The sequence below is a fragment of the Nothobranchius furzeri genome, chromosome 18, assembly GCF_043380555.1.
Source record: "Nothobranchius furzeri strain GRZ-AD chromosome 18, NfurGRZ-RIMD1, whole genome shotgun sequence".
In the NCBI taxonomy this organism is placed as follows: Eukaryota; Metazoa; Chordata; class Actinopteri; order Cyprinodontiformes; family Nothobranchiidae; genus Nothobranchius; species Nothobranchius furzeri.
Genome location: NC_091758.1, coordinates 13,995,776 through 14,125,200, shown reverse-complemented (window position 1 = coordinate 14,125,200; position 129,425 = coordinate 13,995,776). Strand labels below are relative to the sequence as shown.

At 45.1% G+C, this 129,425-nt stretch overlaps 3 protein-coding genes and 1 long non-coding RNA gene across 5 annotated transcripts; 1 reads left to right on the top strand and 3 right to left on the bottom strand.

Moving 5' to 3' along the window:
* Positions 1-31,318: 31,318 nt before the first annotated feature.
* On the bottom strand, positions 31,319-95,306 carry prr12b (proline rich 12b). 2 transcript variants are annotated; one of them, XM_054741931.2, is made up of 17 exons: positions 95,176-95,306; positions 72,272-72,429; positions 69,018-69,179; positions 64,571-68,904; positions 63,254-63,466; positions 62,235-62,318; positions 60,344-61,121; positions 57,848-58,027; positions 52,033-52,625; positions 51,853-51,969; positions 45,124-45,257; positions 44,202-45,019; positions 33,350-33,469; positions 33,122-33,219; positions 32,905-33,036; positions 32,611-32,706; positions 31,319-32,315 (listed from the first exon to the last, which is right to left on the bottom strand). In XM_054741931.2, exons 1-17 carry the CDS (start codon positions 95,256-95,258, stop codon positions 32,181-32,183), a joined length of 8,235 nt encoding a protein of 2,744 aa, XP_054597906.2. In that variant the 5' UTR covers positions 95,259-95,306; the 3' UTR covers positions 31,319-32,180. The 2 variants fall into 2 exon arrangements, with proteins under 2 accessions (XP_054597906.2, XP_015824742.3); XM_015969256.3 differs by lacking the exon at positions 57,848-58,027.
* Positions 95,307-95,334: 28 nt separating this feature from the next.
* On the top strand, positions 95,335-99,681 carry LOC139063909 (uncharacterized). The gene is made up of 3 exons (XR_011517226.1): positions 95,335-95,802; positions 95,916-96,233; positions 99,667-99,681. It is a non-coding gene; the product is annotated as an uncharacterized lncRNA (long non-coding RNA).
* On the bottom strand, positions 95,816-111,562 carry prrg2 (proline rich Gla (G-carboxyglutamic acid) 2). The gene is made up of 7 exons (XM_015969257.3): positions 111,317-111,562; positions 111,153-111,240; positions 107,950-108,122; positions 107,805-107,838; positions 105,553-105,682; positions 105,220-105,375; positions 95,816-96,162 (listed from the first exon to the last, which is right to left on the bottom strand). The coding sequence occupies exons 2-7, from the start codon at positions 111,226-111,228 to the stop codon at positions 96,123-96,125; spliced, it is 609 nt and encodes a 202-aa protein (XP_015824743.1). The 5' UTR covers positions 111,229-111,240; positions 111,317-111,562; the 3' UTR covers positions 95,816-96,122.
* A 3,477-nt stretch (positions 111,563-115,039) lies between these two features.
* Positions 115,040-126,348, bottom strand: rras (RAS related). The gene is made up of 6 exons (XM_015969255.3): positions 125,675-126,348; positions 125,029-125,116; positions 124,452-124,554; positions 118,041-118,149; positions 117,469-117,587; positions 115,040-116,417 (listed from the first exon to the last, which is right to left on the bottom strand). The coding sequence occupies exons 1-6, from the start codon at positions 125,759-125,761 to the stop codon at positions 116,330-116,332; spliced, it is 594 nt and encodes a 197-aa protein (XP_015824741.1). The 5' UTR covers positions 125,762-126,348; the 3' UTR covers positions 115,040-116,329.
* Positions 126,349-129,425: the final 3,077 nt, after the last annotated feature.

Here is a 129,425-nt window from a genome sequence, read left to right as displayed (position 1 = left end):
TCACCTAGCATTCACAATCACTTGTGATTGTGAACGTTCGCCTTTGTTCTGTAAATCACTTCAGGAGATGCTGGTGCTCCCCCATGGACGTAATTTTCACTTTAGAAGTGTGTGTGTGTGTGTGTGTGTGTGGGGGGGGGGGGGGTATCTTTACAGTATGCTCTAATGGGAAACAGGCTTCAACACAAATGGTTGTTTTCTGCTTGGTCCTAGAGCTCAATCAGTGTCAATTTAATATAAAGTAATATTGTTTTTGGATGGTAAAAAGTGCAGGGGTCAAAACTTGCCTTTGGAAAAAGTGGGGGAGCTTGTCAATCCTAAATAAAAAATATCCGAGGATATTACAAGGTGTCAGAAGTATGTCGGATCCCGCCCCAACTGCAGAGGTCCTCCAGAAGACAGCTGCAAGACTGTAAAGGTACAAGAGTTAAGAGCGAACTGCAGCTAACGTTAGCATCGGGCTAGCGGCTTGTACCAGGGATAGAAGATGGATACACTCTTTACCATAAACCCACCAGAAAACTTTGACTTTTCAGACTTTTCCAACTGGCCCGACTGGATTCGCAGATTTGAACGCTTCAGAGTAGCGGCAAAAAGGATGAGGAATATCAGGTTAACTCCCTTATCTAAACAATGGGGGATAAAGCTGACGATATTTTGAGCACACTTGGATTGACTTTGATTGACGAAATGAAAACATATAAACCAGAGAAGGAGACTTCTGATAAGCATTTTATTTGCAAGTACAACGTAATGTATGAACGTGCTCGTTTCAATAGAAGATGCCAAGGACCAGGGGAGTCAGTGGAGGCTTTTATAGCAGCAGTTTATAAACTAGCGGAACATTGCCAGTATGGCCCATTGCAGGATGAAAGGATCCGTGACAGACTAGTAGTTGGAATCAGGCATCATGGCCTGTCAGAAAAACCACAGATGGACAGTGAGCTGACCCTGGAAAAAGCTGTAACAGCGATAAAACTACATGAGGAAATGAAAAGACAGCAACCGGTGGTGCGAGACACAAACATGCCAGAACAGAAAGAAACAAACGTGGACTTTCTAAAATTTAAAAAGAAATATTACAAAGAGCAACAGACAGCAAAGGCAGGTTATAAAAGGACCCAACACGATCCTCAAAAAGGACTGAAAAGCTGCAGAAGGTGTGGTAAAGCACCAGGGCACTCTCCAAACAGCTGTGCAGCAAGAGAAGCAGAGAGCAGAAATGCAGAAAAAGAAGACATTTTGCAGCTGTTTGCCAGTCAGGCAGAGTGGGGGCAATTACTGAGGAGGACAGCTGTATCTTTCTTTCTGGGAGCTGTATCAGGAAGCAACAAACTCAGAACATGGAAAAAGATTATTAAAGTGAATGGACAAGACATTTCCTTCAAGCTAGACACAGGAGCTGAGGTTACCGTCATTCCAGCATCCTTATATTCAGAAGACCAGCATGGTCCCCTCACCAGAGCAACAGTACCACTGTGCGGGCCCAGCAGTGAACCCTTACAAGTGAGGAGACATTTTGAAGGAATAATGGAACACAAGGGCAAAACAACAACACAGCCAGTCTATGTTGTACAGAAGCTAGCTACCCCCTGCTGGGATTTCCAGCCATCACAGATACTGCAGCTAAAGACTGGCAAGCAGAAATAAGGAGCAAATATCACCAAGTCTTCACTGGACTGGGCTGTATAGAAGGCGAATACAAGATCAAATTCAAAAGTAATGCCAAGCCTTTTGCATTGTCACTACCAAGACGAGTGCCCCTACCAATATATGATAAAGTAAAAGAAGAACTGAACAGAATGGTGGAAATGGAAGTCATCGAGCCCATAGAGGAGAGCACAGAATGGTGTGCGGGAATGGTGGTGGCACCAAAACCAAATGGAAAAATCAGAATATGTTCTGACATGACTCAGTTAAATAAATACATCTGTCGAGAACGACACATATTGCCAGCAGTGGATGAAACTCTAGCAAAACTCACTGGAGCAAAACTGGACGCCACTGCCAGATTTTGGCAGATACCCCTGCATCCAGAATCGGCCCCTTTAACGACATTCATCACCCCGTTTGGGAGGTACGGATACAAGAGGCTCCCTTTCGGGATTTCATCAGTGCCAGAACATTTGCAGTGCCGGTTGACACAAATGTCAATGGGACTGGAGGGCACAGTGTGTCACGCTGATGACATTCTTGTGTTCGGGACCACGAGAACACAACATGACCAAAGACTGCATTAAGTGTTAGAGTGTCTCCAGGAACGTGGCCTAACTCTAAACAAAGACAAACGTCAGTTTGCTGTTGACAAAGTAAAGTTCCTGGGACACTTTATAAGTGCGCAGGGAATAGAGGCTGACTCAGGGCAATCAGAGAGATGGCAGAGCCCAAGGATGTGGGAGGTGTCAAAAGACTCGTGGGCATGGTGAACTATGTAGGGAAATTCTCTCCACGCATCGCAGAGCTTACCCAACCGCTACGAGATCTACTGAAGACAGGTAACGCCAGGACATGGGGGAGTGCACAACAGCGAGCGATTGAGGAGTTACAAAAGGAGCTTAGCTCACCCACCATTTTGGCCCGACATTGCCTCAACAGAGAGACTATTGTTGTCGCTGATGCTTCTTCGTTTGGGCTTGGGGGAGTCTTGTCACAGAAGCAACCCTCTGGAGACTGGTGCCCAGTTGCCTTCATATCACGCAGCATGTCAGAAACGGAGCACAGATATGTGCAAATAGAGAAAGAGGCACTCGCCATAACATGGGCATGCGAGCACTTTCAGACGTATTTAGTAGGCATGGACTTTCTGATACAGACAGACCATAAACCACTTATTTCCTTGCTGGGAAGTAGAAGGTTAGATGACCTGCCTCCTCGGATTCTAAGGTTCAGACTGTGTCTGCTGCGATTCACATACACGATTGAGAAAGTCCCAGGCAAAAATCTGATCACAGCAGACGCTCTGTCAAGGGCACCCATTCACACTGCCCAGAGGCATGAGGAACAAAATCTGGAACAAGATGTGGCAGCATCCATTCTCCTTGTGATGGAGCATTTACCAGCTTCAGCACAGAGATTGGATCAGATTAAAGGAGCAAAACACTGGGACGACGTGTGTACCAAGCTGAAAAACATGGTGGCAAGTGGCTGACCACTTAATAGAAGGGTGCTGCCAGCTCTACTTCAACTATATTGGCAGTATCACCAGGACTTGCTGGTCGCTGAAGGACTACTGATGAAGGGAGATCATCTAATCATCCCTACCAACATGCAACAGGAGATCTTGGACGTGATCCATGAGGGACACCAAGGTATGTCAAAATGCATAGCAAGAGCACATGACTCAGTGTGGTGGCCAGGATTGACGAAGAAAATAAAACAAAAGGTGGAGAACTGTGAGGTCTGTGCAAAGGAGGCATACATTGCATCGGAGCCCCTACCGACAGACGGGCCGTGGCAACGCGTAGCAGCTGATCTCTTTCAGTTGGACAGGGATGTGTATATTGTGGTTGTTGATTACTTCTCCAGGTACATTGAAGTGGCTAGGCTTTCCTCTACCACAACAGCCCAGGTTGTGGGGAAGTTGAAATCCATCTTTGCAAGGCACGGCGTTCCACAGGCTGTTATCACTGATAATGGTCCACAGTTCTCTTCAGCAGAGTTTGCAGCCTTCGCAAAGGATTATGATTTCAAGCACATGACGAGCAGCCCCCGACATCCACAAAGTAACGGAGAAGCAGAGAGGGCTGTTAGGACGATTCAATCACTCTTCAAAAAGGGGAAGGATCCATACAAGGCCCTGATGGCATACAGAGCCACGCCCTTGATGCATGGGTCATCACCTGTGCAGTTGCTTATGGGTCGTAACATCAGAACACCACTGCCTGTGAGTCACACAAAGCTCATGACAGGATGGCCTGAGCTTCAAGCTTTCAGAAGAAAGGGTCTTGAAATAAAAGACAAACAAGCCTTTTGGTTCAACAAACATCACAAAACAAAGATGAGGCCATACCTAAAACCAGGACAGAGACTCTGAGTGAGGAACATGAAAGATCCCGGGACAGTCATCGATCCGTCTCAGACGCCGAGATCTTACGACATAGACCTACCACCTGGAAGTCTCAGAAGAAATCGATCTTACGTCAGAATGATTCCAGAGACAACCAGAAACACTAGACCACGGCATGTCATTCAACCTCCAGACAGACTGAATCTGTAGTTAGATAGCTGTGTTTTATGTTGTGGGGCAGAATAAACCCTGCACAGCTTTAGGGGATTCATGTAGTCCACCCTGGGCCCCTAGGACAGAAAAAAAGAGGAGGAATGGATGATATATGGTTGATAAAAGAAAAAAAAGAAAATGTTTCTGTGATATGTTGTAAAAGAAAACTAAGGTTTCTGAAAGTATATGTAAACAGTATATGTTTGTATTTGGTATACAAGTTCTACCATGGAATATGGAGTTCATGTTCTATCATGTTTGTAGTTCTTGTTGCTTCAGTGATTTGTAGTTTAACTAACATGCAGCTACAGTTTAGCTCTATAGTAGAAGCTCAACAGCATGGCTTAGAGCCAGTGCACTTACATTAGTGAACATAGAATTTATCCAGCTGAACAACAATGGTGAGCAGACTTTCCATTCCACACAAGATATAACTGAACACACGCATGTGTTCAGTTCAACACCAGACTTTCCCAGTTTAGGTTTGTGTGAAACAATTAAAGAAGAAATGAATAACTAAGTTTGATCAGCAGAAGACACATTTCATCTTATTACTGGAATCTTTCAAATATTTATTTGATAAATTAGAAGTTTTATAGGAAACTCTTTTACTTTGTTTATAGAATATTTAGGAAAGATTTTAGTAGCTTTTACCCATCTTACCCATCTCCACCCAAAGACCTCTTCACCGACGACAGCAGGATGCAGCGTGGTGCTGACAGCCCCTGGCCCACAGCCTGGAGGTTCTGCCGGTGCTGCTTCACAGGTCAGGTTGGCGCAGGCCTCGGACAGCGGGAGCAAACTGGGAAGCTCGGTTGTTAAAAATACGTTAGCTCTGTGCACATTCGGCAACCACAAACTCACTGATTGTAAACAGTAACTACTGTGGAAGGTCGAAATGTAGATGTGGGGGCTACTTGGAAGCCGAGCCAACTTTATTTATATAGCACTACAACAATATAGAACTGACCAAAGTGTTTCACAGAATTAAAATACATTAAAATAATACACAACTCAAAAATACACCAAAACTAAAACTTCTAAACTGGAACTAAAAGACTCTCATGCTGAGTTAAAAGCTAAAGCATAAAAGTGGGTTTGCAAAAGAGATTTCAAACTGGACAGAGAAGGCCGACCTAAGATGCAAAGGCAGAGCATTCCAGAGCCTGGGGGTCGCCACAGAGAAAGCCCTGTCACCTCTGAGCCTACGTCTCGTTCTTGGACCTTCCAGGAGCATCCTGTCAGCCGACCTCAGAGACCGTGCAGGGGAATAAAAAACCAGTAGCTCAGAGAGGTCATCTGGAGCAAGGCCATGCATGGATTTAAAAGCCCATAAAAGCACCTTGTACTGGATTCTAAAACAATCAGGCAGCCAGTGCAGTGAGGCCAAGACAGGAGTAACATGCTGCACCTTTTTGACCCAGTGAGCAGCCGTGCAGCAGCATTCTGCACCAACTGAAGACGTGAGAGGTTTGACTAACACCAAAGTACAAGGAATTACATTAACCAAGCCTCCATGCAATAAAAGCATGAATTACTGTTTCAAAGTCCTTTTTTGACAGCAGATTCTTAACCTTGGCGATCAGTCTTAACAGATAAAAACTAGATTTGCACTGCAGCTTAGACATCTCATGGGCTTAAAGGAGATGCACAGTTGGATTTAATCTCGTAAAGATGGAAGGAGATTCCTTTAAAGGAGCTCAGGATGTGCTGAAGAGGAAACAGGTAGAGGAGGAAGAGTAGAGGCCCCAGCACAGAACCTTGTGGGACACCAAGGGTGAGGGAGTTGGTGGAAGACCAAAACTTGGAGACGGCCACATAGAACGCTCAGACAGATAAGAGAAGAACCACTCCAGGGCAGATCCTGATAGGCTAAGATTGTCTGCGTAAACCTGAACAGTTCCAACCCAGTCTTACTGTGAGACCGGGTTGACGCGTCACGCTTGTGCGTAATCATATCGGCGCATTCTTAGCTGATGAGGATGTGAGATTCTGGGATTCTCTTCAGACGGCTCCTGGATGTGTCACCACATTGGAGACAGGAACAAGCGCTATTCAGCCAAAGTTTCATAATCAGGGAACATTTTCTAAGTGACAAGTCTCGCTTCAGTCGGAGGAATCTTCCCGCATGCGCTCTGGTTCTGCGACGCGCTCCAAGCCCCTCTCCACATCTTCAGCTCGCTGTGTGCCGTACGTACACGCTGACAGCGAGCTGCGATGAGCAGTGTCCAGCTCAGATGTTCAAATGGGAATCATTTCTTGAGTGATTTAGCTACATCTGCGATGTGCGAAACGAATGAAGTGTCAGTTCGTCTGCTTGCGTCGGGGTAATTCTTTCTATTCTTTCTCCGTCAAAATAAACGGTGAAATACGGGAACTATCCGGTCAATACAAGCCCTGCTTTTAACTGTTCTGTTTTCTTGTGAAAATTGTTGCAAGGAGATATAATTTAACTTGATTAACACAAGAGCCAGGCGCACTGCACCGTTATCTCCGTCACTGTAAATGAGGGGAAAACAAAATGATCGGATCCTTTTCTGACCTTCCCCACCTACAAAGTTTAATTACAACAATCAAACGTGACAGAGCTTGGATTTGTATTCTGAACAGTCTAAACATGTTTTAAAAAGAAACGTATGACAAAAGTGACACCTGCTCAGTAAAACCACCAACAGGGTGAAAAACATCAAAATATTGTAGGCAGAGACGGGCTACAACTTCTGGATCCATTTTATATAAAACGTTTTATTGATTATCATCTTATGAAAGATAACTTTGACGTACACGAGCGACCGGTACTGGCTGCTGTCACCTGTTGTGATTGGTTAAAGCAGCTCTCTGCTGTCTGAGGGTAGGCCCCGCCCACAATGCTGCGGCTGCTGTGGCTCCCAGTGTTTTCTTTACTGTGGGAAACGGGTAATAATGGCTCTTTGATGGGAACAGGTTGCCGACCCCTGTGATAGGCCTACCCACCTGTTTAACGACATGAACAAGTGTTTAAATGGCTGCCATGCGTTACTTGTGTTGATTTGAAGCGTTGTTTGTGCGCGTCCCCCGAAATTAACACGACGCATCTGAACGCTGCAATATATGAGTTTCTATTAGATGGAGTTGACAAAACGAGCCAGATACACTGTCTCTGGTTTAGAGGTCTTTCACACCATCTTCGATACTGCTGCTGTCTTTTCAGTTATTGAGCTATTTAATTGACGATATGTTTGTTTTGGTGTTTCCCACAAACCCGGCTCTCTATCCGGCCTGAGTTCTCTAGTGTGCCCCCTAGTGGAACACTCCAGTATTACACACCATGCAGTGCAGAGGCAAGTATGTGAACAAAGATGCAGCCTGCTGCCTGCGCCAACACAAAATTAAACTGCAGTCGTTGTGGCCTCCTTCAGTCTTGTCGAGGCTAGGCAAGGGACGTTCTCTAACGTCTTTTTCTTTTCTTTTATTAAAGATGGAAGTTGTAATTTTTGGTCCAAGTGCTTTGTCTGGGACTGGTGTGGTTGATCTTGGCACCAGGCTAAAGACCAAAGGTGACAGATCATTTGCTGCTGTGGCCCCCAGACTCTGGAACTCTCTCTCCCTGAGCCTGAGATAAGTGGACTCAGAGGTCTCCTTTAAAAAGCAGCTGAAGACTCACTTGTTCAAGCTGGCTTTTGTATGACCTTCTTCACCACTCTTTATTCTGCTCTCCCCACCTATTCCACCTTCCTCAGGATCCACTGATTTCCCTCTTTCCTGTTCACTCTCTCTCTTTACATTTTTAATCACAATTGTCTATTTTTGCTCATTTTAAATATATTTTTAAACTTTTTCTAAATGCTTTTTTAAATTTTTACATTTTTTGTTTTTGTGAAGCGCCTCGTGATTTTTATCTTGAGAGGCGCTATAGAAACGATACTTTCTTCGTCTTCTTCTTGCCCCATTCTTGAGCCCAAATGTGACTTCCCTGAGTGTTGTACTGGACAGGGGTCTTGTTTTGGACAGGCAGTTTAAGCCTTGGTCCCGACCCCACTCCCTTTTGTGGCGACACCGTAGCCTTCAGTTTGAGGAACCCTGCTTTAACAGGCAGGAGAGAGCCTGATGGCTCCACAGAGCTGCATGACCCAGGCTGACTAGATTTAAGGGAAGATTTAGGGTCATGATGAAGCACCTGAGGAGGAAGACTGAGGTCTTTATTAACTGATCTTTCGTCTGTTCCTAGCCTCAAAGTAAAAAAATAGGCACTCTGCATTCTGTGGAAAGAGCAACGATCCAGAAGATGAGGAGTGTGAGATCCTTTCCTCGGCTGGTAGGAGCAGCCAGCTCCTCTCAGTTCAAAAAAACAACATCATCACTGATTGAGAGTCAGCTAACATCAGTGCCCGTACTCCTGTGACACTCTGATAGTTAATTTGAGGATTCTGGGCTCAGGTTTGCTGGTTAAGCAGAAGTGGGTGTGACCACATCTTTAGAGTAGAGAATAAAAAACATTCTAGACAATAATCTGCAGACATTCAAACCTGTAATCCAGCCAATCATAGCCACTCTCTTCATGCCATGCAGCCTGTTGCCATGGTTACAACAAATAATATTTCTAGAAACAAACTGATGCAGTTGTCATAGCAACGACTGGTAACCTGGGAATTGTATCTCTTGAGTAGCAGCTGGGTGGTTTCCTGGTCTCCTTGTCTGATGGTTTCAATAATCCACCCCACATATGATCCATGGCTCTGAGACAGGCGCGCAGATAGGGTGGGGGATGGGGGGGATCTGTCCCCCCCAGATTCAGATCGACCCCGATTCGTCCCCCGCACTAAGGCCAGAAAGAAAACAAAATTGGAGGTTAAGCGCTTGAAGCTCCTTTTTCCAATTACACTGAATGCAGCATGACGTAAACAAACACCAACTCTAGAGGCGCCAAAGTGGTTGCTGCTAGGATGCAGGATGAAGCGAAAAATACAAGCAACGATTACTGCGTGTTTAAAAAAGACCAACAGTGTAAGTAGGTGGGACCGATCTGTCTGTTTATGCATGTTGGTTCTAGTTTCAGTACATTGTTGTCAGTGTTGGGACTTACTCGTTATACGTGCCAAAGCCTCATTGCTGACTTTAACAAGTCTCATCTACAAATATGATCCCTCATGAAGTTACTACTTTACATCAGAAGATAGTGGAGATGTGTAACCTTCAGGCTGAGCAAAGTTTGGGAGTTTTTAGAGTTTGAAAATCGCCTCCCGCCTAGAGGCTCCCAGTCGAGAGGAGGAGATGCGTGCAGCATGAAGAGCGCAAATGTTAGATAAAACGTATAATTGCCAGCAGGTCTGGTCTTTGTTGACTGATCACTTTGTCTGGTAATGACTGACTCGCATTATGAAGCAGAATATTGACTCTGATGAAGAAATTCACTCATCCAGCCGGGAGGATGGACGCTGCTGCAGCATCAGACAGCTGGTGCTGCACGAGAGGTGTGTGGAGTTTACAAGCTCCAAACGTTGGGTTTGATGTTGGTTTAACCTTCTCTGGGACGTGATGGATGTAGAAATGATGGCAAAACACCGCTAACGTGACAGACGTAGCGACTATGTAAAAAAAGGCCGTAAAAGAGAGACAGATGCCGATGCGTTAGATATGGAAGTAAAGTGTGCCACATAATCATAAAAAAGTAAAATGTAAAATTTAAAAAGAGATTGATATATTTATATATAAATAAAAACTTTCCAAATATAATGAAATTTCTAAATAATGTAAAAATATGAAGGAATATCTGTTGGTCAGGCTGAAAAGTTTGGGAACCACTGCTCTAAATGATAAGTAATAATAATAATAATAATAATAATAATAATAATACATTTTATTTAAAAGCGCCTTTCAGAACACCCAAGGTCACTTGACAGAAAACACATAATAAAATACAATAAAACAATAATAAAACTCAAACAAGAAAAAAAAACAAAGAGAGAAACAGTTCAATAAAATGAGAGGTTGTAGGCAGATTTAAACATGTGTGTTTTGAGTTTGGTTTTGAAAAGGGTAAAACTGTCGATGTTCCTGATGTCTGGGGGAAGTGAGTTCCAGAGACGAGGAGCAGAGTGGCTGAAAGCGCTGCTCCCCATGGAACCGCAAGATGGATGGAAGAAGAAGATCTGAGTGAACGTGATGGGGTGTGAATACTTATAAGGTCTGAGATATATGGAGGAGAGAGGTTGTGGATTGCTTTGAAGGTATGGAGGAGAATTTTGAAGATGGACCTGAATTTAACTGGGAGCCAGTGAAGCTGCTGGAGAACCGGGGTGGTGTGGTGAAAGGAAGGGGTTCTGGTGATAATACGGGCTGCTGAATTCTGGACCAGTTGCAGTTTATGAAGGAGTTTGTTGGGGAGACCATAAAGAAGTGAATTGCAATAGTCGATACGGGAGGTGACGAGGATGTGGACGAGAATGGCGGCAGTGTGAGGGGTCAGTGAGGGGGGGAGACGGTTTATGGAACGTAGATGGAAGTATGCTGACCGAATTATGTTATTAATGTGAGCTTGAAAAGAAAGTGAGCTGTCGAGAATGACTCCCAGACTCTTGACGTGAGGGGAGGGGGAGACTGTGGCGCTGTCAATAGTTAAAGAAAAGCTGTCAGATGTTGAGAGGGTGGATTTAGTGCCAACTAGAAGAAGTTCAGTTTTATTGCCGTTGAGTTTGAGGAAATTAGAGGTGAACCATGATTTGATTTCAGAGAGGCAGAGTGTAAGGGAGGATGGTGGGAGAGTTGAGTTGGGCTTACTGGAAATGTAGAGCTGGGTGTCATCCGCAAAGCAGTGAAACTGGATATTGAATTTGCGGAAGATTTTGCCGATAGGGAGGAGATATACTTTGAAGAGGAGGGGCCCCAGGACAGAGCCCTGGGGCACACCTGACTTGACTGGGGAGGGTTCTGAGGTAAAGGATTTTAACTGGATGAACTGAGTGCGGCCAGTAAGGTAAGACTGAAACCAGCGGAGGGGGGTGTGAGTGATGCCTAAGGAAGAGAGTCTATTAAGGAGGATGGGATGAGAAATGGTGTCAAAGGCCGCACTCAGATCGAGGAGAAAGTGAATATTGTTATTTAAATATATTTATGTGCAGTTTTTTTAGGGCTTTTATGTTTTCTGTAAAGATTGGTACGCTGAAAATCATTTCATGTTTTGCATAAAGCATGAGGTTTTGGTTAGTGATTGATTGAGTTAGTGACCTACTTCCCTGGGAGACGGGTAGCTTAGGAAGTAATTTCTGATGACACACCTGGGCTACTTTGTCTGCAAGCTTTGAAAAAAAATTTGCAAACAGTTGAAGCTGAGGCAGAAAAATGAATGAATGCAGCCAAAAAAATCTTCTTCTGTTGTTTAATTGGCGGGTGGCGACCAACTTTCAGGTGCATTTCCGCCACCTACTGAATGGGAGTGTGAGTCGAAGTGGGGAGTATCCTACTTTAAAATAAATAAATAAATAAATAAATAAATAATTAAAACAATTCTATCAAGTAATCCACTGTCCCTTAAAAAATCTATGACTAACTTATACACCACTAGTCCCCCATTTAACAGAATACTCAACTCAAATTCCTTATATGCTGTAACTTTTAATTTTTCAACCAACAATTTCCTATTAACAAAATATTTTCTACAAGCACATAATACATGTTCTACTGTTTCCCTATCAAGTCCACAGTCACACATACTGGTATTATGCCGTCCAAGAATAAAAAGCGTACTGCTTGATTTCTGTTACTCATTTGAATGACTTCCATTCTTCCAACCTTTCCCTTTAATTTGTACAAATGTCTTCCTTTCACGTCCCTTATCCATCATTCTTGGCATTCATCCAGAATCTGCTGTCTAACCCCGGCTTTCCACGGGAGCCGTCAGCAGCACGTTACTGCAGCAGCACGTCATAGCTGCTGATAGGAACCGCTGTGGTCAACAGAACCTTTTCCACAGGAGCCGTCAGCAGCCGTCAGCAGCGCGAGTCGGCCGCGTCTCAGGAGCAGCATGTCGCGGCCCTTACGCGCCGGTTCTATTTTCTACGCGCGACGCCTCTGAAACGGGTCAAGTTCGACATTTTTGGGGAAGGAAAGACAGGAAATCGGACGCGGAAATGGAGAGAAGCTCTCGAGATTTTCAGAATAAGGAACGTACTGCCTTCCGGTTGCTTTACTTTTAAAAAAGGTTACTAACTGAGCGGCCCCGTGAGAAGTTATCACCTAGCTAGCGGTCTCCTTTGTTTTTCAGGTCCGTATTGGCGATTATAAAACGGACAGAACATAAAACACAAACCACATTGTAAATTTCTCCTGCTTGTTGTTGTGTTTACTGACGAAGTCACTCGTGTGACTTCGTGCTCTGTCGGTGACAGCTGCTCCCCTGCTGCTTCGCGTCTCGTGGGAAGGGCCAAGCAGCAGCTAGACGTGCTGCTGCAGTAACGTGCTGCTGACGGCTCCCGTGGAAACCCGGGGTAATAACTGTTCTATTTCGTCTACTCTTAGCCCTTAAGCGAGCTGCTATTGGAAGGGTGATCTCAGCATCAGCCAATCATGAAGAGCTTAAATGTACGCCCACCACGTGGGCACCCCTTGTGGGTTATATAAGTGGAGCGACTCCACTGCTCGCCTCCGTTTTCTCTTCACGCCAAGCTTAAGAGCTTCTTTTAAGAGCAATTATACAAGAAAAATCTACTCACCGACCATGTCCAGCGACGCCAGGACCTGCCCGGCCTGCCAGACGGGCTCCATCTCCAGTGGCGACCTGCACGCCAAGTGTGAGGTCTGTCTTGGGGCTCACCACGCTGGCCTGGCCTTGACCCCCAGGCCTCGTGACCGTTTTGTACCGCTCTGCCCGTGGCTGAAAAGGTCCGCCGGGTCGAGTACTTCACCCCCTCCACCGACGAGGAAATCCCGGTGGCTGGCACGTACTCGCTGGACAAGGCGTTACGGTTCTTCAACGTCGGCCAGGAGCCGGCTGGCTCCTACCGATTGGACGATGTCATCGACAGAGAGGAGTACGACGAAGCTGGCTTCCATAGCCCTTCCCTCCTGTACAACACGGAGGTCGACTACGAGGCTGGCTGCCATAGCCCTTTTTCCCTCCAGTACAACACGGAGGTCGACGAGCCTCGTGAGCACGACGAGGCTGGCTGCTGCAGCCATTATTCCCTCCTGTACAGCACGGAGGTCGACGAGCCTCGTGAGGAGCACGACGAGGCTGGCTGCCATAGCCCTTTTTCCCTCCTGTACAACACGGAGGTCGACGAGCCTCGCTCAGCGGGTCCTTCTGCCCCAGTGGTTTCTCGCTCCTCCCTGCCAGCAGTTAGAGCACTGCTCCAGGAGCTGCCCGCCATCATCTCCACGGCTGCGACCCGCAGGTGGCTAGCCGTTCCAGAACCGGCTCCCCTGAGGCGGATGAATTGGCGGGAATTTTTGGGGCAACACAGACGCGCTGTCCAGACCCCGTCTGGCCGCACTTCCCCGCTGCCATGAGCTGCTGGTCCGCCGCCTTCTCCGAGCCTGCCAGGCTCGAGGCGCCAATTTCCACATATGCGCCCATTACCAAGGTCGAGGGCTTCTCCGACCAGGGCTGGCCATCCGTTCCTCCACTGGAGCCGGACTTGGCCTCGCTGTGTGGCGTCAAGAACCACCTCACTGGACCGCGAGCAGTTCCCACTAAGCATGACCAGCTGCTGAGGCGGCTCGCCGATCGTGCACACCAGTGCGCCTTCCAGACCGGCGCTGCAGGAAATAACATCGCCTTCTCGCCTTTGGCATTTCCAAAATGGTGGAGGAGCTTGACTCTCCTGTCGAGTCAAAAACCATCATTACTAAAACTGCTGATGCCATCCTCAATCTGTGCGCTGCTGTACTCACCGGTTCTGCTCGCATTGCTGCCTGGCAGACCCTTATCCAGCGGGCCTTGTGGCTCACGGCCCTGCCCTCCATTCCTGAACACCTGCACAGAGAGATGCTGGAAGGCCACATCACCTCTGACGTTCTGTTTGGTCCCCATCTTACGAGCATCATCTAGAGGGCTCAGCAGCTGAACTTTCAGCCACGGTGCGAGACCTGGTCCACTCTCAGTCAGCCTGCACTCCGGCCGTTCCCCCAGAGGATGGGACGAACGGCGCGGAAACTCCATGCGCCCAGCTGCACGGCCCGCCCCGCGGAGCCGGCCTCCCGCTGAGGCGGGACCAGGGAGTTGGCGGCCAACGGTTCCGAACGAGCCAGCAGACACAGCCTTGGCAGTCACAGGAACCTCGCCGAAAACAACCACGAAAACGACTCGTTGGGGTGAATATGTGTGCTTATGGCTGCAATGTTAACTCTGTGAATTATTTTGGTTTTGAAATAAAAACCCAAAAAACGTCACATCGAGAGCACAATCCTACAGTCCTCTGCAGAACCTTCTGCCGAATCCTCACACATGATGTTCCCCGCACCAAGCACTGCAGCACATCTGCATGTTCACACAGTCGGACTCGGTCACGTTACATGGGTAGCTGTAAGGGTGCGCTCCATTTGCGCACCGCCCCCAGCCTACGGCCAGGCCCGACTCATCCCGCTTCCCCCACAACTTTGGGTGGGACGGGATGTCATGGCGCTGTCGCGACCACGCGCAAAGCGCGCACATTGCGCGGCTCCATCCGCTGGCACTTTGACGTTCCCGTGCACGGGCCCGGCTCCCACTCGTCCTTCATGGACTCCACGCTCTGCGGTGCGGATCAGCCTCTTCCAGCTGTTTCACACTTGCTCTTTCGAGCACAGCCCTCCATGGGTCGCTCCCAGTTCTCTGGTACGAGCGACGGCGGTAAGGGCGCGAAACCAATCCTCAGACGTTGCTCACGTGACCTCGAGCACACGTCCGCTGTCGGAACGCGCGCACGAATGCCTCCCTATTGGCTACTCGCTAGCCCAGCGCACTTTCTCCAAATGTCCGGAGACCGCGCTGCAGCCACTGCGCACGGCGGAAACGAGGGTTTTATTTTACCGGGACGATCTGCTCCGATGCGCCCGGTCCGAGGACGGAGCGTCAGTGCAAGCCAGGAGGTTAACAGAGCATCTGTCAACCCTGGGGTTTTCTATAAACTGGGGGAAGAACTCTGTTCTTCCATCCCAGTCGATTATGTTTCTCGGGGGGGGGGGGGGGGGGGGAGCTGAACGCCTCTCTAATGAGAGCACGTTCGTCGCCGGTGAGAGCGGCAGATCTCACCACGGTGATCTCCCGCGTGCAACCCCGCGAGATCGTGAGAGCCCTGTTAGTCATGAGACTTCTGGGCATGATGGCTGCAGCCCACTCGGTGGTGCTGCTGGGGTTGTTGCACTCGAGGCGCCTTGCAAAGTTGGTTCATCTGCCTCCGGGTACACCCGATACGTCAGAAGAGACGTATGTTGAGGGTTCCCCCCTCAGTGGGCGGGGACCTCGCTCACTGGGGGAATCCCTGCATCCCCTCACACGGGATTCCCATCGGACGTCCTGCGTCACACGTATCTGTGTTTACGGATGCGTCACTGTCTGGGGTGGAGGGCACGTGCTTGTTACGCGGCAGATCGCTGGCCCTCCCACACGCACGAGCACATAAATGTGTTGGAGCTTATGACAATGAGGAATGTGTTCATGCACTTCGCTGCCCTTCTCGATGGCCGTCATGTCGAAGTTCACACAGACAACCAGGTGGCGGCAGCCTGCATAAATCGCCAAGGGGGAGTTCGATCCCCCCTCTATTGCGCATAGCCACAGATTTACTGTGTTGGGCACATGTCTACCTGCTGTGCCACCTACATTCCGGGGATCCTGAATGTAGCGGCAGACATCCTGTTGAGAGGGGGTCCCCGCGACTCCGACTGGCGTCTGCGTCCCGCGCTGATATCACAGATTTGGTGTTAGCAGAGTTTCGTTTACCCAGCGGTTGGTCCAAGACTCCAAAATGAATCTCCAGGGTTAAAAAGGAGGAAATAAATCTATAAACAGAGCGTCTGTTTCACGGGCCTTCACTGGTGGTAGCACACACTGATTGCAGCCACTAAACACCAATGCTCCCTTTTATTGGTCACTTTACGGGGTCAAAGTTTGACTTCCTCTACAGGTACTTTTCAGAATAAAAGCATATATGTATATACACACATTCTTATTTACAAATTTACACAGATGCATAACATAACAGAGCATAACAGAGCACATTAGACTGATGCTTAACACCCCCACTTGCTCTGTGATTGTTTGCACTTGTCTTCTTGTTTTAACTTTACATTCCAAATAACAGTTTGTTGAACTTGATCAGCTTACACACAGTTGTAGGTTTAGTCATTACATCTGCGAGCATATGTTCTGTTGGCAAATATATTAAATCCATAAGTCCTTCTTTCAATGTTGCTCTTATGAAATGATATTTTATGTCAACATGTTTACATCTTTGTCTGTTCACAGGGTTTTTAGCTAAAGCTATTGCACTCTGGTTGTCCTCATACACCTTTGGTTGTCCATATTCATAACTGTCCATGTGCTCAAGAAGTTGCATCAAATATAAACATTCCTGAACAGTGGCTGCTAGAGACATGTACTCCGCTTCACACGTAGACAAAGCAATTGTAGACTGCTTTTTGGTTTTCCAGGATATAGGTGGTCCCTTCTCTGATAGGCTGATGCAATAACCTGTCATACTCTTACGATCTTTTGCATCTGAAGCCCAATCTGCGTCACTGTAAGCACGTAGTCCTAGCTTTTCACCTCCACATTTCTGGTAGCATAGTTTCTTCTCTTGTGTGCCTTTGAGGTATCTCAATACATGCTTGACTGTGGTCCAGTGTTGTTCTGTAGGGCATGAGAAATATTGTGAAACTTTACTTACTATAAAGCTTAAATCTGGTCTTGTACATGTTGACAGGTAAATAAGACTTCCCACGGCTTCTCTATACAGTTTAACATCACTCAGTCTTTCTGCATTTTCATCATGTTCCAACTTCTGTTCACATGGTGTGGTCCTAGGTTTACAATCCTGCATATTAAATCTCTCCAGTATCTTTTCTGTGTATCTGGTTTGTGACATTGTAACAGCCCTCTCGTTCTGCTCAAAATCGATACCAAGAAAATGTTTTAACTTGCCTAGATCTTTCATCTTGAACCTGGCTGTTAAAACCAACTTTATGTCTTCTAGTGCCCTTTCATCGGAAGCTGCAATGATTATATCATCGACCCACACTAGGCTTATTACCTTGTCTTCTTTCCTTTGCCTGGTATACACACAATGATCAGCAGGGTTTTGTACAAAGTCATTATCACACAAATATTCATGTAAAACAGTGTTCCAGTTTCTACCTGCCTGTTTGAGTCCATATATAGCTTTGTTTAGTTTACACACTAGTTTCTCATTCTTTTGAGTCAGTATTTCATAACCTTCTGGTTGCTCTAGGTATATTTCATGATCTATCGGGGCATGAAGGTAGGCGGTTTTAACGTCCATTTGATGTAGCAACAGATTTTCGTGCACTGCTTTCTGCATTAGGATTCTAACGCTGTTTAAATGTGCCGTAGGTGAGAAGGTTTCCTCATAATCTTCTCCCTTTTTCTGACTGAACCCTTTAGCCACATATCTAGCTTTATGTTTATCTGTTCCATCTACATTCCTTTTAATGGTAAACACCCATCTTCCCCCCACTGTCTTTCCGCCTTCTGGCAAAGTTGTCAGAGTGAAAGTGTCATTGTCCTTCAGTGAGGCTAGTTCTTCCTCCATGGCCGCTTTCCATGTCTCTGAGTCAGGTGATTTTATTGCATCTTCATAAGTTAACGGTGCATCAGTAAAAAGTCTGTAGCAATAGTCCAAGTTAGTTAAAACTTGATCATCATCCTCTCTTACAGAACCTTTTGTTGCATAATCATTCAAGTAACTCGGTCTCTTTCTCTCTCTGGTGGGATAACGCGATGTTTGCTCTGGTTCTAGAGGTTTTGTATGACTCGTTCCTTCTCCTGGGTCTTCCTCTTTCTGCCCGGGTGTTTTGTCTTTAACCTCTCTTTAGCACCACCTTGTGTTGGACCCCTCTGCTGTCGATCAAGGTTACCACAGCCTCTCCTCTCCGTTCAGCCACTCCTCTGCTCCGGGTTCCGTCTGCCAGCTCGATGTAATGCGACCTCGGCTCGAAGTCCTCGTCGAACCTCCTGAACCTCTCTGGATCCGTGATAATGTGGGACTTGCTCCTGTGTCCACCATCAGATTCCTGGTTCTGGTTTCGTCCATCTCGCCGTCAGCGTCTTGTAGTCGGAATGCGTATTCCTTTCCCTCGTAGTCATCAGCAGCTTTCCGTGCTTCATCATCTCTGTGTTTCTTTCTGCACACTTCAGTCTGGTGCGTGGTGGTCTTGCAATGCCTACACCACTTTTTGCGGTCACATACATTAGCTTTGTGTCCCTTTTTACCGCATTTAAAACAAATAAAGTCTTTACTATCAGCGCTCCGCTCGTGCATGCTTGGTTGAACATATTTCGGCTTCAGGTGCTTGACCCTCTGATTCATCCATGCTGCCATCACATTGTCCTCTGTGGCAGTGTCCACACGCAGTTTTTCAGTTTCTTCATAACTTCTCAGTTTACTTTTAAATTCTGAAAAAGTCATGTCGTCATCACTTTGTGTCACATGGATTCTAAAAGGCGTAAATGAGTCAGGTAGACCTTTTAAAACCATTGCTATCAGCAGTGCATCGCTCAAAGTTTCACCTGCGGTTCTCAGCGCTGTAATGGCGGCCTCGGCTCTCAAAACATAGTCCGTTACACTCTCGCCGCTCTTCTGCTGTAATGCAGTCAGTTCTGTATATAAGCTTATTATGCGGGGTTTTCCCTTCCCGGCATAGTGTTCTCTCAAGATGATTAGAGCTTTCCGCCCGTCGTCAGCTGCGTCTCTCATCACCAGTGAAAGGCTCTTATCATCCAGGAATTGTATAAGTTCGGCATATGCCTCTGCGTTCTTTGAATCATATTCCTCATCATCATCGTCGTCTTTCGGCTTTAATATAATGTCTTTCAAACCTTGTAGCCGGAGGTGTCCGAGAAACTTTGTTTCCCACAGTTCATATTTATCCTCGTCTCCGTCAAATACCAGTCTTGACCAGCGGGTACTGGCTTCCGCTGTCTTCCGACTCATAGTGTCCGACGCACGTCGTAGCTCTCGCTCGACTCACCGGACTTGCTGTTGGTCGGTTCTGTGCTCCTCACACGCTAGCAGGATGCTTTCCCAGCTGTCCTGATCAGCTTGGTGCTCAGCGTTCCTGGTTCACAATTCATTCTGGTCCGGGCATCGCTCTGGGCTCTGCTCTGGGCCCATAACCTGTTAGCAGAGTTTCGTTTACCCAGCGGTTGGTCCAAGACTCCAAAATGAATCTCCAGGGTTAAAAAGGAGGAAATAAATCTATAAACAGAGCGTCTGTTTCACGGGCCTTCACTGGTGGTAGCACACACTGATTGCAGCCACTAAACACCAATGCTCCCTTTTATTGGTCACTTTACGGGGTCAAAGTTTGACTTCCTCTACAGGTACTTTTCAGAATAAAAGCATAAATGTATATACACACACATTCTTATTTACAAATTTACACAGATGCATAACATAACAGAGCATAACAGAGCACATTAGACTGATGCTTAACATTTGGATAAGGTTCGGGGAACCGTGTGGATCTGTTCACGGCTCGCGAAAACGCTCAGTGTCGCCTGTGGTTTTCCCTGAGTCTCCGGGAACAAACCTCGCTCGGAGCGGACGCCTTCTCACACCAGCCCGGGCTTCGAACGCTCCTTTATGCGTTTCCACCAGTCCCTCTGATTCCCCTTCTCCTGGACCGAGTTCGGTCAGAACAGCTCTCGGTAATTCTGGTGGCTCCCAGACGCTTGTCCGTGTCATGGCTTCCGGACCAGCAAGCGCTACTGTCCGGCTCGCCGTGGAGACTCCCGCGAAGGGAGGACGCCCCTCCCCGGGCGGATGGGATAATCAGACATCCTCCGGAAATAAGCCATCGGCTGTGGGTCTGGCCGATGAGCGGTTTCGATTAGGGGTTTCTGGGCTGCCGCATGATGTGGTCATCACGATTCAGAGTGCGCGGGCGCCCTCTACCATTGCATCTTACTCTGCTAAATGGGCAGCTTTCCAGAACTGGGGCACAGAGCGGAATGTTCAAGCGCTCTCCTGCCAGCTGGCGGATGTCCTATCGTTTCTGCAGCTACGGACGGACAGGGGGCTCGCATTCAGCACTATTAAAACATATGCTGCAGCTATCTCATGCTGTCATCAGGGTTTTGGTGATAGGTTTGTTTTCGATCATCCCCTCACAAAACGTTTTCTAAAAGGTGTCAGAAGGAACAGACCTGTGTCCCGTCCGCTATTTCCCCAGTGGGATCTAACGGTGGTTCTGCGTGGCTTATCTGAAGCCCCATTTGAGCCCTTGGACCAGGTCTCACTCAAGTTCCTGTCACTTACAACTGCCTTGCTGCTGGCATTGGCATCAGTCACGAGAGTGAGCGACCAAACCGCCCTCTCAGTGGCTCCCGCATGCCTCAGGATCCGGGCAGATGGCGGGTCTGCTGTTTTCTGCCCCAACCCAGCCTTTGTGCCCGAAAAACATTAATGCTTCCTTCAAATCCAGGTCAATTTCATTGGCTGGACTTTTTCCTCCTCCCCATAATTCTGAGGAGGAGCGGCTTCCCCTCTTCTCTGCCCGGTGCGCGCGCTCGCACGATATGTGTCACGCACTTCAGGGATTCGCCGCTCACAAAGCCTGTTTGTGCACTACAGGGAGTCTTCCCTTGGGCACGCGCTGTTGGCCCAGCGCCTTTGACTCTGGCTATGTGACGCCATTTCACTCGCTTACACATCATTGGGGCTGGATCCTCCTGAGACACTCAGGGCTCACTCAGCCAGAGGGATTTCCTCTTCTGTGGCGCCCCACAGTGGTGTGTCAATGGAAGTCATTTGTCAGGCTGCTTCATGGGCTTCACCCTGTTCCTTTACTCGTTCTTATTTACGAGATGTGTCTTCAGGATCCATCACTCGTTCAGTGCTTGGACCTCAGCAGGCTGAGTGAACGCATTATGGCACCTCATCAGCCCTGCTTGAATGAATTTCATCCTCTTGTGGATGATATTTTTTAGTGGTGGCCCCACTCTTCTCTCTGGCTGCCTCAGCCTTTTAAGCCCTGGGCTGAGGCTGAGCGACCCCCACTAAAAGGAGACATGTTGGGTGTGTCCATTGGTTGAGCTAACCAGTGTGGCGTAAACCCATCCAGCTGCGCTTTATTCCAATAGCAGCTCGCTTAAGGGCTAAGACTAGACGAAATAGAACGTTGGTTACGTATTGTAACCCCAGATTCAATGAGTCTAGTCGCAGCCCTTAAGCCACGTGGCCCCACTGGTTCTGTTAGGACTAAGAGCCATCGGAGGCGAGCAGTGGAGTCGCTCCACTTATATAACCCACAAGGGGTGCCCACGTGGTGGGCGTACATTTAAGCTCTTCATGATTGGCTGATGCTGAGATCACCCTTCCAATAGCAGCTCGCTTAAGGGCTGCGACTAGACTCATAGAATCTGGGGTTACAATACGTAACCAACGATTTCACCTCTGCAACACTGTATGGAACCTCCATCATAGTGTCCAGTTTCGTTGCCTGCTTTGCATAATAATCAGCTATTTCATTACCCTCTACTCCACTGTGAGCTGGAACCCACATAAGTCTAACCTCTGAATCAGTCTTCATCAACCTAAACAAGCACTCAAATATCTCATACAAAATATCTGACCTCTTATCAGCTGGCATTTCTTTAATTGACAACAATACAGACATGGAGTTCGAGCAAATAATACTTTTCCTAACACCGTTTTGTTCTATCCACTGTAAACTAAATGAAATGGCTAACATTTCCACCGTATATACTGACAGATTATTAGATGGTCGACTTTTATGATATTTACTAAATTTCGGAATCCAGAAAGAAAACCCTGTTAAATTTCCTGACTCTCTCGACCCGTCAGTATATACAGGGATGAATAATTGATGAGCGTCATTTAATCTTTCTTCCACAACATTATCCCAGTTTCCCACACCTTTCCGTATTTTAATTACATTGTGAATATGAAAATCTATTATTACTTTTGGAAACAACCAAAACGGAGTAGGTGAATATAAAAATTTCTTAAGAACAACCATATCATTTAATTTAAAGGCTTCCGCCAATCTACATGACATCCAAACCATACTCTCATTCTGTCCATTGAAACATTGCCCTCCTACTTTCATCTCTCCCTTAACCATATGCTTATCCACTGTACTACCTTGTACACAAACCCAATAATTTAATTTCAGCAACTTGAATCTTAGAGTCAATGGCATCTCTCCCATTTCCACTTGTAAGGACACTATCGGTGTGGTTTTCATTGCTCCACAACAAATTCTCAAAGCCTGACTATGAATAACTTCAATCTTCTTCAGTAATGTTTTACTTGCGGAACTATATACAACACTACCATAATCAATAACCGGTCTGATCATTGCTATATATACCTGTTTTAAAGCCTTGGTACTAGCCCCCCAATCATTACTCCTTAAACACCTCATAAAATTTATCACCTTTTTACATCTTTCAACTATGTTACTAATATTCTCCTTCCAAATCAACCTTTCATCAAATATTACACCCAAATATCTAAAACTATGAACTTGCGCCAAAGGATCCCTATATAGTTTAAGCTCAATCTTAACATTTATTTTCTTTGTAAAGACCATACCTTTTGTTTTATCCACCGAAAACTTAAATCCCCATTCAAAAGACCAATTCTCCACTTTTATTATTGCTTCCTGAATTTTCTTCTGCAAGTATTGAATGTTCCTTCCCCTTTTCCATAATATTCCATCAACTGCAAACAATGCTTTGCCAACATCATATCCTATATCTTCAAACGCATCATTGATCATAAAAGAAAATAGAACAGGACTGATCACACTTCCCTGTGGCATCCCATTGTCAACTCTATAACCCTCTGACAATCTATCACCTATTTTTATCTGAATGTATCTATTAAACAAACAGTCCTTAATCCAATCATATGTTCTTCCTTCTATCCCCAACCTTTTTAATTTGATCAGCAAGCCCTCCTTCCACACCATGTCATATGCTTTCTCAATATCAAAATAAACTATAACTAAACTCTCTTTATTGTTTTGTGCTTTCCTAATGTCATTTTCCAAACTCACTATGGCTTCCCTCGTTCCTCTACCAGTCCTAAACCCATTTTGATATTTCATTAACAAATTCCTACTTTCTAAATAATAATTTAACCTATCCGTAATCATTCTTTCCGTTACTTTACCCATATGAGACATTAAGGCTATCAGCCTATAGTTCTCCGGAATACTTGGATCTTTCCCAGGTTTAATTATCGGAATTACCACTGCCTCTTTCCAATTTTTTGGTAATTTTCCTTTTTCCCAGACTTTATTATATAACTCCAACAGCCTTCCCTTCATCTTCTCCCCTAAATGTTTAAGCATCTCATAATTAATGTCATCCTTACCAGATGACGTTACTTTAGTTCTCCCCATCGCTCGCTCTAGTTCAAAAACTGTAAATGGAATGTCAATTGTCGTCAGTCTCCGCCCACCATCATCTTCAACAATATTGGTCTTTCTCGTTTCTTCTCTTCTTCTCCATCTATCTTCTGACAAATTGTCATCACTATTAATTTTTATAAAAGTTTTAGCCAACATTTCAGCTTTTTCTTTATTGCTAATAGCAACCTCTTCACCTACCTTGAGAACTGGGTATCTAAACTCTCTATAAACCCCTTCATTTTCCTTATCATACCCTAAACGTCACCTACAGACGTAGTTCTTCCTATTTTATCACAAAACCCTCTCCAGTTCCTTTTTGCTCTCTTAACCACGCTTCAGCCTGTAATCTTTTATATTTCAACAAACTGTCAAAATTATGAGACTTTCTCAAAACTTTCATACTTTTATTTCTCTCCTTAACTGCCTTTTCACATTTTTCATTCCACCATGGAACATTTTTCTTCTTCATGGTCCCTTTACTTTTAGGAATAGTAACGTCCGCCGCTTTAATTATCACTCTCCTAAAAATTTGTTTCACCATGTCTATATCCTCTTCCATATTAATCTTTCCGTTCTCTTCTTCACACATAATTCAAAATTTATCCCAGTCAGCTTTTTTAAATACCCAACGACCAACACTTTTGTCCAGATATACTTCCTTACTCCTATAAAGTTTTGTAAAAATTATATAATGATCACTCCCCAGAGTACGTTCCCGAACTTCCCAATTACAGTTACCTGCTAATGCATTCGACACTATTGTTAGATCTATAGCTGAGGTTTTACCCGTAGTCACGGTCATCCTTGTCCCTCTACCATCATTTATACAGACTAAATTCATATCATCCAAGAACTCTTCAATGATTTCCCCATTCTGATCCTCCTTAATTCCTCCCCACAAAGAATTATGAGAATTAAAATCCCCACACATTACCACCTGATCATAATTCCCCTCAAGAATTAATTTAAGTTTATTAATATCCAATTTTTTGCAAGGATTATAATAATTGACTATAAACAACTTCTTATCATTGACATACAATTCTATTCCTATATATTCTTCATCAGTTCCTATTTTAATTATTCTATAATTCAGATTAACATGAATAAAAGTAGCACAACCTCCTCCAATTCCGTCTTCCCTATCACATCTAATTATTGTGTATGGATATAATTTAAATTCTAATTTTTTATTTAACCAAGTTTCTTGAACACAAATAATATCTGGTTTCTCCAACAATTCATCAATATATCTTTGAAATTCTTGTCCGTTAGCAATCAAACTCCTAGCATTCCATTGTAAAATTCCAACCATTCACTACCCCAACCCCTCTTGACTGGAACTCGCACTAAGGTTGTTCCTGACCTCCTCCCATGACAACTCAGTAACGTCCAGATGATGAACAGCTGCTTTCACAATGATTTGTATCCTTTCCGTTTTTGATTTTGTTTCCATTGTTGCATTTAATACTCCTGCAATGAAAGTCACTAATTTCTTAACATCTATCCATACTTTCCCGACCTGTCCAGATCCATGAGCTGAATCTTGTGGCATCGTGTCATTTATTCTCACTGGAGCCTCTCCCACCAGTTTAACTGTTTCTGCATAAGAAACTTTACTTTGAACTTTTGTACGTTTTACCTGAGTTTCCCTCCTCATCACCAGATCACCAGGCAACCCGCATAAGCCGCGCTATGCTCCCCCCACCCCACCCCCCGCAGTTACAACACTTCGGTTTTGTTCTATTTCTGCATTCCTCAAAGCTATGTTCTTCTCACACATCTTGGGCATCTCTTTCGTCCTTTACACACATTTGCCGTATTTCCAAATCTTTGACAGTTGAAGCATCTAAACAGTTTCGGAATGTACTCCCTCACTGTGTATGACGTGCAGCCTAAAAACACTCTATGTGGTAAAACGTCACCCTGAAATTCAATCAGCACAGAATCCTTTTCTTTCTTTGATCCATCTCAAAATTCTGTAAATCTCTTAGCATCTTTCACTTTTGCTCCTTTTAAATTGGTTTTTATTTCCCCAACTGAAACATCCACCGGTATTCCCCAAATCACTCCTCTAGGTCCCATTCCACTCATTCCCACCTTACTCACACTGATTACTTATGTTTTCCCACCTCTCTTATTTTACAGGCCTTCTCTCTCTGATCTTCAGTTTTACAAACAATCAGCAAATTTCCATCTCTCAAAACTTTAGCCAGTTTTATGTCTCCAACTTGATTTTTTAAGATAGGCGTTAGCTTAACTGTGTTCACCATGTTGACTCCATTTCCCTCACCGAACCTCAATATGATTTTGAACCCTCCTCCTTCTTCATCAGCACTTTCACTCGACACAACCCTTCTTTGTCTCCTAGTACTATCGTCAGCAGAGTCGTAACTCCTCTTTCCCTTCATCGACTCCCGCCGAAAACTCAACTCTAAATTGCTGTCTTCGCTCTCACAGTCCCCCATGTCTCCCCACTCCTTCTCAATCACCAAACAGCCGCGCCTACCCGCCAATGATTTCCGTTCGACCAAGTTCCACCCGGCCGGCGGGAACGTTTCACTGCCAACGTGCTGACTCGACCAGCTGAGTTTTCTATCCGTCTTCCTGTCAACACCCAGCCAAAAAATTGTTTGGGGGTATTTCTCATGAGGAAATGACAGTATCACATGAGATAAAGCTAAAAAAAAATATGATTTTTTTACAAGAGGTTGGTCAAACTCAACACCAGCCACCAGGCCAAGCTATCAGGATCCTTCTTCATCTGCTTGGCCTGGATCTATCAGAATCAACACCAGGAACTACCAGGTCCAACTCCAGGTGCTGTACCTGGACCCAACTCACCCACAAGTCACGGCCAGGTTCAGGCTCAACCAGTAGCCTCCAGGCCCAGCAGCCCGGTTCCACCATCACCTCAATACCAGCCACCTGATCCAACCATCAGGCTCAGCCTGGGGCTCCAGGCTCCAGATTCACCGGCAACCAGGACTGAGAGAGAGGTAAGCCTAATACAATGGCCCCTCCTAGAAAAACGGAGAAACTTGAGGAAAATATGGAGGAAATTTAAAAAATCATTGAATTTTGTGTCAGCCGAGCTGTCTAAGCTAACAGTACAACAGGATCAACTACTATCATTAATGGACGAGGTCGACACTGAAATTCAAGCTTGCAGAGAAGGACAAGAAGATCATGGTATTGGAACAGAGGGTGGATGAACTGGAGCAGTATACCAGAAGGGATGACTTGGTGATAACTGGTTTGGAAACAAGACATAGGATTTATGCCAGAGTTACTGGAGATAGAAACACAACTGAGGATGCTCCACAGGAAGAACTCCAGTCACTAGAACAACAAGTGTTGTGCTATAATTGAATCTGTTATTGAACCATTCACTTACATCTGTAATCTGTCACTATCTACAGGAGTCTTCCCTGATTTAATGAAAATTGCCAAGGTGGTTCCATTATTTAAGAGCGGTGATAAACAGAGTTTCACTAATTACAGGCCAGTGTCACTGCTTCCACAGTTTTCCAAAATATTAGAAAAAGTGTTTGCATTAAGGTTGGACAAATTCATTGACGAAAATTCAATTTTAAATCATGAACAGTATGGCTTTAGGACCAAACATTCAACAGCAATAGCAGTTATGGATTTAGTAGATTAAATTTCATCAGCAATTGACAATAAAAACCATTTCATTAGTGTTTTTATTGACTTAAAAAAGGCATTTGATGTCATTGATCATTCAAGGTTACTTCTTAAATTACACCGGTATGGAATAAGAGGGGTGGCGCATCAATGGGTTAATAGTTATTTACGCAATAGAAAACAGTTTGTTCAAATAAATAATGCTAAATCTGAATTAAAAGATATTTATTATGGTGTGCCACAAGGGTCAGTCCTCGGACCTAAACTGTTCATATTGTTTATTAATGACCTGGTAAATGTATCTAATTTACTTGGCACCGTTTTATTTGCGGATGATACTACATTGTTTTATTCAGGATTAAATGCAAATGAAGTAACTCAAGTGATAAACAGTGAATTGAGTTAAAAATGGTTTGATGTAAATAGACTGTCACTGAACCTGAACAAAACTAACTTTATACTGTTTAATAACAGAAGAAGCTGTGATGTATCTTTAATGATAGATGGAATGGAAATTCAAAGAGTAAAAGAAACCAAATTTCTTGGAGTCATGTTCGATGAGAGTCTCACGTGGAAATCACATGTAGGTTATTTAAAGGGGAAAATTGCCAAAGCCATAGGTGTATTATATAGAGTCAAGTTTCTACTAAATTTGTCGGGGTTATTAACATTGTATCACTCACTGATTGAACCATATTTATTTTATTGTTTAGAAATTTGGGGAGCCACTTGCAAAACTTTTACACAACCATTTTTCATTTTGCAAAAAAGAGCATTGAGAATCATTAATAACAGTAACTATTGAGATCACACTAATCAATTATTCATTAGATACAAAATACTGAAATTTCCTGACTTGGTAGAGTGGAAAATATTGCAAATAATGTACAGAGCGAATACGAGTAATCTACCAACTAATATTCAGAAAATGTTTCATAAGAGAGTAAGTGGGTACAAGTTAAAATGAACTGATGTCTTTGAGAAACCTAGATTCAGAACCAAAGTGAAGGAATGTAACATTTCTGTAAATGGTGTAAGATTGTGGAATGCCATTAACAGGGAATTTAAAGAATCAACTTCACTTGCTATATTTAAAAAAATGTATAAAATCTAATGTATTTAGTAATTATGAAAATGTGAATTATAATGTCAAAGATTAGACATGAAAATATTAGAAAGTGACTGAGGTTATACTGTGTTTGTTTGACGGATAATTTTATTTCGTAAAAAGGGGCAGAAATTAAAAGATTGTTTCTTCTATCTGCTCCTTTTCATTCAAATGTTTTTTCTTTTTTTTTTCACTATGTTAATGTATGTTGTATTTGTTTGTGTTTATATTATACATTTTGATTGAAATAAAAGATTTAAAAAATATATATTTGAAGAATAACAAATGGCTGATTTGGATAGTGTTGATCAGGTAGAGCTTTGCTGTCAGCGTTCCACTGCATAATGGCTTCAAACACATATGTAAAAGTGTTAGTTTTCACGTAAAACATTGGATGAAATTACACAAACTGACTTAGCTCTAGTTAAGGCGCTTGCAATAGTATGTGTATGTGTACATGCATGTGTGTGTATGTGTGCGTGTGTTAGAGGTGTGAATCTTCACTTGTCTCCCGATTCGATTCGATTACGATTATTGGGTCAACGATTCAATTTGATTCAATATCCCAATGCATCACGATTATTTCATATTGATTTGTTTTCATCTATAAATAGAAGATGTCAGATAATTGCTTTTTATTTTATTTTATTTTTTTATCAAAACATAATTGACACAACCTGCCATCCCTCAAAAGCTCTCCATTCACAACAGGTTAGGACAAATCCATGCTTTCGTTCTTTTTTTAAACACAGAAACAGTTTTGTTTACCTGTTTGTAGCTACGGTTTCGCCGACAGCTGCCGGCTTCTTCAGGCTGGCGCTGATGGTGACCATCAGCGCCAGCCTGAAGAAGCCGGCAGCTGTCGGCGAAACCGTAGCTACAAACAGGTAAACAAAACTGTTTCTGTGTTTAAAAAAGAACGAAAGCATGGATTTACAAAGACACAGCAAGAACACACCTAAGAGGTTAGGACAAAATATTTAAACATTTAAGAAGATTTAACAAAGTAAAACATCTGTTTCCTCGTTCAACACCACGCCTCAGGCTGAGAAAACACGCTTTCAAAAACTCACAAAATCTAAAAAAAAGTACTGAAAACCTACAGGACACATAATGTAATAATAAAATCCATAATGGGTTCATTTATGACTGTTTAATGTCTCTGAGCAGCTTTAGAGTCAAATATTTATGCCACAGTTGAAGGATGTCAGAAATAACACCAAATGAAATTATTTGACTTAGTTTGTTATTTTATTGGAACCCAGTGGTTCATTTCTGAAGTGTTGGAGAATGAATCAAGTTCTGTTTGATGCAGAAAATAATAAAACATAAAACAAATTCTACACTCCAATAATATTTAAGATGTGTGTTTTATTCTTCCTGATAATAACACCAGCAGAAGGCTGTGGGCTGGATTAGGATTAAATTACCCAGTTGATGGATCTCCTTCACAAACCAGCTAACTACAAACCTTTCCACTAACCTGTCCTGTGTGACCCTCATGTCCATGCTGTCTCTGGAGGAGCAGATAGGAGACTAGATCTCCTGTAACTTAAAATGGACCAAAGCTTCCTCCCAGCTTCTCTTTAAGCTGAATTTAACATCAGTTTATCATCATGGAACAAAAGAATAAAGTGGAACAAGAACTTATATCTTCTATTTCTCTCTCCTTTTAACTTCTCCGTGTCCCTAAATAAAAGAGACAGACGATCACGCTGCAGCCGCCGTCACTGACCCCGCCCCCTCCCCAAGACCGGATCTCCCGACATCACAGCACTCAGTCTGACTGAGCGCTTCGAGTTGAAATAATAATTAAATCCAACAGAACCGGTCGGGCTGATTCGGTTCCGGTTCTGGGTTACAACTCTAGCGCTCAGCCCTGCAGTATTACATTAAGGCGGAGGTAAATGTGGAGGACACTCACTGACAGATTTGGATGCTGCGCTGGTGCCGCCGTTAAAAAAACAAAACTACATTCCACTATAATCGATTATGGCGTACTCTTCTACGATGCAGAATCGTTTATGCCCGCATCCCCATGCATCGATTATTTGATTATTTTCCTCAGCTCTAACGTGCATGTGTGTGTGTGTGTGTGTGTGTGTTTGGGGGAGGGTACATTGGAACTTTGTTCTCCCCAGTTTGAAAATCCTATCTGCGCCCCTGCTCTCAGACCCACTAAAACAACACCAGTGACCCAAGATCAGACACAGGCTTCTTACAGAGAACTGTAATCACTCCTCTGAAAGGATGACGAATGAGGAAACATGGTAACTCATAAATAAAAACAGACATTAATCCGATTACTGGGTGAGACTCTAAAAGGGAAAAATAATGCAACTCAAAGGGCTGATATTTCTCTTCATTCAAATTCAGTTCAAATTTAGAAAAAAATGTTAAATGTCAGAATAAAGAATTGCCAGTTTCATTCAAGTACGACTCTTACCTGCGGGTAGAAACACTCACAGCTTCTCCTTCACCTCCATCAGACTATCATCCAAATCTCCCTCTGAGTGCTCCCCCCCTTCAACCTCTAAGCCCTGGGAGTCCTCACACACACGCACACTCACACACATGCACACACACATGTGCGCGCACACACACGCACACACACACGCACACACACGCACACACACACACACGCACACACACGCACACACACACACACACACACACACGCACACACACACACACACGCACACACACACACGTCCAACTTGGACGAACACACATGAACTCTCATCATGAGCCAGAGTCCAGGACACATCTCCTTATTCACCCTCTCATTTGTCACATGGAGACTTTTATTTCATGTTCAGAAGAGTGAACGGAGCAGCTGTACAATATTTACACGTTTCTCCTCGCTGAGGTCAAACCAAAAATCATCAACAACAGATAAAAAGGATGAACATTAAACACGAACATGTAGGCTCTGCTCTGCCACGCTTCCTCTCAGCTTTTATTTTGGTGGCGTTGAAGCCTCTTATTTAACATCCTTTCAACATGATTTGTCCCGGTTCCACTGAGGCAGGTAGAAACTATCACATAGTCCTTAAAACCCCTTCCAGGTTTTACTGCCACGGATCATTTTATCTACACACTTTTAAAATGTCCATCAAAAATAAGAACGACAGACGGTCCCTTATCAGGGTCATTTAAAAATGTCATCGTAGAAACTGTTGCTACTAATTTGTCCTTATACACAGCACGTGTGTGTGTGTGTGTGTGTGTGTGTGTGTGTGTGTGTGTGTGTGTGTGTGTGTGTGTGTGTGTGTGTGTGTGTGTGTGTGTGTGTGTGTGTGTGTGTGTGTGTGTGTGTGTGTGTGTGTGTGTGTTTCAGTATTATGGAAGTTAACAGAAATCTCTTTTGGAGCAGAAATAACACAATTTTCTTTTAATTTGGGGTAAAAAAAACTCTTAGCATTCACAGGCTTCTTCATCTCCATCACTGCAGGTGGACTCAATCATAGAAGAACTCTGGAGCATTAAGGTCCCACCAGCAGATGGACGCGGGATCTTCTCAGAGCACGATGCACGTCCGCACAGCCTCTGTCACGTCTCTTTAGTTACACAGATGCAGGATGTCTCTGGCTTCTGATATCGAGTGGATGATCAAGGACAAGTTCTGCTTCAGGCCTTGGCACTGAGGCTGAAGAGCTCCATAAAGGAGTTGAAAAGGTTCTCCAGCCAGCCCTGGTTGGCCATGCACTGCTGCACCACCTCCTCCTGACCAGGATCTTCAGCGGCCTGCTCGATGTTATCAGTCTGCTCAGGAAACAACAAGGTTTAGGTCAGGACGGGCCATGGTGTTGTGGGTACAGTAATCATTTGCAGAACATCAGATGTCTTTGACCCCTGGTTCCCTCAGAATAAAGGCAGGAGGTGTCACCACCTCACCACCAGGTGCGCCGGGATTAAACAACAAACATTTCTAGAGAAGGATGTTTTAAGATGCTCCAGCTAACACTCTGGAGGCAGCAAACCTCTTCAAGCTTCGTTACGTTGGACTTTCCCCTAACTTTAGTCCACGCTGTGGTTTAAGAACAGAACCCAGTCTCACCTCCTTCTTGCAGTGTAGAAAGGTGTGGTACTTGTAGTGGTGAAGAGAGTGATACAGGCTGTAGAGTCGACACGTTTCTATTGGAAGCTTCAGATCCTGCAACAGACAGCAGATCACGTCTTCATGTCTCTCTCCAAAGCTTCAACACTGCAGCGGTTCCCTACACCCACCCAACAGCACCGGTTCAGCCATCCTTTCCTTCATGTCTGTTTACATCTTCCCCAGGAGTCCAGCTGACTTTACCAGGTCCTGGTCCCTGTCCTGGTAAGAAGGGCTGAACATCAAACTGCTCACCTGCTGCTTGAGAATACTCTTCTTGATGCGATTGAGAGTTTTCCGGTTGTAACCTTCCCCACCGAGATGGACCCTGACAGCTCCAGATTCCAGAGGGTCTGCTGTCATTATGGGGAAGAGGTGTAGGGCCTCCTGGAGCCCAGATAAACCACATCATCAGTTTAACAGATTTTCACCCAGATGTTTGATGTAGATCCAGATCTAACAGAAGCCATACCTGGTGCTGAGAACTCATGTTGATTCTCCTCAGCAGTCTCTTCTTCTCCTCGCTTAGCAGGCCATCAATTTTCCTCATGGGAGGGAGGTACAGCTCATCTGGAAAGAGAAGGAGCATAACCGGAAACAGCAGGAGGTGTACAGGTGTGTGCGTGTATATGAGAGGAGACCTCAGCGAACAGCTTTAGCTTGCATCGGCCACACCGAGTTACTCCTCCTGAGTGCTCACCATCAGTGTCCTCCAGTGCTTGGATCATGTCAGGGTCCAGGGCTGTGCTCACCAGCATCTCCACATAGCTCCTGAACATCTCCCACATGGCACGGCTGTTCATCAAAGCCCTCACAGGTCCTAAAACACACACAAAAGCTGTAGAACAGGTCTGTACCACATAGGTTGTAGAATAGGTCAGGGCGTCTCAAAGACGGCGGGACTTCAAATCCAGAAAACTGTGCATGCACAAACAAATCCAGATGTGTCCGACTGAGCATACTCGTGGATCTAAGCACATCTCTTTTCTACGTCCTCACCGACATGGAATTTAGCCACAGGGAGGAATTCCAGCCAGAGGGAGGTATTAGTGTAAAAGGCTCCTGGTGTCAGAAACAGCAGTGATGTCAGCAGTTGGAGGATACGGGCTCCTGCGTGTGCCACAGAGCAGCTGCAGCTCCAAGCACACTTCCAACAGGAATGTTCTCGGAAACCTTGAAGCAGCTGGAGAGCCAGTCTCATGTTGGGTCTTTCAATCCTGACTCTCTTGTCACTGCACCATCAATAATGTCCTCTGATAAAACTAAAGTTATTAAAGGGACTTCTGCTCCACTTTGCTCATGCTTTAAAGGCGAGCTGTAAGGAAAAACTCACGTTTTTGCATCGTTTGCATCTCTTTTGTGTTAAGTCAGGAGATGTAAGTGCATTTAAATATTGGCGTTTGTGTTTCTATACAAGTTTAACTGTGATATATCACAGGTGTGCACTGGTGGAGGAGGTGCTCAGGATAACAGTTTTTGTCGGGTGACTGGATTGAATTTTTGTCAGTGGTTGTCCTTCTTTCTTTTCTGTCCCTGAAACCCTTATTCATGCATTCATCACATCACAAATCCACTAATACAACGGTATCTTATGTGGTGTCTCATCCAAACCCCTCACCAAGCTTCAGCACATCCAGAATCTCCTTACCAACACCTGCTCCAATGACCACATCTCTCTTGTCCATTCAACACCTCCATTGGCTTCCTCTCACTCAGAGTCCTCCCTACCCTGGCCCCTCCCACCTCGCTGACCTGCTCCACCACCGTGTCCCATCCCTCTCCCTCCTCTCCCACCATGACCAAGCCCTGAACCTGGAGAGACACAGCTTTTTCCATTGCTGCCCCCACCCTCTGGAACTCACTCCCACAGAGGTGCATTGTTTCTCTTGATTGTAGTGGAGTGTAATGGTGGAAAATGAATAATAATAACAATAATACATTTTATTTAATAAGTGCCTTCCATTACACCCAAGGACACTTTACAACAGTGGGGAATAAATAAAATAAAATAAAATAAAGTAAAATAAAATAAAATAAACAGCACAATACAGACATATGTAAAAACACTTAGATGCTAAAATAAAATAAAAAGTTTACTTAAAACTAGGTGGTAAACGTTATTATGGTCTACATTTTTTGAAGCCAAGGAGTAGCTTAAATTGCAGTTCCACCCTCATCCACTAGGGGCTGGTGTCAGAAGTGAGCAAATCCTCATTGACTCCCATGTTAAAAATACCAATTTCACAGCAGACATAAACATGTTTACAGCCTGGTTCAACAGACCTAGTTTACACTCATGACAACTCTGAAGGGGCGAATTTAATGCTTAAAAGTCAGAATAATTAATGAGCATCAGAGCCACATGACTTCCGAGCTAGCTCTGAGAAAGACCTCAGCCTGGGCTCTGAACTTTACCCCAAAATTCCACTATCTCCGCTCCGCTCCACCCCCGCTTTCCGCTGCCGCTCGCTTCCGAACTCAAATTATACTGGTACCCGCTCTACAACGGCTCCGCTCCAGTGCGGAGACCTGAGGTGCGCAAACAGGCATGCACGGGATTTTCGAGATCTTGCAATACAGTCCAAGCAAACGCGGAAGTTAGATCCAAACACCCGTTGTGTGGGAGAAGCATCGACGTGAACTGTTTAATCTGCCCATCGTTTGTGTTGAGAGATCAGCAGTGTTTGGATCAACAAAGTGTGACTACTTTGATAGTGGAAACTGTATTCATGGCTTATTTTTGTGCATTTAAAGTTCAACCGCCGTTGATAGTTGTTAAAAGTTGTTAAACCTGTGCATATGAAACAAAAAACGCCTTTTGTTTATCGATTTATTGTGAAATAACGGAAGTTGTGCTTGCTCCTTTTCCTGTTGGGCGGTTGTGATTTCTGTCCATTTACTGCGGAGGTGCTCCGGCGTCCGGCAAAAATAGAATCAATCCTATTTTTGCCGGACGCCGGACGGCCGCAGTAGTGGAACAGCTCTGATTGACTAGAACGGGACCGTTTTTGCTGCGGAGTTCGTGCCGGAGCGGAGATAGTGGAATTTTGGGGTTAGTTTTGTGTGTGTGTGTGTGTGTGTGTGTGTGTGTGTGTGTGTGTGTGTGTGTGTGTGTGTGTGTGTGTGTGTGTGTGTGTGTGTGTGTGTGTTTGTGTGTGTGTGTGCGTGTGTGTGTGTGTGTGTTCGTGTTTGGATGTTAGTCATGGAATTATTTAGACACAAAGGGCCAGCTGTGGTTATTGACTGTACTAGCGGATCATCCAAGCAGTTTCTGCTCCTTTTCATCATTAAATACATTTATATTGATGTACTTTATTTTGCTGGCTGAATGGGGGAAATGCTGTGTCATTTAACTGTTTGGTCAGACATGTTAGAGGGGCTGCTGGCTGGATACGAAACTTGAGCGAATGCCCGTCGTCTGTCTCCCGCCCGAGAAAAGTTGCTAGAGCAGGTGGCTGGCTGAGACGCATGGACCGCAACTTTCCATGCAAACTTTGGGATTTATGAAAGAAAACTTAGCGGAAAAATGTGTGCAACTTTAAGTTGACTAAGGACCTGGCTGATACACGTTGGACATGGAGAGCACCTGCAGTGCAGAGTTCAAAACAGTTCGAAGTGAGTAACTCCACTAACTTAAAATTCCATTTTCTTTTGTTTTTCCATTCCTAGAGATTTTGAATAGTTAAGCAATTTTTATACATTTTATGACTGATTTAAGTTCATTTTGTACTACAATTTTGTTTACAAGTCACTGATTCCTTCTGTGGTGCATTCACATATAGGTTTGATTACTAACAACACTGATTTACATTCTAGTGTTTCTTCTTCTATTTTATTTTTTAACTTCTTTAACGGATACATTCCAAATATTTACATATTTGCATTATTTTTGCTTGCAGCTGATTCCTTTCTGACGTTTCTTTTGTGTTTTCCTTCCATTTTTATTTTTACCAGTTATGGGCTACAGATTATTTTGCCTTTTCTATGTTGATAACATTTTTGCTCAAAAGCTTTGACTTTCCCTTACATGTATTATAGGGTTTTGCATATTTCGTTCTTTTTGCAACACTTGTCCAGTACACGTAGTTTACTGCATCCCTTTCTTTCACCTGAACTCTGTTCACATAATATGCTTTAACATAGCACATACAGGTAGTGCTAGGTTTCTTTTTATTTATTGCTTTGCATCAGGTGAAATCTATGTGTCTACATTCAAGTGCCCTCTGTGTATGCTCTGCTCCTCTGCTGAGTTTCGCTAGATGTCCTCGCTTCCTAGGATAACATCTCTGCTTCATCTCCTTTTTCTGGATGTCCTATGGTTCCCTGGCTCTCTACGGATCGCTGGGGTCTGGTCTGTACCTGCCCATCTGCTTCCTGCCTATGGATTCCGCTAAGTGGGATTACTATTTCCTGTTTGGATTACTACTTCCTGTTTGGGATCACTATTTCCTGTTTGGATTACTATTGACTTCTCCAATGTGGGGGGTTGCTTTCCCCACCTGATGCTCCATGCCTGGGAACTAACCTTTCATTCGTCTACTGAGTCCTTAGAGCCTCTGGGATTATTCAACAACTCGTGGTTTCTGCCAGGACCCCGTGTCCTTGACAAGGGGGGGGGGGGGGTTATGTAGCGTCCAGAAATGGTCAGTTTTTCATCTACAGTTTGACCTCTTCAGTATCCGGTCATATGGAGACATAAGTCTGCATCTGGTGCCTTTAATCTGCTGGATTCTGATATTCTATCAGCTGAAGTCCAGGCCTCTGCAGCTTTGAATACAGGATAACATTTTGTCAACAAAACTGTTCCCGTTTCAAGGCCTTAAGCTTTCCTCTTATTGCTTCTACAGGATTCCTCCTGCCTCTAAATAAAAGTGAACATTTTCAGCTCATATGAGTTAATTAATCATATAATGAATGGATAGTATGGTTAAATGAAATATTTTGATTAATCTGTGCCTAAGGTAATAAGGTTGAAATGAATATTGTCCTGCAATGATCCATTTGTCTGATGATCAGTCTACGTGACAAGCTAATCAGCCATACACACATACACATGACAAGATAAGTTAAAGTAATTGCATGCACATATATATATGTTCTTACCCACAAATCAGAGCACCCTCTATCTGAAAGAAGGCGTGATGTTCTCAGGGTTGTTTGTTAACACATGGCATGTCCCAATTGGCCACTAGGGCTGCAACAAACGATTATTTGGATAATCGATTAATCGGATGGGGTCTCGACACGATTAATCGATTAATCGGATTACATGGGGACATTTTTAAAAACTGCTAGGGAAACGTTATTTCTCTCCTTCCTTCACTTTATTTAACACAACATTATTAGAAAACAGTTCAATAGCAGAAAAACAACATGCCATCACCTAAATTGTCTTATAAGGTGTATAGACAGAGACCCTAAGCTACATCTATCTGTGACCTAAAATGCTTGGTCCAAGTTAAACAGCTTAAGGGCAATTCTCATCTGTTTTGTTTGATCTCATCTGTAGACATTTATTATAACTGGGGATGTCAAACAACTAATTTTTAAATGTAATTAAACATAGGCTGTGAATTAATCAAAATTGATCACTATTTCCAAAAATGACTGAAAAAATAAGTTGCCACACACTCCATGGAAACTTTCAGAGAATCCACAAATAGTGGCTTTCAAATGGTTTTGTTACTTTTTGCAAGTTTATAAAAGAAGCAGATGAGACAGCATGTCTGATAATTTAGTTTTTCATCAGATAATATTAGAACATGTCAATCATGTCTGAGGGGCTTTTATAAACACTGTATAACTAACACTACTGGAGAGGGTATGAATTACACAGGGGCTTCTGGGGAGCCCAGTTATGGGGGGGGGGCATTTTGCCTTGGCCCCCAAAATGTCTTGAAACGGCCCTGGGTGTGTGACTGAGTGTTGAAGGTGACCTGAATAGTATCAAATTTATAAATATTACATGTGTGTAACTTATTGTTTTATAGGTAAAAACGTGTAGTGGAGATAAATCTATCTACATTTTACTTTTCAACACTTTGTTTTGTTTTCTTGTTTTTATTGAACTATTTTCCTGTCCTGTCTGTTTCTCATCTTCCTGCATCTCCTCTTAATTCTCCAGAAAAACTGCTGCCTGGATTCTTACTTTTTCACCTCATCAGTTACTTCTGAGCAGATCAAAGGGATCTCCTGACCGCAAAGCGCAGAGCGCGTTTTCGATGCTGCGTGAGGTGAAATCACCGCAGCACAGGTGATGAGCTCCGCAGTAGCAGAGCGCTGAAGGCACAAATAAGACAGAAAATAGAGAACATGTGCAGACATGAACGATCGTGTGCTAATTATAGTTTTTTGGTTGCGCCACTTTGAGAATGGACCGTGCGCTGGAAGCAGCTGCCTGGATCGCTGCGCAACAATGCGCTGTGCCGCTCTCTGCTCAAAAGAGTCCAAAAATGATATAATATAGAAAACTTTTTTCCGGTTCCCCTGGATGTGTAGGATATACAGCTCCCCCATAATTCGATCCCTGCTCCTGGATGAAAAGCCGGACATTTTCATCAATACAAGAACCCGCAGTCCGGACGCGCCGGACAGAGAGTGAAAAGTGGACACGTCCGGGGAAAACGGAACGTACGGTCACCATAGTCCTCATAAAGCGGGAAATTATAGATACAGTATTTTGCTCGCGCCCTGGGCCCTTTAGAGTTCGTGGGCCCTGGGCAATTGCCCAGGTAATCCGGCCTTGGGCGGAACCGGTTCGCAGCAGCGCGATTCCCCCCCCCCCCCCCCGCTCATCTAATAAGCGTCGCGCTCACGACTTTAGACTCTTTTTTTTACGAGTTTAGGGCATGTCTAGCCTGTGTAATAATCCGGGACTTGGATGAATCACTTTTGAAAAGTTTTTAATTTACCCGGACACAGAGTTCTCTCCTTCCTCGCTGATGATCCCGACATGCTTGCGTTTAAGACGCTGCATCATCCCGTGCCATGCTAAGTCTGACCTAAACGTTGCAGGTAACGCATGTCTTCGCCTGATTTAACTGAAAATGCTCCCAAACTTAAAAAGTTTTTACTTTTTTGACTCTCGCTGCTTCTGCCATGTTCCTCTTCCAAACACCTGCCGGCTCTCCCTCGCGCTGATCTGCCGGCTCTCCCTCGCGCTGATCTGTCTGCGCGCAATGGCGGGCGGGAAGGGGGGGTGCTTTTGGAAGAGTTGTGCGACACAACGAATCGATGACGCAATTCGTTGCCAACGCTTTTAGTAATCGATTTTCATCGAATTTATCGATTTGTTGTTGCAGCCCTATTGGCCACACAATCATAATATAAGAATTATTAAAATAGAACTCACTTCCTGAGTGAATCAGCTCAAGCTCAGTTCAGTTCAAGTACACCTTCGGAGTGGCCAATCCTGAAGAGACTTTGAACCATCAAAGATTTCGACAAGCCAAAAGCTGTCTGCAGCGACACAGAAACTTGCTCTTTCAGCTATTCAGAAACAGCTCTTCTAGACGCAAACAACTTCATCTACCGGTTGTGACCTGGAGACATGTCTAGACTGGAACTGGTCGTACTGCGGTTGTTCCTACGGACGTCGGTACCTATGGGGTCCACACAGACTCCCGACATTCCAGATCTACCATGAGGGTCTCCGATCAAAGGTACGTAGTCACGGCATGAATTGCGTCTGATGCCGTTTTGATAAATTAATTCTTCAGTTTATGACAACCACAAATTCTTATACGCAGAATTCATAATTTCTTCTCAATACAAGGTTCTGACTAACGTCACATTACATCATCACACCCCACATTCCATCCACTTAGATTCATCCATCACATAAAGTTGTTTATAGCTGGCCATGTTTTTTAAATTTGTTTAGAAAATAAATTTCTTACTTTTTATAAACTTGACTGTCTGAATTAATACGAAGTGTGTTTATGATCACCGAATAAGCAAAGAATCCTAATTCTTCTGATTAAACATTCAAAGATCAATCAGGTTGATATCCTATATTTATATAGAACATCATATCTTATTCAATATCTTAATCAATTTCCCTCTGGGATTAATGAAGTATTTTTGAATTGAATTGAATTATTGGTCATAAGTAAATGTCGTACATTAAGCTTAAAAGAAACATATTATCCCTCTTACACCTTTCATGTTTGTTTTTTCCTTTCTGCCAGTCCTGTTAATCAGCTTCACCCAGTTCACCTGAGCCCTGCCTAACTGTCTCCTTGCTTCACCTGTACGCTCCTCCTTTTAAGCAAAGCTCAGGCTCTGTCTCCCTGCCGGACAGCTGAGGCGTTAAAAACGTGACGTTGCAGGATAAACAAACAGGAGTTTATAAACAATCTGTGTTTATGATCCTTGTGTTGTCCCAGTCCATTACATGGTTTTCTCTTGTGGAGTGATCTGTTACAGCTGACTTCTTTATTGTGCTTTCCGAACAACACCGAACAACAGAAATACAAAAGATGGATAAAGGAAGCTATAGAGATAAGGAGACGTGGATGTGGGACCATGAACAGAGACGATGGAGTTTACACGTTGGATCGTGCATGGGACTACATCATCGGAGAGGGGAGAGCGGGCAGCAGAGGGCAGCAACGTCCTCTGCTGCCCACGGATAAACGGAGTAGGAAGTGACGCCACCTTCAGCGTCAGCTCTGAGGATGTTTGGAGCCACAAACGAAACATCAGCAAGGTAAAGAGAAACCTTTCCTGTGTTTTAAAAAGAACCAAAAATGGAATTTGAAGACAAACACAGCAAGAACGTACAAAAGATGTTTAAAGAGAGCTCTGCTGTTTCCTGTGTTCACTCGATAGAGGTTGGAAGAGTCTGCCAAGAGGCAGAAAGTCCAGCCCGACGGCGCTCGAGCCGGGCTTCGGGCCAATGACTGTGTAATTACCTCGGACACGGGCCGGGCCGGGCGCCTTTATTTTTAATCGAATTCATTAAAAAAATTGAAACACTAAATCACTCAAGAAAAGATTCCCATCTGAACATCTGAGCTGGACACTGCTCAGCGCAGCTCGCTGTCAGCGTGTACTACATAAGGTACACAGCGAGCTGAAGATGTGGAGAGGGGCTTAGAGCGTGTCACAGAACCAGAGCGCATGCGGGAAGATTCCTCCGACTGAAGCGAGCGTTTTCCAAACCCTGTCTTTCAGAGAGACTTGTCACTTAGAAAATGGTCCCTGATTATGAAACTTTGGCTGAATAGCACTTGTTCCTGTCTCCAATGTGGCGATGCATCCAGGAGCCTGTCTGAGGAGAATCCCAGAATCTGACATCCTCTTCAGCTCAGAAAGCGCCAATATGATTATGCACAAGCGTGACCCATCAACCCGGTCTCACAGTAAGACCGGGTTGGACCTGTTCAGGTTTACGCAGACAATCTTTACATTTAGAATTGGCATACAGATGTAAAATTAATGCAGTAAAATGTAAAGCATTTTATTTAAATATCCATTCATTATTTTAAAAGCACAGAGAGCCGCATCAGATGGATGGAAGAGCCGCATGCGGCTCCAGACCCGCGGGTTGCCGACCCCTGACTGAAACGCAGCAGTAGAGCCCTGCGCGGGACTGTTTTCTTCATCCCACTCCTGCCCGCTCCCGCTGAATTTCTGACCATTACCGCCTGCAACTGCAACGTGTGTGTTACACTCCCGCCCGCACCCGTAGTGTGCATGTCTACTCCCGCCCGCAACCGCAAAACTCTGAGAAATTATTACCTCACAATAAAAGAGATGTATTGAGTTTGCGTCCTCTCTGGTCCTGGAGAAAACATGTCACAACCCGCAGCTCTTCCATCCATCAGATGTGGCTCTCTGTGCTTGTAAAATAATGAATGGATATTTAAATAAAATGCTTTATATTTTACTGAATTAATTTTATATCTGTAAGTCAATTCTATGTAAAGATTGTCTGCGTAAACCTGAACAGGCCCAGTATTACTGTGAGACCGGGTTGACGGGCCACGCTTGGGCGTAATCATATCGGTGCATTCTGAGCTGACGAGGATGTGAGATTCTGACATTCTCCTGAGACAGGCTCCTGGATGTGTCGCCACATTGGAGACAGGAACAAGCACTATTCGGCCAAAGTTTAATAATCAGGGAACATTTCCTAAGTGACAAGTCTCTCTGAGAGACAGGGTTTTGGAAAACACTCGCTTCAGTGGGAGGAATCTTCCCGCATGCGCTCTGGTTCTGCGATGCGCTCCAAGCCAATCTCCACAACTTCAGCTCGCTGTGCACATATGTGCTGACAGTGAGCTGAGCAGTGTCCAGCTCAGATGTTCAGATGGGAATCTTTTCTTGGGTGATTTAGCAACATCTGCGATGTGCATAACGAATAAAATGTCAGTTTGTCTGCATGCGTCGGGGTAATTCTTTCTATTCTTTCTCCGTCAAAATAAACGGTCAAATACGGGAACTATCCGGTCAACACAACACAAGCCCTGCTTTTAACTGTTCTGTTTTCTTGTGAAAATTGTTGGAAAGAGATAAAATTTAACTTGATTAACACCAGAGCCAGTGCGCCGTTATCTCCGTGACGGCAAATGAGGGAAAAATAAATTGATCGGATCCTGCACGTCTTTTAACACATTGGTCAGGATTGACGCACTTTGTTTTCATTTAGTTGGTTAAAAAAAAGCCGGGCTCGGGTCGGGCCAGAGAATCCTGAAAACCTTTTCGGACCGGGTCGGGCTGGGGCTCCACCCCCTCGGGCCCGGCCGGACACGGGCTCAGATTTTAGGCCCGTGTAGGGCTCTAGCTGGGAACCATAGCCAGAGGGCGCCAGGGCAGCCGACCTGTGTGGTGCCAAACTTCCAGCCAAGTCGTCTGAATGAGGCAGAACTGGTCTGCAATGTCAGAGACCGCTAAGATGATGCCAGCAGCTCCTTGAGCATCACTCTGCTGGTGAGATGCTCGGAGCGGGGTGCCTGATGGGGGAGATCACATCAACCTCCAGTGAGACCTAGAGGGATGGGAGAGCCATTGTGGCCAGCCTCAAGGCCTCATCGACCTCCAAATTGACAAGGAGGGTCTCATCACCTTCATCATTATCTTCAGCTGGAGTGCCACATCCAGCGGTAAGCCTCAGCCACCAGGAGATGTTGTTGGAGGCTGATGTGAAGGGCGGGGAGCTTCTCAGGTGAAGGCAGAGCAGCACAGAAAGAGGCTGGAGCCCAGTACCTTATGTGATGGAGGTTGCTGCTCACAGCCATGAGGTGGCCCGAGAGCAAAGGTTGTAGAGAAGATCCATAAGGTCAACTGTTCCAAATGATTATACAAGTTAGCGAGCTAATACGACTACATTTCCCATTGAGCTAAATGGTTGTGAAGAGAAAAGTGGGAGACGAGGGGCTAGCACCCTTTTTATGCCGGAATAGGGCCCGCGGTAGGTGGCATATATTTAAAGCATTTCAGTGATTGGCTAATCCAAGAACAGTTTATCCAACGGCAGCCGTTAAGGGTGGAGCCTATAGGAAATAGAGCACACTGCCCAAACATGTGATGTTCACACACAGACTGACCTTCATCATCACTTAGGAGGGAGGATTCCGACTCTGAGGAATTGGAGGAGGAAGGCACCTCCTTCAGCCACTTCTTCCTCTTCTTTGGTGGAGGCTCTGATCTGTCTTTTGGCATCTTGGTTCTGGACTGACACTCCATCTTGTTCTCTCCTCCTCTCTTTACTTCCTTGAGTCTCACAAGTTCTGGATTTCCGTTCCTTCGCTCTCGTTCTGTTTTTTCCTTTGCTGTATCCTTCCTTTCTTTTTCTTTCAGCTCTATTTGCTTCTCCCTTCTTTCTTGCTCCTGTTTTACCTTTTCTAGTTTTTCTCTTGTCTCTTTTCCTTGTTTCTCTTTCTCTCTTTGCTCTTTCTCTTGCCTTCTTTCATTTTGCTCTTTATCTCTCTTTTCCTTCTCTTTTTTCTCTTTGTATTTCTGTTCAATCTCCTGTTTCTCCTTCTCTTTTAATGCTCTCTCTGTTTTTTCTCGTTCCCCTTGCTCCTTTTCTCTCTGCTGCTTATAAATTCTTTCCTTTTCCTTTTGCTCTTTTTCTCTTTGTCCTTGTTCTTTCTGCTCCTTTTCTATTTCTGCCTCAGTTTCTCTACAATCCCTTTCTTTTTGCTCCCTTTCTTCCTTGTCTTTTGTCATTTTCTCTTTCTGCTCCCTGTCTTGCTTCTCTCTTTCTTTTTGATCCTTTTCTTGTTTCTCTCGTTCTTTTTCTCTTGCTCTGTGTTCCTTCAGTTCTCTTTCCTTCTGTCTTTCTTTGTCTTTGTCATTTCTGTCCATCCTAGTTTGGGACTGATTGTGGACATTCAGCAGCTGTTTAGCCATCGACTGCCGTCTGTCCATCAGATAAAGAAAAACGGAGATCAAAGTCCTGCTTTAAGGTGAATGTTTGTAATTTATGTTAAAGTCATGAAACATAAATCAAACATCTAGCCTTACCTGAGTGTCAGACCCGCCCGGTGCCAAGGCTTCCGGGAACACACTCTGACGTAATCTTTCTTGTTGACATTCTCCAAGAACTTGACATATAAACGCTGGTAGCGCATTTTGGCATCACCAAAGTAACCCAGATACTGCAGAAACATCACAGAAGAATATTTCACACAGCGAATCAAATCTCTGCTGCTGAGCATCTTGTGGAACTAACAGGAACACTTTTAGTTTTAGTTCATTCCAGAATGAAATTTACATTGAACTTGAAAAGCTCCAAAAGATGAAGCTCCTTTTTCTGTTACCGCTCTTCTAGGGTTAGCGTAGGTTATCCTGGCTCATCCCTTTAGTTATGCTGCTATAGGTTTGGACTGCTGAGTACACTGCTGGCTAAAAAGATGTTGCTTGAATTACTCATAAACCTCTAGTTTTTGGGTCAGTTCTTCTCTCCACCAACTCACAGGCCCACGTCACACCCAGTTGTTACACTGTAAAAAATTCCAAGTTGACTCAACTTAAAATAATTTGTAACCTCGCTGCCTTAAAATTTTGATTAACGCTAGCAAATCATATTGAGTAATGTCAACAAACTAGTAAGTTTCTTCAACTTATGGGATAAAGTTCACATAGCTTATTTTCTTTTGTTGAATAAATTTTCTTTTTTCAGTCAGATCAGTATATATATACTAGTGGGTTTGGCATCAGTTGGGTACATGGCGGTTACCACAATGTTCCTGCGCTCGAGATTTGGACAAACAAATGTGAGCTCTGGATATTTAAAATTAAATCCAGTGGATGGTATTAATAAGAGGTTTACGCAGTGACGGCTGGTGAAATCGTTTTTGGTGGGGTACAATTTAACAGGTGCCGAAAAGAGCATGCCAGCCGAGATTGTGCATATGAAAGTGCATATGAATACCAAGGTTTTTAATAAATATGTACAAATAACATGTTTCTTATCAATTTGCTTCCTTACAAAATTATTGTTTATGGGCAGATAAATAAACGAGATGATGGTTTATTTGAAAAAATAATAATAAATATTTATAAAAACTGTAATTTTGAGTCACGATCTTGGTTTTTTTAAACCAACAGCAAAATTCAAGCAGGCAGAAAAAAATTATATAAAAATACTCACTAAACATTAGTCTCTAATGTGTTTAACTCATTCACTGCCAATGACGACTAAAGGCGTCATTTGCATTTTTTTACTGTGTGGGCCTCGGAACGAGCCCCCGCACCGTGAGAACAAACATCCCAGCTCTGAAGCCGAGCTTCATCCGCATACGTCACACGTCAAGGGATCAGGAAGCAGAAAATCCATGTGTTAGGAGATCGTTTTGGGCCGCTGCTGTAAAAAAAAAGTGTGGCACAAACTGGAAAAGCTTCTGCTGATCACAATTCCACAACGGATTATGAAAGAATGGATAACGCTCGAAAGGTGCGGATTCTTCCTGATGTAAGAGGTGAGTCTACTTTTTGTTTCGGTTGTTTTGGTAGTTTTTGTATTGACATTATCCTAGCACGCAACGCTTTGTGACTCTTAAAAAAAACTGTAAAAACGCTGAAAAACGCTTAGCCATGTTGCTCATGGTGGTTCAGACACAAAGTATAAAACGTCTAGGGGGGGGGGACAGACAGCTCTCACCTGTAGTGAGTGTATCCTGACTGAAGCTTTAGGGTTGTAGTGCGTATCAACTATTTTTTAATATTAACCCTATCTGACAAATATTGCCATTTAAGTAACGCAAACTGCCTTTTGTCTGTAGACAGTTTACATGGAGTCCGTGACGCGAACATTTTCTTTCATTCAGTAATGCATAAGAAATTGCGTCTGATCTCGCTGCATGCAGTAACATATTCTTTATTGAGCTGGGCAGCAGAAACAAGCTAACATTGTTAATTCGTTCATGGTGTAATGCACCAGGCGGTCTCATGTGGTTTATTAAAGTAGACCAGCAAACAGCTGAGATGAAGCTGCAGCCATCAACAACTCTAAATCTGCACCACCTCCACTCACAACCTATTCTTCTCAACAGAAACAATATCACAGCATCATTACAATATTCTGAAATGTCTTCCCGTGTTTCTGGTGTTTTATAATAATAATTGTATGATGATCCTAAACGCTTCTGATTAATTCTGCTGGTTTATTATAGGCCTAGTTTTATGAGCAGGACTGTCTAAAACTTATGGTAGAAAATGGTTTTTCATGGGTTTTTTTTTAATTGTTCCAGCAGATTATTGTTGCAATAAAAATATAATTAATATGTAAAGGCAAGGGCATAGATTTGGCATGGACGGAGGTGACATGTTCCCACTAATATTCTGTGATGACCAAATAGTCCCCACCAGTAATTTGACCGCCTACGCTAAAAAACAACCAGCCATTGAGTGTCTCGTTACCCTAGAGGTGCAGAACGGGTTAAATGACATTCTTTCCTCGAGTCCTACTAGGGCTGGGCGATATGGCAAAAATAGAATATCACGATTTTTCCAATATTTTATCACGATTTCGATTTTATCACGATTTTTTATCCATGAATAGCATAACTTCAATTGCGTATTAAAGAAGAGAAACATTGAATAAATAAACATTTATTCATATTAGGGATAATCAACACAGTGCTAACACACTTATATTTTAAACTCACACCAGAGATGATAAAAGCCCTGAGAGAAACAATTACAAAAATCAGTTTTTCTCGTTTTTCAAGTTACTTAACATGAATTAAAATCGTGAACATATTTAAAGTGCAAACATGTCAATTGCAAACGTATTGTGCAAACATTAACTTGTTCAAAATACTATGTAGCTCCCAGTTGCTCATGTAGTGGATAGTTAAGCTCAAATACGGCTCTGATGTGCGGCTGGACCAGAGATCGCTTGTGGTAGCAAAAAACTGCGCATTCTGAATATTTTCTGCAACAAGTCTCTAAATAAAGTAAAAATTTCCAGTGCAGATTGGAGCCAACCCATAGAAGCACTGATTTGATCTCATTTCAGAGATAAATAGAAAAAATAGAACAGGTTAGATGCACCTAATAAATAAAATTACTAACAAACTCAGGAATCTTTCTTTGCTTCACTGTTCTGGTGCTGAAAATATCACTAATGCAGATCAAAGGAGACACACAGATGAATGCACCTCTTATTATTTGGAAACTACATTTACTGCAGCTGGCAGAGTCAGAGATTGTTTCTATTGATACACGGAGTTTACATAATCATTTTAAATGTTAATAGGGGAAGACTGCAGGAGGGAGCGGTAAAATACAGAGGTCCCTAACAAAAACAAGAAACTACGAGTCTGATGAAACCCGCTGGTTTTCCATCAGGCAGTCACGGGGCAGCTCCATCGACCCAGTGACCGAGCTCAGTCCGGTACCGACACCGGCTCGGCAGAGGGTGGACGAGCCGAGGCGACGTCGTGCTCTGCTTAAGAAGCGGGGTTATTTTCCTGCTTCAGAAGAAGCGTCCAACGTGTTTTTACGCTTTCTCCGAGACATGTCACGTCGCTAAGCTGTTAGCGCCGCGCGCTAAGGAAACCCTGCGTTCCTCTTCGGAACGAAAACCTCGTTGTCGCTCTCAGCCGCGGCCGAAGCCACGTTTGTTCACTGCGGGGCACTAATATATTACTATGACTCACTCTGATTGGTTAAGGGTCAAACAAAGGCGTGTCATTCGCCTGGGGTAAGTTCCCTTTTCATTCAGAGGCGTCCTACCTGCGAAATAGGGAGTCTAAGTCACGCCCATCTACTTCCGGACCCTGGGTCCCCGGAAGAATGAAAAATTGAAAGCAAGTCAACGGGACTAACGCTATTTTCTAATTCCACTTGTTATGCACCATGGATTTCACATATGATGTCCGTGAATTTTAAAGACACATTTTGATACCAAGAAAGAGCCTGTTTTCTAATGGGGGGAAATGCTGTTTTGTGTGAAAATAAGTCCAGGACTACAAATAAACATCACCAGAGACATCGCTGACACAGACACGGAGAAAAACAGAGGGTAAATGGCTGTAAGTAAACTTCAAAACCTTCCTTCAGGAGGAAAGAACCACCATAAATCGGGCCGTGTGGTAAGTACCAGCTACACTAGGGGAGAGGAGATTCTGTGGTGACGTCATATATGTGACGTACCAACGTCCAATTTGTAATCATACTAACTACAAACTTTTACAAGCTGATAAATCTCAAAGTACGTGACAGGCATGGTCGAAACACCATCATTAGTTTTCATTTAAGTTGAATTACAACATATCTGTGATCTAGGACCTAAGGCAAAGTGGATTAGAAATGAACTCTTTTAGCCCCGTTGACTTACATTAAATTTTTCGTTCTTCCGGCGACCCATGAGCCGACTGTAGAGGGAGGAGACTTAGCCTCCTTATGCATATGGCCAGTGAGATTGGCTGTGCATGCTGTCACGGGAGACTCACGTGAGACATTATGCCGGTTGTTAGCATCGCGCACTAAAGCTCGAAGGAAAACGTTCCAGTCACGGTGACAGTCGTATGCTAAATTTGTGTGTTTGCAATGCGACATGAGTGACGCATGGGGCCAAAAGCAAGTGAGTGTAACCGAGGGTCCTGAGACGATGATGCTACCTGTACAAAAGCTGCACATGAAGAGAGAATGACAGCCATGAACTCGAGAGGCTCTTTTATTAAAGTTAGAATATGGAACATTTTAATAAAAAGCTATATTTTTTTTAAACAATACCTCCACTGGGCTTTTAGACGTGCACAGAATGAATGTACAATGTTTCCTTTAAAAGTCATATTTAAAAAAATAAATATTCCCAATTTTATTCTGTCGGGCACGGCATTCAGTTTATGTTAACATCTAATATCCACTAGAGAGTGCTGTTTTGCTAAAAAGTCTACTCAGCAGGGCAAACTGGGAATGTGTAAAATGGCGGACTTCACAAGTTAACGTATCTTTCTGGAGTTTTTCCCTTTCAGAAGTTAACCAACATCCTGACAGCTGGAAAACTAGTTCTGTTGTTGCGATACCAATTCTGAACACCAGAGTTCGCCAGCGTGTCCATGTTCCATATTCAACCTTTAACACCACATTACAGCAGTCAGGTTCCCCAACAACCAACCCACACGTTTCCGGTCGTCACAATAAAAGCGCTGTACACCGCATCTTGTCTGACTGCATTATTCAAAGTGATTCTCACAAAAGTAGTTTACATGAGGATGTAGGCAAAAAGAAGGTTGAGGACATAAGGAGCTATTTTCCAAGTCACTTAAAGTTAAGTTTGCTAATGAGCACCTTGATGGCTGCTTTTGTGGTCTGTCTGTTATTCATTTTTATTTGTTTTTATTCTTTATTTAACCAGGAAGGTCCCATTGAGATTTAAAACCTCATTTTCAAGGGAGTCCTGGCCAAGACACAGCAAAAGTTACAGTTACAAAAATTTTCTGTTACACAGACATGTTATGCACTAAATTACAGAAGGCAGTTACAACACAGGGAATCCGTCTCAGGGGCTCTCCGTCTGGCTTTAACTGTATTCAAGGAGATAAACTCTCTGTATCAGTTTTTGTTCTGTCTGTGTGTGGAACCTTGGTCGAGCTCTACTGCGGAGACACATTTCTTTGCTTCAGGACGCTGCGGCATTGACAGTAAAGTTGATTCTAATTCTGATTCTACTGAAATGAGCCCATCATAATAACGTTATTGGCAGTGCTAAGTTTTAGCGCATAGCATACAGCAGAGCTACAGACGATTTACCCGCTGAGTTACCTTTCTCTGAGGAGAGTAATTTAACTGTCATGTGTATCATGTCATGGTTTGTTTTAGATTTGTAGATATTTTTCCTAAGTTTGTGAATTTTTCTGAGTTTTTTGCCTTCATGGTCATATTTGTATTCGCTGTTTCGAGGGGGACATTTGTAATGATGCACGCTATGCTTAGAGGAAGAATTAAGAAGGGTAAGCTCCGTTTTGTTTGCAAGATTTTGAAGATTTGAAGAAGTTTCTTTCAACTTGTAAGATCCTCACAAGAAGATGAATTCCCTGTCAGTTGTATGCAGTCGGTGAGGTATGTTTATAAGCTGCACTTTACTTCCTCTGTATTATTTTACATCATCATCCCTGATATGAGAGGTTAATTCCTTTTATGCTTATGTACACTGTTTAGTTTGATGGTGGAGTTTGATTAAAGTACTGTGAAGAATTAAACCCATCAGTAACTGAAGAAGTAAGGCTTCGTGTATTTCTGGAGGGAGTGACAAGTAAGAGAACTAACCATCAATATTGGTTCTCTTTCTCTCTGAGTCTAACTTCCATTCAGACTCTGAGAAAAATCTGCAGCCTTGTGCAAAGATAAAATCATCCTAGAGATCTTTTAAAGCCTGACACATGAAAAAATATTCATAAAACATTTCTGACTAAAATAATACAACAATAATTTACTTTTACAACAGTTAAATTAAATACAATTTGTACTTGGCAACTTAAGCTTCCACCAGAGGGCATAAAACGTTTGCGGTTCAATAAAGCAGCTTTTTGTGGAAAAAAAGCAAATCTTATTAAAATTATTAAAGATCAGAGGTCACTACAAAACCTGCTGTTAGACAAATCTGCATAATGTGAGGACGTTGTCCTACGTGGCTCAAACATGTCCTGTCTGAGACACTCTCATCATTCCCAGTTAGGTCGAAGGTTATCACAACCACTGGGAATGATTAGTGAACCATAACAAGACCTTCAAAATACTCACATTGCTGGTTGCACAGAACTGTCTCTGACCATCTTTGATCTCTGGGCTGAATTTCTGCAGCAGAGCTTTCTGCACCCGCCAGATGGGTGGGGGTTCTCTGCCGGTTTGCAGAGCCATCTAAAGAGAGAAAATGTTTTTATTTCGGACACCTTAGCCCTGAAAGGTGAAAGAGGGGCTTGCCTTCAGAGTCCCGATGTCCTCTGTCCGAACCACAAACTCATCTCGCTCTCGAAATATTCCTTCACCTCCGCTCTCGCTGTCCTCTTCTTCACTCTCACCCACGATGGCAGCATCTGTCTGCTTCTTGGCAAGATGGAGGGAGGTGAGGCGCTGGGATGCTGGGGCCTCCTCTGGAGTTGGAGGGGACGGTGGTTGTGGGGGTGATGAGGAGGGCGAGGAAGAAGAGGATGAAGAGGAGGAAGGCTGCCCCATGTCAGGTTCCTGGTCTTGATCGGAGGAGGATGGGGGAGGTGTGGTGGATGGAGGGGGTATGGAATGGCTCAGGGGGAGGTTGGAGAGGGGTGATGACAAAGTGGCAGGTGGGGAGGTAGAAGGTGGCGGGGAAGAGCCAGCAGTCTGCTGGTGTGAAGATTGTTGAGGCTCAGAAGCTGGGTAGAGCAGACTCATCTCCGCCTCCGTCGGCTGGACCAGCGGCAAGCAGGGCACAAAGGGACTTTCGGGAGGAAGGGGAGAGGGTGAGGAGTGGGTGTGTGGTGAGGGAGGGACAGAGAGTGATGGGGATGGAGGTGCAAGGGCAGGTTCAGATGGAGAATCTGAAAAAGAGGAGATGAGGTAAGTATCTGTCCCTGGATTGTATTTGAACATAGATGTTTGTCATTTTCCTTCCTGATGGTGTTTTCAGACCTTTAGCAGACAGTTTCCCCTCCATCTACACCACCTTCACCCCTTTAACACCTTCACCCCTTACAACACCTTCACTAGCTTTACCACCTATCGCCTACACCCCCCTATAATGACTTCACCACCTTCACCCCATAATGCCTTCACCCCCATAAAAACTTCACCGCCTATACCACCTACATCGCCTACACCCATTATAACTTCTTCACCACCTACACCACCTTCACCCCTATAACACCTTCACCACCTACACCACCTTCACCACCATAATGCCTTCAACCCGATAAAACCTTCTCCACCTACTCCACCTTCACCCCTTATAACGCCTTCACCCCCTATAACACATTCACCACCTATGCCACCTTCACCCCCTATAACGCCTTCACCCCCTATACTGCCTACATGACCTTCATCCCCTATAACGCCTTCACCCCCTATAACGCCTTCACCACCTACACCACCTTCACCCCCATAATGCCTTCACCCCCTATAACGCATTCACCACCTACACCACCTTCACCCCTATAACGCCTTCACCCCCTATACTGCCTACATGACCTTCATCCCCTATAACGCCTTCACCCCTAAAACACCTTCACCACCTACACCACCTTCACCCCCTATAACGCCTTCACCAACTACACCACCTTCACCCCTATAACGCCTTCACCAACTACACCACCTTTACCCCCATAACGCCTTCACCCCTATAACACCTTCTCCACCTACACCACCTTCACTCCTATAACACCTTCACCCCCTATACTGCCTACACCACCTTCATCCCCTATAATGCCTTCACCCCTAAAACACCTTCACCCCCTACACCACCTTCACCCCCTATAATGACTTCACCACCTATACTGCCTACACCACCTTCACCCTCTACAACGCCTTCACCACCTTCACCCCCCATAAAGTCTTCACCCCATAACACCTTCATCACCTACACCACCTGCACCACCTATAACGCCTTCACCACCTACACCACCTTTACCCCCTATAACGCCTTCACCCTCATAACACCTTCTCAATCTAGACCACCTTCACCCCATAATGCCTTCAACACCTACACCACCTTCACCCCATAATGCCTTCAGCCCCTAAAACACCTTCACCACCTACACCACCTTCACCCCCATAACGCCTTCACCACCTACACCACCTTCGCCCCATAATGCCTTCAGCGCCTATAACACCTTCACCACCTACACCACCTTCACCCCCTATAACGCCTTCACCAACTACACCACCTTCACCCCTATAACGCCTTCACCAACTACACCACCTTTACCCCCATAACGCCTTCACCCCTATAACACCTTCTCCACCTACACCACCTTCACTCCTATAACACCTTCACCCCCTATACTGCCTACACCACCTTCATCCCCTATAATGCCTTCACCCCTAAAACACCTTCACCCCCTACACCACCTTCACCCCCTATAATGACTTCACCACCTATACTGCCTACACCACCTTCACCCTCTACAACGCCTTCACCACCTTCACCCCCCATAAAGTCTTCACCCCATAACACCTTCATCACCTACACCACCTGCACCACCTATAACGCCTTCACCACCTACACCACCTTTACCCCCTATAACGCCTTCACCCTCATAACACCTTCTCAATCTAGACCACCTTCACCCCATAATGCCTTCAACACCTACACCACCTTCACCCCATAATGCCTTCAGCCCCTAAAACACCTTCACCACCTACACCACCTTCACCCCCATAACGCCTTCACCACCTACACCACCTTCGCCCCATAATGCCTTCAGCGCCTATAACACCTTCACCACCTACACCACCTTCACCCCCTATAATGCCTTCACCACCTATACTGCCTACACCACCTTCACCCCTATAACGCCTTCACCACCTACACCACCTTCGCCCCATAATGCCTTCAGCGCCTATAAAACCTTCACCACCTACACCACCTTCACCCCCTATAATGCCTTCACCACCTATACTGCCTACACCACCTTCACCCCTATAACGCCTTCACCACCTACACCACCTTCACCCCCTATAACGCCTTCACCCCATAACACCTTCTCCACCTACACCACCTTCACCTCTGTAACGCCTTCACCCCCTATACTGCCTACACCACCATCATTCCCTATAACGCCTTCACCTCTAAAACACCTTCACCACCTACACCACTTTCACCCCTATAACGCCTTCACCACCTACCCCACCTTTACCCCCTATAACGCCTTCACCCTCATAACACCTTCTCCAACTACACCACCTTCACCCCCATAAAGCCTTCACCCCCTAAAAAACCTTCACCACCTACACCACCTACACCACATTCACCCCCATAACACCTTCACCACCTACACCCCCATAAAGTCTTAGCCGCCTGTAACACCTTCGCCCCCTACACCGCCTTCAACCCCATAACACCTTCACCACCTACACCACCTTCACCCCCATAACACCTTCACCCCCTATAAAGCCTTCACCCCCATAACACCTTCACCACCTTCACCCCCATAAAGTCTTAGCCGCCTGTAACACCTTCGCCCCCTACACCGCCTTCAACCCCATAACACCTTCACCACCTACACCATCTTCACCCCCTGTAACACCTTCACCACCTACCCCACCTTCACCCCCTACAACACCTTCAGCACCTACACCACCTTCACCCCCTATACCGCCTTCACCACCTCCACCACCTTCACCCCATAATGCCTTCACCACCTACTCCGCCTTCATCCCATAACGCCTTCACCACCTATACTGCCTACACCACCTTCACCTCATAATGCCTTCACCACCTACACCGCCCTCACCCCCATAACACCTTCACCACCTATACTGCCTACACCACCTTCACCCTTTATAACAACTTCATCACCTACACTGCCTATAAAGCCTACACCCCCATAACACCTTCACCACCTACACCATCTTCACCCCCTATAACACCTTCACCACCCACCCCACCTTCAGCCCCTACAACACCTTCACCACCCACACCACCTTCACCCCCTACAACACCTTCAGCACCTACACCACCTTCACCCCTTAGTGCCTTCACCACCTACTCCACCTTCACCCCATAATACCTTCACCACCTATACTGCCTACACCACCTTCACCCCATAACGCCTTTACCACCTACACCGCCCTCACCCCCATAACGCCTTCACCACCTATACTGCCTACACCACCTTCACCTTTTATAACACCTTCATCACCGACACTGCCTATAAAGCCTTCACCCCCATAACACCTTCACCACCTATACTGCCTACAACACCTTCACCCCATAATGCCTTCACTACCTACACCGCCCTCACCCCCATAACGCCTTCACCACCTCCACCACCTTCACCCCATAATGCCTTCACGACCTACTCCGCCTTCACCCCATAACGCCTCCACCACCTATACTGCCTACACCACCTTCACCCCATAATGCCATCACCACCTACACCGCCCTCACCCCCATAACACCTTCACCACCTATACTGCCTACACCACCTTCACCCTTTATGACAACTTCATCACCTACACTGCCTATAAAGCCTTCACCCCCATAATACCTTCACCACCTACACCATCTTAACCCCCTATAACACCTTCACCGCCTACCCCACCTTCACCCCCTACAACACCTTCACCACCCACACCACCTTCACCCCCTACAACACCTTCAGCACCTACACCACCTTCACCCCCATAACGCCTTCAGCACCTACACCACCTTCACCCCTTAGTGCCTTCACCACCTACTCCACCTTCACCCCATAACACCTTCACCAACTATACTGCCTACACCACCTTCACCCCATAACGCCTTTACCACCTACACCGCCCTCACCCCCATAACGCCTTCACCACCTATACTGCCTACACCACCTTCACCCTTTATAACACCTTCATCACCGACACTGCCTATAAAGCCTTCACCCCCTATAACACCTTCACCACCTACACCACCTTCACCCCTTATAACGCCTCCAACCCCTATGACACCTTCCCCACCTACACCAACTTCACCCCTATAACGCCTTCACCCCCTAAACACCTTCACCACCTACACCACCTTCACCCCCTATTACGCCTTTACCACCTATACTGCCTATCAATCAATCAAAATTTATTTATGAAGCACTTTTCATACAAATGCAGCTCAAAGCGTACACCACCTTCACCCCCTATAACGCCTTCACCACCTTCACCCCCATAAAGCCTTCACCCCCATAACACCTTCACCACCTTCACCCCATAACAACTTCACCACCTACACCACCTTCACCCCCTATAACACCTACACCACCTACACCCCCTATAACACTTTCACCAACTACACCACCTTCACCCCCTATAACACCTTCACCACCTTCACCCGCTATAGATCTCCGGGAGTTGATGTCACTTCTCCCGGCATGCAACAGTTCAAATCGAAATGGCGCCATATTGGCATGCAGAAGCCGGCAGCTGGACTATTTGTTATTGTCAGAAAACTCAAACAGGAAATATGGTAGATTCCTGTTGTGCCCCAGGATGCAGAACAGACACGGACGACATAAGGAATGAGCCATCTACAGGATTCCCCAAGATCCGGAGCGCCGCAAACGTTGGATCATTGTAATAAAACGCACTAGTGACCGGGCTGAAATGAAACTGTGGGACCCCGAGAGTAAAGGTTTTTGCTTATGCAGCGACCACTTCATATCAGGTACTCAACTGTGTATGGTATTTATTTTAAATGCTTTTATTACGATTCTTAGTGGGCTTCCTAAACTTATTTTGGCGTGGCTTTTTCTGTCTTATTACTCATAGCAGCAAGTAAACATCATGTAAAACGTTGCCTCGTGATTTCTGCGTGCTGCAGTTTACGTGTTTTATGATCACAGCAATTAACCGGCTAAGCTGTATTTAATTTTGAAGCAATGGTTGATCAATTGTCAGATCACACATAAAAAGCACTTTGGATTGCTATTATCTGTCTCACCGAGACAGATCTCAGACAGATCCTGAGACGCTCCTGCCCGACATATTTATTTTATTCACTGAAAAAAAATCTGATTAGTGATTTCTCTTGGCGTTCAGTTTATACAATCAAACAGCACAGCACTCTATTTAAACTACTTACATGTAAATCTGTTATTTGTCCATCCATCCATTTTCATCCGCTTATCCGGAGTCGGGTTACGGGGGCAGTAGCGTCGAGAGGCCCAGACTTCCCTCTCCCCAGCCACCTGGGCCAGCTCCTCCGGGGGAATCCCAAGGCGTTCCCTGGTCAGGTCCGGTAAGAAGTCCGCTCTGACAGCTTCTGGCGTTTTTAAAAAGTATCCCAGGGGCACGGTAAGGGTCGGAGATGTTTAGTCTATTTAATTTCTGACTATATAAAACGATTTCTTCGGTTTTAAAGTGTGAAGTAAACTCCGACGAAGTAAAATCCAAGCCGATCCCATTCATGTTCATGTTTACGATCCGTGTTTGTTTACCTTTTTTTCCTGCCAATATGGCGTCTACTAACTGAGAATCACGTGGGGTCCAGAGCTCTATAAAGCCTTCACCCCCATAACACCTTCACCACCTTCACCCCCAATAAAGCCTTCACCCCCATAACACCTTCACCACCTACACCCTCCAGTAAAGCCTTCACCACCTACACCACCTTCACCCCCTACAACACCTTCACCACCTACACCACCTTCACCCCATAACACCTTCACCACCTACACCACCTTCACCCCCTATAACACCTTCACCCCCTATAACGCCTTCAACATCTACACCACCTTCACACTCTATAATGCATTCGCCACCTACACCACCTTCAACCTATAAAACGCCCTCACCACCTACACCGCCTACACCACCTTCACCCCCTATAATGCCTTCACCCCCAATTCCACCTTAATCACCCACACTGCCTACACCATTTACACCTTCATCAGCATCTACTCCACCTCCACCCCCTAACATCTTCACCCCCTATACCACCTACACCACATTCACAATCTAGACCACCTACCCCACTTTCACCCCCTATATTGTCATCACCACCTACACCCCCTACACCACCTACACTGCCTTAACACCAACACCACCTTCACCCCATACTGCCTTAACCACCCACACAGCCTTTACCACCTACTGCATCTACACCAACTACAACGCCTAAACCACCTTCACTTCCTACACCAACTACACCAGGGGTCGGCAACCCGCGGCTCCGGGGCAGCACGCGGCTCTTTCATCCATCTGATGCGGCTTTCTGTGTTTGTAAAATAATGAATGAATATTTAAGTAAAATTTATTTTATTTTATCTGTATGTCAATTCTAAATGTAAAGATTGTCATCTTTTAAAATCTAAAGAAAAATGATAAAGACCTGAAGTGGCAGGTCACCTGCTTGTGCGTAATCAGACGTCTCTATAGGAGCTTTCTGAGCTGAAGAGGACATGAGATTCTGGACTTTTTCCTCAGACAGGCTCCTGGATGCGTCGCCACATTGGAGACAGGAACAAGTTTCATCATCAGGAACATTTTCTGACACGTCTCTCTGAGAGACCGGGTTTGGAAAGCACTCGCTTCAGTGAGAGGAACATCCCGCGTGGCTCTGGTTCTGCTGCTGCCTGGGACCGACGCGCTCCAAGCCCCTCTCCACATCTTCAGCTCGCTGACCACCTCACGTGCGCGCCGACAGCGAGCTGCGCTGAGCTCAGTGTCCAGTATAATGCTCAGACGGGAATCTTTTCTGGACTCATTCAGCGACCTCTGCGATGTGTAACTATTAAAATGTCAGCGCATCTGCAGCCTGGAGGTTTCTCCGTCAAAATAAACGGTGAAATACGGGAAATATCCGGTCAGCACGAACCCTGTCAGTTACTGTTCAGCCTTCTTGTGAAGATTGTTGCAAAGAGAAACATAAACGTGATGAACACCAGATCCATGCACACTGCGCCGTTATCTCCGTTTCTGTAAATGAGGAAAACAAAAAAAACGAATAGATCTGATCCTTTCTTACCTTTTCAACATAGTTTAATGTAAAGTTTCGTTCAGTACAAAGTTTAATTACAACAGTCCAACGAGACAGAGCCTGGATTTGTATTCTGAACAGTTTAAACGTGTTTTAAAACGAGACGTGTGTCATAAAGCGTCACCTGCTCAGGCCAGGTAGGTCCGCCCACAACGCCGCGGCTGCTCTAGCTCCCAGTTTTTCTTTACTGTGGGAATCGGATAATAATGGCTCTTTGATGGGAAAAGGTTGCCGACCCCTGACCTACACCAACTACACCACCTACTGTCCAAGACTCCCAGCAAGATCTCCTCTACCACCGACACCACACTCCAACCCAACAGGTTCACCAGTCTCCCCAGTTCACTCTGGTCTAATGTCATCACCACGTTGCAACACCCCTGTCATGGATGTAAACACGAGGTCCCTCTCAGCAGAACATCAGTGACAGTTCAACAACTATAGGATGACATTACATTTTGACCAGAGAACGAACGCAGAACTGCCGAGTCACTTCAGGGAATGCTTTTAACATATTTCAACAAATCTCAAATGTGTTTTTATCCAACAGCGGTTTCATGTGGTCTGATTTATGTGATGTATTAAAAATACAACTGTTACCTTCAGCTTTAGGAAGCTCCTGAACCTGCATCTCAGAGACTCTGTTCTCCTCCATCAGCTCCTTCTGCACAGTCTGAGACACTTGCATGATGTCTTTATTCTTCCCAGGCTCCTCTCCTCCCTCCATTTCCACCTCCATCTCATCTTTGTCTGATTCTCCATCCTCAGTGGGCTCGATGAGACTCTGCTCCTTGCCCTCCTCCATTTGCCGCTGCGTGTAGGTGCGAGCCTCTTCTTTGGTGTTCTCCATAGTGAGGATGAGGTGAGGTGTGGCAGGAAGCGGCGGGCTGAGGGAAGGCTCCGGTGGTGTGGAGGTGGACAGTGTGGGCTGGACCTTCATCATAGCAGAGGCCATGGCAGCAGCCAGGGAGTGCGGGGTGTCGTAGAGGGCAGAGATGGCAGATGAGATGCTCTTCTGCAGGTCCTGGTTCTTACTGACAGAGTCCTCCTCATCAGAGGAAAAGGATGGCAGCGTTTCCAGGTTCCTTTTCAGCTCCTCATCCAGGGGCTTGCAGGGACTCGGGCAGTTGCTGAGGGCCAGGTCGGCCCCTTCACCCTGCCCTCCGTCACTGAAGGTTTCTGGAGGCTGCTGAGAGGGCGAAGGTGGCGGTGGGGACAAAGGCTGGATCCCCTCTTTCAGAGAGGAGCAGGTGTCCAGGAGTTCCTGCTCAACTCCATCATTCCTCAGGTCCAGCTCGGACCCTTTTTTACTGGCCTTCAGGAAATCCAAAAAGGAGGCTGCAAAGGCAGGTTTAAAGTCAAAGGCCCGGTCGTCAGCCTGCAACAGAACAACCCAGAACCAGATCAGTTCTCTGTGTTTACTTAGAGACAAACATCCTCATCATCAGCTCTGGTGCTGGCCCACCTTAAAGCAACATAGTGGGGGGGTGTTCATATTGCCCATTTTGTGTCGGTAAGTCAAGTTTTGCTCTCCTGTCATTTGATTTGTTCAGAGAAATCTATATGGTCCAACCAGATGTGGGGTGTTCATCACAGGCCTGAAGCTCTGGGGGGATCCAGACTGAGGGACGTCCTGCTGTTCTAGCGGCATAATGAAGCCCCTCTGGTAACAACCTCAGCTACTGACCAGGGCCTAATGTGACAGCAAACACCTGAATAAAGCATCAAATGTGCTTTTAATGTGTCTATAACTCGTGTGATGAAAACAGTTGTATAACTAATAGATGTTCCATAAATGAAACTCTTATTAAGGCTCTGGTGGTCTGTGGTACTGTAGATCGTGAATCTGTCAGCCTGCCCTTCAAAGTGAGTGGGCGGGGCTAATAGCACTCTGGTCTGAATGGAGGCTTTATTTCAGATTCACGTTTACTTCTGGCCTGGACTGTGATGCTGACTCATCGGGATGGAAACAATGAGCTCATCCTTACAAAAGATCTCATCAACATGAACATTATTTTGTTTTTAGTTATTATTTGGATTCTCAAAAATTTATTCAGATGCTTCATTTAAGTATGAGCAATGAGTCAGGACAGACAGCAGGTGGCAGCACTGGCGCTGAGCTGGAAACATTCAGTAACCATGGCAACAGCTGCCGTGGAAACAGGCATCTCTCCTTTTCTCTTTTGTCAGTCAGGACGAGCTGGCTGTCAGTCAGCTATAACCACCTTCTCTCCAAATATCAAAGCAGAAATACACGACAGACGTCTATTAGAAGCTGTTCCATATTTTTGTTCTGCTGGACCAAAACAGTGACAGTTCATCACGTCCGGACCCAGAAGCAGTCGGAACACCGCAGATTTCCGACCCAGATGCTGGCAGCGTGCCTACAGGCACCTGGATCAGCTGGAGAACGTCCGTGCTCCACCTCATTCTGTGGCTTGAATAGACGAGAAATGAATAATATATGAAGCTCGGGTCTCGAGCAACTTACGGGATTCGAGAGCTTCTGCACAGAAGCCCAGGATCCTGGATCCAGAGGATCGTCAGGTTCTTTCGTCCATTGTTCCATCAGCATCTGTGTGAAGATCAGAGAGAGCTTCTTCAACATGGTCACAGGACGTTCACCTGTTCTCTAACACACACAGAGCACATGTATCTAGACTCCATGTTGGCCCTGAACTCAAACAGCGTGGGGGTGGGGGTGCAGACCCAGGTTTTCCACTGAGACACGCAGGAGGAGGCTGAATCCAGCTGGTTCATCGTTTCTTTTATCAGAGGTCCGACTTTCTTATAAAACTGGCCAGGCAGCACACGCAGCTCTAATGAACACACTTCAGCTAGATTTTTCCTTCGTGTGGCCCCCGTCAGTTTTTTGAAGGTGGAGCGCTGCGCCCGTCAGAATGAGTCATGTCTGCTAGAATACAGAAGGTTCTGGTTCACCTGCATCCTGACCAGGCTCCCCAGAAAGCTCCTCCACTCGTCCTTTCATTTCCTGTTACTGCCGTAAAGAGGCTCTTTCCTCTCAAACACACAACACAAAGATGGAGTCGGGTCCTGTTGTCTCCTCCCAGCTGCAACTCCATCACTAAAACCTTGTCCTCGTTCAGATTTAATACTTAGTGGACTTTTAGTCCGTGTTTGGTTACGTTTGTCACCCAGGACGACGACGCCTGGAGAAAAGCTGAAGTAGGAAAAGGAACAAAATAATCAAGTAAATTTCCTGGTTTTATCCACAAACCTGAAATATCTCTAAATTCAGTCTCCGTTACTCTTTGTGACTAATTCATTAGAAAATGCTCCATGAGGGTCTTCTGCGGTTTTTTTATGTGTTAAACTGAAAAGCCCCCCTCCTTCTGGCTGCTGGGTTCCTAATATAAATAACGTTAACTACATTTCAGACTTCCTAAAGCTAAAACAAGCAGATTGGGATGAAGTAATGAAGGAGCGATGCCTCCGAGTGTGAACGCACAGATCAGGGCTGTCTAGACGTTTCTACACGATGCTCTTTACCTCATCAGCTCTCTGCTGGTGCTTCACCATCTTGTCCTGAGTCTGGTCCAGATCGGTTCTGCTCACGTCCATGGTGGTGCCCGATCCAGGACTCAGGCCCAGGGATGGTGCTGATCCCACCGATCCATCGGAGAGGACCGGATCACTGCTGGACAGCGAGTCAGTCCTCAGCAGAGACTCTGTCGGAGTCCTGCTGGAAGTGGGAAGTTCGATCTAGAAAACAGACCATTTGGATCAAGATGACCTCAAATGATTAGAAACACACAGACAGAACTGTTCCTGCAGGAGGTAAGCCTCTGTCAGGAGCACCAGGAGCAGGATCCTCTCTAAATGACACTGGCCTGAGTTCACTACGGCACACAGAGGTTTGAACCACAGCGGTAAACGTGTTCCTTCTCCAACGCTCTACCACTCAGCTTTACATACCGTAAATCCTCTAATACAGGCCTGTATTCAATTAATGGCCGGGTATCATATTTTGGCCGGTGTCGGAGTCAGCGGAGGTGAATAATGGCCGGTATTTTATTGTGGCCGGGTGGAATGTGGTAACAAGCAAGTACGGGGCGCGGTTGTGTCATCCGCCTCACTTTTGATTTGCCAGTGATAGACCGCGAGGGTAACTTTAACCGTGTGGAGACGAAGAGGAGGCGAAAATTTGATATCAAGTTCAAAGAGAACGTGCTGATTATGCTGCAGAACACTCTGGGGAGCAGTAGCAGGGGTTGTATGAACTAGTCGAGTTCACTATAGTTACTCTTTATGCCCGTCATCGACTAGTCGCTGTCACATGATAATGACCGGCAAGATGCAGTCCTCGGAAAAGACAGCAGCCTGCTGTCAGCAGGTGACAAGCTCCTGCGCTCGGGGGGGCAACGCGCTGTGCCAGAGCGTCGGTACTGACCGTCCCCTCACCCCCATCCTAACCTTAACCAGCTTGCACATGCAACGCTCTGATTGTTGACGCGCTCCAGACATCTGCGTCCTGAGCACGGCCACAGTAGGGTTATAAAATCAGGTGTCGCCACCTCAAAAACTAATTTAACACGCGATCGTTCATGTCGGCTCATTTCCTTTAATGTTTTCTGTCTTTTATTCTTTTATTTGCGCCTGATGCGTTTCGCTGCTGTGGAGCGGGGCGCATCACCTTGTCTTCAGGTGACGCACCTCACTGATGTTTACGTTCTAGAACCTAACCCAACGCAGCTAGGGAGTCGTTTCCGCGTGGTAAAAGTTCATCGTCTGAAGGTTTGAGTGAGATATCTGTGATAATCTAAGTTCTGCTGTAATCAGGAGGGATTGATGGTTGTTCTTTCTTACCTTAACGGGTCTGACTGCATCCTGCAGGGCCTGCTGGGAGGGTTGCTGCTGTGGATGTTGATAATGCTGCTGATGGTGCAGCTGGTGATGGGAGGAGGAAACCTGCTGGTGCTGATGGAGGTGGAGGTGGTGCTGTGGCTGCTGGTGTGGAGCTTGATGGAGATCTGGCTGTTGACTGTAATGTTGTGGTGGGTGTTGCTGCAGGTGCTGCTGTTGGTTGTATGGTTGCTGCTGATATGAATAGCTCAGAGTTTTTAAATCCCGATGCGTCTCCACCAGCCCGTCTTCCCTTCTGCCACGTCCTCTTCCCCGCCCACGCCCTCTCCTTGACTCCCCAGCCGCTGATCCCATCAACCCCCTGCAGTACGGAGGTTCGGGGAGAGGACGTATACGTGGTCTACCTCGCGGGCGAGGAGGACCTTCACGTTTTGGTTTAGTTGGTTTCCTCCCTCTTTTCTTAGGGCCATTGTGGGTGAGGTTTTGTGACGGGTGTCCAAGGGGACTGTAGCTAGACGGATGGCAGAAATCCATGTCGACCATTATTGGACTGACCCGACTTACTCCAGAGGTGCCAGCAGCCCTCCTACAACTAGAAACCAGGTCAGGTAAAAGGGCTGGATGCCGTCGACTGTTGAGGCGTATATCTGCTGGAGCATCCGCTTTGTCCTCATCATCCTCAAACTCATACTCCTGCGCATAGTTCTTCTTTGTTGGAGGTTGTGGCTCGCGCCGCTGTTTAAGCAGGTGAAATGAGCTGGTCTTTAAAAGCTTTTTGGGTCGAGAGGAACAGAAGATGGGTGAGGTCAGACCACTGGTGTTGGAGCTTCCACCAACAGATCCCACCATCTTGTTGACCGAACCATCTCCTGGAACTGCTGAACCCAGCCCCAGGGTCAGAGTTTGGGACTGGATGAGACCAAGCTGGTCGGTATTCACAGTGGAGGGCAGCTCGTGCGTCTTCAGGGGGTCGTGGTCCAAGTGCAGATTACCATCTCCTGCGCCTGGGAGGCTGTGGCAGTACTGCCCGTAGCCTTGATCACCGGTGTGACCCATTATATTATAACCCCCTCCAGCACCTCCTGCTTTTAACGTTTCTATTGCCTCCTGTGCCGGCACGTGGCTGCGACTGAGGTCCTCTTGAGCAGCAGAATCCGCACCACAACCCGATTTGTAATCAGAAGAAGAAAACATATCCTCCATCTCTGGAAAGAAAGAACGGTCTTCATCTTGCAAGAGGGAGTCAGGGAAGCAGACTGACGTTAGAGAAGGAAAGCGTTGCTGTGGCTGAACTTGATTCTGTCCTGCTTTGTCCGCTGGGCTCATTGTGCTGTAATGGTGCTGTTTAAGCTGGTCCAGCTGGGGGTGTGTGAGCTCGCTCTCTCTTGTTTGGCTTTGCTGGGATTGTTGGGGAGTCCCTAAATTGGCCGCCATGTGGCGGGAGTGTGGATGAGTCAACTGTTGCCTGTGGTGAGTGTGTGTCTGCTGATCGTGCAGGGCGTGGGAGTGTGCATGGGCTGGAGGCTGGTTGAGGTGGTGAAGGTGTGAAGATGGGGATACACCCAAGTCTGGGTCTGCAAGAAAAGCATGAACATCAGAGCCGTTCTGTTGGGGATGATGGTGGGGCGTGAGTCTGTGCTGCTGTCTGTGCCTGTCTGCTCCCTCTCCTAGTGGAACCGCCCCTCCAACCCCAGCTCGGTCCAGTGGACCCCTACTCTCTAAGCTGTTGGCTTGTGAGAGAGACGGATCGAGGATATCCAGAGGAGACATTGAGTTCTGACTGGCTTGAGTTTGATCGGCATGGCTGTAGTGGGCATCCGCATTCTGGTTTTGGAGCTGGGATTCCACGCCACCAGACCCAACTCCCATCATGCCCGGCTGACTCAAAGAGTGCTGTTGTTTTAGTGCTTGCTGATGGTCCATCTTTGTGTGCGTGTTTTGAGAAAGTACAGACATGTGGGTTGACTGAGGAAGGTCTGGTGATGAATCCATCAGGGAGAGGGGGGCCTGGCTGCTCTGAGACTGCTGCACATCTGGAGTGTCACACAAGTAGCGACTGTCGCCTGGATTTGCCGGTTTCTTTAGCTCCATGTGAGAGTAGGAAGGTGGATGAGACAGCTGAGGGTGCTGTGGGTGGTGAGGGTGTTGCTGAGAATGTGAGAGGGCGTGAGAGGTGTGTGGTTGGTGCTGAGAGAGGGCTTGTTGTGCATAGGGCCCCCCCCTCCCAAAATGCACTGCAGAGCCCAAAGACTCATGCTGCTGTTGAAGAGAGACGGTGCTTTGAGTGTGAGAAAGCGATTCAGCAGCCCTTCGTGCTCCAGCAGGAGACTTTGACATGGCCATCTCGGACTTGGCCTGCTGTTTGTTCTGAGCTCTTTCTAGCTGTCTGCTTGAACCGCTTGTTGTGTCGGCGCCTGCTGCAGCAGGAGCAGAGCTGCTGGTAGTGGTTCTGGTACGAATGACACTCTGAGGGTGGTAGTGCTCATCGGAGAGCTTGCTCATATTATAGGTCATGCCTTTGCCTTCCCCCTCCCTGTCTCGGGAGACAGACCGGGTCAGTTGTTGTGCAGGATGCTGAGAATGATGAGAGGCTGAGGTCTCTGAGTGTAGTAGATGCTGGATTAGGAAATCATCGGCATCTTCGTCATCGTGTCGAGAGCGCTCTGCTGTCAACAAGCTTGTTTCTGCTTTTGGTCTGGTTAGTGTTGCATGGTAGGACTGGCTCTGAGACCGTCTTAAATCAGGCAGAGCTTGTGGTGAGGGCATAAAAGCAGGAGAAAGCATTGACGATAAGTATTTTGTGGCCCCGGAGGCTCCTGGGGACTGTGCCAGGTGAGTGTTAACTGGAGACTGCAGTGCAGGGTGAGTGAGGGAAGAGCTGTCAGATGGTGATGTGCTGGACTCAGGCAGGTGGTAAGAGCTGGTGTTGTCAATACCAACCCCAGCAGCCTCACTCCCTGATGCTGCAGATCCAGCTACACCCCCATGACTAGTCACTCCTAGGGGTCCACTCCGTGTAGACTCGCTCCTAAACCCCATGGAAGGACTGCTTGCTCCTCTGAGAGAGCCTGAGCTGAAACTTGACTCCTCAAAAACGGTCTCTGCAGAGAAAGCGCGTCCTCCTGAGCCCACACCAGTGAAAGCTTTCCCCCCACTAAGCACTACTTCAGAGCTCAGGTCTTGAGCATTAGGTGAACCAAACCCCCCCAAGGGTTGTGCCATGTGAGCTAATGGAGGGTGGCCAGCAGAATAAAACTGACTCTGGAGCTGGGGTGGGGGTTGGTCTGATAGGTCTGTACTAGATTTGGCCAAAGACTGGGAGCCATAGTTGGACAGACATTGTTTGGCAACAGGCTGCTGAACAAAGCTAGAGGACACCGCTGGCAGAGGAGTTGGTGCTGGGGCTGGCTGAAGCTGAGGCTGCTGATGGGAGAGCGCCAGCAAGGAGCTGCTGCTTGTTTTGGACACTGAGGAGTTGGAAGAGGAGGCAGACGAGGCTGATGGGGGAGTTTGCGGGTTACGAGAAGAGGAAGATGCTGAGCTAGAAGAGGAGTAGCCACTGGTGGAGTTGTTGGAACCCTTTAGTTCTTTTGTGGCAGATGAAGACGATGCAGAGGATGATGAGGGTGTGTAGGGAGTCTGAACGATGGGCTGGTACGTTTGTAGTGATGGCTTGGGATCAGAGGGAGGGCTTTGTTCTCCCAAGGGACTCTGAGACAGTCCCGCTTGTCGATGGTGGCTTACGATCTGCTGGAAGCCAGATGACTCACCACAGCTGGCATATTGCTGTAGCGTTGTGGACTGGGCCGGGGGTGATCGCTGGTAATGTTTGATCACGCTGTCCTGTCGGGAAGCTGCTCTCTCTGGAGGAGGCAGTGCTAGAGGAGTAGCGGCAGATACCATGGATGGGGCAGAAGGGAACATTGAGTTGTTGTATAGCTGGGACGACCGGTTATGGAGCTGGGAGGACAACACATTGAACTGGGGATGGGGCAGGTGGCAACTTGAGGAGGTGGAAGAAGCTTGAGTCTGAGAAGGGGCTGGTGGCTCCTGGGAGCCTCTGTATGTAGAACTGTGAGAAGACAGCAAGCGGTCAAAGCCTAAGCTGGACTGAGAGGGAGCTTTAATGTGCAGGAGAGAGTCATGGGGGGAAAGCAAACCATTGGAGGTTGGACTAAATGTAGAGGATTCCTGTATGGACAAAGAGGGAGCGAACGATCGTCCGTTAAAGGAGCCAGGATGTTGGTATGCAGAAATGGGAGAGGAGGAGGGGAACGATCCAGACCCTGGAATCGCCCCTGAAATAAAGAGCTCCGCTGGGGCTGGTGTGTGCATGGCTACGAGACAAACATCACACAGACAGCAGCACGTTTCAAAACAGACCATTTAACACCATCACGTCTTAAATAGTTTGACTTAGGAAGACAAGATTTCCATAACAAACACTCACCAGTCTGCCAAGAAGGAGTCCGAAACTGGGAAAGGAGGGAGGATGCTGAGGCCGTGGGCTGGGGGCCCCGAGACTCTAGAGCTGAAATCAGATTCATGACCGAGGGGTCTGGACCAGTGGGACCAGCATGGTGGAGGCTGGTGTCAAATAGCCCTGACAGTCCTAGCAACAACACAATCACAGCCTTTTCATGTCTCATATTTTAGTTCAGGTTTAGGTAAATGTTAGGAGTCAGACCACTGGTGTGCTGCAGACAAGTCTGACAAAGAGACAATGTCCAATAAAGAGAAGTCCTTGTTTCCCTCTGTTTTCTGATGACCAGGGTAAGTAATAGCAGTTATTAGAGTGGAAGAGGGAGAAGCCTACCAGTGGGAAACACCACTAACCCTAACCACATCAGAGACGTCGAAACTACAGGTGAACCTCAAAAAACAAAAGTTGAGTTATTCCAGTGAGGGTAAACGTCCTGCATTTTATTTTATGAACAGAGTTTAGGTTCTCTCTTTAAAGTCACATCACCTGAACGCCGCCCAACTCGCTCATAAAGACATGAATGTGTGTACGAGTTTTATTGCCGCAGAACTTTAATATTATTGGCTGGATTTGGAACGCGTGAGGAGGAGGTGTAGTGTGATGACCTCCAGATTTACTGATGCTTTCAGTTACGTATGTACAGTTAGCGGTAGGGTAGTGTCAGGGGCAGCAGGAGCTCAGGGGGTAGAGCAGGTTGTCCAGTTATCAGAGGGTTAGTGGATGGAGTCCGGCAAAGAATGCTGCTGTTGTATCCTTGAGCAAGACACTTAACCCATTTATCGTTTACTTTTGATTTTTTTTCAACATCATTTTGCACAGTACTTCTCTTTTACAGTTGTTGGACCATTGACATGCACTTCATGATCTGAGTGTTGGAGGCTGTCTGATGTCAGTCAGAATCTAAATGCTGCAAAAATAAAACAATAACAGCTTTTAACACGTGACACACATCCACTCATAAACTCCACAGGGAATAACCTCGGGAGTATCCCCTAAATTATTTGTGTATTCATCTAGAATCCAATAACCTTAGATTTTCCCACAAGCCTTTTTCCACCGTAGCTACTGATCTACTGTATATTAGGTGTACTGTACATCTAATAATAAAGTCATGAACATTTGAAAGGCTACTGTTCAGAACCCCAGAGAGCAGAGACCCCACTGCGGGTTGTAAGATGGAAAATTAAACAAAAATAATAAATTCAAATAAGATATTTTCACAGTAAAAGCTTAAACTGCTTATAAAAGTCAGATACAGACATTGGCAGCTTTAGATGAGGTGAAGCTGTTTGTGTTATCCTCATTTTCTGTTTGTTTAGCTTTAACAATGCTGGTAAAGTCCAACCAGCCCCATTGAAGGGACACTTGGCAGCTTTTTCACATTTTTAAACCATTTTCTTGAGCCAGCATGGTCTAAAATTACCCTCTACAAGGTTAAAGGTTGAATATGGAACACCGACACTGACAAACACTCTGGCGGACTCTGGTGTTCACAGACGGTATTGCAACAGCAGGACTAATTTTTCAGTCACTGGGACGTTGATTCACTGCTTACACGTTCCAGCACCATGTTGAGAGACAAATCGTACAGGATGAAGACGCATTTCTACAGATATGTTTATTTTACAACAGCATTTATCGTTAGAACCTCTTCTGGGCCCAGAATCAGCTGCTTGACTTGTCAAGTCAGCCATTTTACACAGTCCCAGCCTTGCTTTGCTGAGCGGACTTTTTAGCGCAACAGTGCCCTCTAGTGGCTGGTAGATGTAAATATAAACAGTGTTGTGCCCGACAGAATAAAAAACTCGATTATTTATCTTTTTAAATAGCTTTTAAAGGAGAAACTGTACATTCATTCTGCGCACCTCTGAACACCCCACGGAGGTATTATTTTAAAAACATACAGCTTTTTATTAGTGATGGGTCCAGCAACACTGACGCACCGGCGCATGTATCTGGTTTAGAGTGACACCCGTGTCGGCGTGCGTTTTGTAGTCACGTGACCGATACAGCTGATGTTTCGCTCACCAGTGAAGCATTAAACTGTGTTTAAATGCAGGAGCGTCCCCCCTCTTGTCAACAGGATGAGTTTCTGCCACAAGTACAACTTCTGAAGCAAAATAATCCACTGTTATATCAAAGAGCCAGAAAGAAAATTCAAGGTGGTTCACGAGGGATCATCTTGTTCTTAAATCGGCAAATAAGTTGTTTTGATTTCCTTGTTTCATCCTGTTCCTCTCAGTTTCTGCTTGATCCATCAGAATTTAATTTCTAAATGATTCTTTTTAAAATTTTCATACTATTTTATGCAGGTTAAACGTCACATTTGTTAAACTGAACCTACATACATTAATAATAGAATGGCGTCAATGCTGAGACATCACAGAGAAACCTGTGGAAATTTGGCCGTCCCGCCGGCCGTCAGAACATAGGGTGGTGGTGGGGGGTGCGGACCGGACCGGACCGGACCGGCCCAAATTAGACAAACAGTCCACCGGGACTCGTAGAGTCTCGCTATTAGGTTTGCTTGCAGAGATCTTTATAATCCAGCAGGTGTCAGTAGACCAACATGGTGGCACAGTGGACACTTATCGATACAGTTTGGGTACCTGAATGCTTCACGAGGCCTCATCTACCCATCACTACTTTTTATTAAAATGTTCCAGATTCTAACTTTAATGAAAGGCCACTCAGCCTCTATCGCCCCCTGTGGCCAGAATACCGCACTTGCAACATCACAGTTACGATTCTGTTGGGACTGGCATCAGCATGTATTTACATCATGAACCCAGCCGATTTTTTTATTTGGTGATGAATCAATCTTACAGACACTTAGGAATGCTGGGAGATGTTTCAGCTGTTAGATTAAGGTGTTAAAAAGAAGAACGCACGGCGAGGTTTTGTTTTCGCTTCTACAAACAAACACTAGGGGGTGCTAAAAGCAAGCTAAACTGCCTAGTGTCCCTTTAAAAGTCTTAAAGACAAACCTTGTCATTTTGGGGGGCCTGGAGGTGAAAGGTGCAGAAATCAAATACCTTCTATACCAGAGAAAAGAGAGCCAACAGAAATGGTAAGGATGCTGCCTGTGGCTGATTAGGGTTGCCCTGGCAACCACCAGTAAGTACTTGATGGCCACTGGAGGTGAAATCAAACCAAAACAAACCAATACTAATAAGAAGCATAATTTTTGATTTTAACAAATAAACCAAACCAAATCTTACCAAGCGTACGTCCAGCAGGCCCCCAGGCTCCACCCTGTCTGGAGCTCCCTGGGGGGTGGTTGGTTGCATAGCCCTGGAGGGGGTGAGGGGTGCTGTAGGCTTGCCGGTGAAGAAGTTCTGAGTCTGGGTGGGTGGACCTGGAGCTCCCATACATGAAGCTGAAGAACAGTATGTGTGTTAAAAGAGCAGATACCCGACTCGCAGTAGCAAGGGCGTCAGTTTGTTTTCAGAATTGCTGGGGACAATAGCCATACACTTGAGTGGGGCTTAAAAATTGCTGGGGACAATAAAGTAGGCTAGCACAGGGGGCGGCAACCCGCGGCTCTGGAGCCGCATGCGGCTCTTCCATCCATCTGATGCGGCTCTCTGTGCTTGTAAAATAATGAATGGATATTTAAATAAAATGCTTTATATTTTACTGCATTAATTTTACATCTGTATGCCAATTCTAAATGTAAAGATTGTCTGCGTAAACCTGAACAGGTCCAACCCGGTCTGTGAGACCGGGTTGACGCGTCACGCTTGTGCGTAATCATGCGCTTCTGAGCTGCTTTCTGACCTTCCCCACCTACAAAGTTTAATTACAACAATCAAATGTGACAGAGCCTGGATTTGTATTCTGAACAGTCTAAACATGTTTTAAAAAGAATCGTATGACAAAAGTGGCACCTGCTCAGTAAAATATTATTGAAGGCAGAGACGGGCTACAGCTTCTGGATCCACTTTATTTAATCGTTTTATTGATTATCTTTTTATGAAAGATAACTTTGACGTACACGAGCGACCAGGCGCGTTGCAAGCTTTTCAAAAGTGTGGTGGATGTTGTCTGTGCCTAAAATAATTTCATGTTATTCATCCTGTTAGTTTAATTTCCATAATAGCGGAGCAGGTGCGAATTTTAGACGCTTCACGCACGTCTCCGTTTTAAACATGTTTAAACTGTTCAGAATACAAATCCAGGATCTGTCTCGTTAGATTGGTGTAACTAAAGTTTGTACTGAATGAAACTTTACGTAAAACCATGTTGAAAAGAAAAGGATCTGATTAAATCGTCTCCCCCTCATTTACAGTCACGGAGTACAGCGCAGTGCGCATGGCTCTGGGGTTAATCAGGTTTAATTGTTTCTCTTTGCAACAATCTTCACAAGAAGGCAAAACAGTTAAATGGCAGGTTACAGATATTTCCATTTGACTGTTTATTTTGACGGATAAACTCAAGGATGTTGGTTGATTTCCTCCCACTGAAGCAGTCTGGAAACCCGGTCTCTCTGAGGGATGTGTCACTTGGAAAATGTTATTTGTATGAAATTATGAAAGTTTGGCTGAATAGCGCTTGTTCCCGTCTCCAATATGGAGACGCATGATGCATCCAGTCGCCTCTTCAGCTCAGAAAGCACCTGTAGAGATATTTGATCACGCACAAAGTTCATGTGGAGCAGAAGCGGTCGGGCTACGGCAGGTGAAACGTTCCTAGCCTACATGAAGTGAAACTGTTTAATTGTAACATTAATATGTTACTGGACACGCTGGTCTGGTTGGTTAGACCAGTGTTTGAAGTGGAAAACACACACACACACACACACACACACACACACCAATTAAAATAATGCTGATAGCGTGGACTAGAAGACAGGTGATGGTTTATGTTTTTAAATGATGATCAGGCTGCTGTAAAATGTAATCTCCATCCACATCCAGACAATTATCCTCTATTCTTTCTCTAGTTGCTCTGCTCTTGTCTGGGATGACAGCTGACGGTGCGCCTAGTGGCTGTGATGCACATTTTACGCATTTGGAGAGGTGGACTGGATGCTTTGCTTTTACTGGAAGATGGTCCACTTAACGCACGGGTGTGGACTACATATTAATGACAAATGAATGAAAATTAAATTGGGAGTTTTTACTTCATATTTTATAAACAAAAATGACGGGGGAACACATTTATGACGTCTTTTTAAACAACATTTTCTAGCGCGACCTGCCTGCTTCACTAAGTCACTGCTTATTAAGGTCCATCCAAAATTACCGTGGCCCACCCAAAAATGAAAACCTGGCGCCGCGCCTGTTATAAACCTCTGCGAATTATTGTTCTTCACGTTATCAAACTCAGACTTTGTACAGCTAATTTCAAGATGTAAAATTATGAATTCAGTCAACCTCTTCAGTCCCTGCATCTCCTGCTCTCCTTGAACCCGACATCGGCTGTCAGAATAGGGGAGGTGAAGAAGGAGATGAGGCAAACAGAGTGAGTGCGACCTAAAGAAACCAGACTGGTGTGGAGGTGAGCAAAACAGCTGGAAAAGTGTGGGTGTTGCATCCAGTGGCGGTTCTACATCGAATTACTCCCCGGGCGAGGCCCCCTTTGAGCGCCCCCCCCCCCCCCAACCGCCCCCCCCCCACCACCACCACCACACCTGCATGAACACACGCATGTTTTCTACAAACAGGCATGTTTTATTAGAATGACTATTGAACATTCATTTTTCTAAGTTGCACATATTTACATAAATTACTATGAAGTTGTCAGAATGTAAAGCACTATACATTATATACTGTATCAAAATATATAGAATCAAATATACAAAAACAAACAATAACTAAATATTAAGAATATATGAACATAATAGATAATAAATATTCTAAATAGCAAAAATATTTCACACATAACAAACTAAAGTTAATCACTACAGCATTGCACTTAGAACAGAAAACACAAACTAAAATTAAAACCTAACCTTGATGCAACGTCATCAATAATGTCGTCATATGAAATCTGCTCCCCTACTGAGTGATTGATACTAATCAGAGCCAGGTGAGTGAGCCGCCCCTGAAACATAGGTGACCTCAGGTATGACTTGATCAAGTTTTGAAAAGCTCCTCTCAGCTTGAGCCACAGTGACTGGCAGAGCAGTCCAAAAGTTGGGGTAGATCTCCAACAGATCTTTATCATGATCCATAATATTTTAGAATTGCCTCTGAAATTGTAATTTAAACTGACATAAAAAAACTGTAGACTACCAAAAATGCCATCTTTTACAGAACAAATCATGTAAAAAATAATCAGTACAGCCATCTGCAATAAATAAACAGGATAGTTAGTGGTGACTGGGGTGTTTTCTTCTGCTTGTAGAGTTGTTTTATTTATTATTATGTGAACATGATCAACATGTGTTTGTTGTTGTTCAGGCAGGCCGCAGGCTGCAGTGAGCATTTAACAAATCCTAGTTTGAATCAGTAAAAAACGATTCAAGGACTTTTTTCGAACCATTTGAATATTCGTTTCAATATTTCAGCCCTATTAGGTCTGTTAGCAATTAGTTGACCGAATTTAACCGTTAAAATCCCAGTTAACTGGTTCAAAAAATTGAAAACATGCATCATGAGAGCTACATACCTTTATCTTTCTGCTCTTTTTTCTTTTTTTCCCCCTGAATGGGGCACCTGGTGGTTTTAGCCTTTTTATGTTCATCTCTTCTGTTTGGCTCCTGACTCAGTAAGTTTCCTTTAGTCAGGACTAAACAATTTAACCTTGATGGGGGGGGGGTGACCACAAAATCGTTTTGTTTTTCCTTTTTTTATTCGGCCATTTCACACAATTCAGAGAAACCTGAAAGAATGATAGGCCTGTGTTTATGATATTATGAATGAAATATGGAAGAACATTAAGATGTGATTGACTTTAGCCATGTTAATACAGTTGATTCAGCCCCTACCCGCTCATTTCATTTGGGAAAGACGCAGAGGTGAATTCCCCCGCCGCACCCCTCCCCTTCCTGTTCTTCATAGACACACAGAGCACGTGAACGTTCTCAGTCAGCAGGAGCGCCTGCAGCTGCAGGGGGCGCCAACTTGCTGTTTCCAATCCAGACACTGTCATATGACAGATAATAGAAAACCTCGGTGCGGCGCAGATTTCCTTTTTTTTTTTTTTTACTCCGCGCTTGTGCGCCCCTTTTGTGTCATGAAAAATGCCGCCCCGGGCAACTGCCCTGTCTGCCCGTGCCTAAAACCGCTACTGGTTGCATCCCCCACGGGTGCGACGCCCATGCGAGCGACCGGTACTGGCTGCTGTCACCTGTTGTGAGCAGCTCTCTGCTGTCTGAGGGTAGGCCCCGCCCACAACGCTGCGCTGCTGTGGCTCCCAGTGTTTTCTTTACTGTGGGAAAAGGGTAATAATGGCTCTTTGATGGGAACAGGTTGCCGACCCCTGGTATAAGATCTGAGCTGGTAAAACAAAAATCCTCATCAGCAGGCTTTTTTGAAAGTGGGGGGGGGGGGGGGGGACACAGCTGCCAATTACAAATTTTGCCGGGGACATGTCCCCGGCGTCCCCGGTTAAAATGACGCCTATGCGCAGTAGGGTCAGACACCAGAGACACCTTACAGACAAGCATCCTTAGTAACAAGAACAGGGTATAATTTTTGTTGTCTTCAATTCAATTCAAAGATACTTTATTAATCCCGGAGGGAAATTAGAGTTTCAGTACACACAATTCTAAAATCAGACATACATACATAGGCACATGACAAGAATTGACCAGTGTGGTCATTCACAACCCGAGTTGCGCTACCTTAATAGAGATCAGAGGGTTTACATGAGGATTGAGTCAGGTGGAAGGAAAAAAAGGCACTTCAGAGATACCCTCCACAGGAAGGGCAGCTTTGCTATGCAAGAAACACATCAGACAGAAATGCAACAGACTTCAGACATTACACAGCATATGTGTCCACTAGGTGGGGAGGTAGGGTTGGGACTCTCCTCACATCAGTGCGATAAGCAGCGCTAGTCACCTCCGTTTGGACAGGGGAGGGAGATAATGGGTTTAGAGAGCACAGTGACTCCTAGATACGGTTCCACAGCCTTCACCGGTCACAGTCCCACCCAGGCTGGGATAGGGAGACAGAGTTACCATGGCGATGGCAACATTCCACATTTCTTCTGAGGGGGAGTAATCACTTCAGCCTCACAGGCTCAAGGGCACCAGATTCAGATAAGAACTTGTTTTGGGGACAGAGATAATTTCCTCTCTGTCTTAAAGTTCTGTTGGTCTCCAACCCCTCTGAATCCAATAATGGTGTAGTTAATCTATTCCCAACCGTGCTGTCCCGTCAACTCGTTCCTTGATCGAATCAACCTTCTGTGCCAGAGCCTGAATCTCAGCCAAAGTTCCAAACTTACAACTCATCTCGACAATTATATGAGTCTGTGCGTTCACAGCGCGGTGTAATCCTAGCCTGGCCTGCCAGACTCATCCTCTGTTTAATTCTGCACAGAGAAAGAGTCTGGTAACTCACAGGCAGAGAGGCACTTGAGGGGCGGGACTAGGCAGCTTAAAAATGACTAATCAGAAAAAAGACGGAAATCCCGACTGTACCCCACAACGCGGTAGATTTCTAGTTGTAGTAAAAAAAATAGCGTCTGGCAACAGCGCAAACCTCTTTTATTTTTTTAGAAGAAATGCTTTTAGTGCTTCTACTTGTTGTGGTTTTAAAGACATTTGAGTCATTTAGACGAGAGGAAAGAGTCGCAGCGAACTCCGCCGCTGTCTTCGTTGTTTATGAGAAACTGAGCGCCGCCGTGTATGACGTCCGCGACGCTGTAGTTTTTTTTTAGCTGAAGTACAAATGGAGTCTGGTGACAGCGCAAACATCTTTGTTTAGAAGAAAGGCTTTTAGTGCGTCTACTTGTTGTGGTTTTAAAGACAAGTTCAAATCATTTAGAACAAAGAAAAGAGCCGCAGCAAACTCCACTTCAGTCACCATGTTTATGACAAACTCGGCGTTGTGGTGTGTGACGCTCAGCGCTGATTGGCTCGGTTAGAATTCTCACGGGGTGGGGTTATTTGAATGGGAGAGTTCCCAGACCCTTTCTCTGTGCAGAATTAAACAGAGGAGGAGTCTGGCAGGCCAGGCTAGTGTAATCCATCCCTGAGCTCTGGGATTGAGCCAATATTCCTCAAAAGCTCATTAATTTTCCGGTAAGCCAGGTAACCACTCAGGCCAAACAGCATGAAACCTGACACCAACACCACAAATAACCAGACGTCTTCAGAATCCTCTACAGACAGTTGAAAGAGGCATATCAGGTTCCACTGTGTCCAGGAGTCCATGATGTGCCCAGCTGGCTCTGTCTCAGAGGGGCAACCAGGAGCCCCTTCTCCCATTCTCAAATAATTTTGTCAATCGCGTTGAGAGACCAACTGACCAGGTCCATGTTAAATAATTTCCAGTTTCCAGAAAAAATGCAGAAGCGCCGTACACCCAAAGACAGACAAAGAGCCTTGGATAAGATAGGGAGGAGAGGAGGAAAAAAGCTTCTGAACTCTCCAAGAGCCGGAAGAAGTTGTTGTGACATTTAGAATCTGAAACCATCAACATGTTCAAACCACGACACACAAACTAAGATGCTTTCAGTCTGTTGACTAACAAACATCAGTTAGAGGATTTAGTTCCCAGCCTAATCCCAGGTGCGTGAGGGAACGTTATCGTAGGTCCTTTCTCCCAGCAGCTGTTAGACTCTATAACCACCACTTCTCCCAACAAAACCAGTAAACAGTTTTTGCATCCCTGCAGCTTTTTGTGAAATGTGTTTGCCATATAAGATTTAAAAGCTGATTTTACTATAAACTGGTGTGGCACATGTATGTATCCTGGAACACTAGATTATCCTAGAGTGTCATGCCAGTCATCTACATTGCCATAGGTACCAAAGCCTGGTCCACGACCTGAGGCTAACCCAGGCTGGTGGTGTCCATGCCACACTGCATTAATGCAGATGTTCATACTAAAGAAGGCCCAACCAACACAGTATCGGTGCATAGAAATGAACAAACTTTAAAAAAGCCTGATGTTTCAGTTTCAAAGCATTAGGATTGTTACGTGTGGTTGGCAGGAAGCAGGTACTTCATCCATGGGGACTTTATTTACAGAAGAGAGGAACACAATGCATCCATCCATGCTTTCTCTACTGCTCTCTCACTCTTCGGCCCAATCCCAATACTCTCACTGTGCCCTACAGTGCACAGTAAGGCCTCCAGTGCAACACAAGTGTGCAAATAATTGCTGAATTGGAACAGTGAGCATTGCGTCATCAACCGCAATACTTGTCAGTCACTGTTTGTGCTACCGTTTAAAAGAATCTTTACTAACAACTTTCAAACAGACAATTTCTTGACAAAATTTGCATTCATTGCTGTCCACATTAAATCTTAGTCTGAAACATTCAAAGCATGAATAAAAATCATTAATCGCCTTAAAATAAACTTTCGGTTGAAAATACATATTTTCCGAAAAGGCACTTGAGCCATTGTTACGCCTTCTTCTCTAAAGTCCCACACAACAATGGATTGTGGGTAATACCCTTCGCCCAAGTCCGCATTGATGCAGACTATGGCCAGGTGCAGATCAAGCCTGCAAAAGGGGCATGGTCACCTTCCACACCTGAGAATCGGGGCCCTACGCACTCGCACCCCTGGACTGGAACACTCAATTTAAGGGCCCGGACCTCAGGCCGACTGGGTGACGGTACGCAGGAAGCATAGAACCCAGCCCGTGGGCCACCACCATCCCGTCCACGTTTTTAACAGATTTTCCCCACTCAGTGACGCACCCACTGACAAGCCGACTCTGATCATTGGCAGCTCCATAGTCAGAAACGTGGTGTTAGAGACTCCAGCAACCATAGTGAAATGTTTACCTGGGGCCAGGGCGGGCGACATTAAATCTTATCTGAAACTGCTGGCTAAGGATAAGCGTAAATAGAGTAAGATTGTTATTCACGCTGGCGGTAACGACACCCGGTTACGCCAATCGGAGGTCACTAAAGTTAATGTTGCTTCGGTGTGCAAGTTTGCCAAAACAATGTCGGACTCCGTAATTTTCTCTGGCCCCCTGCCTGATCGGACCAGTGACGACATGTTTAGTCGCATGCTGTCCTTCAACCGCTGGTTGTCTAGGTGGTGTCTTGAAAACAACGTGGGCTACATTGATAATTGGAAAACTTTTTGGGGAAAACCTGGTCTGATGCGGAGAGACGGCATCCATCCCTCTTTGGATGGTGCAGCTCTTCTTTCTAGGAACATGGCCAGTTTTATTAGTCCTCCATGACAACCCAGGGTCCAGACCAGGAAGCAGAGTCGTAGTTTAACCCACCCCTCTGCAGCTTCAGTACTGCTACCCACCCACTACCCATTGGTATTTGTCAGGTGACGTATTGGGTGCTGTAGCGCGTTGCATGATGGGATAGCTAGTTGTATAAACAATGGAAGTAATGGTTGCTTTGTATGTTGCAAGCTTATAAAGCTACTGACAATGGCACACTCCTGTTGTGTGAAGGACTGCCATGCAGGAATCGTGTTAAGTAGATATTTTCCGTATTTGACCTTTTATTTTTGGACTGAGCTATATCTCAAGGCTGTTGGTCATCCTGACGGATTGGAATTACCCGGACGCATGAAGGTGTGCCGGCATTTTAAACGCTAGAGAACATCACAGAGGTAACAAATTCAATCAAGAAAAGATTCCCATCAGAATATCTGAGCAATATCTCAGACTTGGACACCATCATCAATGCAGCTTGTCGCCAGCGCACTAATGAGCTTTGGGTCACAGACCAGCTACAGAATCAGAACCAGTATACGACCGGTAAATTGAAATTATTTGATTACAGGGCTGCCAACTTTCATGCATTGAGCGTGAAACACACACATTTGACCCTCTTCAAACGCTCTCATGCAACATACCCCCGCCCCTCTACCTCCCCGCACCGCTTGTCAGTGAACAGGGTGAAACGGTGATCATGGTCATTTTATAAACCGTCGGTCAAAATGACAATACAAATGTCTAGCGCAGCCTCTGACTCTATTGTTTTGGCAGCTGCTATTTTATATTGATATTAACTTGTTTAAGTTTTTGGACGCTACTTTTTACTTTTACTTGATTATATATGTTTAAGTAGAGCTAAGCTTACTCAAGTGATATATGTTCAGATGTAATTAAATGTCTGAGGTCCGTTTGTTTTCTTTGAGGTCGCAGGGATCTACAATGTCGACTGTAGACAGTTTGTGAAAACACTGATATCTTGCCTCCATCACAAGTTTATCCCTGCAAAGGACGTTTTCCTCCATGTTCTTTTTATCCATCCTGTTGACTCTTGTTCTGCTTCAACTTCAGCTGCGGCTTCCCCTAGCAACGTGAGTCACATACACCCAAAATGGCGCTAAGCAGGTGTGGTTGACATGCAGGTGTCTGATAAAGACCGATCGAGACAGTGTCGTGCCCATGGCCAAAATCAAACGGATTAAAAATTAGGCTTAATACCGAAAATCATGGAAATATCACAAAAATCTCTCATAAAAATTAGAACAAATTCAGCTGAACAGAAAACTAGAACAATTAAATATGGTTTATTGAACATAAGATATGATTTTTCAAAGACTTTGTTAGTTAATGACGACTGAATTTTTTGCAACTGGAGTTTTTTTTTGTTGTTAGTTTTTCCCTTTTATTTCTCCTGATTTCTTGAAATGAAATTTGATGATGTCATATGGTGCTAGGATGAAACAGCAAAATGAAATATTTGCTTGTTAAACTTTTGGCATGCTGCTAGGCAGCTGACTTAGTTGTGTTTTATGAGTTAACAGTTTTTTTTGTTATGATTTATTTACATGTGTGAGTGAGGCAGACCATATATAAGATTTTCTCATGTCTGCTCCTTTTCATTTAAGCAGTGCAAGTTGTATTATTTGGTGTAAAATCATTTTTCTTTTAAAATGAATTAATAGCACTCATCACAGACGCTTCACATAGATCAAAACAAAATAAAGCATAGTCATAAAATCATAATGACCTTAAAACAGAAATAGATTAAAATAAAACAATTAAGTCATAAAATAATAAAATAACATAAAACTAATAAAAGATTCTTACAAATTTGAGTTAAAAATAAGAAAATAAAAGGTTTAGGTAAAAGCAGCTTTAAATAAAAGGGTCTTCAGCTGTTTTTTAAGTGTCCAGACCTTCAACGCTGCATAAGGATAAAGGAAGATCATTCCAAAGTCGGGGTGCAACAGTCTGGAAGGAGTGATCACCTTGACTTTTGTATCTGGTCTTTGGAACTTCTAGAAGGTTCTGGTGTGTGGACCTGAGGACTCGAGTTGGAGCATAAGGCTTTAACAGTTCAGTAATAGAGGGAGGAGCTTGACCATGTAGACAGGGGCGCAGATAGGATTTTCAAACTGGGGGGCACAAAGTTCCAATGTACCCTCCCCCAAACACACACACACACACGCGCGCACGCACGCACATACACATACACAAACTATTGCAAGCACCTTAACTAGAGCTCAGTCAGTTTGTGTAATTTCATCCAATGTTTTACGTAAAAACTAACTCTTTTATTTACGTCTTAGAAGCCATTATGCAGTGGAATGGTGGCAACAAAGCTCTGCCTGATCAACACTATAAATGATAAATGATTCGCACTTGTATAGTGCCTCTCAGAGTAAGGACTCCAAAGCGCTTTACACTACAGTGTATCATTCATCCATTCACACACTGATGGGGATGAGCTACGATGTAGCCGCAGCTGCCCTGGGGCGCACTGACAGAGTCGCCCCACTATTTAATTCAGTCATTTGTTATTCTTCCAATCAGTTACTAACCAAAACCTCATGCTTTATGCAAAACATGAAATGATTTTCAGCGTACCAATCTTTACAGAAAACATAAAAGCCCTAAAAAACTGCACATAAAATATATTTAAAAACGATATTCACTTATCACTTAGAGCAGTATAGTTCCCGAACTTTTCAGCCTGACCAACAAATGTTCCTTCATAATTTTACGTTATTTATAAATTTTCATTATATTTGGAAAGTTTTTATTTATATATAAATATATAAATCTCTTTTAAACTTTTATATTTTACCTTTTTTATGATTATGTGGCACACTTGACTTCCATATCTAACGCATCGGCATCTTTTTACGGCTTTTTTTTTTACATTATTGCTACGTCTGTCACATTAGCGGTGTTTTACCATAGTTTCTACATCCATCACGTCCCAGAGAAGGTTAAACCAACATCAAGCCCAACATTTGGAGCTCGTAAACTCCACACACCTCTCGTGCAGCACCAGCTGTCTGATGCTGCAGCAGCGTCCATCTTCCCAGCTGGATGAGTGAATTTCTTCATCAGAGTCAATATTCTGCTTCATAATCAGAGTCAGTCATGACCAGACAAAGTGATCAGTCAACAAAGACCAGACCTGCCGGCAATTAAATATGTTTTATCTCATATTTGCGCTCTTCATGCTGCACGCATCTCCTCCTCTCCCTGACTGGGAGCCTCTCAGCGGGAGGCGATTTTCAAGCTCTAAAAACTCCCAAACTTTGCTCAGCCTGAAGGTTACACATCTCCACTATCTTCTGATGTAAAGTAGTAACTTCATGAGGGATCATATTTGTAGATGAGACTTGTTAAAGTCAGCAATGAGGCTTTGGCACGTATAACGAGTAAGTCCCAACACTGACAACAACGTACTGAATCTAGAACCAACATGCATAAACAGACAGATCGGTCCCGCCTACTTACACTGTTGGTCTTTTTTAAATATGCAGTAATCGTTGCTTGCCTTTTTCGCTTCATCCTGCATCCTAGCAGCAACCACTTTGGCACCTCTGGAGACGGCGTTTGTTTACGTCATGCTGCATTCAGTGTAATTGGACAAATGAGCTTCAAGCGCTTAACCTCCGATTTTGTTTTCTTTCTGGCCTTAGTGCGGGGAGACGGATCGGGGACAAATCCCCCCCCCCCCCCCCACGTGCCCCATCCTATCTGCGCGCCTGCATGTAGAGCCCTGAAAGTTATAGTCAGGATTCTAAAATGAACTCTAAAGTTAACGGATAACCAGTGTAGAGACATCAGAATAGGGGAGGAGATGAAGGCATGGATGACCATTTCCAGATCACGTTTTGACACCAACCTTCGCAGTTTAGAGATATTTCTTAAGCAACAAAAACAGTTTCGGACCAATGTTACATAATAATAATATAATACATTTGTGATAATCAGATCTCTTTGCTCTCTCTCACAGAATCCTGGCTGCAGCAAAAGGACTATGTTAGTTTAAATGAGTCAACTCCTTCTAATTATTTAAATTTCACATTGCTCGAAGTACAGGGTGAGGAGGAGGAGTGGCAACCATTTTTCATTCAGACCTATTAATCAACAGTGTTGGGAACGTTACTTTTAAAAAGTAATTTGTTATAGTTGCTGATTACTTTGTCAACAAAGTAACTGAGTTACTTATCAAGTTACAAGATTATAAAAATAACTAATTACCAACAAAAATAAGTATTTTGTTACTTTTTTCATTAAAGAAGGCAAGAAAAATTGGTTCCCCTCTTAAACGTATTTAATTTACTATAAATTACTACAATAGTGAAATATAAATGACTAATGACTGGAAAATAATAAAATGTATGTCCAATTCTTTTTTCTATAAAACTGAATAATTGAAATAAATGGGCGCTTAACAGGATGAACTACTAACAGGAAACATTACACTAATCTAGACTATTAAAAGGTCACTGTGTGATATTTAACAAGACCACAATCAGCTAAAATTTATAATTGCAAATAGAAACACCTGTAAAGGTTCCCAAGTCTTTAAATGGTCTCTCAGTCTAGTTAAATTACAGAAATGAATGTAATTTTGCACAGTATTTAAATTTTTCCAGCTTCACATAATTGTGTGTTTTAGCAGCATTTCTGTTGCTGGTAATCTAGTAATGGTTAAATAAATAAATAACATCCTTTAAAATGACACTAGAAGAGGCACACGCCTGATGGAGGACTTACATTTACTAACTTGGGGTCAGACCCAACCACAGAAGAGCTGAAGCAGGGTGATAAAGACGTCCAGGAAACTGATGCATCAGTGTTACAGCGGGACTAAAGAAATGATCAGAAACAGGTTACAGTTGGATGATCTAAGAAGGTAGAAGATCATGAGGTCTGAGAGGTGATAGCCTGGCATCAGCTGATGACGGCCTCAACACGCCTCGCTGCTGAATTTGTAACGCACGCACTTTCTTATCAGTAACAGAAATGGCGTCATAATAAAAGAAGACGATAATTAATTGGATTACTCGTTACTGAAAAAACTATTTTTTTAGTAACGCCGTTATTTTAAACTGCGTTATTCCCATCACTGTTAATCAATCCCTTACCAGTTAATAGTTACAGTTCGTTTGAACATCTTATTCTTAGTTTTCCTAATCCAGATTGCAAAACTGTAAAACCACTCTTGTTTGTAGTTTTGTATCGTCCACCAGGCCCTTTCTCTGAGATTTTGGATCAGATCTCTGATTTTTTATCTGACTTGGTGCTAAATACTGATAAGGTCATTGTAGTGGGGGATTTTAACATTCATGTGGACATTGAAAATGATAGCCTCATAGAGCATAGAGTGTGAGGAAATAGCGATCTTTCCACATAATCCAGTCCTCTCGGACCACTTTCTGATAACCTTTGAAGTTTTTATAACTGAGTTCACGAGACATGAAAGTAAATTTCACTATAGTCGGTCTCCATCTGACAACACTGTTGCATCTTTTAAATCAATTGTTCCATCTTTACTGTCCTCAGCATCTCAGAGGAACGTATCAGAGGGCAATATTTTTATTTCTAGCCCCTCACAAATTGATGCTTTAGTTCATCATGTTAATTCCTCTTTACGTGTGGCATTAGATGATGTTGCCCCTTTAAAAAGGAGGTAATTAGGGACAGGAAGTTGGCTCCCTGGTTTAATTCTCATTTACAAACTTTAAAACAAAACTCTAGAAAATTGGAGAGAACATGGCGCTCTACACACCAGGAGGAGCCCTACTTATCCTGGAAAATAGACTTGTGCTTTATAAAAATAAGCTTCGACAAACTAGAACTGCTTATTTTTCATCGCTAATTGAGGAGAATAAGCATAATCCTAAATTTCTTTTCATGTACAGTTGCCATACTTACACAGAATCATAGCTCTGAACGATCTATTCCCTTAGCCCTCAGCAGTAGAGCCCTGCACTGAAGCCCTAGACCCTCGGGCCGGGCTTCAGGCAAATGACTGTGTAATTACCTCGGACACGGGTCGGGCCGGGCGCCTTTATTTTTAATCGAATTCATAAAAAAAATTGAAACACTTAAATCAGGGGTCGGCAACCTGTTCCCATCAAAAAGCCATTATTACCCATTTCCCACAGTAAAGAAAACACTGGGAGCCACAGCAGCCGCAGCGTTGTGGGCGGGGCCTACCCTCAGACAGCAGAGAGCTGCTTTAACCAATCACAACAGGTGACAGCAGCCAGTACCGGTCGCTCGTGTACATCAAAGTTATCTTTCATAAGACGATAATCAATAAAACGATTTATATAAAGTGGATCCAGAAGTTGTAGCCCGTCTCTGCCTACAATATTTTGATATTTTTCACCCTGTTGATGGTTTTACTGAGCAGGTGCCACTTTTGTCATACGTTTCTTTTTAAAACATGTTTAGACTGTTCAGAATACTAATCCAGGCTCTGTCACGTTTGATTGTTGTAATTAAACTTTGTAGGTGGGGAAGGTCAGAAAAGGATCCGATCAATTTGTTTTTCCCTCATTTACAGTGAGGGAGATAACGGCGCAGTGCGCCTGGCTCTGGTGTTAATCAAGTTTAATTGAATCTATTTTCACAAGAAAACACAACAGTTAAAAGCAGGGCTTGTGTTGTGTTGACCGGATATTTCCCGTATTTGACCATTTATTTTGACGGAGAAAGCATAGAAAGAATTACCCCGACGCATGCAGACGAACTGACATTTTATTCTACGCACATCGCAGATGTAGCTAAATCGCTCAAGAAAAGATTCCCATCTGAACATCTGAGCTGGACACTGCTCAGCGCAGCTCACTGTCAGCGTGTACTACATGAGGTACACAGCGAGCTGAAGATGTGGAGAGGGGCTTGGAGCGCGTCGCAGAACCAGAGCGCATGCGGGAAGATTCCTCCGACTGAATTCAGTCGGAGGAATCTTCCCGCTGATCTGAATCTGATGCGGCTCTCTGTGCTTGTAAAATAATGAATGGCTATTTAAGTAAAATGCTTTATATTTTACTGAATTAATTTTATATCTGTAAGTCAATTCTATGTAAAGATTGTCTGCGTGAACCTGAACAGGCCCAACCCAGTCTTACTGTGAGACTGGGTTGACGCGTCATGCTTGTGCGTAATCATATGCGCTTCCTGAGCTGAAGAGGATGTGAGATTCTGGGCTTCTCCTCAGACGGCTCCTGGATGTGTCGCCACATTGGAGACAGGAACAAGCACAATTCCGCCAAAGTTTCATAATCAGGGAACATTTTCTAAGTGACAAGTCTCTCTGAGAGACAGGGTTTGGAAAACACTCGCTTCAGTGGGAGGAACCTTCCCGCATGCGCTCTGGTTCTGCAACGCGCTCCAAGCCAATCTCCACAACTTCAGCTCGCTGTGCACATATGCGCTGACAGCGAGCTACGCTGAGCAGTGTCCAGCTCAGATATTCAGATGGGAATCTTTTCTTGAGTGATTTAGCTACATCTGCGATGTGCGTAGAATAAAATGTCAGTTCGTCTGCATGTGTTGGGGTAATTCTTTCTATTCTTTCTCCGTCAAAATAAACGGTCAAATACGGGAACTGTCCGGTCAACCCAACACAAGCCCTGCTTTTAACTGTTCTGTTTTCTTGTGAAAATTGTTGGAAAGAGATTAAATTTAACTTGATTACCACCAGAGCCAGTGTGCCGTCATCTCCATGACGGTAAATGGGGGAAAACAAATTGATCGGATCCTTCACGTCTTTTAACACATTGGTCAGGATTGACGCACTTTGTTTTCATTTAGTTGGTTAAAAAAAAGTCGGGCTCGGGTCGGGTCAGAGAATACTGAAAACCTTTTCGGACCGGGTCGGGCTGGGGCTCCACCCCCTCGGGCCGGGCCAGACACGGGCTCCGATTTTAGGCCCGTGCAGGGCTCTACTCAGCAGTAATGACTTTATTGGATTTTTTACAAGTAAAATTAATTCTTTTAGAAACAAAATCTTTAGCATCCTCCCTAATTCAATTTCTTCTTCCTCAGTAAGTGAGGCAGCATCAGAGGTGACTGTAGAACCTCATCTGTGTTTGAACCGTTTTGATCCAGTTGAGCTTTCAGAGTTATCAAAAATATTAGCTTCATCTAAACCTTCAACTTGCATTTTAGATTCAATCCCAACCAAATTATTTAAAGATGCATTTCCTATGGTTACTGCCCCCATTCTAGATATAATCAGTCTATCCTTAGTAAATGGGTATGTACCACAGGATTTTAAGGTAGCTGTAATCAAACCTTCACTTAAGAAGCTTTCTCTGGATCCAGAGGACCCAATGAATTATAGACCAATATCTAACCTTCCATTTTAATCCAAAATCCTGGAGAAAATAGTGGCCAACCAAGTATGTGAGCATCTAAATTGTAGCTGCCATCAGAGACAGTTATACAACTTTATTTTATTCTGATACTTACGGTTGAAAGACTAATTGAAGAAGAAAAATATGATTTGTTTTAGGTTTGTTTAAATATACATTTAAATAGGCTTTTTTTTCTTTCTTTTTTTTTTTTTTTTTTTTTTTTTGTTATTTGAGGTGGAACTGAAGTTCTGTATGTTGTTTTGGTCCAGTCTGAAATTGTGACACTTCAGTCAGCATGAGGGCAGCGTTGTGATTAAAGTTGCAGTGTGTAGTTTCCAGACACTAGAGGGCAGTACATACAAACATACATTTTAGGGTAGTTTTACACAGTGCCAAGGAACCTCACCTTGATATCTTGGCCCCGCCCCAGTCTCCTAGGAGAAACGTCATCGGGAACAGCCAAGACGTGTTCCAATGTTCATATTCTACCGAGGTGTGTGTTCTCCGTTTGTTAGCCGTTTAGCTAGCTAAGCAAGGATACACAGGAGGTGTCTTGTAGCCTAGCCTTGGTCAAAAATTACCCAGAATACACCGGGGTATTTTTAAAAGAATGGCAGATCAGAAGCTGGCAGCTACTTCGGGGGAATATTTCAAGTTTAAAAGTAAGTCAACTAATTTAAAATGTTTTTTTAGATCCAAAGAAGTTATCTATGGTTGGTTAGGTGCTTAGTAGTTGCAGCTTTGGTCGCTAGAGGGTAACTCACTTACATATTTAATTAAAAAAATATACACAATTTAAAAAGTTAAAGGCTTGTTATATATTCAGTGTTGGAAGTAATGCGGTACAAAAGTAATTAATTACTGTAATGCATTGCTTTTTGCTGTAATGTGGTAATGTAAGGCATTACAGGGAAAGAAAATGGTAATGTTTACTCGGTACAATTGTCAGTAACGCGGTAATTACAATGCATTTTTAAACCCAGAATCAAAATCTGTTCCTTAAAAATTCTAATTGCGGGAAACCCGAAGAAAGATCCAGTATCTGCATATATTACGTCATTTATGGACTCAGCTTTGCGGGCAGAGAGGACGCCATGGTAACGGCTCAGCTGCGTCCTGCACGCGGCCGCTGTAACATTCACAAAATCGCTCCACTAAAACAAAATAATTCACTTGCGATCGTTCATATCAGCGCATATTCGCTGGTATTTTGTGCTTTTCTGACGTGCTTTGCCTCAGCTGAGTTCATAATCTGTGCCCCGGTGATTTCAACTCATTACTGCTGGAGCGCCGCGCATGTGAAGATCCCTTTGGCTGATCATTAGAAAGTAGGAAGTCTAGGAAACAGTTTTTCTGGAAGACGGAGAAAACATGCAGCATGCAGGAAGGTTAGAGAAAGGGCAGGAAATTCAAAAAATCAAGAAAAAAAGAAAAAAGTAGTTAGATTTATCCCCAATACACATTTTTACCTGTGAAAAGCAATAATATACAAGCATTTAATATTTATACATGTGATAGAATCTGATCACTCCAGAAGTCAGTCCCACATCCAGGGCCGTATCAAGGCATTTGGGGACCATGGCAAAAATAGGCTTGGAGCCCCCACCACCTCACTCCCTGCTCAGTTAATATAAGATGGCAGCGTGCTGAGAGTACAGATTGTTGTTGCTTTTATATAATAAACAATCATTTTAAAGCACTGTTATTATATCTGACTGTTTTAACAGCAACCCTAGCTCAGACACCACATCACCTTCCTCATATATGTCATGAGCTCACTGAGCGTCAGATTACCAGATTCATATTGAAGTTGTTTTGGTGAAAGTAACTTAAAGTAATGCAAAAGTAGTGTAATGCCTTACATTTTAAAATCAGTAATATTGTAATGTAATGAATTACTTTAAAATGAGGGTAAAATGGAATAAATAATGCATTACAGTTTTGAAGTAACTTGCCCAACACTGTATATATTTAAATTAAAACTTATATGTATAAAATATAACATTATCCCACGTGTCACGTGACGTTACGTGACCGCCGTGGATGCTGCGGTCATGTGATGTAAGTCTGTTCCATTTAAACGTTTACTTTGACCAAGGAAGGACAGTGTCCACGTAAGCAAGGCGCCTGGCCTCGCAAGACATCGCTTCGCAAGGCCAGGCTGCTGCAGCTAGAGTTCTGATGAGAATTAAAAAGAGAGACCACATCTCTCCTGTCTTAGCTTCCCTACATTGGCTGCCTGTTAAATTCAGAATAGATTTTAAGATCCTCCTTCTCACATATAAAGCTCTTAATAATCAAGCTCCATCATACATCAGTGATCTGATTGTTCCATACGTTCCTAACCGAGCACTTCGCTCTCAGACTGCAGGTTTACTGGTGGTTCCCAGAATATCTAAAAATAGGATGGGAGGCAGATCTTTTAGCTATCAGGCTCCTCTCTTGTGGAACCAGCTCCCAGCTTTAGTCCGTGAGGCAGACACTTGAGGCAGTCTTCTTTTGTGCATTCATTCTGTGTTTCTTCTAACTGCATTACTTGGTTTTTTTAACACAGAAAAGGATTGTTTTACCTTTTATTGCTGTCATTTTGACTACTCCTGCAGTCTTCTTCAGAGCTTCCCACTGTTGACGGCGTCACTTGTTTATTCGCAGGCAGCAGAGGACAGTATCGCCCTCTGCTGCCCGTGCTCTCCTAGTCGATGACACAGTCCCATGCGTGATCCAATGTGAATACTCCATCGTCTCTGTTTATGGTTCCGTGTCCACGTCTCCTTATTTTTATGGTTTACTTAATCCATCTTTTGTATTTTTGTTCGGTGTTTATGACGCTTATGCTGTTCCAATCCATTATATCATTTTTTCTTGTGCAGTGGTCAGGCCCAAGGCCTTTTTTCTTTGGGCCCTGGCCCCTCCTAATCGGGGGCCTTTGGAGTTTCATGTCCCAAGTGTCAGTGATTGTTTGAGTTCCCCGAGCACAGCTACAGCTACAATCAAACCAGTTTCGATTGTAAACAAAGCATTTTTTGGTTTTTGATATATTAAGATAAAATAATACTTGAATTGTATTTTAGAAGAGCTGCCCTGTGTGAAAGTGCTGACAGGATGGAGGTTGTGAGTTCAAATTCCATTTAGGAAATTTAGTCTATTGTTTTATTTATTCCAGGGGTCCTCAACTACATTTGTTCAAGGGTTTATTCCAGCAGACACCAGAGAAGTTCAATCATCATTGTATCTTAATTTATTACAATTTAAAATGGCCTTTTTCCCATCTGAGCTGTTTGGTTGTGGTTTTAGTTGTGTTTGGAGAATGTGGACAGCTGTAGATGTTTGGGACATGGAACTGTAGAGGCCCCCAGTTGGGGGGCGTTTGGGTTAAACAGGTTAAGGGTGGTTTCTTTATTGTACTTTCTGCTTCTTGTTTCGTGGCTCTTGTGTGTCTTCCACTTGTTTCTTTCTCACACTCTTTTTCTATGTTCTATTGTTTGTGTGTTGAGCTGGCGTCCGGTTTCTCCTATGTAGGTTTTACTGCAGAGTTTGCATGGGATTTCGTATATGACTCCACACTTATGTATTCCTGATATCTTGTCTTTTGGTGTACTAGTCTTTTTCTAACGGTTATTTGTGGCGTTAAAACAGAGCGCCTTGGGATTCCCCCAGAAGAGCTGGCCCAGGTAGCTTAGGACAGGGAAATCTGGGGCTCTGCTAAGGCTGCTCTCAATGGTCTAGTGGTCTACCTTGAGGACCTAGTATCTGCCATAAGACTGGGAGGATGTGGGTTCAAATCCACGGTCAGGTAGTGGTGTGCATCTCTACCTGTCTCACGATTTGATCTGATTCCAATTATCTGTCTAACGATTCGATTTGAGTCTGAAATGCATCATGATTCTTCACACTAAATTTTTCATTACTTAATAAAAGCAGTAGAATAGTTTTCAATTTCTTTTTTATTTCGATATCCCTGAAAAACAGAACTATAGTGAGCAACAATTTTTAAAGTGTGCTGCCTATAATTACTTAAATAATATAAGAAATAATGTTTTCAGTAAAGCAGCTTTAAGATACAACTGAACTTAAAAATAGTAAACAAATACTGTGTTAAGTGATTCTTTCACATCCAGGATCCCAAAACCGAAATTAGCCCAGACATCCGATTTAAATGTAACGGGTGCATCTTTGATTACTGGTAATGTTGGCCCTGTATCTCTGTCCGCCTTTTCTGTTTTAAATTGCTGCTTGGACAACGCAGTGTGCATGTCATTGCAACTCTGCCCCTGGAAGTAATTGTAAAACCTCAAAACTTTATTGTCCTCGCACGTCCAGAACATAGACATAGACATAGACATAGGGAGAAATCTCATTATGTCACGTTGCTGCATCGATGCAGAATCATGCAAGGCTGAATCACGATGCATCTTAGAATCGATCATTTTTCCCACCTCTATGGTCAGGTCATACCAAAGACATCCCGAGGGGATGGGTCAAAGGGGAGGAACACATTCCACCACAAACTTGTGTGTGACTTTAATCTGGATGGATGGATAGATGGATGGATAGGTGGGTGGGTGGGTGGATGGATGGATGGATGGAACCTAGCCTGTCTACTAACAATTGGTTTATAAAGTTATTCAAAAACAACTATGACTAAAGAGAATTAGAAATCAGCAAAGAATGACTCTGTGCTTTAATTCCTCATAAACCTCCCGTGTATTTGTCTTTATTCTCCTGTGGTTTGCAGCTGTTCTAGTGCAGGGGTATTCATTTCTGGTCCTGGGGGGCCCAGTATCCAGCACGTTTTAATTTTAACTCTGTTTCAACACACCTGATTTTAATCAGCAGGCAATTGACATGTGTCTGCAGAGTCTGATGAGCTGCTGCACAGGTGACAGCATCAAGTGTGTTGGAGCAGAGAAACCACTAAAACGTGCTGGATACTGGCCCTCCAAGGCCAGAATTGAATACCCCTGCTTCAGTGTTTGGTAGTTTCTGCTGCAGTGATGCAACATTCATGGGATGTTTTTATGCAAATAGAAATGTTAAAGTATTTTACACAGTCCAGTCAAAATGTTCCCTGTTTGGGAATGAATCAGGTCATTTCAGCCAATATGAATTATATTATTTATCAGGGACAAAAGCTCAGGTACGTTTATCCCAGAACAGCTTGTGTACATGTCAGAAAGTAATTTGATTTGTTTGTTTGTGTGTTTGTTTGTGTGTTTGTTTCAAAACAATTAAACAGAAGCTTATCAGACGTGCGCGCGCGCACACACGCAAGTAACAGAAAATAAAAGACTTCAGTGTTAAAGCTACGTTTACGCGAATGACCAAATAAGGAAGAACCTCAGAACCATTCACTCCTCACGTCATCTCCGTTTTTCTAAGTTAACAAATAAAGAAAAATGGATGAACTGCTAATTTAATCTGACATTTCTAGACTGATGGGAGATTTCCCCCCAGTATTGTTTTTTACATTTGTTTTGTGCGGGCTGGACTTCAGAATCAGAGCCTCAGCCTGAGACCCGAACCAGAACCAGCCCGTCCCAGTCTGGGTTCTGAGGAATAAAACCGTTCTGATCAGAACTTTAATAACTTTGTGATCACGCGCTGTGGGTCTGGAGGTATGCGCAGCACCGGAGTCTGCTGATGTGGTTGTCATGGCGACCCCTACGGTAGCAATGCTAACAGCAGCTAACTTTAGCTTGACTCGAGGCCGCGGTTCTTTTGGACTTTGGACCGGAGGGACACGTCGTGGGACACCCCACCGGTCACTAACCGAAGAGGCGCAGATAGCGAAAGTCTGACCTCGGTCTGTCGCTAATTGCGCAGTTAGGCCGGGCGCTAACCGCTGGGACACACCTGGAGGACCGGAATTCTCCGGATGAGTTCTCCGTTAAACCGGGCACCTGGACCGGGAGCGCTCCGACGTTAGCACAGCTGTGGCTAATGTTAGCATCCCGATTTGAACTTTAATTAGATCTAGTCAGACGTTCACGTGATGCTTCTGGAGTCTTGTTTACTAATGGAACGCGCTCGCGCGGCGTGCAGCGCGAGACGCTCCACACACCTGGAGACGTCACGAGCTGCTCATCGGTTTGTTTCCAGGATAAATGGTTCCGCTGTGCAGTGGATCAGCGGTTCTGCCGTTTCTCCAGCTGCTAAAACATCCAGCAGATAACGGTACCTGTCAACCTGCGGGGCAGACCTGTTACGGTTCGGTCCGAAACCAAGACAAAGGTGCCGCGGAGACAATGCATCTAATTTTTAATATGTTCTACCAGAACCCACTCCCATCCCCCTCCTCTACGTACCGGATCACACTTAACCTGTCCCACACCCTCACGGCTACCGGAGGCTGCTGCGCTACCGGGGGCTGCAGCCGTTCTGGCGGCTCGGTACCACTGCATTGTTCCGAGCCGAGCTCACTGCTCCTCAGCCCGGTCTGAACCTTACCTTGCCTTCGCCGATCTGTCGTAAACCCATCCCGTCCCGGCGCCCAGGTCTCCAAATCCTGCAGCGGGATAATTCCGGTCCATGAAGGGAACGGCTGGATGAAGATGGACAGAGAGAGGGGGAGGGGAGGAGGACCGTCCTCTCTCCTCACAGCTCCAGTCTGTTTATTTCTCTGCTTGACGAGCCTGTAGACTCGTCGGAATGGGAGGAGAAGGAGTGAGAGAGGGAGGGAGGAGGGGGAGTCACATCAGCCAGGAGCCCCCCCTATCTATTGTCCCCGGTGTGGAGCTGATGGAGCGGAGAGCAGAAGCTCTGCGTTCCTCAGCAGCTCCAGATCAGCTGGACCTGCTGCTCACTGAAGACATGTTGTCCCTTCATTTTGTTGACTAGACGCCATTTTTAGCCCCCCCACCACCACCACCACCACCATCACACACATACACACACACACACACACACACGCACACACACATACACACACACACGTGAGGGAGTGACTGAACTGAAGCATGTTGGAGGACTGGAGCTGCAGCCACATGCGTGTTCTGACCGAATGTCCTCAGAACAAAGGCAGGCTGCTGCAGCAGATGCAGAACCTCATGGGTCCAGGTGGATCGGCTTCTCCAGGTACACACCAGAATCAGGTTCAGAATCATTTATTGTATAAAACATTTTCCTACAGGAACTCGTATTCTGTTAAACTTGGTGGTCACGTTTCTGCTTCTGGTTACTTTACACAGAACACTGATGGATGAGCAGAACCGAGCAGGACCCGAACCCCACCCTCAGAAAGCATCACACCTGCAGAGGACAGGACAGGACCTGCAGAACCCATCAGGGTTCGTGTTCACACCTCCCTCATAAATACAAGGTCATGAATAGAAAAGCAACAACACAAAGTTCACTGGAGCACCACCAGGTACAAACAACCGGCTTTTCCTCCTGCCTTAGTGTTCTCCCGGATCCGCAGGTGCTGATGGCGCCTCCCTGTGGGCAGACAAAGGAAAGACCTGTGTGATCATGGTTAAAAGATGATAGGAGGAGGAGGAGCTAAGGAGGTATGGAGGAAGCTGAAATATTATACCTATGACAAAGGCTATGACTAGAACCTTCACAGAGTTCCTCACATCAATAAAATCCAGAATATTGCCCAAGCACCTTTGCAGGATCGTAGGAGCAAAGGAGAGAAATCTGGTCAAAACGCTGCAGCACCACTCAGTGGCACCTGTTCACATTGCGTGAGATACAGTGGTGTGAAAAACTATTTGCCCCCCTTCCTGATTTCTCATTCTTTTGCATGTTTGTCACACAAAATGTTTCTGATCATCAAACACATTTAACCATTAGTCAAAGATAACACAAGTAAACACAAAATGCAGTTTTGAAATGATGGTTTTTATTATTTAGGGAGAGAACAAAATCCAAACCTACATTGCCCTGTGTGAAAAAGTCACAGCAGGGTTGTTTTGAGACCACAGACTGGATGACTCTCTGCCATGGATATGAAGAGGACATCAGTGCCATGACTGGCCATGTCACTGACTATATAAACTTCTGTGTGGACAACATCATACCCACCAGAACAGAGAGATGCTTCGCTAATAACAAACCCTGGATGACTAGTGAACTGAAGAATCTGCTAAATGAGAAAAAAGAGCCTTCAAGGAGGGAGACAGGGAATTATTGAGGAGTATACAGAAGCAACTGAAGATCAAGATCAGAGACAGCAAGGAGGCATGGAGGAAGAAGCTGGAGAACAAACTACAGAGGAACAATATCAGAGATGTCTGGTCAGGGATGAAGAAGATCACAGGCTTCAAGAAGAGGAAGGATTGCACAGATGGCAGCCTGGACACAGCCAATGAACTGAACAAGTCCTTCAATAGGTTCAGTTCAGGAACAAACCCAGCATCCTCCTCACCTGTCCCCAGCCAATCAGACATCCCATCCTCCTCTGATCCAACATTTTCCTGTCACACACCAGCTCTTTTTTCCTCTAACGCAGTCATGGACTCTTCTGGTTTTATAAATCTGTCTTCAACCAAGTCAGGAGATGCTGCTGCCCCATTTACCTCCCCCTCCCACCTATCTGTCTCTAGAAGTCAGGTGAAGAGGCAGCTGGAGAGACTGAACAGGAACAAGACTGCAGGTCCAGATGGTGTCAGCCCCAGAGTACTGAAGGCCTGTGCAGAGCAGCTCTGTGGGATTCTGCAGCACCTCTTCAACCTCAGCCAGGCCCAGGAGAAGGTTCCAGTCCTGTGAAAGACATCCTGCCTTGTTCTAGTTCCAAAGAAAACTCGCCCATCAGTCAATGATGACTACAGACCGGTTGCCCTGACATCCCACATCATGAAGGTCCTGGAGAGACTCCTGTTGGTCCACCTGAATAAGCAAACTGGAACATATCAGGACCCGCTGCAGTTTGCTTATCACCATGGAGTTGGAGTTGAAGATGCCATCATCCTGCTGCTTCAACCAACCCACCGTCATCTGGACAAAGCAGGCAACACTGTCAGGGTCATGTTCTTTGATTTCTCCAGTGCATTTAACACAATCCAGCCTGATGTACTTTGCCAGAAACTCCAGAAGACACAGGTGGGGGCCTCAACTATCGCCTGGATTAAAGACTACCTGACAAACAGACCACAGTTTGTGAGGCTGAAGAACTGCACATCAAACCAGGCGATCAGTAACTTTGGAGCACCACAGGGGACTGTACTCTCACCATTCCTTTTCACCCTGTACACCTCAGACTTCCAGTACAAAGTACAGAGACGTGTCATCTACAGAAATACTCAGATGACTCTGCAGTTGTCGGCTGTATCAGAGATGGAGAGGAAGCTGAATACAGAGAACTGGTGGAGCGCTTTGTGGCATGGTGTGGAAACAATCATCTGACCTTGAACGTGAACAAAACAAAGGAGATGATTTTAGACTTCAGAAGAAACAGGGTGGAGTCAAACACTGTTTCCATCATGGGAGAAGAAGTGGAGGTGGTTGAGGAATACAAACACCTTGGAGTTCACCTGGACAACAGACTGGACTGGAGAAAGAACAGCGAAGCCTTTTACAAGAAGGGGCACAGCAGACTGCACTTCTTGAGGATGCTTAGGTCCTTCAATGTCTGTAGCAAGATGCTGCAGATCTTCTACAAGTCTGTTGTTGAGAGTGTAATCTCTTCAGCCACCGTCTGTTGGGGTAGCAGCATCAGAAGCAGGGACCTGAAAAGGCTCAACAGCCTAATAAAGCCCTGGACTCAGCCCTTAAATTCGACGCGCAAATCAAACAGGTTGTGCGATCGTGTTTTTTTAACTCACGCCGACTAGCCAGAATTCAGCCCCTGCTGTCCAGAGTACATTTAGAGACTATCACACATGCTTTTGTACTTTCAAGGCTCGACTACTGCAATGCACTGTATGCCGGCCTTAGTCAGGGTGCGGTAGCACGCTTGCAGTTAGTACAAAACTCAGCTGCTAGGTTCGTGACAGGCACTAGACGCAGGGAACATATCACCCCTGTGTTGGCATCCCTTCATTGGTTGCCTGTGCAATACAGGGCAAAATTCAAGGTCTTGGTACTGGCATACAAGGCCTTACAAGGAACTGCTCCAGCATATCTTGGCAACCTTTTGCATAGGCATGCCCCCTCCTGGGCCCTTCGCTCAGCCAGCAGGGAGCTGTTGATCATTCCACGTACTAAGTGCAGGTCACGGGGGGACCATGCGTTCTCTGTGTTGGCACCTGCACTTTGGAACCAGTTGCCTTTGGTGGTGCATCAGTCAACCTCATTGGGGGTTTTTAAGACTCGCCTCAAGACCCATTTTTTTGTTGAGGCATTCCAGGATTAGCAAATTTTACCCGGTTTCGATGCTCCGGCCTCTTAATCTTTTTCAGGATTTTATTTTTTGCTTTTACTCTCCTCTTTTAATTGATTTTATGTTGGTTTTATGATTGTTATATTTTATTCTGACAGTTTTATGTTTTTATTGTGTTGTGTTCAGCACCTTGGGTGTCTGCATTGGTCGCAGAAGGGGCTTTATAAATAAATGAAATGAAATGAAATAAAAAAGGCTGGTTCTGTTCTGGGGACGACTGTGGAACCACTGGAGGAGATCATGCAAAGAAGGATTCTCCAGAGAATCAAGAAAATGATGGACAACTCTGAGCATTCTCTTCACAAGACTGTCCGACAACAGAAGAGTGTCTTCAGTCAGAGGCTTCTTCAGTTTGGCTGCAACACTGACCGCTACTGGAGATCCTTCCTGCCAACAGCCATTGTATTATACAACAACTCTTTGATGACTTGATTATTATTATTATTCTGAGCTACTACAGCAATCAATTTCCCTCTGGGATTAATAATTTTTGAATTGAATTATCACTGGTTTTGGTTCTTGTCTTTCTGGGTTTCTGGTTCTTTGCTTAGGTTGTTCTTTTCTTTCTTTCTGTTGTTTGTTGTTTTCCTTTGTTTATTATAAACAATAAACAAAAGAAAACAACAGAAATACAAAAGATGGATAAAGGAAGCTATAGAGATAGGGAGACATGGATGTGGGACCATGAACAGAGACGATGGTGTTTACTCGTTGGATCGTGCATGGGACTGCATCATCGGCGAGGGGAGAGGGCGACAACGTCCTCTGCTGCTTGAGAATAAACGGAGTAGGAAGTGACGCCACCATCAGCGTCAGCTCTGAAGATGTTTGCGCCCGCAAACGAAACCATCAGTAAGGTAAAGAAAAAACCTTTCCTGTGTTTAAAAAAGAACCAAAAAAATGGTACCCAGCTAAGCCGGTCTCCACCAGATGCCGAAGTTTAGAGGAAACCTAAACAGATCAGTAGTTTTACTCTGACTCACAGACCCTAACTCCCCTAGAGCCCTACATTTTCAAGAAGAGAATTTTCAGACTCTTGTCCAGACAACTAAGATGCTCACAGACCATAAGGTGCTGGCTGCCTACAGGAGGAACAAAAATCTAAAAGACTATCTAGTTAAAGCTAAATTGAGACCTACAATCAGAACTAAATCTAAGGACTTGGGGCAATTTTTTAAGCACAAACAGTGGATCTATAACGTTTTCTCAGACACAGTTTACTTAACCCGGACTAAAGGCACCGCCCGCACCTCCAACTGTGTGTATCTCATAACATGCAAAACGTGTCAAAAAATGTATGTGGGAGAGACCAAAAATACACTCCTGGTCAGATTCACACAACACAGATACAAAATCCTGAGGAGGAAGGAGACAAACACCCATTTGGTCCAACACTTTCTTATACATGGTTGGCAATCTGTTACAGCCACAGTCCTAGAGTCGAACCCAGACTGGACTGCCCAGCAGCGGAAGTGGGCAGAGAGACTCTGGATGATGAGGCTGGACACAGCACACCTGGGAGGGCTTAATGAGGCTAAGCCTCGGGCTGTTTCAAGCTCCTAACACTGTCTCCTACACCCGACCTCAGTTTAATCACTCCTGGCCTGAGCCCCCCATCCTCCTCCCGACCCCTGGCTCTTACCCTAATTAGTGGGGCTCTGAAGCCACCATCTTCTCCACCCCCTCTCCCATTCCCTGGCCCTGACCCTAACCAGTGGGAACTGATGTTCCCAAACCAAACCCCCCCACCCCCCACCCCATCAACTAACCCTGGCCCACTGGAATCCTGACCCTAAACCACAACCCAGAGGGCGGATTCGTCAGACTGTACCACTCTGAAAAACTAAATAAGTGTGTGTCTTGTACCTACCTGTGAACCCCAAGGAAGAGCTCATGGGGGGTGGACCATCAGATCCGTGGCGCCCAGAATGGACAGAGCCTCAAAGAGACCACCGCCTTTGGCGGTGGCCTCTTTTTAATTACAGTTTTCCCCTAGAGAAGCAGACTGGACACCTGGAAACTCCACAGAACCAAACAGAGAGTCTACAGGTGTGGTGTTCAGAGCTCTAGAGAAACTAAAGCACCTCCACAAACACACAGCTGAGCAGAACCAGTTCCTCAGGTCCAGACTCAGCTGTCCACCTACGTCTCAGAGGACAGGGACACGAGAACAGCAGGGTTTTGGACAGAATAGACAAATGGGTTTAAAGAGGAGTGAAGGAGCCATCTTTGTTGAGTGGGAAACAGAGGCAGTACCCTCCATCCAACATCTGCTTTGTTCTTAACCAGATGGTTTCACTCTAAAACACCATGTCTTCCTCAGGTCAAACAGCTGATCACCTACACCCATGTGTCTGCTGGGTTTCCTCCAGAGAACCAACAGGGGTCAGAATTTTCACTAAATCCTAATCACATCTATGAAGTTTTGTTTTCTTTTGCAAACTGAAACCCATGACTGAACAACTCAGTGTGAATGTTTCTCTGTTCATCAGCAGGTTTAACTTCCAGCTACGCCGAGAGCACCAACAGGAAGTGAAGCTGAAGTAGTTCATGTGATGTTTCTACTTCATGTTGTCCTGACACAGGAGTTCTGCTTCTGGCGTTGTTAAAGTGCGTTCGTTTTTGTGTGTAGTGATCTAAGAAGGTACGGGCCTTTAGGTCCCTGTATGACCGCTGTCAGAGCTTGGGCTACACTGTCAGCAGCAAGCGGTACGGTGCACGGGGATCTGCTTTGATGGCCTGGATCAGGTCTCTACTTTCTGCAGATGACGTGGTCCTGTTGGCTTCATCAGAACGTGATCTCTGGCTTTCGCTGGAGCGGATCGCAGCAGAGTGTGAAGCAGCTGGGATGAGAATCAGCTCCTCTAAATCAGAGACCATGGTCTTCAATTGAAAAAGGGTAGAATGCCTTCTCCGGGTCAGGGATGAGGTCCTGCCCCAGGTGGAGGAGTTGAACCCTCTCAGGCCCAAAATAAGTTTTGATAAAAGGAAGAACAACTGAGTCCTTCAGGGGTACATCTGAGTTAAAAAATGCTCATGAAACACGTATGTGGAGCAACAAGGTTTTAACGTTGCTAATCTGCAAAACCTGCCTCCAGAGGGTTAAGTATCTCGGGGTCTTGTTCACAAGTGAGGGAAAACTGGAGCGCGAGATAGGCGGATTGGTGCTGCATCTGCAGTGATGCGGGCGTTGTACGGGTCTGTCGCCGTGAAGAGAGAGCTGAGTCAGAATGCGAAGCTCTCGATTTACCGGTCGATCTACGTTCCTACCCTCACCTATGGTCATGAGCTTAGTGACCGAAAGAACGAGATCGCTGATACAAGCGGCCGAAATAACATTTCTCTGCAGGGTGGCTGGGCTCTCCCTTAGAGATAGGTTGAGAAGCTCAGTCATCCGAGAGGGGCTCAGAGTAGACCTGCTGCTCCTCCACACCAAGAGGAGCCAGTTGAGGTGGCTCTGGCATCTGATTAGGATGCCTCCTAGATGCCTCCCTAGTGAGTGACCCGACTAAAGATAAGCGGGAGAGGATGGATGGATGGGTGGGTGGATGATATGAGAAGGTGGACCAAGGAGCAGGAGTGGACGGACTCAGGTTTTATCAGTACGGGCGATAAAGTTTCAGATGAATAACAGCATCATGTTTTTATGTCAGTGACAGGAAGTCAAAGGTGTAGAGGTGGAGTGAAAATATAAAAGTCCCCCTGATGGGGAACGCAGTGTGACATGGTTCTGTGGGACATGATTGGTCTTCACACCCTGTTAACATGTATTTCTGTCTCACTAACCTAAAACAATGCTTTCATTATTCACGGTTTGCTTTTAATCTGGATGTAAAACTGGGTTTTGTGTATTTCTCACATTTATTTAATAAATTATCGAGATAAGGAGCAAAGCACAAGTCATACATCAAAGATGTTATTTGTGTTAGGAGTTTAACAAGAATGTCAGCATTAAATCTGTAAAATCTATGTAATAAATAACTTTACTTAGGGTTAGTTCAAACAAACACCGAACAGCCGGGACCCGTTCTCTGACCCTTTTGTCCTCAGGGATAAACTCCCACATTCAGGCAGAAAGCCTACCGTGACCTCCACTTGTTTACATCGGTGAACAGCAGCAGGGAGAACCTAAGCTAACGTTCTTAAGCTAGCTAACACTTAACTTTTGTAAACACCATGCTCTATGAGCCCGACCTACGTAGGTGGGCCCAACTTTCCCACAGGTAAACTGGGCTTGAACCAGTAGAAACCAGGCTAAACTGGCAAAAAAAGTATCTCTTTTGCCACTTTTGCTCTCCGTTCAACACTCCCGTAATTCAAAGTTGATGCCTACTACAGTGGACCTACGTGATCAGGCAAAGGGTCAGTGGGCCACGCCTGGCCCCAGGATTTCACAAAACAAAGGATACTAGGACCTTTCCTGACATGCCTGCCAAATAATGCCAGCTCTCATGAAGTGATACATATTCCATGCTAACCGCATGTCAATGTCACAAACAGCTTAGCTTCAAATGCAGTGGAGACAGCTTGGTAGTGCACTATGAGGCCCTCCTCTCTCATTACAGTTGCATTATGAATTAGACAAAATGCAAGAAATCTTTAGTGTACACTAGGGATGAGCTGGATACTCGTTTCAGACGAGTATCCGGTATGGATAAAGTATTTTTGACGAATACGAGCGTGAAACGAGTAAAACTCGTAAATATCTGTAATCGTGCTGAAGGAAAATCCTCATTGGGTAACTGACTGTCTTCACGCTCTGTGATTGGCCAGTCACATAGAGCCCGCCCCTCCCTACACACAAAACTCTCTAGCCAGCCGGGAGCGCAGTCCGTCCGGCTCATCCACGCACATACATAGACAGTAACGGATCTCGCTGTGATTGCTTCACTGTTGCTCACATTTCTTCAGTTTTCCCTAGGTTTTCTTCAGCTCGCCTCTTTTTCGGTTGAATATTTAAAGTTACTTTTTTTGTAACTTACAAGGTGCATTTGACAAGACAGAGCTGACGTGCTGCATCACTCACTCACTACCTCCGCTCCGGTCAGGTTCTTTATTTTTATTAACTCCATCTCTCTCCCTCTCTATCTCTCTCAGACACACACACCTTAATCAACATTGTTTTGTTGAACTTTGTGTGGCAAAATGCCAAGAACGTTAAGAAAAAAACCACTTTGATCAAATTAAAATAAAAAATATATATAAAGTTGTGTCTGGTTCTAGCATTTCATATTTCCTAATTCCTACTGCATGAGTTCAGATATATTAATCCATGCACTTAAATATTAATGTTCTGATTTTATTGAAACACTTGTTCTGTAATAGTTTCTTTACTATTGTGATCAAAAATATTTAATCTCAAGTCTGAGGCTGCTCTGTAAATAGTTTTCAAATAAACAATACACATATCAACTTCTGATCAGTCCATATCAATTTCAGACTTAAAATAATGTATTGATGTAAACCACACCCACTTCCGGGTTATGCCATGCCCACTTCCGAGTACAGCTACAGATACAGATAATTTAGTTGGTTGAACAGATACAGATACAGATAGTGGTGTACTCGCTCATCCCTAGTGTACACTGTACGACTTTTACACTTTCTGAGCCGATTTTCCCCTCGTGTGAGAATCTACAAGATTGGGGCGAGTTTTATGCTGAGCGTTGTGTAGTATACAGGGGGTTACGGAAGGCAATTAACACCATGTGACCAACTCCCGATCAGCAATCGTGAGTTCTCACAGATTTATCCCGTGTTTGATTTCTGCTAGTCCCTTATGAGTGCATCGCACTGTTGAAGCAGCGCTACGAATGGCTGCGACCCCAAAAGTACCAGAACCGCTCACGGCGTATGCGTACACATGCATCAACATGGCTTGCCAGCTATTTCCCTACTAACACATGTCGTTTGATTTTAATTATACACTTATTTTTCGTGTTTTCAAGGTTGTCAAAAAAGTGTGTTTTCTGTGTTTGTGTCAAATTAACCTGATAAAACATTGATTTACTTTCTTTTTTCGTCTTCCTCCTCCAACCCCATAAATCCCTGTGTCCGAAGACATCATGCACCTTTAAATGTTGTCACAAACTTTATAGCAAAATAACCAAAATGCTGACAGATCATTTTACTTCTGTAGTTTTCTTAACTGCGTGCTGAACTAGACTCACCCTGTATATGGTGGGGGTGGCGCATCGTGCTGGCCACTTTGGTTCAAAGCATCGTTGTAGCTCGGTAGAGGTGGAGGTGGAACAACAACCCCAAACAGAGGATCCATCTCTGCAGCTGGACCACCATCTCCTACCATTCTTACTGGAGCTCTGGCTCTGCACAACCAAGCATGGAAACCAAACATCACACAAACTTAGCATGAGCTGCATAGATATATTCTAAACAGACCACGCAGCTTTTACCTTGAGAGGGTTGAAATGTGCTGCCAGATGAAAGGAGAAGGTCTGTTTCTACCAGGATATCAAAGGTTTCAGCATTTTGACAGAACTCACCTTCCCGGACTCCTGCTGCTCTTCTTCTTTTTGTAGAAGTAGACACCCAGAACGGTGGCGATGACAGCAATCACTACGATTGCTAGGATTCCTGCCACCAGCACGGACACATCCACGTTGGGGGTAGCGTCTTTCAAGAGAAAATGTTTTTACCTAGATGTTTGTATCTGAAACAGTTCTCATTCAGTTAAACCATAGATGCTTTCCGTCACAACGAGCTTTATAAGTCAACTTCACTCGTGTTTTTAATGCATCTTCAGTGGTCTCTAGTAGGACTGAATGCCTTGTACGTTGTTTTCACGAGGGAAAGGTTCTGGTGCACCTGTTTCAGGCCGGAGAATTCAGCTGGAAGGGACAGTGGCAGAACACGGTATGGACTCCTATGACTCTTACACACTAGCATCAGCTCCACTCCACCTGGATCCGGTTGGGAGTGTTCTTATTTGGGTAGCTTTGGATTTTCCCGCACGCAACCAGACGTCTTTCCAGCCCTCTTCCCGAGGCGGTTTGCCTGGAGCTGATCCAACATGCTCACTGCCAACTGACTGGCCGGCTCAAACTGATGCGTACCATTAGGGGGAACCTCCGATTGGCGGATACAATCTGTCTGCGGGCGCTTCCTGTATGCGCAACTAATTATCATTCTGGATGTCGTGGAGTTAATGTGTCTCCGACTGAAGCCGCATTTCTCCGTCTCTCACTACTGTGAGGAGGCACACACACACACGCACGCACACACACACACACACAGTGCTGCCAGACACAGCAAAGCAGAATGCAATATCAGAGTTAGGGTCTCCAAATAATGGAGACACCGTGGACTTCTCAGTGCTCTTTTGCCCCGCCCACATGCACAAAGATGCGTATAACTATTTGTTGCACCAATTTTGGAGACTGCCCATGTGCTCAACCATGTCCGCAATCCTAAGGCAGTGTGGAACAAACGCGGCCAGGCTGGGGTGGGCGGAGCATAGTGGAGTGGCGCTGATGCTAGTGTGTAAGTGGCATTACTCCCAGATTGATGGGCATCTCCTTCCTCTTGATGGCTAACAGCAACAGGATTCTCCCACTGACTCGGTTTGCTCTGTAATGTTGATGTTTTATCTTCACAGATAACTCAAACCTGGAGGAGTTCAGCTGTGTGGTGGAGTTGCCAATGCTAATGTTAGCTTCTACTAGCTGGGACGTTTTCTGTAGTTTCCTGGATGCTAAACCAACAACAGCCATCCCCGTCATGAGTCCAGATGGGTGAGTCCATGAATGATAGGGACAGTGTGACGTAGGTCTGTCAGGATTTTCTATCCTAGAGTTTCACCGTCTGTTTTCTATCAGAAGCTAGTGCAGGAGACAGGTGTAGGAGACTACTTTCATGTTCAGCCTGCATGGAAAACTCAGAGTGGCTCGTTAGAATCAGAATCAATAAAGGTGTTTCCATTACACATTAAAGCTGCAACAGCAAATCTGATAAACAAACTAGCTTAAAAACACAAACATGGTTAGAGAACTCTCTCCGCTCCTGTCAGCTATCATTCCTAAGCCACGCCCCTTAATATGAGAATCTGCATTGCTGCGATAGCGCTAAACACCAGTCACTGTTTTCTAGGTCCAAACATCTTTTGTTGTCCGTGACCTCAGACAGTGTTTTCCTTTTTGGGACTCTGGTAATTTGTCCTAAAGTTGCAGCCGGCTGTTTCTCCTTCTCTGATATTATTGAGCGGAGAACCTCTCGCACCTGTGCTGTTCTGCTGTTAAATGTGTGACCGCGTAACAAGTGGAGGACCCAGAGAAATGTGGGGGTTCAGTGAGACTGACAACCGACGATGGTTGGTTTTGGACCAAGACATGTTGTTGGTGGAGGTTTTTAGACAATAGCAAGAGAGCCACTTTTTTATCCATCCACCCATTTTCAGCTGCTTATCCGGAGTCGGGTCGCAGAGGGCACTTTATTCATGTTTTTTATCTCTATAAAATATTTATAGCTATACAATGTTGTTAATGGCATGAAAAAGGCTTTACGCTCATTTGTCATTGCAGCTGTAACAACTGTGGCTGTGAGAAGGTGACGCCATGACAGGTACCTAGCTGGTGCTACAGCACCACCTGGTCACCACTGATTCATGGATCCTTTTGATTCTGGAGCATAAAAGAGTGAGTCTTCCTCAGTAAGAACAACAACCAACAATATCATGATGATGTAAAAGAGCTTCAAACAAACGTCAGCAGTTATAAAGAATATGAATCTGGTTCATCACCTCCTGTGCTGGTGTAGTGCTTCCAAAAGTCTGCCTGCAAATAAAAACAGATTTAGTGAAAAGTTTTCATCCAGTGAAGAGCGTTGTTCAGATGGAGTTAAAATATCTGGAAGTTGTTGCTAAATGTTTGTGATGGGGGTCTTACCGTCTTTGTGTCATCCTTGAACACCTCTCTGGCCTCCTCATAGTTGCACACCTCCTCTAAACATTCCCTCTCCAGGTTTCCTGGCACCACCAGCTCAAAGTCCCAGTGGTTGTAGAGCAGCGAGCGCGACAGGAAGGATGCTGCGGACTGCTCATCCAATAGCACGGACTTTCCTGAGTAACGTACAAAAGGGTCTATTTTTCACCATCTACAACATAGTGAGTGACCTTTCATCTACAGAAATAAATCCACTTTCTGCTTGGCCTTCCAAACCCAGAAGGTTCTGCTCACTGCGGGTTGACATACATGAAGTCATAATAAAGTGTCATGGTCCCCTGCCCTCTCTGCGTAGAAGCCAGACAGCATTCTTCACTCTGAAGGAAGTGAAGCTTCCCTGACTTTACAGTTATGAGATAAATGATCGTGTGTTGAATGAAAAAGATGTTTAAATGAAATGTTTGAATAATCTGTGTTTAAAGCAATGCTGGCTTTAAAATGAAGATTGCTCTTACAATGACCCATTTCAGATCTGATGATCAGTGTGTGTGTGACATAACAAGTGAATCATTGTTTACACTCATACTCATTACAATAAGATGCATGTTAAGGTTAATATTCACCTCACATAAGAGTCTCATTCACAGCGTTAAAAACATCCACTGTATCTGCAAGGAGGCGTGGCTTTCTGAGGAATGTTTTGGTAAAGCCTTCCAGACATGGCACGTTCTGATTTGCCAGAACTTCCCGAATAATTCCGTTTCCAGCTGACTCCCGATTCGGCCAAATCGGGAAAGAAGTATCTCTTTTGAAAACCATCTCCTTTGACCTTAAGTCAGAATGTCACACTGCTGCTCCCCCGCCTTGGGTTTTACCTTAATGGTGTCCACCTGCCTCTTGTTACCTGATTACCCATCCCAGCGTCTATATAAGCCTCGTGTGTTGCTTGTCGGTCCGTACTCATTACATGTCAGTTTGTGTTCACACCTGTCTACCCTGTCGTGTCTGCACTCCTGACCATTAAAGAGGAACCAAATGTCCATTGCTGTCTTGCCTGGGTTGATTTACCTGCCTGAAGGATCCGCTGTTCCTCCATCTTCCCTCCACATCGTGACACAAAACCCTTTCTGCGACGCTGCGAGTGATTACAGACACAACCGCTCTTTTCAGAGCTCCTTCAACGCAGACATCCACCTTGGACACCTAACCTGCAGACCCCGGGTTGCATCTCATGGCCGAGGAAGCTGAACTCAGAGGAAGCTACTAATCTCTGAGTATCGTGGTTTTGATGTCCGGTGACCTCACCGACCTGACCGCAACCCTCCGGACCGCCAGGAGCAACTCATATAAATGTGTATGGTAGCCTGCATACGGGAGTGATGAGGTTTTTAGATAAACAACTCTAGTTATATACAACCACATTCTTTTAAAGCCAGACTTCACAATTTCTCTCAGATACAAAGAACGGTTGCCACAACATCTAGCTTCCATCACATTTCACACATCCCTTTAAATCTCTCCAGATCCGCCACACCACATCTCATTATTCATATCTTGTCATGTATACATTGTTAGTTTAGGAAAATAATTAAATTTGTTTGATAAACTACATACTGACTCTGTCTGAATTAATACGAAGTGTGTTTATGATCCCTGAAGAAGCAAAGAACCCTAGAATCTTCAGATTAAACTTTCAAAGATAAATCAGATTGTATGGAATCATCACATCTTATTGGTCATAATTAACAAATGTGTTCCACCACACCTGTACAATATATTTCCAAACAGCAAGAAACAGCTGAAGTTACCCTGCAGTGCAGAAACACCTGTACAGGTCTGTTCCTGTCCTCTCCTGGAGAAACTGGTTGGAGCCAGATCACACAAATTCACACATAATAATCTGTATTCAGATCCAACTCTTCAACTCTGTCAAAGTTCATAGAAGTAATTCAGAATAAAGTTTTAATGATAAGAAGATTTTTGACAGTCAGTCGTGACTTCATGAGTCAGGAAGTGGTACTGGAGGTTGGACCAGGACCAGATGTGGACTAAGACTTACCTAGAGTCTGTTAAAGGCTTGGGTTAGGTTCATTTCAGTTTCTCTTAGGGCTGGGATGATAATCAATAAATCAATTAATCGTATGATAGAACTAATATTTCCAGCCTCGGTATATCGGTCTTCATCAGAAACGTGACCTGTATGTCAACCACACCCCCTTAGCGCTGAAGCAGAACGAGAGTGAACAGGATCTAGAGCAGGACGAACACATCCCTTACAGGGAGGAACTTGTGAAGGAGGCTGGAGATCGGTATTTTCAGAAATTGTCTCCAATCAATATCGCAGATCCCTGCGACCTCACAGGAAACAAAAGGAGCTCAGACGGTTCATTGCTGCTGAAAATAAATCACCTGAGTGAGTTAAATAAAGGTTTAACTGCTGCAGTTTAAAGGGTGTACTTGTATTATTATGTGTTAACATCACATAAGTGTTTATTTTGGTCTCCACAGTGTCGACAATAAAATTGTTTATCATCGATAATTTGTTGGACATACATTGTCCAGTGTTTGTTGTTGTCCCAGGTCTAATTTCACCCGATATTTTCGGTCACACTTATTCACAAAATTATTAAACTCTGGTGGAGTGATCCTTCTTCGTTAAGCTGAGAGGAGTCTGAGCTCCTTTGAACCGTCTGACAGACGGGGACGTCACCTTCGGTCACTCAGTCTCTTCATCCTACACCTGATGTTTTGTTGTACTTGTTTATTTAATAACATTATTCACTAATGATTGTTTTGTTTTAGAATGAGAAATAAAACATGCACAAAACTCAGGACGTCGAATATTTCTGTATCCAGTAATATTTTTCATTTATAAGTTGTCGTTGTTGTATTTTCTGAAGCCGATCAGCTGGTTTGACTCTCACAACAGAAATCATGAAATCAGATTATCAGTTTAATAAACTAAAACGAGTTAAAGGCCATCATTAAACATCTCCATGGCAACAGAAATCCGTTTAAAGTGACAGGCTGAAGTGAGGTGGTTCCTGTTCAGAACCACACAGGTGCTTTCTGGGTCTGTTGGGCTGAACTGGAACCAGGTTCCTGATCTAACGAGCTTCGGTCCAGGTCGGTGGGTCGCGGACGTCACCACCTTGCAGCGTCACTACAGCCTATAGTAAACAAGCTGGGAGGCACAGGTGTTTCACCTGGAGGCCGCACGAAGGCGGCGGAGCAGAGGGCCGTGTGCAGCAGGGACAGCGTACTGATCCACAGCACCGCCATCAAAGCGAAGACCTACAACAAACAGGAAGAGCCCGTGAGGAAACTGCAGCACTTCGGCTCTGCAGACTGCTGAAGGTGAGGCACTCACCTGTCCAGGTGTTGGTCCACCTGTCCGAACCTTTCGGAGGATAGACACCAGATTCCCAGAAACACGGGAGCAGATCAGCTCGAGTCACAGGAGGAACTCACAGGGGTAGACGTTTTATCTGCAGGTAACGTCACACCGCAAACCGGCTGAACGACATACCGACTTGAGGCGGGAAACTCCCAAACCGGTTTGGGCTCTGCTTTCTCACCGGTTCCCTCCGCTGATTGGCTCGGCTCAGCAGCGAGAGGATCCAAGGCAGGAGCATGAACACGGTCATGAACAGGTTTATGGACATGTGCACGCGCCGAGTCAGTCCACCACAGTCGGTTACCTCCAGAGCAGCAGCCCGATAAGGTGCAGTTGATTTTTCATAAATGTTGCTCATTATCACATCATATAATTCTAATAATCAATGCGGGTAGCACTTAATAATGTTTTGTTGTTAAACATTTATAAGTCATTAGAAAGTCATTAACAGCCCATCTGCAAGGTCTTAGATAATGATGAACAAATGTTTATAAAGGATTGCGATGACGTTTACAAACACATTTAAGCAGTGTTTAGTAAGTCATTAACAGATCATTTACACGGTATTATGTATTATATATATAATTTATTTATAAAGGCTTGATCTCCTGGACGCCTCCCTGGTGAGGTTTTCCGGGCACGTCCAACTGGGAGGAGGCCTAAAGGAAGACCCAGGACACGGTGGAGGGACTATGTCTCTCACCTGGCCAGGGAACACCTTGGGATTCCCCCGGAGGAGCTGGCCCAAGTGGCTGGGGAGAGGGAAGTCTGGGCCTCTCGCCTTAGGCTACTGCCCCCGCGACCCGACTCCGGATAAGGGTATGAAGATGGATGGAGTCGAAGATGGATGGAGTCGGATAAGGGTATATGGATGGATGGATGGATGGATGGAGATTGATTAATGGATGGATGATGGATGGATAAAGATGGATGAATGGATGATGGATGGATGGATGGATGGATAAAGATGTATGGATGGATGGATGATGGATGGATGGATGGATGATGGATAAAGATGGATGGATAAAGATGTATGGATGGATAAAGATGGATGGATGGGTGATGGATGGATGGATGGATGGATGGATGGATGGATGGATGGATGGATGATGGATGGATGGATAAAGATGGATGGATGGATGAAGGATGGATGGATGGATAAAGATGGATGGATGGATGGATGATGGATGGATGGATGGATGGATGGATGGATGGATGGATGGATAAAGATGTATGGATGGATGGATGATGGATGGATGGATGGATGGATGATGGATAAAGATGGATGGATAAAGATGTATGGATGGATAAAGATGGATGGATGGGTGATGGATGGATGGATGGATGGATGGATGATGGATGGATGGATAAAGATGGATGGATGGATGATGGATAAAGATGGATGGATAAAGATGGATGGATGGGTGATGGATGGATGGATGGATAAAGATGTATGGATGGATAAAGATGGATGGATGGGTGATGGATGATGGATGGATGGATAAAGATGGATGGATGGATGATGGATGGATGGATGGATAAGGATGGATGGATGGATGGATGGATGGATAAAGATGTATGGATGGGTGGATGATGGATGGATGGATAAAGATGGATGGATGGATGATGGATAAAGATGTATGGATGGATAAAGATGGATGGATGGGTGATGGATGGATGGATGGATGGATGGATGGATGGATGATGGATGGATGGATAAAGATGGATGGATGGATGATGGATAAAGATGGATGGATAAAGATGTATGGATGGATAAAGATGGATGGATGGGTGATGGATGGATGGATGGATGGATAAAGATGGATGGATAAAGATGTATGGATGGGTGATGGATGGATAAAGATGTATGGATGGGTGATGGATGGATAAAGATGGATGGATAAAGATGGATGGATGGGTGATGGATGGATGGATGGATGGATGGATAAAGATGTATGGATGGATAAAGATGAATGGATGGATGATGGATAAAGATGGATGGATGGGTGATGGATGGATGGATAAAGATGTATGGATGGATAAAGATGGATGGATGGATGGATGGGTGATGGATGGATGGATAAAGATGTATGGATGGATGGATGGATGGATGGGTGATGGATGGACGGATGCTTGTGTTGAAAGAGCTAGGTTTTGTTCCTCCTCTTGACAACTTTGCTGAATATATTTTACAGTCACCTTACTGATGTTCCCATCATTCACTTGGAAATACCGCCGACATGCTCCTCCTCTCCCAGCACCCGGAAGTCGCTGTCATCTTCTTTTGTTTTATGGTGCATTAGCACCAATTACGGAGTTAAGAGTGTTTGTGCGCAAAACAACACTGTCTGTTAAAGGGAAACGAAGCTCCCATCACGCTGGTATCTGGCTCCATAGTATCGGAGCACTTTTATGACTACAAGTATGAGTTTACACACGTGGCATCAGCCCGATGCCGGATGCTGGTCTCGGCATTGGAGCATCCCTACTTAACATAATCAACATGAATCCACATCCCAGTGTGGCTGGTCTCTCCCTTAGAGATAGGGTCATCCGGGAGGGGCTCGGAGTAGATCTGCTGCTTCTCCATATCCAGAGGAGCCAGTTGAGGTGGCTCGGGCATCTGGTTAGGACGCCTCCCTGGTGAGGTTTTCCGGCACGTCGAACCGGGAGGAGGCCTAAAGGGAGAGCCAGGACACGCTGGAGGGACTATGTCTCTCACCTGGCCAGGGAACGCCTTGGGGTTCCCCCGGCGGAGCTTGAATGGATGAATGATGCACTGCAGTGTAAAGTGCTCTGGAGTCCTCGGACCCTGAAAGGCGCTGTGCAAGCGCGGGTCGTTTATCATCATCATTTACATGCTTGCTTACCTGGTTCCTTCTGAACTCACAGGAGATGTTAAAGCTGGACTGGACTTCATGTCCATCTGCATTTCTGACCGTGTCTGAGTGAAGACATGCTGGTTGACCTCTTGGTGGCCCACCTTCTCTGATCCACCTAAAGTTCCCTTGGGACAACCCAGCTGCTGGAACGGGTGTGGGACAGAGGACACCACTCACATGCTCAGTAACAAAAGTTGGGGCTTGTTTTGTTTTTTCTTGGTGTTTAATCACTCGGGTCAGAGACTCCGAGCTCCGGTGACTGATCAGTAGTTCCTGTGGGACAGATTTCCTGAAGGTAGGACTTCACTGCAACAGCTAGTGATGTTTAAGAGGGTAAAGAACCACAAAGGCCCCGTTTACTTTTCATTCTGTACTTTTATACCCGTCCACTGGCCAGGACTATTCAGGTACCCACGCGTTTATTTTTTGACCCTCACTTGTTCAGACGTGTGGAGCTGGCATCTGCGGGACATTCTGATGTCTGTCAGACGTTTAGTTAGCTCTCTAGCCTCAGACGGAGCTCTAGGGCTGAACATGTCCACTCCTGGGACGATCAGCAGCTGTCTGAAATGTTTTTTGGGGGGAATGGTCTCTCTGTAGAATGATGGCCTAAACGTGACCTTTGACCCAGCAGCTGCTGGTGTCTTTTCTCTGCATTAACACACACCTGTACGCTCCAGAGCAGCAAACTGACTAATGGAGGAGCTGGTGACCACCTGGTCCTGACCGTGAGCCAGGTGGACCGACGGTTCCACACGCCGCCGCTTTAGTGAACACTCCCACTGAACCACACCTTCAGACAAGAGCCCAGAAGGAAAGCCAATAAATGCTTTATTGAAGTATAAAAGTGATTCGTATAAAACTGATCATGCTGTCAGCAGATAAATTACAAAAATCTTTTAAAAGAATTTAAAATAAAATCACAAATTAAAAAAATATGCGACTGACACTGATTAAAATACAGAGTCCACCCATCTGCCTTGTGAGTCTTCGTTCTTCTCCAACAAGCGGTGCCTACAGCTGAATATCATCACAAAGGCTGATTGTGATCTTCTACAGAACTACTTCCCTTCAATCCTTTACTGGTGGAGCTCAGAATACAAAGACCTCCCGTCCAAACAGCTGCTCTTCTGCTGACCAAGTCCTGCATCACTTTGTGTCAGTGAGCAGAACTTCTCCTGCCAGCTCTCAGGACCATGCTCAGGTCCGTCAGCAACCTGTAGGGAAAAGTCCACCTGAGCTCATCTGGTCCGCTGCGAGAGCCGAGTCGGACCAGCTCGGCCGAGTCCAGCATCATCACCAATGTTTTTCCTGGGCCCGGTTAGGTCGGCAGTGACAGGGGCTTGTCAACACAGTAAGAGGCTGAACTGATCACCATGGTGACTGGGGCCTAACTCGTCACCACGGCAACAAGGGGAAGGGGAGTTCTGAGCTTGTGTCAAAGTAGAAGGAGCTCACTTATCCTTTTCTTTATGATATCTGCCATTTTTGTGTTTTCATGGTTTTGACAGATTCTGGGATCTTTAAATCATCACATCACCAAATAAAACTAAATTAAAAGCTCGGAAACGTTGATCAGATATTATTTCATCCCCACCTTTAACCACAACACATGACTGAATCTATCAGAGAGAGACTGACGCCTCTGGAATCTGGTTCTGGAGTCTGAGCTGAAGCAACGTCACCTATTGGATCAGAAGTTTGATATTAAACAGAAATAAAGAACACCGTACCAAAAAAAGCAGCAGAGCTGGAGCTCTAAAACACCCAGTTACAACGGTTTTATCATCTGTGACACTATGGCACCACAAAGAGCCCACACACACCGAGGAGGGAACAGAATGGGTCTGGTGTGAAGCTGATGTTCCTCTGCTGCCCCCCTCAGGACATGTTGGAACATTACACTGAAGAACCAGCCAGGTGCAGCTGTGCTCCACGACCCAACGCTCTGCTCCGACACAAAAACCAGATGTTCTGACAGATTCATCATCGGCGTCACTCACTCATTAAACACTGAAGAAAAGATCTAGTTAGGCAAAAAGAACACACACACACGAGCAGAAGCTGCGGGAGGACGATGCACTGGGGTCCACGGTAACAGAGCTCAGAGGATGACACAGGGACAGCCTCCTCGGTTCGGTTTCCTGGTCTGCTGGGTCGGTGGAGGGGGGCTCTCCAACTCCTTAAACCGTCTGAAAGCAAGAAGAGGAACCATCAACACCAAGACCTCCAGGACTCTGGCATTGTACAGAGCTGCTGGTTCTGATCTGGGTCCAGCCCAGGATTGTGTTTCCAACACTGCTGTGGTCATCCTGACCCAGCACCAACCCTTTTATGTTCTCATTTTCCACTTTTGTTGCAGAAGAACAGGACAGCCACTCATACAGGTGTGTGCGGGTTGGCATGGACCTTTCTTCCAGATGTGGTGGGCTCAGATAGGGTGGTGTTCAGGTCGCAGGGCGGTTCGGTTGGGAGGAATGTGTCCTGATTAAACAACACGTGACCACCACGCCAACAGATCCCATCGTGTTACAGTGACGTCACGGCACCACAACACCGGATACAGAGCCTGATGTTTGCTCTGATTTGTCGCCTTCAGCTGAAACAACTCGTGACGTTTTGGAACGTTCTACCTCGAGACGATAAAATAAAAGCAGGGTTCTGTTAGAACCACAGAGCGGTCTGCTCGGTGACCACATGACTCCAGGAACAGTGACAACACCAACAGCTGAGGCGTGTTTAACGCCACACCAGAAGCTTCTCCGTCCTGATGGTGAGATAAAGTTAATCCTAGAAGCACTCTGCCCGTCAACAGGAAACGGAGCCCCGACCAGAACTAACCAATAGCGTTAGACCACCGCTTACTTGCTTCATGTTTAAGGAATACCTCGGCTGATGCAGAGTTGATGAACTTTTCACAGACAAGAAAGTCTCTAAAATATAAATATATGAGAACTCAACATGACATGAGTGTAATACTCGTAAAACTACGTGTTTTAGCTGTTTGTCGGCTACAGAAGCACATTTATAAACAGAAACATGAAGTCGCCATCTTAAAAAAACAGAGGAATAGACTGTGTGTGATATGCTTGTCAGCCACTAGATGGTGCCATCGGATAAGAAATACTCCGGAAAGAAGCTTTAATGGTGCTTCAGGTGATTACTAGACTAAAGCAAAGGAAATCCAGATGATTCTTCAGCAGAAGCTCTGACACATGGACATGAGTCTAGAAGGTTCTGTACCTGATGATCTGCACCAGCTCCAGGAAAACCTCGTCTACGTTGTAGCGGTTTTTGGCAGAAGCTTCCATGTAGTGGATCCTGTTCTCCGAGGCGAACGCCTGAGCGTCCTCTCTGGAGATCTGCAGACAGACACAACCAGGTCCAGGTGAGTCCAGTTATCAGGTTCTCACTGCTGTGGTTTCTGACCCTTACGGGGTCCTGCTGCCTGGAAGTCTGTCCCAGCCATCGAACCGGGACAGCAGTACTGAGGAAAGGAGGTTTTAAAGACGGTCGGGACAGAGGAGAGGTCTCTGTCAGAAATAAAGAAACATTATTAGATATAAAAACTTTATAACACGCTTTATAAGCCTGCTGGCCCGCCAGGCTAAGCGTCATGCCCCGCCCCTACCGTGTCTGCTGACACGAATGGCGCAACGAAACTAGAGCCCTCCATCAGCTGATACAGGAGAGAAACAGCAGCGGAAGGTGTGCATTTATTATTGTCAACTTTTTTACCGGGGTTTACCGCCACACCGGTTACCGTGACAACCCTAGGTGGAACATGTGTCAGTGTTTTCCAGAGGAGGTCTCACCACTCTCTGTTGTTCCAGGTCCACCTTGTTTCCCACCAGAACCATCGGGAAATCATCTCTGTCCTTCACTCTCAGGATCTGGGTGTGGAACTTCTGGACCTCGTGGTAACTGCAGGAAGACACAAAAGGCTCAAACTGAGAAAAGAACAAGGCGTTACGTTTGCTCTGTGTTTTCTATCCAATCTAACCGTTTGTGCTTCTTCATCACACCATCGTTTTTACCTCTGCTAACATGTTTCTGCGTCTACTGCCACCTTCGTCAGAGCAACCGCCGATGTTGGTGACGTCATTTCCGTTTATCTGCGGTCAGCGGAGGATGACATGGCCCTGCTGGTCTTCATGTCTTCCGTTGGATCTTTTTCGGTGTTTCGTGTGGGTTTTATTCCTCGAGCATCCACCTGTTGATTATATTTGTCTTTGTCCATCATCACTGTTCTTCCTGTCTGCTGGTAGAATAACGACGAGGGATGTCACGGCTGTTCTTTCTCCTTTTGTAAAGTTGCTGTGTTACAGTGTTGCCCCCCCCCCCCCCCCCCCCCCCCCCAGTGGACCCAGGACCACGAGTATACACGCTGGACCATTCGTGACGCAGAAGGCGATAGACAGACATCGGTGGTTATGCTGACAAGGCTGGCAGTAGACGCCAAAACATGTGAGCAAAGGTAAAACAAGCTCTGTTTGCTGTAGGGATGATGAAGAACCACAAAACATGAAAAATGAAAACCAAGTTGGCATTTTTTGCTGAAATGACATTTAAATCAAATCTAATGAAAAAAAACCGTCTCCTCAAATGTCTCAGGTGGAATCCGCAGGTGGCACACCTGTCCTAGAGGGCACCCATCCTGCTCCAGCACACCTGGATCACATGTTTATCACTTCCTGCAGATGCTTGGTATTTAAATCAGATGTGTTGGAGCATCTCCCTGAAAGAGTGGACCTGGAACCTTTGAGAACCTGATTGTTTCTGGGACAGAACCTTTTTGCTTACATCAACCGGGGGGGGGGGGGGGGGGGCATTCCAAAATGCAAGATTTTCCCAAACCAGGCTTTTGTTGAGATTCCCGCCCCTAAATGGGTTTTATGAATGTGGCTAGCCTGAAACCCCACCCATTCACCATGGTAACGCACGCTGCAGAACAAGCAGCTGGGGCACACAGAGACAGATACGCTACGCCACGGAAGCGCCGCGGTTTTGGGAGGTCAAGTGGTCACATCGGGCTCGCTAGGCCGCTGAACGCTTCTTGGAAAATCGCGATAGTCACAACATCACGCGAGACTTGAGAACAGGAAGCGGAAAGTGACACTTTATGCGTGATCAGACATAATGTCAAGTTTAGTGAGACTAATTCATTAACCCTTTGGTGCATAATGGTCACTACAGTGGACAGGTACTCAAAATTGTTATTTATTTATTTTTGCTATTAAGCACAGCTGTTGAAGACTTTATTGCATGTGAGCCCCTCCATTTGTGCTTCAGCAAGTCAAGCCAACACATTTCATGTTCAGAACGCACGCTGTCCCCTGAGTTGGACATGTAATAAACTATTTGTAAATTAACAAAATTTTACAAAAGATATTTGTTGAAATTTGTTTCATTCACACCTAAATATGAATGAAAAAAATTGTTTAAAAAATCGTGGTTGAAGATTTCATTATTCATGCATCAAAGGGTTAAAATGGGTAAGTGCACCATTTATTACAATATTTTAGGATCAATAGTACTTTAAAGTTATCAGTACTGTAATCAAGTAGCATTTATAAGCTCCTTGTCCATGTGTTGGTGGTTGGGTTTGTGCCGGAGAGCCGCTCTGCGTCGTGTCTGTTGTAAAGTACTCCACAAGGTTGTAAACAGCTACGGAATAGAACCGGTGCCGTTCTTCAGCACCTCTGCACGGACGGGTGCTCCTGGGACGTAGCGCTGCTCTCTCTCTAGCCGCTTAATAACTATAAAGGCTACTTTTTAAAATGACGGCACAGGCGGGACGTGGCGCAGCGCAGCCGTCTTCCGTAAGCCCCGGGCTTTACTGACGCTCTGTGAATGTGATTGGATGAGGCAAGTGACGCCCTCTTTTCTTGTCAGCAGCTGGCAGCTACGAGACGGTGAATTAGCACCAGCGCTGGCCCACAGCAGCTGCTGCAGCTTTGTTCTTGATGGCTAAATTCCTTGATTTGCTCGAGTTATGACCTTTAACAAAACATTCATGCTGAAACGCGCGAGCAGGGCCGCACTCTCGACCTAACCCTAACTAGAGATGTTGATGTGTCGAACATTGTTGTCATAGATGTGTTTCCTCTAAGATATCGGCCTCGCCTGCTACACTTCAATCTACAGTTGTTTGCAAAAAAAAGGTGCATAGGTGGTGACACTGCTTCAGCTTTTACAGGACATGTCAACACGTCCAGCATCCAGCTGTGCTGATTCACTTTTAGACAGCCTTTGTTCCAAAACCCTTCAAGTCCTTGACACCATCACGCCTGAAAAACTCTAAATCATCTCTGGCGAACAGGAACCTCCGTGGTTCTCGAGATCTGTTACCAAACACGAGGATGTAGAGAAGCAGAGCACCGACTCAGGAAAACTAACCTACCAGATCACTGTCAGATCATCAAAATGCAGCTGCGTACTTAGAACACGGAAAAGGCCAGACAAGCCTTTTCCTCTAAGTCATCAGTAACAACATTAGCCGTTCCCGGGTCCTGTTCGCTACTGCCGAGAGGCTAACGAACCTCCCAGCACGGCTAGCCTCTGATTTCATATCTCAGACTAAGTGTGATGAGTTTGCATCCATCTTCACCGACATAATCACAAACACTAGATTAGCCAATCACAGCTAACACAACCAGACCACTGACAGCCTCACAGCAACAACCTGGCCAGAATGCCGGCTTTCAGCCTGATTAGTACTGAAACACTTGAGGACATAGTAAAGACCTGCTGTCTGGACAGCCTGCCAACAAACTTCTTTAAAAATGTTTTAGCTGCCTGAAAGCGGACGTACTGGAATTAGTTAACTGCTCCTTAATGTCAGAAACTGTTCCTAAACCACGGAAAACTGCCGCTGTTTAACCCTTTCTAAAGAAGAGGAAACTAGATCCCTCAGTGTTGAACAACTACCGACCGACCTCTAACCGCCCTCTGACCGGGAAAATTATCAAAAAGTTGTAATGATCCAAATAAGCAACTTTCTGGAGTCCCATAGCATTATGGATGGCTTTCAGTCAGGCTTTAGAAATCACCACAGCTCTGAGACTGCACTGGTCAAGGTAGTAACAGCATCCGTTTACACTGATTCAGGTAAAGCATCTGTCCTGATGATGCTTTTGATGCTGTGGACCAGAACATCCTTCTGGAAAGGCTCACAAACTGGGTGGGACCATCAGGCACAGTGCTTGGCTGGTTCCAATCCTATCTCAAAGACAGGAGCCATGTTGTCTCTATTAGGGATCAGAAATCAAAGCTGATCACCGCGACATGTGGGATCCCCCAAGGCTCAATTCTAGGACCACTTCTCTTTAATCTACATGTTCTACCTGGGTCAGGTCACACTTAACATCGCCTATCATAGCTATGCTGATGACACCCAGATCTACCTAGCCCTATCACCTAGCGACTGTCGGCCGCTGGACTCACTCCGTCAGTGCCTAGAACAAGTAAACGACTGGATGCAGTCAAACGTCCTTCAGCTAAACAAAGACAGACTGAAGTTATTGTCTTTGGCAACAAGAAGGTTAGGATGGATGTTATTGCTCAGCTGGACTCCAGGGGAATAAAGACAAAAACCCAGATGTTGGTGTTATTACTGACTCCGACCTGAGCTTCTCTGGACATATTAAGGCTATAACTAAATCAGCGTTTTATCACCTTCATCAAACATCAAGAGTCAGAGGTCTCATGTCCAAACCAGACCAGAGAAACTTGTTCATGCTTTTATTTCTGGTCAGCTGGACTACTGCAATGGTCTAACTGCAGCTTGTTCAGAATGCTGCTGCTTGTCTTAACAAGAACCAGGAGAACGGAGCACATCACTCCTGTTGTTACATCCCTACACTGGTTACCAGTAAACTACAGAATAGATGTCAAAGTGCTACTACTAGTTTATAAATCACTCAGTGGCATGGGACCAAAATACATGTCAGCTCTCATTCCTGTGTATACACCCAACAGGGCTCTGAGATCCTTATGTAACAACCAGAACCTCGGGTCCGAACCAAACAGGGTGGAGATGCTTTTAGGTACTATGCTGCTCACATATGGAATCAGCTTCCTCAGGACCTCAGATGTGCCCCAAACCTAGAGTTGTTTAACCCTAACGTGCTCATCAGCATCTTATGCTGCGTCGTCTCCACGGTAATCTGTGATGTAATTGGTCAACCTTAATTCTGTCTTTTCCTTTTAGCTCTAAATTATAATTTTATCCGTGTATATTTTCATTTGTGTTCTCGTGTTTGCCGTTGTGTCATTTCGTGCTAATTGTAAAGCACGTAGATTTGCCCGTGTTTGAAACGTGCTCTATAAATAAAGCTGCCTTGCCTTGTAGTGATGTGACGCTCACGAACAAATCGAATCTTCTGAACGGGTTTTCAAAGTGAACGATGAGAGCCGAGTCCCTGTAGAGAGCCGTTGGTCTAGTCTTCTGGTAACAAATCTCTCTGGAAGCCAGTAAAGCGCACCCGCTCAACCCCCACCCAACGCTGTGACGGATGTCGGAGGAACGCCACCCAACCACCGTGCGCCCTCACGGCCACCGGAGGAACACGATGCTCTCAATAACATCTTAATTGATATTTACTACTGGTCACACACTCTAATATGTGATTTAAATGACATATGTGATGTTTTGACCTCGGTGTGTAATATGAGAGCTAAACGGTTTACGGAGTTAACTTTAGGGTCATGTGACCACCACGAACGTATTTTCTTTAAACTCACAGCTGCTCAGCAAAAGTCCTCCCGTCTAAAAGCATCCAGACCCTGGAGCAGAACACGAAAACGACACATAAATGATGAAAACTTGAATAAAATAAGCGGAGAAACGAGCTGAAGCGGACTTCTGGTGTTGCCATGGAAACATGTCAACGCTGAACGTTCTAACTAAATACCGTAAATCCTCTAATACAGGCCCGGGCCTGTATTTGACTCAAGCTCATCAAGCTCCAGGCCTCTATTGGAAGGAGGGCCAGTATTAGAGGTGGGCCTCTATTTCTATTTGAGCAAAATGAACTAATGGTTTGTTGGAGTTTTTGACAATTAATATTATGCCCACATTTTCAAAGTTAAACACATTTCTTTTAACAACGGTAGTTTCTGCTTCAGCCCTCTCCCCCCTCCCCCTGCGCAGCGGCCGCAAACTCACTGATGCGCCTGCAGCCTCTCGGAGTTCCTGCTGCTCTAAACATTAAAATAATTATTTAATTTTCTGTTCCTCACTTCTGATTACCTTCAATGGTGTCTGTTTGTTGCAACCAGCAGGTACAAAACTAACTTGTTTATATTTGACTATTTTTCTGTCCTGCCTGTTTATTATCTTCCTGCATCTCCTCTCAATCCTAAAGAAAAGCTGCTGCCTGGGTTCATATATATTCACCTGATGAGTTACCTTTGAACTGCAGTTCTAAAAGATCTACCGACCACAAAAACAGCGGAGTGCTCGCTGCTTGCCGGCCGCATCAGTGATCGGTGCGTTACCGGATGACAAGTTGATGCGCCCCGCTCCACAGCAGCAAAACGCTTCAGGCGCAAATAGACAGAAAACATTAAATGAAACGAACCGACATGAACGATCGCGTGTCAGTACCGACGCTCTGGCACAGCGCGTTGCCCCCCCCGAGCGCAGGAGCTTGTCACCTGCTGACAGCAGGCTGCTGTCTTTTCCGAGGACTGCATCTTGCCGGTCATTATCACGTGACAGCGACTAGTCGATGACGGGCATAAAAAGTCACTACAGAGCGGTGAAGTCGACTAGTTCATACACCCCCTGCTACTGCTCCCCAGAGTGTTCTGCAGCATAATCAGCACGTTCTCTTTGAACTTGATATCAAATTTTTGCCTCCTCTTCGTCTCCACACGGTTAAAGTTACCCTCGCGGTCTATCACTGGCAAATCAAAAGTGAGACGGATGACACAACCGCGCCCCGTACTTGCTTGTTACCACATTCCACCCGGCCACAATAAAAAACCGGCCATTATTCACCTCCACCGACTCCGACACCGGCCAAAATATGATACCCGGCAGTTAATTGTAAACAGGCCTGTATTAGAGGATTTACGGTAGCTACACAGCTTTAATCAAAGGAGGTCAAGCAGGGATTCATCAGGAGATCCCCGATGTTCTAAACTCACGGTCTGGAATACCCCCCAGACACCACACACACACGCACACACACACACACACACACACACACACACCTTACCTCCCCCGGTCGTTGAGGGCGAACACCAGTAAGAATCCTTCTCCAGAGCGCATGTACTGCTCCCTCATGGCACCAAACTCTTCCTGACCTGCTGTATCCAGGACTGAACACACACACACACACACACAGACACACACACTAGTGAGTTAGCATTAGCATCCCCTCCGGACGATAACACACCAGGTTCGGTTGAACTTTGGTGCGTTTTAGCTGAAATGTGACCGTTTTGGGTTAAAAATGTGGTGAAACCATTAAAAGAAGTGCAGCTAAACAGACTTCATGTCGCTACAATTCCAAAACAAGGTCATGGAGAAACATTCCTTCCTATAAACGGATCTTTTGTCCCAAGCGGGTCGGGTCACTGCTTGTTCTGAGGTTCTGTTTGAGGTGTAAGAGGAGATCAGACGGCGTTAACCTGCATCAGAGTGGTGAAACACCAGCACAACCCAGAACACCCCACCCCGACCGCATCGGCCCACTGACAAGTCCAAACAAGGTGCTGCTGAAACCTCCAGAGCAGACACTCTGCCCATGTGCCTGTGAGCAACACCAGGCGTGTAAGTGAGTCAGAGCCTACCATCCAGCCGGGTCTCCTTCCCGCCCACGCTGCAGACCTTGCTGTAGGAGTCCTCGATGGTGGGGTCATAGTCTGACACGAAGTAGGACTGTGGGGCAGAGTCTGCGTTAGAACCAGAACCAGAACCAGCTGTACACGATCATCATTAACCACTGTTGTAGAGGTGGACCCGAAACTGGTCCGGATTCTACTCTGACATCAGCTCACCTGGTAGCAGTTTGATGGAACTACCTGGTCAGACCCGTTCTCCCTCTCATCAGAACCGGGTTCTAATGGACCCCTGGAGTAATCAACTTAGGCTAATGGTTCTGATCCAGTACTCACACAGAACACAGATCAGCCACAGCATTATGGGCTGGGTTCTGGTTGGACCATGGGTCCTGGACAGAACCAGATTAGAACTATCCGTGTGACAGTTAAGGGCGGAAACAATAACTGGATCCTGAAGAAGCTAAACCAGGTCCGGTCCAACGACTCGGCCAGAACCAGCCTATGGACACTGTTCTGGTGGGTCTTACTGGACCTGAGGGAACCGCTCGGGCCCGACGGGACCCGTTCTAAAGAACTTCAGATGTTCTGATCCACCTCTAGAACATTAACGAGCAGCTTCAGGAGTTGTGAGCGGGTCCGAACCGGACCGGCCTACCTGTATGAACTGGATCGTCAGGGCGCTCTTGCCCACTCCTCCTCCGCCCACCACCACCAGCTTGAACCGCTCCTCCTCTCCGCTCATCCCGAGTCAGTCCGGAGACTCCGTCCGGACCGAACCTTTTCAAGGCTTTAGTCCAACTGAAGGCCGAACTGAGAAAGAGTCCAAGTAAAGTCCACCCGGTACCGTGAACCCAAGTAGACAGGCTTGGCTGGTTTTATCTCCGCGGTTCTGAACTCATGTTCTGAAACGGTCCCACCGGACTTTCCCTCCCTGCTGGCCCGGTAAATTCACTGGAAAAGCGCCTTCTCGTTCCGTCGAGTTCTGCTGTGGTTCCGGAGCCTGGGGCAGATTTTGGGCGGAACCGCTTCCTCCTTCTACTCAACAGAACCGACACAATCTGCTACGGACGTGCTAACGGGCCGAGCCGGGTTGGGTTCGGAGGCGTTCGAGTCCGAAACGCCGCTCCTGGTCCAGATGTGCCGAGTCCACTCTAAACTAAACTTTTTGTGTCGTTCTCCTTATTTGGTAATTTGGAGGGTCCGTGACGTCACGAGAGCTCCTAAAACGTGTTTCCGATTACAGTCGCCGTTTCCCGCCGCTTCGGGACCTCGCTTCCTAATAAAACCCGGCTCGGTGTTGGATCTGGAACCGGCCCCTAGCCTCCAGCTACGCAGAACTACTTCCGGACTGGACCCGCGCCAAGCCGAACTCTGTAGCCTCGAGTAGAGACCTGCAGCGGCTCCACAGGAGCTCGACTTTAATGGGGTTTATAAAATAAAGCTGTATTTACTCTGATTACCGCTTTTACTGCTCTCATCCTGTTTTTAGAGTTCACCCTCACATGCGCGTCCTAAAATTAGAATCTCATGATAAAATACATTTATTTCAGTTATTCCATTTAAAAAGTGAAACTTTTATAATATATTTCAAATGTTTATTTCTTCTGATTTTGATGATTGTAACTGAACTAGTGAAAATCCCAAATTCTGTATCTCAGTCAGAACATTAGAATATTGTGAAAAAGTTCTATAGTGAAGACCCCTGGTGCCACAATAATCAGCCATAGTGATGGGAATTCCGGCTCTTTTTAGAGAGCCGATTCTTTTGGCTCAGCTCACCAAAAAGAGCAGGCTCTTTCGGCTCCCAAGTGGCTCCTCAGATTTTCTGTTTCGTAGAATACATTTATAACCAAAATAATGCTAAACTATATGTAAAATAATTTACTAATGTAAAAAAAAGCAATATATCAAATATTTATCATTCTATGGATTTAATAACTGAACACTTTAAGAAATCTCCATTTTCCGACTGCTGGCGCTCATTTTCTCACCGTCTTCGTCGCGCTCTCCTCCCTCTCGCTCGCCTTTTTCCTGCTCCTGATTCCCTCTCGTCTCCCTCCACCCGCATGTGCTCTGCTGTGTGTCTGTCTGAGTATGATCCTCCCTCTTCCCCACCCCTACTGCTCTGTGTGTGGACAGTCTGGACACACAGTTACACATGTTGACCAATCGCCTGTAGCTTTCACCAAGGCAGGGGGGAGGGGGGGATGGGACGGCTCCCAATGACAAGCCGGCTCCCGTCGTTCACTTCAAAGAGCTGGCTCTTAGAGCCGCATCGTTCGCGACCGACACATCACTAATCAGCCGATCAAATCAAAACACCTGTGAAAGCCTCTGAATGATCTCTCAGTCTAGTTCGTACACAATCACGGGGAAGTTCTCTAAAAGACGACCACTGACGCCTTGCATAAAGAGGGCAAGACACAACAGGTCATTGTTAAAGAGGCTGGCTGTTCACAGAGCTCTGTGTCCAAGCTCCTTATTAGAGAGGTGAAGGAGGGACAAGATGGTAGAAAACGTGTACAAGCAGTAGGGATACCTGCATCCTGGAGAGGATAGTCAAACTAAGGTTATTGAAAAAGTGGTACATGCTCAACTCTTACATCATTTACTGGAACATTCACTACTCGACCATTTTCACTCTGCTTTTAGGCCAAATCCTAGCACCGAGTCTGCACATATTTGTGTGTTAAATGACATTCTGACAGAAACTGATGCTGGTTCCTTTGTTCTGTTACTACTGCTAGACCTATCAGCGGCATTCGATACAGTTGACCATAACATTCTGTTAACTAGGCTGAAATCTTTTGTTGGAGTCAAAGGGACTGCGCTAAATTGGTTTCACTCCTATCTGTCTGACAGGAGCTTCAGCATCCACATAGGCGATTGCACTTCTCCTTTTGTCCCGCTCCCCTGGGGAGTTCCCCAGGGCTCTATTCTAGGTCCACTCCTCTTTTCTATATATGTTCTTCCACTGGGAAACATCATTGCTAAATGGGGCATACATTATCACATTTACGCTGATGACTGTCAAATTTATATGACTTTAAATCAGTCAAGTTCCATTACCCAGCTCTCAGAATGTCTCTCAGAAATAAAACCTGGCTAGCTTCCAATTTCCTGAAGTTCAATGACAATAAGACCGAGGCCATTCTTTTCAAACCAAAACATAATCTGCATACTTCTGCTGCCTTTGATCTCTCCCCCCTAAACCTTAATTCATGTGTGACCAGCCTTGGGGTTAAACTGGATGTTGACTTATCAATGAGTGCACATGTTGATGCCACTGTTCGATCCTGCTTCTTCCAGCTTCGTCGCCTTGCCCTACTAAAGCCCATTCTTAAGAGGCCACACTTAGAATCAGTGATTCATGCATTTATCACTTCCAGACTCGACTTTTCCAACTCGGTTCTAATTGGTGTAAATGTATCTGTCCTAAATCGTCTGCAGAAAGTCCAGAATGCTGCAGCCAGATTTCTCTCCAGTACAAATAAACGCTGCCACATCACTCCCATTCTGGAGGATCTACACTGGATTCCTGTGCAATTTCGAATTCAACACAAAGTTCTAACTTTTACTTACAAAGCCCTGAATGGTCTAGCCCCCTTATACCTCTCTGAGCTGCTCACCCCCTGACAACTTTTTACTTTTACTCCCTACATTTTCAAACACAAATTTCTGTACTTTCTACACCTTACATTTTCATAACAGTCTCGTTACTTCGACACGTACCTCACGTATATCCAGTGGCGGCTGGTGAAAAATATTTTTGGTGGGGCTGTGCTATTTTTTTTTAACAAACTTGTGCTTTCTGAGCTTTGTGCACAACTTCACTATTTCCTGAATTAAGCACAGCTCTTTTATTTCCTGTCTTACATCATTGGACAAACTGATTAATCCAGGTGTGTCTGACTATTGGCACACTGCCTTGCGGACCAAGGTTGAAAAATACTGCATTAAATTGCACATAAAATAACACGACCATAAATGGTAAATAGGCAATGCAAGAGGCAAGTAACAAAAACATTTTGTTTAATTTCAACATTTGAGTGAACACGAAAAATTATGAGCAGGTCACTGTTACAGTAATGGTAGTAAACACTACTTAGACAAAATGCCAGAAATTTACACTGTTAGGACTTATGGAAAGTGGAAACACTTTCATAGGAAATAATGTCATCAGTATCCTCTTACAAATGTCATATTTCCCACTTTTTGGGACAATAAAACATTTCTGGTTCTCAAGAGATGTTTTTACTTCAAATGTAAAAACATCTCATTGAGAATCAGAAATGTTTTATTGTCCCAAAAGCTGGGAAATTTGTTTGCTGCAGCAGAAGTGTAACAAGTAAAATGGAATCAGATTGATGTATGTACAAATTTACTTGAAATACACATTTACGTGA

Bases quoted from the DNA above. Each gene is read 5' to 3' on its own strand.
- prr12b (XM_054741931.2), bottom strand. From the start codon at position 95,258: ATGGACCGGAATTATCCCGCTGCAGGATTTGGAGACCTGGGCGCCGGG. The intron at 33,470-44,201 runs GTCAGTCTGTGT...TGTGTGTTTTAG, and splicing joins CCTCCTAAGTGATGATGAAG to GACCTGTGAGGGCTTTGATG. The intron at 32,707-32,904 runs GTGAGCAGTTTG...TGTCTGTTGCAG, and splicing joins AGAGTATTCTCAAGCAGCAG to GATCTGAAGCTTCCAATAGA.
- prrg2 (XM_015969257.3), bottom strand. From the start codon at position 111,228: ATGGCGGTGCTGTGGATCAGTACGCTGTCCCTGCTGCACACGGCCCTC. The intron at 108,123-111,152 runs GTGAAACACCTG...TACGTTACTCAG, and splicing joins CGCCTTCGTGCGGCCTCCAG to GAAAGTCCGTGCTATTGGAT. The intron at 107,839-107,949 runs GTAAGACCCCCA...TTTTATTTGCAG, and splicing joins TCAAGGATGACACAAAGACG to GCAGACTTTTGGAAGCACTA.
- rras (XM_015969255.3), bottom strand. From the start codon at position 125,761: ATGAGCGGAGAGGAGGAGCGGTTCAAGCTGGTGGTGGTGGGCGGAGGA. The intron at 117,588-118,040 runs GTGAGACCTCCT...GTCTGTCTGCAG, and splicing joins ACCTGGAACAACAGAGAGTG to ATCTCCAGAGAGGACGCTCA. The intron at 116,418-117,468 runs GTACAGAACCTT...TCTTGCTTTCAG, and splicing joins GAGCTGGTGCAGATCATCAG to ACGGTTTAAGGAGTTGGAGA.